Source organism: Heterocephalus glaber, unplaced genomic scaffold (genome assembly GCF_053883595.1).
Source record: "Heterocephalus glaber isolate CG9 unplaced genomic scaffold, H.glaber_assembly_v1.0 deba00001538, whole genome shotgun sequence".
Classification (NCBI taxonomy): domain Eukaryota; kingdom Metazoa; phylum Chordata; class Mammalia; order Rodentia; family Bathyergidae; genus Heterocephalus; species Heterocephalus glaber.
The window spans coordinates 19,525,938-19,670,116 of record NW_028258333.1 but is presented as its reverse complement, the minus strand read 5'-3'; the positions used below and the strand labels follow the sequence as shown (position 1 = coordinate 19,670,116).

The 144,179-nt window shown below is 38.8% G+C and overlaps 1 protein-coding gene and 2 pseudogenes across 3 annotated transcripts; 2 read left to right on the top strand and 1 right to left on the bottom strand.

Moving 5' to 3' along the window:
* The first annotated feature begins 18,113 nt into the window (after positions 1-18,113).
* On the top strand, positions 18,114-18,443 carry LOC147824494 (cytochrome c oxidase subunit 6C pseudogene; annotated as a pseudogene).
* Positions 18,444-32,292: 13,849 nt separating this feature from the next.
* Npr3 (natriuretic peptide receptor 3) lies at positions 32,293-110,376 on the bottom strand. 3 transcript variants are annotated; one of them, XM_087189271.1, is made up of 8 exons: positions 108,372-108,615; positions 99,350-99,472; positions 89,012-89,178; positions 48,179-48,314; positions 42,480-42,574; positions 40,117-40,252; positions 38,556-38,643; positions 32,293-37,698 (listed from the first exon to the last, which is right to left on the bottom strand). In XM_087189271.1, exons 1-8 carry the CDS (start codon positions 108,535-108,537, stop codon positions 37,587-37,589), a joined length of 1,023 nt encoding a protein of 340 aa, XP_087045397.1. In that variant the 5' UTR covers positions 108,538-108,615; the 3' UTR covers positions 32,293-37,586. The 3 variants fall into 3 exon arrangements, with proteins under 3 accessions (XP_087045397.1, XP_004848713.1, XP_004848712.1); XM_004848656.3 differs by lacking the exon at positions 108,372-108,615 and adding an exon at positions 109,519-110,375 and having other exon boundaries at positions 37,167-37,698; positions 38,556-38,640; XM_004848655.3 differs by lacking the exon at positions 108,372-108,615 and adding an exon at positions 109,519-110,376 and having other exon boundaries at positions 37,387-37,698.
* A 20,247-nt stretch (positions 110,377-130,623) lies between these two features.
* On the top strand, positions 130,624-131,795 carry LOC101724426 (CAP-Gly domain-containing linker protein 1 pseudogene; annotated as a pseudogene).
* The last annotated feature ends 12,384 nt before the right edge of the window (positions 131,796-144,179 follow it).

Genomic DNA, 144,179 nt, shown 5'->3' with positions numbered 1-144,179 from the left:
TGCTGGTCCCCAATTTTGATTTAATTCACACATTTAAAGGTGATAGATTAGTAACTACCACAAATTGTTATTTTCTAAGCTGTGCTTGATGCTATTATGTAGCTAATTGTATCACTTGAGCTAAGGTGTTGTGATTGATCTAATCAGTTGCCTTTCCTGGTATAATGAAAATGAGATAGCTTTAGAGTCATTAGAGACTCCAAACCCAAAGACCAGCTATATCTGGAAGACACCTCTGAGAAGCAATCATTCTGTAAGTGTTCTAAATACACGCAACAAAGATACTTACAACAAGCAATATCGAAGTATCAACCTGGGAATTAAACCAAGGACAGTACCAAAAACAAAAATAGAAATGAGAAGACATTTAAGCAAGGGCCCAAAGACTTCCAGCACACCAAAGGCAAATTCTGGGGGAAACGAGGTGGAAAAGTCTGATAATCAACCACCTGGACACCCTGAACTGATAATACAGGAAGTAACAAAAAAGATGAATGAGGCTCTAGAAAAATTCAAAACAGAAATAATCTCCCAGACAACTACAGAAATGGAGAGCAGAATGAAAGACATGATTACAGATTTTAGAACAGAAACAGATAAAAAAAAATAGATGAGTTCAGGACCATGATGGAAACCATGAATACCCAATATAGGAAAGAAATGCAAACCATGAATGCCCAACATAGGAAAGAAATGGAATCCATGAAATAGATTCAAATAGATATCCAGGAGATTAAAAATTCTACTGAAAGCATACACAGAAGACTTAGCAATCTGAAGAGAGAATATCAGATATAGAAGACAGGATGGCAGTCAGTGATCATGAAAACAGAGACCTCTTAAAAATAGTGAGTGACCATGAGAAATCAATCCAACAGCTCCTAGATGATGCAAAGAAGAATAATATAAGACTGATTAGAGTCCATGAAAAAGCAGGAAAAAGTACAAATGACATAAAAAAAACTGTTCACAGAATTAATGACAGAAAACTTCCAAAAAGAGCAAAAGAATCAGACATACAGATGAGTGAGGCATATAGGACTTCAACTAGCCACAATCAAAAAAATCTACACCTAGAGATATAATAGTCAAGGTCCTGGAAACACAACAGAAGAACAAAATACTACAAGCAGTTAGAGAAAAGAAACAAATCACATGCAAAGGAAAGCCCATCAGAATCACAGCAGACTTTTCAACACAAGCCCTCAAGTCAAGGAGAGCCTGGAGTGAGGTATTTCAAGCCCTAAAAGAAAACAACCTCCAACCTAGACTGATGTATCCTGCAAAACTATCTTTCAAAATTGATGGGGAAATAAGATACTTCCATGACAAAGAACACCTGAGAAACTTCCTGAACACCAAGCCAGCACTCAAAAAAATTCTAAACAATATCCTAGAAAAAGACAACGAAGGTCACAACTCCATGAGGTCCAACAGAGCAAATTCATCAGGCAAGGCAAGAAATTAAAGGGAGAGGGAGAAAAATTAAAAAGAGAAAAAACAGGAAAATAACATGATAATGATGAGTCAATCCATGTCAGTTATAACCATCAATGTTAATGGCCTCAATTCACCAATCAAAAGAAATAGACTGGTGGAATAGATTAAGAAGAAAAATCCAACAATATGCTCTATTCAAGAAATGCACCAAGTTCAAAAAGAAACTCATAGACTGAAAGTAAAAGTATGGAAAAGAGAGTCACATGGAACATGCCAAATCAGCCTGCTGCAGACAACCCACCTGGTTCCACACTACAAAGATGCAGAGGACACCAGACCACCAGACCACCATACTGGGTCCTGCCACTCCCGGCCCAGAGTCAGGGGCTTCTGAGCCGCAGTCCCACTGCTCCTGGTCCAGAGGAAGGGGCTTCCTAGCCATGATCCCTCCCACTGCCCCCAACCCAGAGGAAAGGGCTTTCAGGCCAACTTCTGTACCACCACTCCCAGTCCAGAAGAAGGGGCTTCTGGCCACCATCCCTACTGCAGCTCCTGGCCCCTGTCCCACCTCTCACAGCTCAGAAGAGATGATCCTCACGGATGCCAACAGCACTCCCTCCCCCCGCCCCCCCAGTCAAAATGAGAAAACATGTAAACAAGTCTCAAAACCAGATTTCCAGATCACCTCCAGCAACCCCAAAGGGAAAATGAGATGGAACACTCTGATACTCAAACATCTGGACCAACTGAACTGGCAACAAAAGGGGATCTGGAAAAGATGAAATAAGAAATAATTTCACAGATAACAGGAGACATTGTGCTCCTAGTGCAAGACATGATTAATAAATCTAGAGAGGAGCTCAGGAACATGATGGAATCCCAACATAGGAAACAAATGAAATCCATAAAAAAGATACAAACAGATTTCCAGGAGATGAAAAACTCCACTGAAAGTCGACAAAGCAGAATGAGCCAATTTGAGGACAGAATTTCAAATATAGAAGATAAGATTGCAATTAGTGACCAAGAAAAGAAAAATTGCTTCAAAATTATAAGGGAACATGAGAAATCAATCCAGCAGCTGCTAGATAATGCAAAGAAGAATAACATAAGACTGATTGGAGTCAATGAAGAAACAGGAGAGAGTGCAGATGACATAAAAAACATCTTCACAGAAGTAATGGCAGAAAACTTCCCAAGCAGGGGAAAAGAACTTCACATACAGATAAGTGAGGCATATAGGACTCCAAATAGCCTTGATCAAAAAAAAATCTACACATAGGCATATAACAGTTAGGATTTCAGAAACTCTACAGAAGAACAAAGTTCTACAAGCAGTTAGAGAAAAGAAACAAATCACATACAAGGGAAAGCCCATCAGAATCACAGCAGACTTCTCAACACAAACCATTAAGGCAAGAAGAGCTTAGAGGGACATATTCCAAGCCTTAAAAGAAATCAGCCTCCAACCCAGACTGATGTACCCTGCAAAATTATCTTTCAAAATGGATGGAGAAATAAGATACTTTCATGACAAAGAGCACCTTAGGAACTTCATGAATACGAAACCTGAACTCCAAAAAATTTTACACAATATCCTAGGAACAGACATTGAGGATCACAACCCCAGGAAGCAAAGCAGAATGAAGCCATCGGGCATGACAAGAAATTAAATGTAAAGGATGAGAACCCAACAAAAAGAAAAACTCATGGAAATGACAAGTCAATACATTTCAGTTATAACGATCAATGCTAATGGGCTCAATTCATCAATAAAAAGAAATAGACTGGCAGAATGGGTCAAGAAACAAAATCCAACAATATGCTGCATACAAGAAACACAATTAATTCAAAAGGAAACTCATAGACTGAAACTTAAAGGGTGGAAAACAGTACTCCATGCTATGGGAACCTGAAAAAAAGCAGGAGTAGCTATCCTCTTTGCAGATCAAGTACATTTCAAACCAACACTGATTAAGAGAGATGAAGAAGGACACTACATCCTTGTAAAGGGAAGAATCCTAGAGGAAGAGATGACAATCATAAATACCTATGCACCAAACACTAGTGCGCCCAACTATATAAAACAAATACTAACGGACATGAAAAGTCATATATGCATTAATACAATTATAGTGGGAGACCTCAACACCCCACTGTCATAAACAGATAGATCAACTAGACAAAAAATAAGTAATGAAATACTAGAACTCAATTGAACTCTTGAAAAATGAACTAAACAGATATTTACAGAGTCTTCCACCCCACAAAATCAGAACACACATTCTTCTCAGCTGCACACGGGTCATTCTCAAAAATAGACCACATACTCACACATAGAACATGTTTAAGTAAGTGCAAAGGAATTGAAGTTATCCCCTGTATATTACCAGACCACAGTGCAATGAAATTGGAGATCCATAGCAAAAGAAACTCAAAAAATTTCATAAGCATGTGGAAATTGAACAATACACTTCTTAATAACCAATGGGTCATAGAGGAAATTAAAGAAGAAATCAGACAGTTCCTTCAATTAAATGACAATGACGATATAACATATCAGAATCTATGGGACACAATGAAAGCAGTCTTATGAGAGAAATTTATAGCAGTGAATATGCATATTAGGAAAACAGAACAACCCCAATTAAACAACCTGATGTTGCACCTCAAGCTTCTACAAAAAGAAGAGCAGGACAAGCCCAGAGCTCATACAAGGGAGGAAATTATAAAGATCAGAGGAGAAATCAATGCAATGGAGACTAAGAGAATGATACAAAATATCAATGAAGCCAAGAGTTGGTTCTTTGAAAGAATCAACAAAATTGACAAACCCTTAGCCAAACTTATGAGAAAAAGGAAACAAAAAGCCCAAATCCATGCAATTAGGAATGAAAAGGGTGAAATTACAACAGACCCAGCAGAAAACAGAGGATCATCAAAACCTACTTCCAGAACCTATATGCCAATAAGATGGAAAGCAGAGAAGAAATGGACAGATTCCTAGATAAATATGAATTAACAAAGTTGAACAAAGAAGACCTAAAAATTCTAAACAACCCAATATCAACCAATGAAATTGAAAACATAATTAAAAACTTATCAACTAAGAAAAGCACAGGCCCTGATGGCTTCATTGCTGAATTCTACAAGACATTTAGAAAGGAACTGCTGCTGCTACTGTTAAAACTTTTCAATGAAATTGAAAGGGAAGCAATACTCCCAAATTCATTCCTGGAAGCAAGCATCACCTTCATCCCCAAAGCAGAGAAAGACCCAACCGAAATGGAGAACTATAGGCCAACCTCACTAATGAACATAGATGCAAAAATCTTTAATAAGATACTGGCAAATAGAATGCAGAAGATTATCAACACGATCATACACCTTGACCAAATGGGATTCATCCCAGGGATGCAGGGATGGCTCAACATATGCTAATCAATCAGTGTAATACACTATATCAATAAAGCCAGGACAAAAACCATATGATCATATCAATTGATGCAGAAAAACCATTCAACAAAATCCAACATGCATTTATAATAAAAACCCTACAAAAAATTGGAATAGATGGTCTCTACCTCAAACTGATAAAAGCCATCTATGAAAAAGCAACAGCCAATATCATAACTAAATGTCCAAAAACTGAAATCCTTCACACTAAAATCAGAAACAAGACAAAGATGTCCACTATCACCACTCTTATTCACTATAGTTTTAGAAATATTAGCCATGGCAATTAGACAAGAGAAAGAAAAGGAATAAAGATAGGAAATGAAGAAGTCAAATTGTCATTATTTGCAGATGACATGATACTCTATATAGAAGACCCCAAGAACTCCACCAAAAGTCTTCTAGACTTAATAACCAAATTCAGTCAAGTAGCTGGTTACAAGGTCAACACACAAAAATCAATAGCTTTCCTCTACACAAACGACAGACTCACTGAGAGAGAAATAGGGCAACAATTCCTTTCATAATAGCATCCAAAAAACTGAAATACCTAGGAATTAACCTAACAAAAGAAATCAAAGACCTCTTCTCTGAAAACTACAGCACTCTGAAAAGAGAGAATGACGATGATATCAGAAAATGGAAAGACATGCCCTGCTCCTGGGTAGGAAGGATCAACATAGTGAAAATGGCCATACTTCCAAAATTGCTATACAGATTCAATGCAATCCCAATTGAAATCCCAGCAGCATACTTCATGCACCTTGGGAAAACAATCCAAAATTTCATTTGGAACAAGAAGAGACCCAGAATAGCAAAAGCAATTCTAGGTAACAGAGACATGGCAGGAGGTATCACAATCCCCACCCTGCAACTATACTACAAAGCTACTGTGATAAAAACAGCATGGTACTGGCAAAGAAACAGACCTGAGGACCAGTGGAACAGATTAGAAGATGCAGAAACAACACCAGACACACTCAGCCATCTCATCTTCGATAAAGGAGCCAAACACCCTCACTGGAGGAAAGATAGCCTCTTTAATAAATGGTGCTGGAAAAATTGGATTTCAACTTGCCAAAGATTAAAACTAGACCTATATCTCTCATCATGCTCTAAACTAAAATCAAAATGGATTAAAGATCTAAATATTAAAATAGAAACGCTGAACCAGTTGGAACAGAGATTAGGTAGAACTCTTGAAGACATTGGTGTAGGAAAAGATTTTATGAACAAAACCTCAGTTGCCTATGAACTAGCATAATCAACAAGTGGGATCTTTTCTTACTAAAAAGCTTCTGCACAGCAAGAGAAACTACCAGTAGTGTGAAGACACAACTCACAATGTGGGAAAAAATCTTCACTTGCTTTTCCTCAGACAAAGGTCTACTATCTCGAATCTGAGAAGAACTTAAAAAGATCAGACCTCCCAAATTTAAAGACCCAATCCAAAAATGGGCATCTGAAATGAATAGACATTTCTCAGACAAAGAAGTAGAAATAGCAAATAAACATATGAAAAAATGTTCAGCATCACTGGTCATTCAAGAGATGCAAATGAAAACAACGCTGAGCTTCCACTTCACTCCAGAAAGAATGGCTGCTATCATGAAATCAACCAATAACAAATGCTGGCAGGGCTGTGGGGAAAGAGGAACCCTGCTCCACTGCTGGTGGGAGTGTAGACTGGTGCAACCACTGTGGAAATCAGTATGGAGATACCTCAAAGAACTAGGACTGGAAGTCCCATTTGACCCCACTATTCCACTGCTGGGGATCTTCCCCAAAGAATTAAAAGAATCATACCACAGTGATATATGTGCACCCATGTTCATAGCAGCACAGTTTGTGATAGCTAAAACTTGGACACAGCCCAAATGCCCATCAACTGGAGACTGGATAAAGAAAATGTGGGTTTTTTATAAAATGGAGTACTACTCTGCCATAAAAAATGAGAAATTAGAGACATTTATAGCTAAGTGGATGCACATTGAGGCAATACTCTTAAGTGAAATAAATAGGACACACATGTATAAATACCAAATAGTTTCTCTGGTGTGAGAAACTGAAAGTGTAAATAAGGACTAAATGTATAATAGGTCATGTGAAATACGAAGAAAAGGGGCAAAGGGGAAGGAAGTGGGAGGGCTAAGGGAAAGGATAGAAGGGAATGGAATTAATATGAGAAAATGGAAAAACAGGAACAAAATCTTTGTAAATAGGGAGGAATGGAGGGGTTGAAGGGAGGGCTGAGCAAGGGTGAAAAATAAGAACCAAGAGAGACTATGTAAAGGTGCAAATTTCCAATGATGAATGTCATTATATTTTATACCTAAAATGTACCAATGATTAGAATGAATAATCGACAATGCAAAATAGGAAGAAAAGGTCCAAAGGGGTAGGCGTAGTGGGAGGGGCAGTGGAAATGAAAGAAGGGAAAGGAAAAATGCTGAGAAATGGAAAAACTGGAAATAAAGTCTTTGTAAATAGGGAAGGGTGGAGGGGATGAAGGGAGGGCTAAGAATGGGGAAAAAATAAGAACCAAGATGCATTATGTAACAGTACAATTCCCAGTGAGAAATGTAATTGTGTTGTATACCTACAATGTACCAATAAAAGAATTTAACCCAAAAAAAGTATGGAAAAGATTTCTCCATGTGAAGGGAACCCAGAAAAAAGCAGGCATAGCTGTCTTGTTTACAGACAAAGTAAATTTCAAACCAAAACTAATTAAGAGAGACAAAGGAGGTCACTACATCTTTGTAAAGGAAACAATCCAAGAGGAAGAGACAGTCATAAATATATATGCACCAAATACTAATACCCTTAGCTATACAAAACAAATATTAGAGGACATGAAAAACCAAATAAGCACTAATACAATTGTAGTAGGGAAACTCAATACTCCACTGTCACAAATAGACAGACCATCCAGACAAAAAAATCAACAATGAAATATCAGAATTGAACCAAGCTTTTAAACACATGGACTTAATAGATATCTACAGAGTGCTAGACCCCAAAAAATCAGAATATACATTCTTTTCAGCTGCGCATAGGTCATTCTTCAAAGTAGACCACATACTAGCTCATGGAATATGTTTAAGTACATGATTGAAGTCATCCCATGTATATTATCAGGCCATAGTGCAATTAAACTGGAGATCAATAACATAAGAAACCATAAGAGCTTCACAAACAAATGGAAATTCAATAACACCCTCCTGAACAACCAATGGGCCACAAAGGAAATTAAAGAAGAAATTAAACAGTTTTTACAAACAAATGATATTGCCAATACAACATACAGGAATCTATGGGACCCAATGAAAGCAGTTATATGAGGGAAATTCATAGCAGTGAATGGCCACACTAGGAAAACAGAGAAAGCTCAAATCAACAACCTAATGCTAAATCTTAAACTCCTAGAAAAAAAGAGCAAGAAAAACTGAAAGCTCATACAGGGAGGAAATTATAAAGATTAGGGCAGAAATCAATGCAATGGAGACTAAGAGAATGATACAAAAAATCAATGAAATGAAGAGTTAGTTTTTCAGAAGAATAAATAAAATTGGTAAACCCTTAGCCAACGTTATCAAAAAAAAAGGAAGAAGGCTCAAATACATGAAATTAGGAATGAAAAAGGTGAAGTCACAACAGATCCAGCAGAAATCCAGAGGACCATCAATACCTACTTCGAGAACCTAATGAAATGGAAATGGAATGAAATGGAAAATGCAGAAGAAATGGACAGATTTCTAGACACATATGAATTACCAAAGTTGAACAAAGAAGATAGAAAAATTCTAAACACCCCAATTACAATCAGTGAAATTGAAAACATAATTAAAAATCCACCAACAAAGAAAAGCCCAGGTCCTGATGGGTTCACTGCTGAATTCTACAAAACATTTTGAGAAGAACTATTGCCATTACTCTTCAAACTTTTCAATGAAATTGAAAGGAAAGCAATACTTTCAGGTTCATTCCTGGAAGCAAGTATTACTTTGATTCCAAAACCAGGGAAAGACCCAACCAAAAAAGAGAACTACAGGCCAATCTCCCTAGTGAACATAGATGCAAAACTCCTCAATAAGATACTGGCAAACAGAATACAGAGGGTCATCAAGAAGATCATACACCCTGACCAAGTCAGATTTATCCCAGGGGTGCAAGGATGGTTCAACATACATAAATCAACAAATGTAATACACTATATTAACAGAGTCAAGGACAAAAACCATATGATCATCTCAATAGATGCAGAAAAAGCATTCCATAAAATTCAACACCCATTCATGATAAAAACCCTGCAGAAGATTGGAATAAATGGTCTTTAACTCAACTTGATTATGGCTATCTATGAAAAACCAATAGCCAAAATCATACTAAATGGTCAAAAACTGAAAACCTTCATGCTAAAATCAGGAACAAGACAAGGATGTCCACTATCACCACTCCTGTTCAATATAGTTTTGAAAACATTAGCCACAGCAATTATACAAGAGAAAGAAATAAATGGAATAAAGATAGGAAAGGAAGAAGTCAAACTGCCATTATTTGCTAATGATATGATGATACTCTACATGGAAGACCCAAAAAATTCTGTCAAAAGACTTCTAGATTCAATTGACAGATTCAGTAGAGTAGCTAGATACAAAGTTAACACTCAAAAGTCAATAGCCTTCTTGTACACAAATAACAGACTCACTGAAAGAGAAATTAGGGAAACAATCACTTTCAAAATAGCATCCAAAAAAATGAAATATTTAGGAATCACTCTAGTAAAGGTAGCAAAAGACCTGTACATTGAGAACTACACTACTCTTAAAAAAGAGATCAAGGAGGACATAAGAAAATGGAAAGATATCCCCTGTTCATGGGTAGGAAGAACCAACATATTGAAAATTTCCATGCTTCCAAAACTGCTATACAGATTCAATGCAACCCCAAGTGAAATCCCAACAGCATATTTCATGGAACTAGAGAAAACAATCCAAAAGTTCATCTGGAACCAGAAGAGACCTAGAATAGCAAAAGAAATTCTAGGCAACCCAGTCATGGCAGGGGGTATCACAATTCCCAACTTGAAACTGTACTACAAAGCCACTGTGATAAAACAGCATAGTACTGGCAAAGAAATAGACTCAAGGATCAGTGGAATAGATTAGAAGATGCAGAAATAACTGCAGACATACTCAGCCACCTCATCTTTGACAAAGGAGCCAACTATCCTCACTAGAGGAAAGATAGCCCCTTTAATAAATGGTGCTGGAAAAATTGGATTTCAACTTGCCAAAGATTAAAACTAGACCCCTATCTTTCACCATGCACTAAACTAAAATCAAAGTGGATTAAAGATCTAAATATTAAAACAGAAACACTAAACTTGCTGGAAGACAAGTTAGGTACAACTCTCAAAGATATTGGCATAGGAAAGGACTTTATGAACAAATCCTCAGTAGCACAGGAACTAGCGCAAAGAATCAAGTGGGATCTCTTCTTATTAAAAAGCTTCTGCACTGCAAGAGAAACCACCAACAGAGCTACGAGACAACCTACAATGTGGGAAAAGATTCTACCAACTGTTCCTCAGACAAAGGTGTACTATCTAGAATCTATAAAAAACTCAAAAAAAATCAGGCCCCCAAATAGAAAGACCCAATTCAAAAATGGGTGTCTGAAATGAACACACATTTCTCAGACAAAGAAGTAGAAATAGCAAATAAACATAATGAAAAAATGTTCAACATCACTGGTGATTCGAGAGATGCAAATGAAAACAATGCTGAGATTCCACCCCACCCCAGAAAGAGTGGCTGCTATCATGAAATCAACCAATAACAAATGCTGGCGAGGGTGTGGGGAGAAAGGAACTTTTCTTCATTGTTGGTGGGAGTGCAGACTGGTGCAATCACTGTGGAAATCAAAATGGAGATACCTCAAAGAACAAGGATTGGACATCCCATTTGACCCACCTATTCCTCTAATAGGTATTTTCCCAAAAGAATTAAAAGAATCATACCACAGTGATATATGCACATCCATGTTTATAGTGGCACAGTTTGTAATAGCTAAAACTTCGAAACAGCCCAATTGCCCATCAACTGGAGACTGGATAAAGAAGATGTGTGTTTTTTTAATAAAATGGAGTACTACTCAGCATAAAGAATGAGAAACTAGTGACATTTATAGCTAACTGGATGCACATTGAGGCCATCCTAAGTGAAATAAATAGGACACACATGTGTAAATACTGAATAGTTTCTCTGGTGTGAAAAACTAAAAGTGTAAATAAAAATCAAAATGTATAATTGATAATGTGAAACAGGAAGAAAATGTTTAAAACAATAGGGGAAGTGGGAGGGGAAGGGGAAAGGAAAGAAGGGAAAAGAAAAAATATGAGAAAAGGAGAAACATAGAAACAAAGTCTTTGTAAATAGAGAAGGGTGGAGGGGGTTGAAGGGAGGGCAGGGGAATCGGGAAAAAATAAGAACCAAGATACATCATGTACAGGTTCAAGATCCCAATGATGAATGTAACTGTATTGTATACCTAAAATGTACCAATAAACTAAATGGAAAGAAAACACAATCATAAATCTGAACTATAGTAGTATTATAGGCAGCTGAGTTAGGTAGAAATATTATAGGTAGGCAGGTAGGGCTAGGTCCTCGAGAGAATCAGGACAAAGGTGAAACACATCACAACTATGGCCATAGACACATCTGTTGGAGACCAGGTTCCAAGATAAAGACAAGATGACCAGACCTGTATACCTCCTAAAAGGACAAGCACTGGGCCTAATAAAGTCTAGATAGATATCAGCCACCTCAGTGGGTGACCAGGAACTCTGGATCCACCATTTCCTAAGAGAAGTCTTTGTTCTTTCTATCCACACTTATTATGTGACTTTTTCCCAATTGGACCACTATTACCTAAGTGACTATACTTGTAACCTTGCTGGTTGATCATGGCTGTGGGCCACATTGTACCCACATAAAGTTTTACTACATTAAACTGCCCTCTAGAATGGGGTCCCTGGCTAACCATTCAAGACCTCCTGCCTCTTAGGAGCTATCCTCTCAATAAATATCTTCCTACTCTTAACCTCTGTTGTTCCTAGAATTCATTCTTTGATTTTAGAGAACACAAGCTCAGCATATCAGATAGCTAACAGGTTGGGAGATATAATATTTTCATATTTCATTACTGTTATCATATCCTGTATCAGTAGGACCTTGGTAATAATTGGCTAGATTGAAGTTTATACTAATCTTTAACGTTAAATCCACTTTTGAAGTGTGCTTTGCCCAATTGCAACATTCCTTTCTTCTTCAGCTGAGGAAGAATCCAATCTGGGAAGTCTATAGGAGATAAGGAAATGATCAGCTTTGGGAGTATAAGAATGCCTGGTGAGAAAAATGGCCCTTTTATCATCTGTATGTTTTTCTCATTAGATTGAGTCAGAAGTCTGTGAGTCTATGATTTGTCATGATCTTACAACCTTAACCAGCTCACTAGCTGGAGAATTGCAGGGGCATGATCTGAGACCTGTGACCATAAAGCTCATCAGTGTGCTTTTTATTTACCTTTGAGTTCAGTTAGACTTTCTATACCACGTCTAAGAATTCAACAAAAGAAAATTTTTAGCAATTTCACTCAGTAATTTCTTACCAAACACTTATTCACCAAAGAACAGATTAATTTCCAACTATAGGCATATTTTCTTCCAAAAAGAATGAAAACATCCTATTATACAGATATATGCATACCCATGCTTATAGCAGCACAATCCATAATAGCTAAATCTTGAAAGCAGCCTATATGTTCATCAACAGATAAATGTATAAAGAAAGTGTGATATTTATACATAATGGAGCACTACTCTACCATAACAGAAGGTAAATTTGAGTCATTTGTAGGAAAATGGGTGCACCTTGAGACCATCATGTTAAGTGAAGTAAATCAAACACAAAAGCTCAATATCATATGGTTTCTCTAATATGAGAAATCCAATATATAAATAAAGTACAAAATAAAAATTGGCACTAGGAAAAAAAGAGAAAAAAGTTAATGTAATTCAGCATGGACAATGTATCAAAAGTATATCTTGATTTAGTATAATTGCTCTATGTGTTTTATATATTTTTGGTCTGTTAGTCTGGCTGTTAATCTGTATTATGATAATTTACTTTATAAGCACTTATAAGATAAATAAATAAAACTGATGCTGGCCCAAAAAGACAGAAAACAGGAAAAAAAAACACTTTCCAATTAAAGAGAGTAGTTTGGAAAGACAGAAAAATCAATAAAATAGAATACTTGGCCACTAAGAACTAATACAGTAGGAGAAATGATATATATTCACTCATAACCATGAAACAAGGTATACTATGCCAGAAGAGTAGCACAGATAATATATAATGTAAATTCAAAAGCAGAAGGGGTTATCTATGATTGGCAGGATTTAAAAATAATCATTGGTATTTATTATCATTATCACAATACAAAGCAATCAGAATTATATTAGAATCAAGGATTTCAGAATTGGTAGGATTATAAGAAATCAAGTCCAATTCTTCATCCTTGAGTTCTAATATAGAAATCAATGGATTGGCTCTCAGATGTTCTACATTGCTTCTCATTCTCTGTCTTCTTCAGAGATTCACAGTCATATCCAGCCATGAAACACTAAATTTCCTCAAGGATTAATTCCAGGCCCATCATTCTACATCAATTGACTCTTTTAATTATGTAATGAAATCAAGTGGTATTTGGTGGCAAACATTAGCTGAATGAAAATTTGGAGCAAAAACAAAGCACGGTTATTCTGGATATTTTTTAATCTTTCAGAAGACTTAACATGCTAAAAATTTCTTTGCAAATTAAAAATTATTTGAATCCCTATCTTCCTTCAATAGTTGATCTGAGCTACAAAACTGATCAGGTTATTGATCTGGTTATTTTATTTTCAAAAGGTCCATACAGTCACTAAAGTTATAGATGTGGATGGATCCATCTGAGATTAATGGCACCTAAATTTCTCTCTTCAGCCTTGATCTCATTTCTAAATTCCAGATGCATTCACTTGGCTAACTTCTTGGCATCTCCACTAGAAAAATCAAAAGGCCACTTACACTCAGTATATCCAAGGACTACTTCAGAATCTACCCCCTCATATATGGTCTTCTTTCCCTACTGTATCTATCTTTAAACTCTTACAATTAATCCTCACACACTGAAACCTGAAGATTTTTAACACACATTTTCCCATGCCACACTTTTGCTAAAGCTGATTGGCAGTTTTCCATTGTATTCCTGTCAAAGACTTACCCTATGCATAGCTGCATAGTTTAGGATATTTTGGGCTATTTAGTGGAAGGTACACATACACTCGATTATCTTAAATAATGCTGATGTCATCTTTCTTCTCATCATTAAATTTTCTTTAAAGATTTCTGGCTTGTGTTCATCGTGGTTTTGGTCGTCAAGACAAATTTTCTTTCCATATCAATCTTTCCTTGAGCTATTATCTAGCATACCTTCATTCTAACCCTTAATTTCAGTAAGAGTATTTTTTGTAAGGAATTTTCATTGTGAGAAGATAATGTTCATGGGATTTGTTGCCACACTAGAGAGTACAATTTTAAGAACTACTATCCTGTTCAGATGGCAAAAAAAAAAGTGTCATGGTTCCATATGAACTTATTTGCAAAGCATCAGCAGTCAGTGAGTTTCAAGATCAAAACCATTCAGTTGTATTTGACTGAAATGCTTAATTGTGTTTGGTCAAGCATATGTTGCCCCACCATCTTGCCTATGGGCTATCTCCCAATAAAATAAAATATTCACTGACCATGAGTCATACATTCTCCCCTTACTATATACTCTGCTGACTTGATCAAGAGACAATAAGGAAATAAATGGGAATATAAGTGGTACGATTTCTTAGTTTATATCCATACATTAGAAAATAAGTATAGTGGGTTGAAAGGCAACATGAAATACCCAAAGGTATGTCTCTCTTTCCCTCATTGGGGATGGCATGATGCTGACTGGAACCCAAAATTTCCAAGCTAAATGCATCAGGCTCTGACTTCACGTCAACTGCAAGTAAAATTAGATGACCGAGAAAATTGTTTGAGATGAAAATGATATGTTGCTGTGGTCCTTCCTTAAAGGTAGCCAAAGTGGATTGTTCAACTTCCTAGTGAAGGCAGCCACTTCAGCTTGAGAAGAGAGGAAAACCTAGGATTGGTAGAGAGTGGATTCTTATAGTTCTGCTCTAATCCAAAAATATAATAAGTGTGACACAATGAGCTCTCAGAAGAAAAGCAGAAATCAAAATGAAGTGGTCTTTTTATCATTGGGACCACACACAAAAGGCTTGTAAGGGGAGTTCTACGTGTTTATATAATGAAACCAGGTGGAATTTAGTGATGACTGTTAGCTCAGTGGCAGTCTTGGATGAAGACCAAACATGAATATTCTGGACATTTGCCATTCTTGATCAGAAAACTCTGGAGTTTTCAAAATTGTTTGCAACCTGAAGATTATTTGAATCTCAACACACCTCAAAAGTTGAACTGAGCTGTTCAAAGTTCACTGATTGGAGACCACAGTTCCCACCATTCCCAGCACAGAGGAAGGGGCTTCTGAGCTGCCCTACCACAACTCCCAGCCCAGAGGAATGGGCTTCTGGGCCACCCTACCACCACTCCCAGAACAGAGGAAAGGGCTTCTGGACCACCATTCCACTGCTCCCAGTGCAGAGGAGCTGAGCCGCGCAGGCGCCAAAAGCACACACACCGCCTGCACCCTCAACCACCACCATCAAAATGAGAAGACACATAAACAAATCTCAAAACCAGACTTCCAGATCATCTACAGCAACCTCAAAGGGAAATGAGATGGAACACTCTGATACTCAACCACCTGGACTCCCTGAATTGGCCAAAGAAGAGGATCTGGAAAAACTGAAATCAGAAATAATTTCTCAGATAACAGCAGAGATTGTGATCATAGTGCGAGACATGATTAATAAATCTAGAGAGGAGCTGAGGAACATGGTGGAATCCCAACATAGGAAACAAATGGAATCCATAAAACAGATGCAAATAGATTTCCAGGAGATTAAAAACTCCATTGAAAGTCTACCTAGCAGAATGAGCCAATGTGAGGACAGAATTTCAGATACAGAAGATAAGATTGCAATTAGTGACCAGGAAAAGAAAAGCTTCAAAATTGTGAGAGACCACAAGAAATCAATCCAGCAGCTGCTAGATGATGCAAAGAAGAATAACATAAGAGTGATTGGACTCAACGAAGAAACAGGAGAGAGTGCAGATGACATAAAAAAAACTGTTCACAGAAGAAATGGCAGCAAACTTCCCAAGCACAAGAAAAGACCTTGACATAATGATAAGTGAGGCATATAGGACTCCAAATAGCCTTGATCAAAAAAAAAAAAATCTACACATAGGCATATAATTGTTAAGATTCCAGAAACACAACAGAAGAACAAAGTTCCTCAAGCACTTAGAGAAAAGAAATGAATCATATACAAAGGAAACCCTATCAGAATCACAGCAGACTTCTCAACGCAAACCCTCAAGTCAAGAAGAGCTTGGAGTGATGTATTTCAAGCCCTAAAAGAAAATAGCTGCCAACTCAGATTGATGTACCCTGCAAAACTATCTTTCAAAATGGATGGAGAAATAAGATACTTTCATGACAAAGAGCACCTTAGGAACTTCATGAATACCAATCCAGCACTCCAAAAAATTTTAGACAATATCTGAAGAAGAGACAATGAGGATCACAACCCCAGGAAGCCCAGCAGAATGAATCTATCTGGTAAGACAAGAAATTAAATATAAAGGGGGAGAATCCAACAAAAAGAAAAAGACATGACAATGATAACTCAATATGTTTCAGTTATAACCATCAATGTTAATGTTCTCAATTCACCAATCAAAAGAAATAGACTGGCAGAATGGGTCAAGAAGCAAGATCCAACAATATGCTGCATACAAGAAACACACTTAAATCAAAAAGAAACTCATACACTGAAAGTTAAAGGGTGGAAAACAATACTCCATATGACAGGAACCTGAAAAAAAGCAGTAGTAGCTATCCTCTTTGCAGATCAAGTGGATTTCAAACCAACACTGATTAAGAGGGTCAAAGAAGGACAATACATCCTTGTAAAGGGAACAATCCAACAAGAAGAGATGACAGTCATAAATATATATGTGCCAAACGCTAGTGCACAAAACTGTATAAAACAAATATTAGTGGACATGAACAGTCATATATGCACTAATACAACAGTAGTGGGGGATCTCAATAACCCACTGTCATAAATATATAGATCAACTAGACCAAAAATAATGAAATACTAGAACTCAATCGAACTCTTGAACAAATGAACTTAACAGATGTTTACAGAGTGTTCCACCCCACAAAACCAGAATACACATTCTTTTCAGCTGCACAAGGTTTGTTCTCCAAAATAGACCACATGCTTGCTCATAGAACATGTTTAAGTAAGTGCAAAGGAATTGAAGTTATCCCCTATATATTATCAGACCATAGTGCAATGAAATTGGACATCAGTAGCAAAAGAAATTGCAAGAATTTCATAAATACATGGAAATTGAACAACACACTTCTGAATAACCAATGGGTCACAGAGGAAATTAAAGAAGAAATCAGACAGTTCCTTCAATTAAATGACAATGACAATACAACATATTGGAATCTATGGAACACAATGAAAGTACTCTTACAAGGGAAATTCATAGCAGTGAATACTCATATTAGGAAAACAGAGTAAGCCCAATTAAACAACCTGATGCTGAATGTCAGCTTCTAGAAAAAGAAGATCAGGAAAATCCAAAGCTCACACAATGGAGGAAATTATAAAGGTCAGAGAAGAAATCAATGCATTAGAGACTAAGAGAATGATATAAAAATTAATGAAGCCAACAGTTGGTTCTTTGAAAGAATAAACAAAATTGACAAACCCTTAGCCAAACTTCTCAGGAAAAGGAAAGAAAAGGCCCAAATCCATGCAATTAGGAATGAAAAGGGTGAAATTACAATGGACCCAGCAGAAAACCAGAGGCTCATCAATATCTACTTTGAGAAGCTATGTGCCAATAAGATAGAAAACACAGAGCAGGGAAGGACGCTGGTGTTGAGTAATTACCATGAGTTCCAGTGCTTTGACAAAACCGCAGATGCAAGGTCTTCTGGCCAGGCATCTGCAGATCCATATTGTTGGAGCATTCACTGTCTCCCTGGGAGTTGCACCTCTCTGTAAGTTTGGTGTGGCTGAACCAAGAAAGAAGGCGTATGCAGATTTCTACAGAAATTATGATTCCATGAAAGATTTTGAAGAAATGAGGAAGGCTGGTATCTTTCAGAGTGCAAAGTGATATAGGAATAAAAAGGTTTCTTTGGATAGAGTTCCATAGACACTTGTCACTGATAAGTGTTCCTGAACTGTGAAACATTAAAATATCAACTAAAGAATAGTTCCCATGACAAATAAGCACCAGTGTGGACAGTAAAAAAAAAAAAAAAAAAAAAAAAAAAAAAGATGGAAAACACAGAAGAAATGGACAGATACCTAAATACGCATGAATTACTGAAGTTGAACAAGCAAGACCTAAAAATTCTAAACGACCCAATATCAATCAATGAAATTGAAAATGTAATTAAAAACATAGCAACTAAGAAAAGCCCAGATCCTGATGGCTTCACTGCTGAATTCTACAAGACATTTAGAGAGCAATTACTGTGACTGCTGTTTAAACCCTTCAATGAAATTGAAAGGGAAGCAATACTCCTGAATTCATTCCTAGAAGAAAGCATCACCTTCATCCCCAAAGCAGAGAAAGACCCAATCAAAAAATAGAACTATGGCCAATCTCACTAATGAACATAGATGCAAAAATGTTTAATAAGATACTGGCAAATAGAATGCAGAAGATTATCAACACGATCATACACCTTGACCAAATGGGATTCATCCCAGGGATGCAGGGATGGCTCAACATATGCTAATCAATCAGTGTAATACACTATATCAATAAAGCCAGGACAAAAACCATATGATCATATCAATTGATGCAGAAAAACCATTCAACAAAATCCAACATGCATTTATAATAAAAACCCTACAAAAAATTGGAATAGATGGTCTCTACCTCAAACTGATAAAAGCCATCTATGAAAAAGCAACAGCCAATATCATAACTAAATGTCCAAAAACTGAAATCCTTCACACTAAAATCAGAAACAAGACAAAGATGTCCACTATCACCACTCTTATTCACTATAGTTTTAGAAATATTAGCCATGGCAATTAGACAAGAGAAAGAAAAGGAATAAAGATAGGAAATGAAGAAGTCAAATTGTCATTATTTGCAGATGACATGATACTCTATATAGAAGACCCCAAGAACTCCACCAAAAGTCTTCTAGACTTAATAACCAAATTCAGTCAAGTAGCTGGTTACAAGGTCAACACACAAAAATCAATAGCTTTCCTCTACACAAACGACAGACTCACTGAGAGAGAAATAGGGCAACAATTCCTTTCATAATAGCATCCAAAAAACTGAAATACCTAGGAATTAACCTAACAAAAGAAATCAAAGACCTCTTCTCTGAAAACTACAGCACTCTGAAAAGAGAGAATGACGATGATATCAGAAAATGGAAAGACATGCCCTGCTCCTGGGTAGGAAGGATCAACATAGTGAAAATGGCCATACTTCCAAAATTGCTATACAGATTCAATGCAATCCCAATTGAAATCCCAGCAGCATACTTCATGCACCTTGGGAAAACAATCCAAAACTTCATTTGGAACAAGAAGAGACCCAGAATAGCAAAAGCAATTCTAGGTAACAGAGACATGGCAGGAGGTATCACAATCCCCACCCTGCAACTATACTACAAAGCTACTGTGATAAAAACAGCATGGTACTGGCAAAGAAACAGACCTGAGGACCAGTGGAACAGATTAGAAGATGCAGAAACAACACCAGACACACTCAGCCATCTCATCTTCGATAAAGGAGCCAAACACCCTCACTGGAGGAAAGATAGCCTCTTTAATAAATGGTGCTGGAAAAATTGGATTTCAACTTGCCAAAGATTAAAACTAGACCTACATTTCTCACCATGCACTAAACTAAAATCAAAATGGATTAAAGATCTAAATATTAAAATAGAAATGCTGAACTGGCTGGAACAGAGGTTAGGTAGAACTCTTGAAGACATCGTTGTAGGAAAAGATTTTATGAACAAAACCTCAGTTGCCTATGAACTAGCACAAACAATCAACAAGTGGGATCTTTTCTTACTAAAAAGCTTCTGCACAGCAAGAGAAACCACCAGCAGTGTGAAGAGACAACCCTCAATGTGGGAAAAATCTTCCCCTGCTGTTCCTCAGACAAAGGTCTACTATCTCGAATCTATAAAGAACTTAAAAAAAATCAGACCTCCCAAATTTAAAGACCCACTCCAAAAATAGGCATCTGAAATGAACAGACATTTCTCAGACAAAGAAGCAGGAATAGCAATAAACATATGAAAAAATGTTCAGCATCACTGGTCATTCAAGAGATGCAAATGAAAACAATGCTGAGCTTCCACTTCACTCCAGAAAGAATGGCTGCTATCATGAAATCAACCAATAACAAATGCTGGCAGGGCTGTGGGGACAGAGGAACCCTGCTCCACTGCTGGTGAGAGTGCAGACTGGTGCAACCACTGTGGAAATCAGTATGGAGATACCTCAAAGAACTAGGACTGGAAGTCCCATTTGACCCAGCTATTCCACTGCTGGGTATCTTCCACAAAGAATTAAAAGAATCATACCACAGTGATATATGTGCACCCATGTTCATAGCAGCACAGTTTGTAATAGCTAAAACTTGGAAGCAGCCCAATTGCCAGCAACTGGAGACTGGATAAAGAAAATGTGGGTTTTTTATAAAATGGAGTACTACTGAGCCATAAAAAATGAGAGATTAGAGACATTTATACCTAAATGGATGCACATTGAGGCGATACTCTTAAGTGAAATAAATAGGACACACATGTGTAAATACCAAATAGTTCCTCTAGTGTGAGAAAGTAAAAGTGTAAATAAGGACTAAAAGGTATAATAGATAATGTGAAATAAGTAGAAAAGGGGCAAAGGGAAAGGGAAATTGGGAGTTGTAGGGGAAAGGAAAGAAGGGAATGGAATTAATATGAGAAAATGAAAACATGGAAACAAATTCTTTGTAAATCGGGAGGTATGGAGGGGTTGAAGGGAGGGCAGGGGAAGGGGGAGAAAAGAAGAATGAAGAGAGTTTATGTAAAAGTGCAAATTTCCAATGATGAATGTCATTATGTTGTATACCTAAAATGTACCAATAAAATAAATTGTTTTGTTTAAAAGTTGACTGATTAGAGCATTTTTAAAACATCAAAATTCCAGGGATCATGTAACATTGTATAAGGAAAACATTACCATTTTACACCCATTAAGATGCCTAATATCAGTAATAATAAGAACAATAAATAACAAGTGTTGTTAAGAGTGTGGAGATATTGGAACTCCTGTGCATTGTTAGTAGGATGGCAAAAGGGTGCAACTACTATAGAAAACAGTACGAATGTTACCTAAAAAATTAAAAATTGAACTTCCATATAACCCAGCAACCCCACTGCTGACTATATATCCAAAAGAATTAAAAGCATAGTGTCCAAGAGATACTTGCACTCCCAGGTTTATATAACAGCACTATTCACATAGCTAAAAGGTAGAAACAGTCCAAATATCCATCAATAGATGAATGGATAAACAAAATATAGTAGCACATACAATCCAATATTAATTAGCCTTTAAAAAGAAGAAAATTTTATCACATGCTACAATATGGATGAATTTTGAAGACATTATGCTAAGTGAAATAAGTCAGACACAAAAGGACAAATTCTGTATCATTCCACTTACATAAGATATCTAAAGTAGTACAGTTCATAGAAACAGAAAGTAGAATGATGGTTACCAGGAGCTGGCGGGAGAAGAAAGAGGGCCTCGTTTAATGTTGTAGAGATCTGTTTCACAGCAATGTGCATATACTTAACACTACTGTACTGTATGCTTAAAATAGTCAAATGGTAGATTTTATATTTTTTTCATAATAAAAGGAAATGGGGTACATTATCAAAGCCTTTGTTGGCCATTAACTACAGGAGAGATTAGGTGAGAGACTTCCTCACAAACCACAGAAAAATAAGTGGGGGATGGAATGTAGAGTTTTAAGGGGTCTAGATTGCCTGTCCTTCCCAGTAACTAGGGCTGCAGAGTGTAAATGAAGAAATAATAACCTTGGAATATAAGAGGGATTGATGGGCTCATGTAAGACCTCCTTTCTACTAACTTTGGGTCTCCTCACTTCTGGACATCTTGGCAGATCTGCATCTCTGCCTACCACAGACTTAGTCCTCTCTCCTTAGAATACATATCACTTGAACGTTCAAGGCAGGTGGTTCACATGATTTGCCTCTGTCAATGCTGAGAAGAAGATTAAGAAAAACTGCTGCATCCAATAGCTAAATCACAGAGTGGGAGCGGCCTGGTGGATGGGGAGGACTTGGGTACCAGTTAAGTCATCTGAAGGTGGATGTGAATGGTCCTGTGAATCTGGAGCAAGGCAATTATTCAAAACAATCAGATAGTGAGAAATTCCAGGATAACAAAAAACTGAAAATAAAGCAACTCAGAGCCTAAGAAAGAGAGGTAGTAGTCTAAGCTGTAGGTATAAACCAGAGCCCAAGAAGAAAGTATGACCGACCAGCTGAAGTGTCAGATATCAGCCAGGTGGTCTAAGTAATAGACCTAGGAGCCTTGCGGCAAAATGTAAGCCAATGTGCCTGACAGAAATTTGCAAGAAAAATTGGAGGTCTGAGGAAATGACACCAAACTGTTGGTCAGGAAACCAGTGGGCACCTGGAAGGGGAAAAGGAGCACATGGTAATCATGAAAAGAGAGCTCTTATCAGTGGTTTCATTCTCCACAAGCAAGGAATTCCATGTTTCCCTGAGAAAGTGAATATGAGAAGGTCAGTGAGCCCTGAAATGACTCACTGAAATGCACCCAGAGTTGCTGTATGTTCACCGGGAGACCCTCATTGGCACTGCCGGCTGTAAATTGTGGTCGTTCCTAAGAGGTAACAAGAGAGGTTCTGTCAGCTGTGCAATTACTTTCTTTTGGCAGGACACTTTGGAGTCAAGAAAACACTGGCGGAAGTTCAAGGCTGAGATTTTGGATCAGCTGCCTCCATAATTTTCCAAAATTTGGTGACTGTTCTTCAAAAAATAGTTTCCCTAGGAAGAAAGGGGGCAAAGGGGAAGGGGAAGTGGGAAGGTAGGGGAAAGGAAAGAAGGAAATGAAATCAATATGAGAAAATGTAAAAACGGAAACAAGGTCTTTGTGACTAGGGAGGGATGGAGGGGTTGAAGGGAGGGCAGGGGAAGGGGGAAAAAATAAGAACCAAGAGAGATTATGTAAAGGTGCGAATTTCCAATTGAAAAAAAAAAGAAATAGTTTCCTAAGTGGCTGCAGGAATGTCTCCTATACATGCTCAACGGGGATTTAAAGAATGAAGCCCATGGGGACCCACCAGTACAGCTGGGTTTCCACTGGCTTTTCAAGCAAAGGGTGAGAAATCCAACTCAAGTCAGTAATCCTCACCAAATGTAGTGAAGGAACTGGAAAGTGGCCTCCAGGAGATAGGAGGTACCCATACTCTGAATCTTCTACCTGTCATATGAGCACGGTGACAGGAAGTCTATCTAGATGATCGAGGAAGATTTCTTCTTCATTGCAAGTTATGTGCTAACTAAACAATGGAAGAATCCTACACTGCCCAGTATTCATTTGAATATAGTGATAGTGAGGAGAACCATCCAAGGCGTGCAAATTTTTAAAAATGTTATTATACTAAAGGGCACACTGTCATGAATGCCCCTCAGAGTACTCCCTTTTGCTTTGAACACACTTATCCCATCACTCTTGCCACTTTTGTGTGTGTGTGTGCGTGTGTGGTACCGGGGGCTCCTTGCACTTGTGGGGCAGACGGCGAAACTACTGAGCTAAAGCTCCGCCCCAATTCTTGCCGTTTCCTGAAGCAGTTCTGGAAGTCCTTTTTCCCATCTTTAGTTGCTCTGTTGTGGCTGTCTCAATGTTCTGAATTGATTCAAAATGTTTACCTCTCATAGTCATTTACACTTGGGGAAAAGCCAGAACTTGCATGGTGCCAGATTCCAAGAATGAGGTAGTTGAGGACACACCATAATATTTTTAAAACAAGCCTACTTTTCCGTTGGATGGAACTTTGCAGCAGCATTTGCTGTATTTTTTAATCACACCTCATAAAGACACTCACAAAAGAAGACTTCAAGAACTGCTTCAGAAAATGACAAGAACAATGGGATAAGTGTGTGAAGTAATGGGGAGTATTTTGAGGGGGATTAATGACAATATGTCTTTAACTGCAATAATTTTTTTAATTTAAACATTCCCTGTAGTTTTTGATCACCCCTTGTATGAATATGTAAATAACCTCTTTCCCCCACTGCCACCCTTCAGATGGCTAATGAAGTCCAGTATGGACCCTGTATCCTTTTTTACCTGTTCCCAGTCCTTCATTTGTATAAAGAAAGCATCATTTGTACTTTAGAAATTCAGAGGATCGTGGTAATCTGAATACCCAAGTTTACAATTTTAGCATGGAAAACATTCTCTGTCCTTTTTCATTTAGTGTAACTGCATTCAGACAGACACTCTATTATTAACACTGAATTGTGGTGGATGAGGGAAACATTTACAATGTACCTGAGTTTCTAAAACAGAGAAGAAGATAAAGTTTGAGTGGTAGGAGGCTGGGTGTGAAATAGAGAATGTAGTGAGTTCGAAACACCATTATGGAAACATAGACGTGATCCCTGTGGAGACATTGAGCCTGAGTGACTGCTGAGGGGAGACAGAGAAAAATATTAGACACTGAAGGCAGTACCTAGTCTGCACAGACAAGATCCTGAAAACATGAGGTAAGTCATTGATTTATTATCACTTACACTCACTTTATCAATTTTATAGAAAAAATAAGCATATTAAAAACACTTTTTGTTCTATGAGGGATCTAAAAAGAAGCCGGGCATAGTGGTACACACTTGTAATCCAGCACTCTTTGAGACTGAAGCATGAGGGTCACAAGTTCAAGCCCAGCCTGGGCAAGTTAGTGACTTAGTGGGACCCTGTCTCAAAAGAAAAAAGAACTGGGAATGTAGTTCAGTGGGAAGCCTTAGGTTCAATCCCCAGCCTAAATAAATAAAATTAAATTGTGGCTGGTGTCTGAAGATTTAGATAACTTACCACAAATGGTTCCTAAAATGGAAAATGATGCTGAATTCTTCATTCTTTTTAGGAAATTATATTCATTACTTTTGGGAAAGCCAGTAAAAGTTTCTCTGCTTAATATGATTGTGCTTTGATTAGTTGCATGTCATAAATATAATATTTTAAATAGCACAACAATTAATGTTATATAAATGGTATGGACTGAAGTCTTACTTGGAAAGCCTAGTATGTCTCAGTTATTTTGCAGTAAATCTTTTCCCATATTTTTATCACATTTCCATTTTACTACATATACCATGTGTAGGTACATGGTGTGGGGTAAGGGCTGTAAATTTAGGAGAAGGTAGAAGTCCTGGAAGATTCAACAGCAAACCCTCCAGTTGTCATATTTCTCATAATTCTCATCCTTTTGTGTCATCCTCCCCTTTCCAGCCATCCCCCAACTTGCAATGCACACATAGCCTCACTAAAATATTTAGAGTTTCTTATGAAACAGTAATGTGGGGGCGATCAACACAGGCCATAAAAGTCTTGGTATTTTAAGGTTGTCTGCTACAGAAATCTAATTCTGATCTCTCAGCAGATCCTCAGAATGGAACTTTATGAATCTGGGAAGAGCCTTCTACAACTCAATGTTAACTTTAGAATTGGATGTATCTTTTCTTCTCTAGCATAAAGGGCACTAGGTAGGGTTTTGAAGCTGTGGGCTCTACTTCTGGGTTTATTGTTTACCAGATGAGAGACTTTGAACGGATCCCTTAATTTCTCAGAACATCAATTTCCTTATCTCCGACAGAGAAGTAATCCTGTTGGGAGAGTTCTGGATTGGCCCAGTAGGAAGAAAAGATCGGTAGTGAATACTGGTCAACTCCTACCAACCAGGTCTGAGGAGAATGTATCATGATTTGTAGCATTTATTGATTTATAAGGTATAAATATTTGTAGTATGGTCAGTTCCAAGCTACCAATGGTATCTCACTCAATGTGGAGTTATGAAGGAAGAGGTACACAGCAGCCCACCATTATATAGTATTTTCACCACACAAATAGAGGGATAGGGCTGGGGATTAGCTCAGTGGCGCCACACCTGCCTGGCAAGCACAAGGTCCTAAGTTTGATTCCTAGTACAGGGAAAAACAAACAAACAAATAGAGGGATAAATATAACCTCAGCAGCATAGGGAATAGGAAAATGTAGCCAAATAATTAATAAGTGATATGTTTTGAGTTTTGTTACATTTGTTTCTCCTAAGATTTATGTAAGTTTATATAATTCTGCTTTTTAAAGAAAGGCTGTTTACCAACCAGCTTACAAAATTCTTAAAAATTTAATTATTTGTCCTCATAAGCGAATTCCAACACATCACCACTGTGTCTGGTTTCTTTTCTATGATAAAGAGGAAACAGAATGTCAGTTAATTCCTGAATAAAATCTAAAAATAGCTAAAGACTTACTTAAATAAGAAGATACAGGATCATGGATGAGTAGAGTTGAGATAAAAAGGCAAAAAACAAAAAAATCCATACTGATGTGCAGGATTTATAGGATTTAGAATCCAAAGGTTTTTTTCCCTCTTATGTCAAAGCAGCTAAGTTTAGAAAAGGCTTAGAATAAGGAGAAAAAAATTGTCAGTGTCATAATTTTGAGGGATCCAACAAGTAAATATCTCTAATTGTTTGGCATATCATTATTGCTGCTGTTTAAATAAGCTGATAAGTCATGATCTGTTCCACTATGGAAGCTGCTTATAATTTTAGTTAAAAGTTCAGTATTTGGAGAAATAGTTTCCAAGGAAAGGTCAGTGATCTAAGATGTTTGTTTTGCCAGTAGTTTTGGTCTGTAAATCAGTCAACTATTGACAGAATGTGAGATTTGTTAAAGGAGGACAGAGATAAACTTTTCAGAATCTGAGTTCGGACATAGGTCTTTCTGTGACCTTCAAAAGAATCGACCAGCAAGTATTTGTCTAACAGATTTCTCTAAGCCACATGAATACAAAATAAGTGCTAAGGAGCATATTTCAGAGCAAAGGGGCACTTGGGTTTGTGGCCAAATTCCTCAGTATCATGCCCTGACTGTTATTTTCTGGCTGAGGGACAGGCTAAGTTGTCTACCCACTCTGTCTTAAAGATGCCCACAGTGTCTGCTTTATAGGGCTGTAGTAAGGACTGCTTGAGAGATGGTGTGTGGGAGAAGAGCTAAGCTGTGCACTCGAGCTCTTCGCCAGGAGCCCCACACCCACAGTCCCATGTACGCCTAGTGTCCTTGGCTATGGAGTGAGGATAAGAATGAATATGAAGTGTATCTGCCCTGAGGTCACATGCTGATAAAACCCCACAGCCTCAATTATTGGCCATTCTTAACATCAAAACGCGAGAAATTGAAGGGCACTTAAAGTATATCCTCATGGAAGTATTATTAATGGCTTCCATTTACTGAGCTTCTGGTACATATCAGCCACTTCCACCCTACAAAGTAGTTATTATCCTCCTGATTGTACAAAGGCAACAACTGAGGCTCCAAAAGGTCCTGTGGATTGTGGAGTCCACACCACTGGCAATCAGAAGAGCAAGGATTGAAATGCTAGAGCTCTTCACATGACAGGCCATTAAAGAATGTCCTAATTTTAAGAAAATCTGATTTCACAAAGCAGAAACACTATGAAGTGAGTACTGACATTACAAAAACCCTGCAGAGTTTCTTTGAGTGAATATTCTCCAGGTGTGGGAAATATTTTGTTTTAGAACCAGCACTTGAGAAAAAAGCTGAAGGGAGAGAAACAAATCTACAGTGTCAGTGAATTCTTTGGAGACCAGCAGCTTGTAGGCTGTGATGCTAAAAGGACAAATAAGGTGGCAACAAGATAGATGGCACAAAGCCCTGCATTTTTGCCCAATTAGCTGTACACTCAGAGTTTACAAGCCCCAAAGCCCTAAAATAAATTAGTGAATAAAATGGGTGTGAGAATATTGGAAGGGTAGGGATTTCGACAAATTGAAGAGCATGTGCCTCATCCAAAGACATTCTGATTCCACTTTTTTCTTAAAAATGACTGCCCTGGGCCAGGGATTTAGCTCAGTGGTTTCTCCGCCTGCTACACAAGCTCAAGGTCCCGAGTTCAATCCCCGGTACCAAAATAAATAAATAAATAAATAAATTTTAAAAAATAAAAAATGATTGAAACAAAACACACCCATTCATAAACCTTGGAATAATAAATGGTCACAAGCAAGGTAGAGCTAATTTGAGGTTAGGACAAACAGGAAAAATTACAGAGGAACTAGGATTCAAAGCACAGATGAAAGGGGGATTGACTTGATTAGAAGACAAAGGGTTTTCCAGACAGGAAAATAAGTGGGAACGAGAGGTAGAAGCATAGATAGCACAGGGAATGTCTTCTGGGTAAGAAAGAAATCAATTTGAGTAAGTCAAGTTCAGCACTATTAACTGAACAATACAGTGAATAAAAGCGGGAGGGTGTAGGCCTGTGAACCCCAGAAACAGAAGATGGAATTTGACTTGTAGGGAATGGGAGTCATTAACAATTGCTAAGTCATGTTATCAATTTCTATCAAGCATTTTAGGAAGAGTGATATAGCAGTTGTGTGAGGAATAAGTAAAAGAGAAGATTTGCTTCCTGCTTATTTTGGGGGAAGTTGATGAAGATCTTGCTTAGTGGCAGTAAAAATGCAGAAGTAGAGAAGGACGGAAGTCTGGTTGGATATAGAAAGTGATGGAAAGGAAAAGTCTACTTAGGGAAAACTGAATGACTACTGTCTATTATTAAGCAGTTTGGAATAGGTATTGTCTACAGCCAGCAGCATGACTCTATGCTTTTTTAATTTTTATTTTTAATAGAAGCATAAATTACATGTTTTACATAGTAGAAAATTATTGCAGAGATAAAAGTTTTAGTTTTCCAGGAGCCTAGGCAAAGCCTCTTACTACACAGTAAGAGAGTTAAGCTAGACCCTATTAAAGGGTTTATATTTGTATTGCTGATTCCTATGATAATATTAAATTTTTATTTTTGTGAAAGATTTTAATTTGTAAAATTGCCCTTGCACAGCAGGTGGAGCTTTGGGATTCTGGAGCCTTTATTCTGACTTCTGGCTCTTAAGTGAATGAAACTATAAATGTTGAGTAATACTGAAAAAGAATTAGTTAGATTTCACAGTGACTATAATTGTGATTACAGTTAGATGACTGTAGTGATCCAAAAGACGCACTATAATTTATGACCCTCCTGAACCAAACCCATTTCAGTACCATCAAGAGACATTCTTTATTGACAAAGAGCAGTGTGAAGTTAAATCACCACCTACCATTTAGTAGCTCTGAGTCCTTGGGCAAGTTACTTAACTTCTCTGTACCTTCATTTATCTACCTCTAAGGGGAAGAGAAAAACCATAGCCCTACCTCATAAGACCGTTGTGAGAGTTAAATAAATGAGCACACCTAAGCCTGATCTTGGTCTGCAAAAGTCTCAATAGTTCATATCATTGAATTGAAATGGCATATATTCTGCTCATCATTTTCCTTCTGAATAAAATGTCAAGAATAGGCATAAAAAAAAGAATAGGCATAAAATGGAGTCGTATATGGCTAAGATACTAGGTGCACAGTTCTGTTTAGATAGGGTCTCTTGCTGGATGTTTGCCTGAAAGCATTAAATATCTTACCTCCCAAGACATTCCTTCTGGAGGGACGTGGAGCTATTCCTGCCCAGCTATTCCTGGTCCTCCTTAAGCACTCCACAGAGTGGTCTATGCCCCTGGCAAATGCCTGGAAGGGGTGACAGGGGCTTGAAATGCAGCCTTATGCTAAACTGTCAGGGGCCCTGCTGCAAGAGCAGTGTCATCTCTGTCCTGGTGTCCTGGGCTGCTAGGCCTGGGAGGAGGCCTCTGGGGGCACCAGGAACCATGTGGGCTTGGTTCCAGAGAGGTTACTCTGATGTGGCATTCTCCACGAGTCTGGTGACACCTGACCTCTCCTCGCCCATTGCAGTAGCAGGGGAAATAAAAATCCCTTTTGTCTACACTGGGAAATGCACCACTCACTGACACCCTTAATGAGGTGCTGCTGTTGCGTTTGGGACAGAATGCCAGTATGCTTATGGCAGACCTGGGCTGAGGACAGTCAAGGTGGGAGAGCTGTTCTTTAAGACACATGAGAGTCCTCTCTGTCATGAGGGAGCAGATTCTGCTGTAAACAACTACAGCTGCCTAGTGGGTAAAATCTGGGGAGCAATTCATTAGGCTGTCTCTGCCAGGTGGAGAATACAGGAAGTAGAAGGCTGGCCCTACTACTGACCCAATGCTGCCTTCCACCTGGAGAACAAAAACACGGATTGGAATGAAACTCATCTGGACCTCTGAGATCTTGTGGCCATCACTGCCCACCTCTTAATCCTTGCCCAGACCTTTTCCAAGGGATCTGCACACAGAAAAGGGACCTCTTGTCTTTCAACTCACCCTCCAACAGGCCAAGGCTACTTCTCACCAAGACAAGCTGAAAAGAAATCAATTTCGAGGGAAGGGGAGCTGAGTTTCAAGAGTAGGGACTCTTCTTGCCTTGAAAGGCCTCAAAAACTACCAACTATGTGTTTGTCCCCTTGCCCAAGGAGACAGGAGAGTATACCAATAATTTTATTGAGTGTTTCACAAAGTGCCAGACAGCATTTTAAGTCTGAAGTCCTCATGAAGTCAGTGAGGACTAGTGTTATCCTCATTTTCACACAAGTTCTCATCACTACAAGGATGAGATCCAGACTACAAACCCCAGGAGTCTGGCTCCAAAGTGTCCCCATCTATAAAATAAAATGACAACTAGCATGAGGAGTGAATGGCACGCTAACACAAAACAGACAGCACAGCCTTCCCAATGCAACCCCATTGTTCATCTTCCTTCCCTCCACTCCTCAAGAGCTTGAGCAGCTAAAGATCATGAGGGCTGCACAAGGCCCGCAAAAGAATTCTTTTTCTTGGCTCTGGTTCTATGCTAGTAGGTGGTTGATTAAATTGCCTTTTTAAAAAGACACTCACAATAATAATTGCTATGTAAGTCAACACCAAAATCCATGTGTGGAGGAGCTCCATAGGGCTTCTCCCTGGGATGTAGCCCAGGAGGCATCACAATCAGAAGGCCTCATTGGCCTAGGAGATTTGGGATACACATGAAGATCAGAGGTAACTGGGGTGGTGGGGATGGATGGAAAGACTCCAGGAGGCCATGGCCCCAAAGGGGATATGGGAAAGTAGTGGGGATATTTGTTTGCTGGAGAGGATTTCCTGACTCCATTCTTTACTGCTATCAAGCTCTCCCACATCATCCCTCACCCTCAAGCAGCACCCTGCTGCAGGATTTGCTCACACAGGAACCCGGTGTGAGAGGCATCTGTAGTGTGGTCCAGAGACAACACTAGCAGCAGCTGTAAGACCAGGGAAGCACTGCTCCAATCATGTGAATCGCTATGTGTCTTTTAGGCTTAAAAGAAATCATGAGTAATGACAGAAAGTGAAAAAACCTTTTACAGCCCAGACACAACTGTCGATGCTGGAAGCTGGTCCCTCTGCCTAACATCCTGGAACCTGGCCAATGTCCAAGAGTGACAAAATGGACTTGGCATCTCTTCAAAGTAGGCAGGGGACATAATAACAAAGTCAATAAGGCCAACCAGTAGTCTCAAGTTGTAGTGGCTCAAGACGGTAGTTATAATTCATGAACATGTATTCCATAACCTGCCAATTCAAAGTTTGTCCTTTGTTTTAAGAATATACTATTTTCTTAATTCCAGATTTGCCAGGCAGAAATTCTTGAGTCCTTTCGTGGGTATCATTCAAACATTATAATCCATCATTTCCACTATTGATCTTTTACTTAAATTAACCCTGCAAGAAAGTCCTCAGAGAATATGAATACAGGTAGTATACATGGGTAAAATTATAAACATGACAAGATTTCTGTGGGATGTATTTTTTAATGAGAACACATTGTTAGCGTATGTGGCATTCTTGCTTAATGGGAACATTTATAAGAACACATACACATTTATTCTAAACACCAAATAAAGTAGATATTTTAAATGACCAGTTTGCACCACAAATAAAATATATTATACAAAACAGGGGTTATATCCACAGTCATTAACTCAATTTCTACACAAAACAACAATAAATTAAATCACATTATATCCAGATAGTTCTACTTACATTAGAATAATAAACTGTATGTGGCCTGTGCAGCTTTTACTTTTACTTTTCTACCAGACTCATGTTAAGTTTGTATGGCTTGGTAGTCCTATATTTAAATTAACAATGAATAATATGGCCCAGAAGACAAGCACACGATGTCTATCCCATGTCCTGTTGGTTTCAATTATGCACAGGAAACAAAGCTCCCATTCCCAGGACCCAATACAAATTCACAGCCTCTTTGTGCTGTTGAGGGGCATTTCATTGCTGTCTCGTAGGATACATGACATGGAACATTTTCAGATCTTGACACTGAAGAATAAATAAGACAACCCATTTCAAAATCCAAATTCTTTCTTTTTTTTGTCCAATAATAATTATTTTGGTAACAGCAACAACAACAAACTGGTAGCTTATGTTATCATTTACATTTGGTAAGTGGCCCTTTGTTCCTTATGTAGAGAAATCTAGGCCTTTAAACCTCTGAATCACAGCAAGGCAACATTTTTGCTAACTCTTTTAATCTACTTGTTCAGAAAATTCCATGAAGAATCACCCCACACCTGATACATCAAAGAGTTATAATAACATACGGATTTTTTACTTGCAGTCTCAGCTCCCAGTGAAACCTTTCATTGTATTTGAAGTAGCTTAAAACATGAACAACAACAGCATCACCTGGTTTAGATTGCTTTGCCTTTGGTATGAATTAACATTAGTGGTTAATGAAAAATCTGAAAGAAGAATCAGGATGTATTCTGTACTGGTACAGATTCCCTATGATGGATATGATCATTACATATATCTAAAATGTACCAACAAAATTAATTGAAAAAAAGAAATTTGAACAAACTCCAACCCAGCACCTTTTGAAAGTTATTTTAATCCTGCACTCTAGCTGTGGGGTATGCCAGCAAGAGACATTTGTGAAATCCGTGTGCTGAAAACCAAAGCCAGGCTTGTTGGAGAAGATGCATATCACAGATTTGAACTGTTCCCAGGGCATGTGTGGTCAAGTTACTGTCAGAGCTCTGATTAAAATCAGCCTCCTTCTTATAACCATCACTATTTTACCTATTTTCCCTCTGAGGAGTTATGCAAACCTATTCACAAGTTCCTACCTGCACTGGCAAGATGCTGATGCACCTTTGGAGTCGTGGTGGCTGGTCGGTGGGGATGGGGTACCTGCAAAGTTACTCTTCCCCATTTCTTTTGGAGGATCAAAAGATTCTCCTTACGGGCATGCTCCAAGCTTCTTGCTGAATCTAGATGTTGAAGAGGGACTAAGTTATTACTATTATTATTTAGTTCTAAAGACCAACTGGAAAAAAAAAACTGGTCCCTCTGAACGCCACCATTTCATTCTCGCTGCTTCCACACTGCCCCTAAAACATATCCTGTGTTTTTAGACAGTTTCAGTTTTTTCCACTGAACAAGAAATTCAACTCATTACCAACTTCCTATGAATCCCTGAACCACAGGGTGTAACTAAACAAAACCCATGACACATAGATCAAGGGGACTAATTTTGGTTGGCGTTTGCCTTTATGACTGTATCCATTCGGGATGTGAGTTCTTTGTGTCCCAAGAAACATAGGCACTTGTTCCTTAGAGTTTATAAACACTCCTTTAATACCAATAGTATAATACTCTGTTGGTCTCCTAAAGAGACTTTGACAAATAGCCAACATATGTTCATTTACAATAAGGTGGCAATGCCCCGGGAACCTACTTCCAAATCCATTGCAGTTTGTCTGAGGTCTACAATGGCCTTGATTTTCACAGCACTCAAAATCGGTCCCAACCAAAAGAAAGGTGGCAAGTTAGGGGCAAAGAAAGCACATGTGCCTTGAGTAAGTAAATGGCCCTGGAAGCCTGTGCACAGGGAGAAGTGACATGGTGTTCCAAAGCAAAGGTCTGAACCTCAGGGAGAGGAGAAAAGAAGGTATTTGTTCTCTTTCTACATGTTCTCGCCTCCCTCCATTAAATATGGCTTCTGAGATGTAAAGAACTATTCTAAGGCCTGAGGAATCATAACTGTGATCCAGAAAAAGACAAGTCGATGGTTCTTCAGAGAAATGCAGTGTTTACGGGGGATTCCTCATAAAACCTGTGGTTACATTGTGGGGAGAGATCTTTCCCGATACCAGTTATTATGCGGAAAAGATTTTATTTGGGGGTTCCTCCCCACCTCCCAAAATCTAATATAGTAATAAATCCTATACTTATTTCCAACACCAAAAATTATATGCTTATTTTGACCTATATCAATGTGAGCAAATGTCTAACTGAGAAAATACTGATAAAATATCCCCTTTGAAATCTGAACACCCTGGTTTTCAGGGTGAAAATTTATAGCATGATTTAAGAACTAACACCCTATTTACCTTACTATGTGGCTACTGGGAGAGTATGAATGAACACTTGTCAAAGATGTTGCTTAGCAATTAGGAACTTAAATCTGAAAATATAATCTTGAAATCTTAATCCAGGACAACCTTAGGCCAAACATCTACATTTCTAGCAAAAAATTTCCAACTTAATAGTGTTTTCAAAACTAAACAGAGTACTGGTAACCCACATAAAGGTTTCCAGGGAAAAAAGAGACAGTAAAAATGTAAATAAGCAATTAATCTTAAGAACACTAGAAATTGCTTTAAAATTAGAAGAAAACGACATCCACATGCCAAAGAACTCATGATTTGTCCTGCCATTTTTAAGGACTAAATTCTCTCTTACTTTAAAACCTTATCTAGGGATAGAATATTAAATTTATAACTATTTCTCTATATAACATAGAAATAAAAGATACTTGCTCTAAAAATGTTGGCATTAATGAGCTACTGTGTAAATTCTAGAAAGGTCAGAAATGTTTATACCAAAAGACTACAATCAGGAAAAAGGTTTTTCCCCCACATAAAAAGCACATGGGTTTTAAATGCAACTCTTTATCAGCACAAGATAATGAAGAGTTCATATCTCAAAAATATATAGAAAGCATCATGGAAAAATAAAAATGAGAGAGAAATAAGCTCTCTGATTCACATAACTAAGATGGAAGCAATCCTTCCCACTGTTTTTTCATTTGGGGGAGTCCCAAGCCATCAAATACTTTGTTTTCCTAGATTTTACTTCTGAAACTCTCTCCTATATCATAACTTCTGGAGTTTGCCTTCCTTGTCTTCTTTTTTCCATCATTTTTTTTTAATTCTGCATGATTTTCCTTGGCAAACAAAATGGGCAAACTAAAAGATAGTTGTTTCTGTTGATCATAGCTAATTATTTTACCATGCCCTCCCAGAGGCCTGCATTCCACTTTCTAAACAGGCAGGAAACAAATCTCACATACAAATAATCTGTTCACTGGGGCTAAAGCAAGAGTAACAGATGCAATCCTCTCCAGGGAAGCAAGCAAGGCCAAGGCCCAGGACATGCTGCATGCACTCGACTTACCTCCACAGAACTATGACCATCACTGCCAAGGAATTGCTCAAACATCCAGTTTTCCTCCCTATTTATGACCTTTTAAGATGTGAGGATGATTTTTTAAAGCTATCTTACTGCTGAAAATTTATTGAGAAAAGAACCTCGTGGCCTAAAATGATACACTCATGGGACAGACTCCCATCCTTCCCTCACTGTCTATTTTCTCCACAAATGTTAAGCAAAAGTGACAACCTAAGTTTAAACCTCTGTGCACAGTACTGGGTGCAAAGTAGACATACAGTAAACACTTATCCAATTTCATCCAAATTCCTGACGTACACATCAAACCCACCGTTAACACAGGCAACTGGCCGGTGACTACAAAGCTCTGTGGAGTTGAATGAAGGGGGATATAGTAGAAATTTAGATTCCCTCCTTTAACCAAAACCATCACTGTGAATTCTGGTGAACATCATGTATGCATGTCTTAAATTTATCATTTCTGTGCCTACTGTCAAATTCTCACTATTAAGTTGTTTTTGAGGAAAACAAGCTACCTCCCTTCATAAAACTCTGCATAATTCTAATAACTTTTCATTTCCCATCTGGAGACTCATCATTTGACCAGAATTGGAAGGGCTAGAAACCTAAAGTAATTTGCATTTAAAACAGTTAAAAATGCAAAAACAGTTTAAATCGATGTAATCCTGTAGAGTTTATAATCTGAACACCACATTGATAGATCTCTGTAATTAAAGCAGCAATTGGTGTTTGGCTACAACCAAGGGGAAGAGGGAAACAAGGAGAAAAACAGAAGCATCTCTCATCATTATTTGTTCATTGTACACTTTATCCATGCTTTTAAAATATAAGTGAAATTTAATCTTCAAAATGAAAAAATAGACACATTTTTCTAATACCAAAATACAAGATTAAAATACTTAAAACTAAAACATTAGTATGAAGTAGGGCTTATTTTTACACCAAAAACAAAAATATTTCAGCCTGCTTTTCTTACATAAATCCTCCTACCTCACTAATATTTACATCTTTCCAGAGACCCTGAAAAAGAGAACACAGGGAGGATCCTTTCTTGAGATCTGAACTCAGACCTGAGTGCAGATGCTGAACAGAGCACTCCCCAACCACAGACTTGCCCACCAGCTTCAGACGGCAATGCTAATTTCAAATACTGGGATTTTTCTTAACATTTTCCTCTTATTGGGTGTTAAATTCCTTCCAAGAATATTCTACTTGTTAAAATGATTTTATTCTGACTACAAAACATTTCATTTTTGAAAACCACACTTTTTATATCCATGTGTGAGATGCCCCCAAAAGCCACAAAGATATGGAGGCATCAGATTTTTTAAACATAAATCTAAATATATACCCTCAAGCACTACAAATGTTGAACACAATAACATTATATCCTATATTTGTTTGTCATGCGATGAAAGGCCGGGAGGCAGATGGTGATTAATAATAGTTCCTGAGCTTCTAAAGAAATATTAAAATGAAATGACTGCTTTAAAGAATGAATTCTTCAATCACTCCCCTTCTGTTCCATTGGTGACTTTTATCCCACTATCTCCTTAAGGAATCTCAAACAGGAAAATTAAAAAACCCTTCTTTTAAGCCACAGAAAAATGAGATCTGATGGAATCTTCCCGTAACTCCCGATGTTTTCCAATATTACTTTCTTCTTGCTGGTTTCTCCTCTCAATGGTTATTCTGTATTTCTTCCTGGGTAAAGGGAAAGTGAACATAGTAATAAAACCTCAGTTGGCTACAAAATACTATGGCTTTTCTTACAAAGAGTGCCCTCAAGGGACATCTGGGTTTAGTTTGATAGATGAGAAGTGACAGAATATGAAACCCTGGTCAGAGATTAAAGTAGTGTGCCCCAAGGCATTATGTCCTTATTCAGGGAGGAAAATTGGCATGCTTTCTGAAATGCCATAGAACAAGCCTTTCCCTTCTTCCCTGGGTGCCTTTGGGTTAAGTCTTGTCTATTCTGCCCCAGAAGCTCTGCCTGACTCCCAGGATATGCCCTAGATAAAGATCAGATGAAGTGTACTGTGACCCAAGGAACAGCAATACGATTGTTCCCACAAAGGATCACATACACCCAGAGTTACATTCCAAGCAAAAATACAGAAATCTTGAGTCTGATGACTTACAAATAAGCCACAAACTCAACCAGCAAACATTACAAAAGAATGGACCACCCTCGTAGTGTGTAACAATCAGAACCTTGAACACATGCACATATTACAATTTTACAAGCCTTGGGGCTTAGCTGTAGTGGTAACCAAGCATGCAAATTCTCCAAATACAAAGCACAGATCAGCCTGAAAACAGGGCACACTCTCCTAGACTGTCCTCCTCAGCTCCTGGCCCACGGGTGGTACAACAGAAACCCCTGACCCCAGTAACCACTGACCAACAAACTGGGGATCGCAGTGAAAGAATGGCTTAAATCTTCCAACCGCCATGCTTTTTGGTTAAAAGGTATGGACGAATTACAAGGAGCATTTTGCAAAGACAAGTACCCAAAACAGAAGAGGAAAGTGAATTTTAATTGTATAAATGATTCCCACCTGAAAAAGTAGAAGGCCATTAGCAAACCAGCTCCTAGTAAGGCCCCCACAACAATTCCTGTCACTGCTGATTCTTCTAGGCCACCTGCTTAAAAAAGAAACAGATAATCAGGTTTCATTTTGGAAATAAGTGGAAATGCCTCATGTTTCATTTATTGGAAGGTGTCTCCCAATCTCCCACTGGAAGCAAAATAATTTTTAAGGAGATCCTGGTTTTCTTTTGTTTTTTTCTTTCTTCCCCCACCCCCCAATGCTTAGTGTAAAGCTTAAGGAAAGCTTTTCATAAATTACTAGATAAAGACAGTGCTACAAAGAAAGTGAGCAGAACAAGAATAGAAACAGATTCAAGAAGGATTTGAACAAAACTGGAAACTGTAGATTTCAGATATATCCACAGTCTTTTGAGTTTCTACTTAAAGATAAAAACTGGATTGACCATAGCATTGACCCAGCACTTCTTATTTTCACAGATGGATGGTGACACTTCCAAGTGCTAGAAGATTTGGTGAAAAACTCATTGGGTCAGTATTCTGTTTTTAGATATTCTCTCACCAAAGCCAGAGTTCCATGTCAAAATGTCCTATATAGCTTTCTGAAAATTGGAATAATAATTTGAAACAATCACATTCAGTGCCCCACTTATATAAAAATGATAAATAGCTAGCTTTGTATACAAAGAGTTTAGTATATGGCCTCCAGCACATTGACTCACTTACTCCTCAAAACAGGATTTACAAATTAGGTTCATTTTATTTTATATATGGGGAAACTCAGGCTTAAACAGTTAAAGGAAATCTCCTAGAGCCACCAAGCCAACAAAAGACAGAATGGGACTTCAAATCCAGGCCCAGTTACTCCAGAGACTATGTTCTCAACATATGCCCTTCTCGATCCCTTCCTATAATTACTGCATGAACATCAACACTTCATAGTTTAAGAGATGGTTCCAAAACACAGTGAGCATATGTATATTCACCAAAACTGACAAACTAGCCTGAAAAATAAATGTTCACCTAGCTCTTCCTCACCAGCTCACAAAAAATGTCTCACTAAAGTAATGGTTTCTAATTAATTTTCTATTTAGAAGTTAGTTATAAGAACATCCACTTACTCCTCTGTTTATATATACAGGCTATTCACAAATAATCCACTCATTTACCAATTTGTAACTTTTCAGGTGTTTGAATCTGAATATTTAGAGGATAGCTACAAAGTTTAAAACAGAATGAGACTTGTCCTAAGAGATGAATACATGAGTAATGTAATTAATCATTTGACTTTCCCTCAAATAACTAAGAAATTATAGCAAGAAATATAAAAGTAGGGAGAAGGCTTCTACCATTGTAGAAGAGAAGAATTGAGTGGAAGAAAGAACTGGAAACCTCTGAGAAAAACCAGGAGGCAATTTGCATGTGTTTTACCATGAAAGAAAGAAGGAAGGAGAAAGAGAGAGAGAGAGAGAGACAGACAGACAGAACCAGAGCATGAGGTCCTAGAAAACCCATTTGTGAGCCTCATACAGGATGATGAAACACTCAGCAAATTAAGTCTCTGAGCTTACGTGATTTGCAGGGAGAACTGTTGGTGTGCTCCACAATTCTGGTTTCATCTATTCGCAATTTCAAAGGGCCCCAAGGATATTTGACATTTGGTCGCATTTCAAAATGACCCTCTTTTCCGAAGTAATCACCAATAACCTATAGAAGCCAAAAAAAACAATGTTACAAAAGAAAAGGCCAAAGATACCTGCTTCCAACGGAGGCACGCAGCTCACAGCCTGGCTCCACCACTCCCCTAAAGGAGCCCGATCTAAACAGATTGCCTTCGGGTCCTGAGGAAACCGAATGGTCACCTTCATCAGCTGACTTCCCCCAGGGAGTGGCAGGAAGTGCTCCAGAAAAGTACAGGGCTTGAGGACGCCTCTCTTGCACATACTGACTGTGACAAGGTATGACTGAGGACCCAGTAAGTCAAGATGCAAAGTCACTGATGTTGCTGTCAAGGTGGGCATGTGTGAGGGAGAACAGTGGCTCCCCACATCAGGAAACATGGTCATGCCACCTCAGAAGGGTGTGGATGTGGCAAAAGCGGCCATGCCACCTAAAGTCTGCCCATACTGTAGACTGTGCTGTCCCTGAATGTTTTTTTTAAGTACTGAGGATTGAATTAACAACCCAGGGTCTTCACACTGAGTTACATCCCCAGCCCTTTCTTTTTCTTTTTTTTTTTTTTTTGAGTCAGGATCTTGCTAAGTTCCCCAAGTGGAACTTGAACTTGCAATCTTCCTTTCTCAGCCTCCCAGAGAGTTGGGATTACAGGTAGGCACCACCACACCCAGCTCCCTGAATATTCTTTAGTCTACTAGCTAGTAGGAAGAGAGGGGGTTTTTTTCTCCATCGGTTTTGAAAGTCATGGCTTTTCCTTGCTTATCTGCCCATAGGGCACTGCGCCACCCATTTGCCACAGAGCAGCTCACATAGCCAGCCATTTGTAAGGCCCAAATAACTTTCAGGGACCTGTGAGGGAGAGCCAGGGCCTACTGAATATCCAGGTTAAGCATATGACAGATACACAGCTTCACACCTCTGCTAGTCTGGAAAATAACCAAAGCATGAAAGAGTATCTTTTCAGGAACTTCCTGTTTGACAGACTATTCTTTGGGGATTGCACTCTCCCCTGAGGAATTCTCCCTTTTTGCACTGTTGACCAGCCTGAACTCTCTTTCAATTGGCTTCTCAGTGCCCTGATAAATCACTACTCTTGTGGTTCAGTTTCAGGCCTCAGCTTCAGGTCAAGACGAATGTTCAATCAGCCACCTCAGCCTGGATCTGGGAGTACCGTCCCACCCAGGTTCTCAGGACTCATTTCTACTTTGTCTAGGAACAAGACATAGCTTTGGAGTGGCCTGCAACAACTCCTCCTCTCTCTTCTGACCAGGGCCAAGCAGGCTCTCACAGGCTATGTCAGGTCATAATAAAAAAAAAAGTTCTAGATCCTTATCAAAATATAATAATCGCTGACACATGCTGAGTGCTTATCCAGCACCCCACACACACCTTCATGGCTGCAACCTCACAGTGCACTCTTACTTCCCACTTCTTCCATAGGGGGAACCCGGACAGATGAGACCCAGACTGTGGAAAGGGTAAAAATTTCACTGGGTAAAGAGTGCAGGTGACTTCGGATGCCTCGGCCCCTTCTAACAGGCCACCCATATCCAAACAGAGAGGGAAACAGTAAGTCACGTATTCCATAACTATAAGAGGTGACAGGAGCTATGATCCTGGGCAGGACCCTCCAAGGAAACACAGAGGAAGTGGCATTATTTGCTCAACACTGAATATTTGTATAACTCTTATATACATATTTATCACTTAAAGTCTGTACAGTACTTTTCTATGTTTTATGTTATCTAGTCCTCAATAGTCGTCCAAAATCAGCAAGGAAGACACTATGAATTCCATGTGCCGCTGAGAAAAGCAAAGCAGAGTTCACACCCCCGGAAGCACTGGAGACTCAAATTTACATGGAAGCTCTCTTTTCTCCTCATGATGCTACCCTGAAAGCACACCGTCTTTTAAAATATTACCACATGTGGGGTTTACAATCAACCACTAGGGAAAAAATCCCAAAGTTTAAGGGCAAATGCCATTTCGTTTTACCTCTTTCACCCAATGTCCCTGTGGCACAGGACTAAGGTGTGATTCTTGACCACTTGAAAGTTAGGATTTCCCCTGTGGGTGTAAATAGGGAACCAGTCCCAGACTTCTTCTCTGATGCCCTCAAACCATAGTGAGCTGCCCTTACTTAGAAACTCCCAGGTTTTCAACTCGTTCCATTTGAAGGCTATTCTGAAGACAGCCTATTGGACATCAGGACAAAGATACTCTTGGTGTCAACCTTGCAGAAGTCTCCTTTGCTCACCTCCTGGGTGCCTGCTTCTGTGTCCGTCATAGCAATCACAGAGAAGTCCCCATATCGGTCTCCATTGGCATCTATGGATACCTGCCCAGCAATACCTATAGGACCAGAGGTGAAGAACTCCAGTTAGTTACTGAAATATCTGTGTCTGCCAAGAAAAACAAGAGAATGAATTACTAGATTTTTTTAAAACAAACTCATGCCACAGGGACTCTCATGAGACCTTGAGCATTTTTGTTGGCATTTGCAAAGACATTATAATTTCATCTGTGTCTGCATTCCTAAATTCTTAACATTTTTCCTTTTAAAAATAAAAAGAAATAGAAGTAAATGATCTTCTTTGGGGAACATAGTTTAAAAAAATTAAGGCTAGTCCTGAAAGTAGCATGCTTATTCCAGAGTTTTGCACAAATTTTTCTTTAAAATGGCAGAGTGAGAAGTAGAGTTGCCTCATCATAGGTCCACATTATCCCTGGACAAATACAATGAGAGGAAAATTTGTCCAGGGAGGACACAGTGAATGTGCTTTCACAGGGCTGGGTCAGTGAACAGGAGAGCAGAGAGCCTGCTTCTAAGGTGCCCAGGGCCAGGAGCTGTTCTTTTCTATCCCTGTTCTGTATATTCAGTATCTACCCATGTTATCTGGAAAATTACTAGGTGCCAAATCAGGGCTACAGCTGAGACTAAGATGGGCTGAACACGACTGCTCAAGAGAAGAACAGCCTGGAATGGGGGTTTAGTTTGTCCACACTGGAATGTTTTGACATCCCTACCTCTGTAACCTTGGCCAAGATACTTAGTTCTCTGAGCCTCAGTCTCCACAACTATAAGTCAGAAATAATAATGTGGGTCCAGGGATTTAGCTCAGTGGTTCCAGTGCCTGCTGCATAAGCGCAAGGTCCTGAGTTTGATCCCCAGTACCGAAAAAATAAATAAATAAATAATGATATGTCCCCTACCGAGAGGCCATGGAGATAATTACATAAAATAAAACCAGTAAAGTATTTCCAAAACATATTTAAGAGAAATTAGTTGCTTTTTATTGTTAATATCACTGCCACTACTATTATTACTACATAGTGAGCATACCTTATCCAAAGTGCTTGGGACAAGAAGTGGTTCTGATTTTTTTCAGATTTTGGAATATTTGCACACACATATTGAGATATCTTGGAGATGAGACCAAAATCTAAACAAAATTCATTTGTCCCATGGATGCCTTATACACAGCTGCAAGGCAATTTTATACAATATTTTAAGTAATTTTGTGCATGTAAAAAACTTTCATGGTAAGAATTTTTCCACTTGTGGTGTCAAAGTTTTTAATTTTGAAGCATTTCAAGTTTCAGATTTTTGGATTAAGGATGCTCAATCTGCATTTATTTTATAATTACTATTATTACCAGTAATGCTATAATTGAAGTCTGGCTGAGGACCTCTGACCATGCCCAGCCACTCAGAAGAGGGGCTAGCACAGTAAGTTGGAGAATCCAGGGAGCTCAGTAAAAGAGCAGGAATTTTATAGGTACAGTGAAGGAAATCTATGGTTTGGACAAGCCAGAAAGGTTGGTCTAGTTGTATTTCCAAAAGCACAGAAGTTAAAAAAAAAAAAAAAAAAAGACCCCAAGGAGCTGTGAGTTTTCTGGGGAGATGGACCACGTGCGTGAAGGCGTGCAGTGAGGTGAGGGGCTGGGTGGGTAGCCAGAGCATAGAGGAACTTTGGTACCTACTTGCTTTGGCCAGCAATGAGCCTTAGAGCTGCTACTTAATAAAAGCAACCACATGCCATTGGCTGATACTAAATATGCCTATATTTTCATTTTCATTCACCAGGAAAATGCACAGCCACATTCTAATTAACTGAAGCTATTTGTTTTCTTTGTGGGAGAGTTCAGTGTAATTCCTAATTGGTGTTTCTATTGATTTGGTTCTCTCCAGAAGTACTGACTCCCCTAGTAAAATGAATGTCTGGGGAAAAGCATCCCAAGGGAAAGTTCCATCCTCTAGTGTGGTTTGGAGAGGGCAGGTATTTGGGTTTACTGTCCTTTGGGCTGTGGTTTGAAGGCCCACTGATTTTTCCAAACTTTGGTCTACTTTGCTGGAAACAGAATGGAGCTGCCATTCATCTTGATTTTTTTCTCTTCCTAATATAAACTGGTTACAAAGCTTACAGCTACCTCAAACTTGTACTGTATACCTTTGACAGCCTGTCAAACTTTTAAGTGATGGATATATATTTTAAATACACACATAAACATATGGAGATGTTATATATACCCAAAAACATTTGTCATTCTGTTCAGAGGTGTCTGCAGTGCTGTGTCCTGTTCAGTGTTTTGCAGAATATAAGACAAGGTATCCCTAGTAATCCAAGACCTCATTACACCTCAAAGTCATTACAATTCTGCCAAGAAATGGGGTGAGAACCTAGGATGACTGATTAGCAAAGTGAGACTTCACCTGAGAGTATCAGACATAAGGTGAGATTGTCAGGCTGACTGCAGAATTTCCCTGCACATAAGTAATGAGACTTTCCACCTTCAAGGTCTGAGCCACAGTCCTATTTACCTTGTCACTCTGACCTCTCACACAGAGGAAACTCAGCTTCTTCCTCGGCCATTTATTGTAAGTCTTGAGAGTTGATCACAGGTTTCATGGCAATAAAATCCAAATTTGTCAAATAACATCCAGAGTATTTTTCCCTTGACAACTTAATGGTCACTTACATTGACCACTAAAATCAAAATTGTTTTTAATTTTAGGAAGGTTAGGGTTTTTCTTCATACAGATATCTTAAGGTTCTTTTTAAGCTTACCCTTAAATGGACTATTATTTAGCAAATAAAATGGACTCTCCAAACGATTCAAACCCAAAACTTACCTTAGCTTCAATGATCTTTACTACATACGGACAAATGAGATTCTACTTTTAGACAGAACCATATGGTGGGCTGTTTCAGGACTCACTGCAAGTGCCTGGCAGAACTGGCCTTAGAGGGGAAGCACCGAGGTGGCCTTTGGGAACATGTAGCTCATGGCCTGGTTCTACAGAAAGCTACCTTCCAGCCACTGTGAGCCCCTGCCCTTCCCTTAACTCCCCTCCAGATGCCCTCCAGTGCCCCCCAACTCTGGCTTCTGTCCCTCTGTCAGAAGACCAAGGACAAATGACCACACCATGCAGTGAGTAATAGCTAAAAGTGGGGATGTGGCCGACCAAGGTTGTTCCCCACACAGTTTCTCAACGCATTGTGCACAACTTCTGGGAAACTTGACCTTGTCCTAATATGCCCCCTGAATTACCCCATTTGGTTCCTGCTCCTCAGCTGAAGCAGTCAGAGGGAAAGCAAAATCATCTCAGAGTCTTGATCACCACATCCTACTATCTGTCTGAAGTGAAAAGAGATGTCACTCTAGTTTCTGAATATGGCATGCCTTCCACTAAAAGTAATGCCCCAATCCATGAAAGGGCTCAAAAGAAGAATGAGCAAGAGGCAGATCTGAAAGAATGCCTGTCAGTCATCAACTAGTCCAGCCTCCTTATCAAATAGGTGAAGAAAGAAGCTTAGTAGAAGTGATTAGTGGCTAGGATACAAGTCCCTGACTGAAGGCCAGCAATCTGCTCTCTAGGTTAATGGTTCAAAAGATGCCCATCAGCTTACTGCAGTTTACATCCCACAAAGCAGCCACAACATGTCACCGGAAACCTTCAGGAGACTTTCTAGCTCTTTCAAATGGAGCCCAAGTCCTCAGCAAAGCCTCCGAGTTCACAGGGTCTGGCCCCACTATCTCTCCAGCTTTGATTCCTGTCACTCTGCCCCTTATACTCCTGTCTAATACAGTTCCTGGCTCCTTGGGGGACACTTGGCAAGTTCTCACCAGAGGTGTTCAGGCCTCTGTAATTGCTGCGCTATCCCCTAAACATCTCCATAACTCCTCCTACTCCCTCGGGTCTCTGTCCAACTGCCATTCCAAGATGCCTCTGACTGCTCTAAGTCAGCAGTCCCATTTCTCCCTTCTCGTCACTTTTTTTCTTATCTCCCTATCCAGCTTCATTTTATATTCTCTCAAATGCCAAATCTACTTGCTTACTGCCTGCCTGCACCAACTTGCATGTAAGCTGAACTGATTACAGAGAACATCTTTCGTTCACTGCTGAATCCTCAGCTCCTTGAACCTTCCCTTAAGGTTGCCTGGCAAATAGCAGATGCTCAATGAATACTTGTTGATTCAATGAATGAATGAATAGAATGTTGATGTCTGGAGGGCAGCAGGAACCAGATTTTTTTTCTTAGTCTCATGTTAGTTCTGAGTGTTGGTGAGGTGAGAGGAAACCAGTCCAGACTCCTTATCAGATGAGTGAAGAAAGAGAAGCTCAGAGGGCTGCAATTACTCTTGTATGCATTGTTGTCAAAAATACAGATTAGCAGACTTTTCTGGAAGACATTTGGCAGTATCTACTGCACTTTATAAAGCACTAATTTACTTTTGGACCAAGAAGAACCACAATAGAAATGTTCCCTTTTGGAAATATTCACAAAAACTCGTCAAAAGGTGCAAGAGGTTTGTGACAGCATATTGAATAATAGCAAAAGTTAGAAACAACAGAAGTGTCCATCAATTGAAGAGGGTTAAAGAAATTTTTGAATAGCCATGAGGCGGACTACTATGTAACTCCCACTTTAAATCTGTTGGATCGATGAGTGTTCATACAGAAAATTCTTTCATTTGATGACATACAAGTAAAAAAAAAACCCAAGATGAAAAATGGCATCCATAATGTGATCCATTTTGTATAAAAGCTCTAGGTGAGCTATAACAATGCACACATCCTGGTAGAAGGTATAAAATATTTTTAGACAGAATCACCTAGAAAACTGTTAATAGTGACTACATTAGGGGAAGAGGATTAGAATGGAAAGGAAAGCCTTCACTTTTCATTTTGTACACTTTTAGACTGCTTTAATTTTCTGCCCAAGAATAGTCTTACTAGGCATGGTGGCACATGGCTGTAATCCTAGCATTTGGGAGGCTGAGGCAGGAGGATCATCAGGAGTTTGAGGCCAGCCTGAACTACACAGTGAGTTCAAGGCCTCCCTAAAAAATATGATGGGATCCTGTCACCAAAAAAAAGTCTTAATCTCATATAATTTTTAAATGTCATCAGAGGTTGCTTGAACAATAAGATTATAGGTGTTTACTGATATTTGTCTTATACTTCTGTGTTCTTAAGAAAGCAACAACAAACATGCACCATTTTAAAAGGCAGTGAGAGCAAAGGGCCCAGCAGGACCTGCTAACCATCTTGAACCATCAGGTTTAATCATGCCAGCCGAAGACTTCTGAGCATCACAAAAACCAATATAGTCTGAACAAAGGGATGTGTATCTGGAATTAACATTTCCTTTAAAACCAGTCACAGATCTCTTCAGAAACTGATTGTTCTGTTGTGAATGAGGTTGTGTTAAATGTAAATTTAAGAACCACAGGGTTGTTAGCTGTATAATCAGAAGGAAATATTTCCTATTTTAGTGAAACTTTCCAAGCACATCTGCATGCATTTGGTCTTCATTTATTACCCACCCCTTAATAGTAGGAAAAGCAAGACACTAGAAAGCCCCCATAGCTTCAATAGACAGAAACAGAACCACAAACAAAACAGCTTAATCTGCTACAAGGCTGTCATCTTGTAGACTAGATCCCTACCTTCAAATGTCCTGTTCCAAGTACGCTGGATAATCTTCCCTCCATCCTTCTTGCTGTAACCAGCTCTAAGAACTTCATGTAAAGCCAGGACATAGAGGACGATGGCATCATGGAATCCTTCAACAAACATGTTCACCTGAAAAGGAAACCCCAGTTGGGTGAATCCGAACACCAAAACAATCATGTTCATGAGTCAGAGAAGCAAGCACAAAGGTTCACAAGTGAGACTGGAAGTCTGAGAGGGCTGGCAGGGTGGGGCAAAAGGGCAACCAACAAGAATTATGTCATGGTTGCCTGGCAGTGGCTGAGTAAGGAAAACCTCTCCTCAGTTTGGGAAATTAGAGAGCACCTACCTCTGCCTTGAGGTCTTATCTATCTTGAACAGCCCCCATGATCTCTCCATGTCCTAAATGTGAAACATACTAAAAGAGGAGTAGGCATCCATTTATTCTCACTCAATGATTGTGAAGTGGCCATTAGCACACATGTGCTAAAAAAAAATGCAAAGAAAAATGGACACTGATTTCTGCCTGCCAACAGGGCCAGCATTTGTGTCCTCTCCACTGTCAGCAATAACATCTCAATCTCTCTTTCCACCCCTCTGCCAAGTTCCAAGGAAAGAAATAGAAAACAGACTTGGGCCTTTGGTGTATCCCAAAGTGTTCTGGCTCAAGTAAAGTAGCCCTGCCTTCCAGAAACTTATAGTTTCATTAACAGAAACATTGGCTGAGTGAACTTGGGAAAGTGGCTTAGTCACCTTGGCTTTGTTTTCTTCATCTGTACACTGACCATCAGACTAGAACCCATGTTAAGAGGTGGTTGCAAGAGTCATATAACACAGGGCCATATAGTGTTCAGTATGTCATCCTGGGCACACATCAACTATTCAACAAATACAAGCCAAATACCATTTTGACTATTTTATAGACTCTAACAATTGGTGCTGTGTTAAAGCTCTGTTCAGGATACAGAGAGAATACCAAAAAAAAGAGAAAGGAATCAATATTATGGGTTGAAGAGGGATAGGCAAGAGAGGCTTTAAACACAATGACAAAAGTTGAACTGAGTTTTGAAAATGAAGAGATGTCTTGCAGGTGAGGAGCCTGAGGGAAATACTTCAGGTGCAGTAAGTGAAGGCTCTGAATCATGGCACATCCCAATAGGCTGCTGTATTGAGAACTCCAAATGTTCTTCGAGGCTGGGGGCATGAGGGTTAAGCAGTGCTGAGCCACTGGGCAGAGAGGTAAGAAGACTCATGTCCTTTGGAACCAGAAGGCCATACTGTACTGAAGAGCTCAGGCTATCTCTAGTTGGCATTTGATCACTTTGCTCTACTTTATGACTAGATAATAAGCACCCTTTGATAAGTCCTAAAACCACAATTAAACACATTATAACCTCCATTGGGCATGAAATAACCAAATACAATCTTAAAACATTGAGATCTGCCATACTACTGCCCCCAACTCTGAGGAGCAGAGCCAACCCTAGAGCCAAGGAGGAGCCTGCCCGGCCACCATACAACCACCCCCAGTGCTGAGGAGCAGAGCTGTCCCCAGCACTGAGGAGGCACCTTCTGGGCAGCCATACCATCGACACCAGCGCCAGGGCAGAGCCACCCCCAGTGCCCAGAGGAGCCTTCGGGGCCACCATACCACTGCCCCCAGCACCAAGGAGGTGAGCCGCACAGGTGCCAGCAGTACACACTCCCTTCCCTCCCAACCCCCGCCCCATTGAAATGAGAAGACATGTAAACAAGTCTCAAAACCAGACTTCCAAATCATGTAAAGCAACCCCAAAGAGAAACGAGGTGGAACAATCTGATACTCAACCACCTGGACTGCCTGAACTGGCAACAAACAGCATCTGGAAAAAATGAAATCAGAAATAATTTCTCAGGGCTGGGGATTTAGCTCAGTGGATTCGCCGCCTGGTGCACAAGCAGAAGGACCCAAGTTCGTTCCCCAGTACTAAAAAAAAAGAAAGAAAAGAAATAATTTCTCAGATAACATCAGAGATTGTGTGCATAGTGCAAGACATGATTAATAAATCTAGAGCAGACACAGATTTAAAAAAATAGAGGAGCTGAGGAACATGATGGAATTCCAACATAGAAAACAAATGGAATTCATAAAACAGATGCAAACAGACTGAGTTGCCAGGAGCCCCTCCCCATCCAGCCTGTGCTAAGCACACCGGCAGGGCACAGAAGAGAGGTACCAAGTTGCTGGGAGCCCCACCCCATCCAGACCAGCCAGAAGGTGAGGACCATTTGCCACTGGCCTCACCCATGGCACCACTCCTTAGCCATGTGGGTACCTGGAGGATGCCCCCCCTCCTCTGGCTTCTTGGCTATGCTGCTACCTGGTTCCACACCAAACCACCATACTGGGTAAGTTGGAGGGATCATCACCTCCCATCGGAACATGGACTATCTTCAGGGGAAGGACAGCTGAAACCTGTAGTACAACCTTGCAGAGTTCAACCTTACAGGAGGACAGGCAGCTCAACTTGGGACTTACAGCCAGAAATCTGCCTGAATCTCACAGGTCTGCAATTGGCCTGCTAAGACACACTGAATTATATCTGCATACTGCTGCCCAAGTTGTCTGTTGTGACAGTAGAGACATACCCTGAAGGAGCCCCTTCATTTTCATTTTTATTTTTCCTCTTATTTTTTTTTCCTACTCTTTTCAAATTTTTATTTTTCTCTTCTGTTTTTCTTTCTTTCCTCTTGCCTTTCTCTCTCTCACACACTCACTTTCTTGCTGTCCCAGATTGTTATTCATCTCATTTTTTGTTCCTGTTCTGGCCCGAATTTGGATTTCTTGTTTATTTTTCTTTTATTCTTTTTTTCCTTCTCTTGCCTGTGTCCTCTGGCCTCACTGCTAACCTTCCCCTATCCTTCTACCTATCTATCCCTCTCTTCACAACTCCTTCTAACTCCCCATCCCAAAAGGCAAAGTTGCTATATTGAAGAGTTTATTCACTATAAACATATGTTTGGTAGGTCCTCAATTTTGATTTAATTCACACAGTTAAAGGTGACAGATTAATAACTTTCAGAAATTGTCATTTTCTAAGATGTACTTGATGCTAGAGTGTTGCTGATTGTATCACTTGGGCTAAGGTGTTGTGATTGATCTAGTAAGTGGTCCTTCCTGGTATAATGAAAATGAGATACCCTCAGAGTCATTAGCAACTCAAAACCTAAAGACCAGCTATATCTGAAAGACACCTCTGAGAAGCAATCATTCCATAAAGGTCCTAATTACAAGCAAGGAAGATACTTACATTAAGCAATATGGAGGTATCAACCCAGGAATTAAACCAAGGACAATACCAAAAACAAAAATGGGAAGACATTTAAGCAAGGCACAAACTCAGACTTCCACCCCAACAAGGGTAAATTCTGGGGTTCACAAGGTGGAAAAGTCTGATAATCAACCACCTGGACACCCTGAACTGATAGCACAGGAAGTAAAAAAAACATGAATGAGGCTCTAGAAAATTCAAAGCAGAAACAATCTCCCAGATAACTACAGAGATGGTAAGCAGAGTGAAAGACATGATTAGAGGCTCTAGGACAGAAACAGATAAAACAATAGATGATCTCAGAAACATGCTAGAAGCCATGAAGGCCCAGCATAAGAAAGAAATGGAAAACATGATCACCAAACATAAGAAAGAAATGGAATCCATGAAAGAGATACAAACACATATTGAGGCGATTAAAAACTCCATTGAAAGTATGCAGAGCAGATTAAGGGAATGTGAAGATAGAATATCAGATATAGAAGACAGGATTGTGGGTAAGGACCATGAAAACAGATATCTCTTAAAAATAGTAAGGGACCACAAAAAATTAATCCAGCAGCTGCTAGATGATGCAAAGAAGAATAACATAAGACTGATAGGGGTCCACAAATAAACAGGAGAAAGTACAATTGACATTAAAAAACTGTTTACAGAAGTAATAGTTGAAAACTTCCCAGACAGAGGCAGAGAATGAGACATACAGATAAGTGAGGCATATAGAACTCCAACTAGCCACAATCAAAAAAAAAAAATCTACACCTAGACATATAATAATCAAGATCCCAGAAACCCAACAGAAGAACAAAATCCTACAAGCAGTAAGAGAAAAGAAACAAATCACATACAAAGGAAACTCCAACAGAATCACAGCAGACTTCTCAACACAAACTCTCAAGTCAAGGAGAGGCTAGAGTGAAGTATTTCAAGCCCTTAAAAAAAATAACTTCCAAGCTACACTGTTGTATCCTGCAAAATTATCTTTCGAAATTGATGGGGAAATTAGATACTTCCACAACAAAGAACACCTGAGAAATTTCATGAACACCAAACCAGCACTCCAAGCAATTCTAAACAATATCCTAGAAAAAGACAATGAAGCTCACAGTTCCATGAGGCCCAAAAGAAGGAAGCCACCTGGCAAGGTAAGAAACTAAAGGGAAAGGGGGGGAAATAACAAATAAAAGAGCCAACAAAAGTAAAACACCATGACAAGGATGAGTCAATATCTATCAATTATAACCATCAATGTTAAGGGCCTCAATTCACCAATTAAAAGAAACAGACTGGCAGAATGGATTAAGAAGGAAAATCCAATAATATATTGTATACAAGAAACACACCTAACTCAAAAAGAAATTCATAGACTGAAAGTAAAAGGATGGAAAACAGTTCTCCACACAATAGGAACCCAGAAAAAAGCAGGGTTAGCAAACTTATTTGCAGACAAAGTAGATTTCAAACCAAAACTAATTAAGAGAGACAAAGATGGTCACTACATCCTTGTGAAGGGAACAATCCAAGACAAAGAGATGGTAATCCTAAATATATATGCACCAAATACAAATGCCCCCAACAATACAAAACAAATATTAATGGACATGAAAAACCAAATAAGCACTAAAACAATTGCAGTGGGAGACCTTGATACCTCACTATCACAAATAGACAGAACATCTAGACAAAAAATTAACAACAAAATTCTAGAACTGCACCAAGCTATTGAACAATGGACTTAACAGATGTTTACACAGTGTTCCCTGTCACAAAATTAGAATACACATTCTTTTCAGCTGCGCACAGGTCATTCTCCAAAATAGACCACGTGCTAGCTCATAGTACATGTCTAAGTAAATGTAAAAGGACTAAAGTTAACCCTTGTATATTATCAGACCATAGTCCAATAAAATTGGAGATCAATAACATAAGAAACCGCAAAACCCCCACAAACACATGGAAACTGAATAACACCCTCCTGAACAACCAATGGGTCACAGAGGAAATTAAAGAAGAAATTATATAGTTTCTACAAGTAAATGATAATCCCAGTACAACACACAGGAATCTATGGGACACAATGAAAGCAGTTTTACGCAGGAAATTCATAGCAGTGAATGCCCATATTAGGAAAATAGAGAGAACTCAAATAAATAATCTAAGGCAGAGCCTCAAGCTCCTAGAAAAAGAAGAGCATAATAAACTCAAAGCTCATACAAGACAGGAAATTATAAAGCTCAGAGAAGAAATCAATGCAATGGAGACTAAGAGAATGATACAAAAAATCAATGAATCAAAGAGTTGGTTTTGTGAAAGAATAAATAAAATCAATAAACCTTTAGCCAAACTTATCAAAAAAGGAAAGAAAAGGCTCCAATCCATGCCTTTAAGAATGAAAAAGGTAGGGCCAGGGATTTAGCTCAGTGGTTCCGTTGCGCACGAGGACCCGAGTTCAATCCCTGGTACCGAAAAAAAAAAAAAAAAAAAGAATGAAAAAGGTGAAGTCATAACAGGTCCAGCAGAAATCCACAGGATCACCAATACCTACTTCGAGAACCTGTACTCTAATAAAATGGAAAACACAGAAGAAATAGATAGATGCCTAGATACATATGAATTGCCCAAGTTAAATGAAGAAGATAAAGAAATTCTAACACCCTGATTACAATGAGTGAAATTGAAAATGTAATAATAAAAGTTTACCAACAAAGAGAAGCCCAGGTCCTGATGGCTTCACTGCTGAATTCTACAAGACATTAAAGAAGAACTATCACCATTACTCTTTAAACTCATCAAGGAAATTGAAAGTGAAGCAAGGCTTCCAAATTCTTTCCTGGAAGTAAGTGTTACTTTGATTCCAAAACCAGGGAAAGACCCAACCCAAAAAGAGAACTAAAGACCAATCTCCCTAATGAACATAGATGCAAAAATCCTCAACAAGATACTGGCAAACAGACTACAGAGGGTCATCAAGAAGATCATACACCCTGACCAAGTCGGATTTATCCCAGGGATGCAAGGATGGATCAACATACATAAATCAATAAATGTAATACACTCTATTAACAGAGCCAAGGACTAAAACAATATGATCATCTCAAGAGATGCAGAAAAAGCATTCCATAAAATTCAGCACCCATTCATGATAAAAATCCTGTGGAAGATTGGAATAGAAGGTCTTTATCTCCACCTGATTAAGGCTATCTATGAAAAACCAACAGCCAACATCATACTAAATGGTCAAAAATTGAAAACTTTCAGGCTAAAATCAGGAACAAAACAAGGATGCCCACTATCACCACTCCTGTTCAATATAGTTTTGGAAACATTAGCCACAGCAATTAGAAAAGAGAAAGAACTAAAAGGAATAAAGATAGGAAAGGAAGAAGTGAAACTGTCATTATTTGCTGACGATATGATACTTTACATAGAAGACCCAAAAAACTCTTCCAAAAGATTTCTAGACTTACTTGACAGATTCAGTAGAGTACCTGGATACAAGGTCAACACTTAAAAAACAATGGCCTTTTTATACACAAATAACAGACTCACTGAGAGAAAAATTAGGGAAACAATTCCTTTTGCAATAGCATCCAAAAAAGTGAAATAGCTAGGACTCAGTCTAACAAAGGAAGCAAAAGACCTCTACACTGAAAACTACAGCACTCTGCAAACAGAGATCGAAGAGGATATGAGAAAATGGAAAGACATCCCTTGCTCCTGGGTAGGAAGAACCAATGTAGTGAAAATGACCATACTTCTAAAACCACTATATAGATTTAATGCAATGCCAATTAAAATTCCAATAATATACTTCACAAAACTAGAAAAAACAATCCAAAAATTCACTTGGAACCAGAAGAGACCTAGGATAGCAAAAGCAATTCTAGGTAACAGAGACATGGCAGAGGGGAATCACAATCCCCAACTTGAAACTATACTACAAAGCTACTGTGATAAAAACAGCGTGGTACTGGCAAAGAAACAGACCCAAGGATCAGTGGAATAGATTAGAAGAGGCAGAAACAACTCAAGACAAACTCAGCCACCTCATCTTTGACAAAGGAGCCAACCACGATCATTGGAGGAAGGATAGCCTATTTAATAAATGGTGCTGGAAAAACTGGATTTCAACCTGCCAAAGATTAAAACTAGACCCATACCTATCACCATGTACGAAACTAAGATCGAAGTGGATTAAAGATCTAAATATCAAAACAGAAACACTAAATGTGCTGGAAGATAAGTTAGGTGGAACTCTTGAAGACACTGGCATAGGAAAAGACTTCATGAACAAAACCTCAGTAGCATGGGAACTAGCACAAAGAATCAACAACTGGGATCTTATCTTAGTAAAAAGCTTCTGCACTGCAAAAGAAACCATCAACAGAGCTTAGAGACAACTTACAATGTGGGAAAAAAATTTTAGCAACTGTACCTCAGACAAAGGACTACTATCTAGAATATATAAAGAACTGGAAAAAACCAGACCCCCCCCCAAATTCAAAGACCCAATTCAAAAATGGACATCTGAAGTGAACAGACATTTCTCAGACAAAGAAGAAAAAGAAGCAAATAAATATATGAAAAAATGTTCAACATCACTAGCCGTTCAACATCACTAGCCATTCAACAGATGCAGATGAAAACAGAACTGAGATTCCACCTCACCCAAGAAAGAATGAATGCTATCATGAAATCAACCAATAACAAATGCTGGCAGTGGTGTGGGGAGAAAGGAACCCTTCTCCATTGTTGGTGGGAGTGCAGGCTGCTGCAACCACTGTGGAAATCAGTATGGAGATACCTCAAAGAACTAGGACTAGAGGTCCCATTTCACCCAGCTATTCCCCTGCTGGGTATCTTCCCAAAAGAATTAAAAGAATCGGACCACAGCGATATATGTGCACCCATGTTTATAGCGGCACAGTTTGTTATAGCTAAAGGTTGGAAGCAGCCCAAGTGCCCATCAACTGAAAAGTGGATAAAGAAGATGTGGTTTTTTTAATAAAATGGAGTACTACTCAGCTATAAAGAATGAGAAACTAGAGATATTTTTAGCTAAATGGATGCATATTGAGGCCATAATCTTATGTGAAATAAATAGGACACACGTGTAAATACCGAATAGTTTCTCTACTGTGAGAAACTGAAAGTGTAAATAAGAGTTAAAATGATTAAAATGAATAATTGATAATTTGAAATAGGTAGAAAAGGTCCAAAGGAGTAGGGGTGATGGGAGGGGAAGGGGAAAGGAAAGAAAGGAAAGGAAAAATTGTGAGAAAATAAAAAAATGGAAAGACTATGTAAATAGGGAATGGTGGAGGGGGTGAAGGGCACACAGGTAATGGGGAAAACATAAGAACCAAGATACATCAAGTGCAAGTAAAAGCACCCAATGATAAATGTAAATGTACTGTACACCTAAAATATACCAATAAAAGAATTTAAGAAATAAAAAAAAGAGATGCAAACAGATTTCCAGGACATTAAAAACACCACTGAAAGTATACACAGCAGAATCAGCCAATGTGAGGACAGAATTTCAGATATGGAAGATAAGATTGCAATTAGTGACCAGGAAAAGAAAAATTGCTTTAAAATTGTAAGGGACCATGAGAAATCAATCCAGCAGCTGCTAGATGATGCAAAGAGCAATGACATAAGACAGATTGGAGTCAAAGAAGAAACAGGAGAGAGTGCAGATGGCATAAAAACACTGTTCACAGAAGTGATGGTAGAAAACTTCCCAAGCAGGGGAAAAGAACTTGACATACAGATAAGTGAGGCATATAGGACTCCAACTAGCCTTGATCAAAAAAATCTACACAGAGGCATATAATTGTTAAGATTCCAGAAACCCAACAGAAGAACAAAGTTCTCCAAGCAGTCAGAGAAAAGAAACAGATCACATACAAAGGAAAGCCCATCAGATCACAGCAGACGTCTCAATACAAATGCTCAAGACAAGAAGAGCTTGGAGCAATGTATTCCAAGCCCCAAAGGAAAACAGCCTCCAACCCAGATTGATGTACCCTGCAAAACTATCTTTCAAAATTGATGGAGAAATAAGATACTTTCATGACAAAGAGCACCTGAGGAACTTCATGAATACCAAACCAGCACTCCAAAAAATTTTACACAATATCCTAGGAAAAGAAAAAGAGGTTCAGCACCCCAGAAAGCATAGCAGAACGAATCCATAAGGTACAACAAGAAAATACATACAAAGCGGGAGAATCTAACAAAAAGAAAAAGTCATGACAAGGATAAGTCAGTACATATCAGTTATAACCACGAATGTTAATGGTCTCAATTCACCAATGAAAAGAAATAGACTGGCAGAAGGGGTCAAGAAGCAAAATCCAACAATATGCTGCATACAAGAAACACACTTAATTCAAAAAGAACTGCATAGACTGAAAGTTAAAGGGTGGAAAACAATACTCCATGCAACAGGAACCCAAATAAAAGCAGGAGTAGCTGTTCTCTTTGCAGATCAAGTGGACTTCAAACCAACACAGATTAAGAGAGACAAAGAAGGACACTACATCCTTGTAAAGGGAACAATCCAAGAGGAAGAAATGACAATCATAAATATATATGCACCAAACACTAGTGCGCCCAACTATATAAAACAAATACTGACATGAAAAATCATATAAGCTAATGCAATAGTAATAGGGGACCTCAATACCCCACTGTCACAAATAGATAAATCAACTAGACAAAAAATAGTGAAATACTAGAACTCGATCAAACTCTTGAACAAATGAATTTAACAGATGTTTCCAGAGTGTTCCATCCCACAAAATCAGAATACACATTCTTTTCAGCTGCATATGGGTCATTCTCTAAAATAGACCACATACTTGCTCATAGAATATGTTTAAGTAAGTGTAAAGGAATTGAAGTTATCCCCTGTATATTGTCAGACCATAGTGTGATGAAATTGGAGATCAAGAGCAAAAGAAACCACAAGAATTTCATAAACACATGGAAACTGCACAACACACTTCTGAATAACCAATGGGTCATAGAGGAAATTAAAGTAGAAATCAGACAGTTCCTACAAATAAATGACAATGACAATACAACATATTAGCATCTATGGGATACAATGAAAGCAGTCTTACAAGGGAAATTCATAGCAGTGAACACTCACATTAGGAAAACAGAGCCAGCTCAATTACATACCCTGATGCTGAACCTCAAACTTCTAGAAAAAGAAGAGCAGGACAAACCCAAAGCCCACAGAAGGGAGGAAATTATAAAGCTCAGGGCAGAAATCAATGCAATGGAGACTGAGAGAACAATACAAAAAATCAATGAAGCCAAGAGTTAGTTCTTCAAAAGAATAAAAAAAATTGACAAACCCTTAGCCAACCTTATCAGAAAAAGGAAAGAAAAGGCCCAAGTCCATGCAATTAGGAATGAAAAGGGTGAAATTACAACAGACCCAGAAGAAATCCATAGGATCATCAATACCTATTTCGAGAACCCACACGCCAATAAGATGGAAAACACAGAAGAAATGGACAGATTCCTAAAGACATATGAATTGCTAATGTTGAACAAAGAAGACCTAAAAATTTTTAAAAACCCAATATCAATCAATGAAATTGAAAATGTAATTAAAACTTACCAGCTAAGAAAAGTCTGGGTCTCAATGGCTTCACTGCTGAATTCTACAAGTAATTTAGAGAGGAACTACTGCCACTAATTTTTAAAGTCTTCAATGAAATTGAAAAGGAAGCAATCCTCCTGAATTTATTCCTGGAAGCAAGCATCACCTTGACCTCCAAAGCAGAGAAAGACCCCACCAAAAAAGAGAAATATAAGCCAATCTCACTAATGATCATGGATGCAAAATTTCTTAATAAGATACTGGCAAATAGAATGCAGAAGATGATCAAGAAGATCACACACCCTGACCAAGTGGAATTCATCCCAAGGATGCAAGGATGGTTCAACATACCCAAATCAATCAATGTAATACACTATATCAATAGAGCCAAGGACAAAAACCATATGATCTTCTCAATAGAGGCAGAAAAGGCATTTGACAAAATTATGATAAAGACCCTAAAAAAATTGGAATAGATGGTCTCTACCTCAATCTGATAAAAACCATCTATGAAAAATCAATAGCCAATATCATACTAAATGGTCAAAAATTGAAATTCTTCACATTAAAATCAGGAACAAGACAAGGATGTCCACTATCACCACTCCTGTTCAATATAGTTTTGGAAACATTAGCCACAGCAATTAGACAAGAGAAAGAAAGAAAAGGAATAAAGATAGGAAATGAAGAAGTCAATTTGTCATTATTTGCAGATGACATGATACTCTATATAGAAGACTCCAAAGAACTCCACCAGAAGTCTTCTAGACTTAATAACCAAATTCAGTAAAGTAGCTGGATACCAGGTCAACACACAAAAATCAATAGCTTTCCTCTACACAAACAACAGACTCACTGAGAGAGAAATAGGGGAACAATTCCTTTCAAACAGCATCCAAAAAACTGAAATACCTAGGAATCAACCTAACAAAAGAAATCAGGGCATCTTCTCTGAAAACTACAGCACTCTGAAAAGAGAGATTGAAGACGATATCAGAAAATGGAAAGACATCCCTTGCTCCTGGGTAGGAAGAATAAACATAGTCAAGATAGCCATACTTCCAAAACTGCTATATAGATTTGATGCAATCCCAATTGAAATTTCAGGAGCATACTTCACAGATCTTGAGAAAACAATCCAAAAGTTCATTTGGAACAAGAAAAGACCAAGAATAGCAAAAGAAATTCTAAGCAACAGAGACATGGCAGAGGGGAATCACAATCCCCAACTTGAAACTATACTACAAAGCTACTGTGATAAAAACAGCATGGTTCTGGCAAAGACACAGACCTGAGAACCAGTGGAACAGAGTAGGAGAGGCAGAAACAACTCCAAACACACTCAGCCACCTCATCTTCAACAAAGGAGCCAAACACCCTTACTGGAGGAAAGATAGCCTCTTTAATAAATGGTGCTAGAATAATTGGGTTTCAACTTACCAAAGATTAAAACTAGACCTATATCTCTCACCATGCACTAAACTAAAATCAAAATGGATTCAAGATCTAAATATTAAAACAGAAACACTGAACTGGCTGGAACAGAGGTTAGGTAGAACTCTTGAAGACATTGGTGTAGGAAAAGATTTTATGAACAAACTGCAGTTGCCCATGAACTAGCACAATCAATAGGTGGGATCTTTTCTTATTAAAAAGCTTCTACACAGCAAGAGAAACCACCAACAGTGTGAAGAGACAACCCACAATGTGGGAAAAAATTTTCACCAGCTGTCCCTCAGACAAAGGTCTACTATCTAGAATCTATAAAGAACTTTAAAAAAATCAAACCTCCCAAATTTAAAGATCCAATCCAAAAATGGGCATCTGAAATGAACAGACATTTCTCAGACAAAGAAGCAGGAATAGCAAATAAACTATTTGCTTTCATATAAAGCAATATGAAAAAATGTTCAACATCACTGGTCTTTTAAGAGATGCAAATGAAAACAACACTGAAATTCCACCTCACCCCAGAAAGAATGGCTGCTATCATGAAATCCACCAATAACAAATGCTGGTAGGGCTGTGGGGAAAGAGGAACACTGCTCCACTGCTGGTGAGAGTGTCAACTGGTGCAACCATTGTGGAAATCAGTATGGAGATACCTCAAAGAACTAGGACTGGAAGTCTCATTTGACCCAGCTATTCCACTGCTGGGTATTTTCCCAAAAGAATTAAAAGAATCATACCGCAGTGATACATATACACCCATGTTCATTGCAGCACAATTTGTAATAGCTAAAAGTTGGAAGCAGCCCAATTGCCCATCAACTGGAGACTGGATAAAGAAAATGTGGTTTTTGTATAAAATGGAGTATTACTCAGCCATAAAAAATGAGAAATTAAATACATTTATAGCTAAATGGATGCACTTTGAGGAGATACTCTTAAGTGAAATAAATGGGACATACGTGTAAATAGTGAATAGTTTCTCTAGTGTGAGAAATTGAAAGTGTAAATAAGGACTAAAAGGTATAATAGACAATGTGAAATAGGAAGAAAGGGGGCAAAGTATAAGAGGAAGTGGGAGGGGTAGGGGAATGGAAAGTAGGGAATGGAATTAATATGAGAAAATGAAAAAATGGAAACAAAGTCTCTGTAAATAAGGAGGGATGGAGAGGTTGAAGGGAGGGCAGGGGAAGGGGGAAAAATAAGAACCAAGAGAGATTATGTAAAGGTGCAAATTTCCAATGATAAATGTCATTATATTGTATATCTAAAATGTATCAATAAAATTAATTTTTAAAAAACATTGAGTAATTTACCATCTCTGTATAAAAAATACAGAAACAATTCCACACCTTCTTATGTCAGGGCACAGATGCCAAGGCAGCAGAATGAACTGGGCATTGCCTGGGGGACCATCATGAGTCTCTAGTGTAAGGCATGACCTGTGCCCTTCTTCGAAATGCACCCTGTCTACAGAGCCACAGTTAACCTATGTTGCCTGGTTCAAATCCCAGCTCACAGAAAGCATGGCACACCACTGGTGTCACCAGGCCTGGACTCACCCCTAAGGATAGTGGGTCCTGATCCTGTTACAGAAGCAAATGTTTCAGATTTGCCAAAGCCCAGTGCTGAAAAACAGGTTAGAGTAATGGCTAAAGAACCAATCCTCCTTATTAGCCCTGCCATTTCCTAGCTATGTTTCTGTACCATTTGAGCCTCAGTTTCCCCAGCTGGAAAATGAGAAAAAGCTACTTCTTTGGTACATATTTCACTGGTGGCAGTCAGATTTAAATGACTTGATGAATCTAAAAGACTTCTATCAGTATCCAATAGAATCTTCATTCACCTGTTTAACTGTCTAGTGGTAGCGAATTGTACATGTAAAGATCCTGCTTAGCTTTAGATTCCTAACAGCAGCATTCAGAAAGTAAGTGACTTACTCACAGATATAACATATCATGTTGGCCCATTTTACACTTGATGAATACTAAGGCTCCTCATTTCTGCTCTGATGCCCAGGCAGATCTCTTACTTCCACAATGTGAAGATCTTCATTCAGCACATGATGGGTGCCACCCAAGCTGGTGAATCCTGCTGACCCTCAAGGAGAGGCGGAGGGTGGGAAAAAGTCCTGCTTCACAGGAGAACTCAGAGTTAGTGGGCTGGATCCACAGCTCAGTCCCAGACCTGACATAGTACTTAATCTCTCCAGTCTTCAATTTCCTCATCTGTTAGGTAGAGGTTGAGAACCAACTCCCATTATAGAATTTTTCTGGGATTTAAATGAAGTACTGCACATAAAAGGCCTAAGACAGTTCCTGAAACCAGAAAAGCACCTGGTAGAAGTTGGCTCTTACTCTTCGCTGTCAATCTTAAGTCTCAGAGTCATTATTTTCTTAGGCAAAGAATGTTGTAGAAATAACATCTACTACTCAAGCATAATTTTCTGCCATGTTAATTCAGTTTTCCCAAGGAATATGATATTTTCACCTAGGCCATGAAGTCATCATAGTGAATTTTAATAAGTAGATTTTAGTTTATAATTCTCAAGCCACAATGATGTTTTTTCCAAAGCTCTATCTTCACACTGATAATTGTGATAACTGTGCAGAAACTGCCTTGTTACAGAAAGAAGTCACAGAATCACAAAGTTGTGGAGTAAGGAAGGTGTAAGTGCCTTAGAAAAACTCTAGTTTAATCCCTGCCATACTTAGAGACCAAAGTGACACCTTCCTCAGTCTTCCTGCATCCTGTGCTTCGGTGTTGTGTTCTCTAAGCCCCTTGTTCACGGGGCACTTAGGATATCCCTGCTAAAATTATTGATTTAACCCATCCACCTCTCTTCTTTTGCCTCTTTTCCCCTTCTCAAAAATCCTGACCCAGTCACCTGAAGCAGTGAATATCCACATCAGCGCCACCCCATCTGGAACTTCCCCTTCCCTTCTCTTCAGTATGTCTTCTACAATCCAGGATGGAAAGAATGATTCTGACCAAGAAGGATGAACTAGGACTACTTTGTTCTAACAGGTACCATGATAGGCAAGAATAATTGGCTTTAAACACATCCCCAGGTCTGAAACTCATTCCATCTTGATTTGCAAATGGATCACAACATTTATCTTCTTTTCTCTCAAAGTAGCTGAGTGTCTCCCTTTCTTGCCAAAATTAGCAGGACAGCTGCTGACCCTGATGAGACTCACTGCCACCACTCTGCTGTGGAGGAGGTTTCAACACCTACCTCATAGGATCTCAGGCCAGAAGCAAAGCCTTAGGGAGCATCTGGAGGAGAACATTTGCACATCCACACGTGTTTTTTAATAGGAGGAAAGCCCGTTAGCACGTTATAGACTGGAAAACTGGAAGTGCAAATTAAGGGGGAGAAAATGAGGAAGGAAAAAACAGTATTAAGTTGTCTCAGGAGCACTTTCCACTGGACCTCCAAGCTGAAAGAATCCAGGTCATTTAGTCTGTCCCTTTGCTTCTGGACTCAACAGCTCCTGAACCTCAAAGTCCTGACTGACACAGATTGTGATGTTTTAACCAATCACAGAAAACAGAGTCCCCAAATCTAAGAAACTTGTTCAGTATTTAGTATCCTTTCTAGCTAGAAAGTCCTTCCTTACCATCACTAGCCCTAAGTCTTAATTAAATTCCTAACTGCAGCCATTCTCCTGCTACATGCTAAACAAGCTGGATTAAAAGATAAAAGTTTACAATCTCCACCAGACAGCACCACAGCTCCACATGGGCACAGGGCTTGGCTGTGTTCATGGAAATCATGACAGGGACCCCCATAATGCCTTCCGCTCTGATAGCACATGCCAGTCACATCTCCTAATTCATTTTCATGGGGAAAAAAGGAATAGAACACGCGTTATTTTTTTTAACTAATCATAAAGAGTTGGCATGACATGATTCCTATCTATGACACTAAATAGCATCTTTCTCATTGCTCTCTGGGAAGGCAAATTCATGTTTAGATGAGATATCAGTGCTGGGTTCCAAATAACAAAGTAAAGAATGCTGCATGCCTGGGCTGTTGTGTAAAGTGAGAGCGACCTGTAAAATGGGGATCCCTGGATATCAGGGAGAGCCTGTAAAGCTTTCAGATAGACTACAGGAGGGAAGCTACCAAAGTTCAATGCAGGGCTAAACTGGCCACAAGATTCGCTTGTGGTATCTACATGAACTCAGGCACATCTCATGGTAGTTCTATTATCATTACACAAACCAATGGTTCTCAAAGTAAATGAGAGAAGCTGAGAAGGTTGAGCAGAATTTCTCAAGAGTCTTTTGATAAAGATGCCCTTTAGCCTCTCATTCAGTTGAAGGGCAGATGGGGATAAGCAAAATTTCAATGGAGAGGAGATAAGTGAAGAGATGAGTTTGTAACCTTCCCTTCCTCCTCCGTAGCTAACAAATGGCAGCAGAATCTTGTCCAGTGAGTAACAGGACCCTAAAAATGAACACTATCCAGCTCTCTTCGACAACTAGAGATTGCAAATAGCAAAAGTGGTCTGGGAATACTGTGTGCCACCCACACTTCGGGGAGGAGGAGGATCCTGACTTCAGAAAATCCATTCAGCCCCACCCAGAACTATGCTAATTTCAATCAGTGGGCTAATTTAGTACCACACACCCTTAATCCCAGCATCACACACACTAGATCCAATCAGCTCAGAAAAGCCTCACCTGTGAGTGCATGAGGCTTTGGGGGGACATCTAAATACAAGCCATAACAGTCATTATTTTCATTCAGTTTTCTTTTAAATCATAAAATTAAAAGTCTACAATTTAGGGGAGAGGTAGCACCTCCCACGTACCAAGAGAAATCACCTCCTCCTCAACAGCAAACAAGAGGATCTCACTCTTACGGACAGACATGCCAGTGTCAGCTCATCTATACTGCACCAGCCTTTGTGGAATTCAAACTGGGTCACCTGCTGACTTATTATAACTTGAGAGAAGTTAAACTGAACATCTTCACCCTTATCCTGGTTGAACTCTGAGAAAATGCAGAGTAAATAACTTACTGACAGTCAGGCAGCGGATCTCCACCCATGGCTATGTACTTGGCTAAAACTGCTATTTTGTTTGTCTAGCACATTTCTTTCTCCCCAACCTGAAGTTATGACTTACTTGGGATGAGAGTTTGTCCTAAATTCCCAAACAACAAGCTCCATCCTGACCTCAGCTGCATCCTTTTAGCAATAACCTGGACTATCAAATTAACTGAGATCTTACAGCCTAGAGAAGAGCTGCCTGCAGAGAGACGTTTTTCTCGCTCATAACCTAGAATAGAATGGCCTCTGAAAATCTCTCTTTGGATGATCATTACATAGAGTCATGACCCCTCATTTAGTTTCCATAATGACTGGATTGGCAGTGGAAGCTAAACACAGGACCTTGGCCTGGCACATGGAATCTATTAACATGAGAAGCCCCAGTAAGAAAAGCTACCCAGGGGCTCCTCGGGCAAGCCACAAAGAGGACTCCATGGGCTTCACTTTGGAACCTGGTGGACACAGAGCACAAGTAAAAAGAATGACATATAAATTCCCCAATGCTCACACAAGGAATTCAGGTATCTGATATATCTGTCCTTTGAATGCATCTCATATACGTCATTTACAGATGCTTCTCATCACCCATCACACTCAAAGGCTTAGCAGAGAAGCACATACATGGTGACAGTAATTGTCCCTGGCTTTTAGATGAGCAATTGAGTGATATTTGTCCTTGGCCTTGACACACCACCAGCATCTGGCCTCTATAAAGCTAGTGACACAACCCCCACATGACATGTGATGGCCTCTCTTTCCAGGATTCTGTGTCCTGCAAAGGAAGGACGTTGAGATGGGCAGAGACACAAGTCAAAAGCCAACAGGAAAAGGGCAGGTGCTGGCAGCAGGCACCCTAACATGCTTTACTAGGTAGTCATGAAAGTACAAGGGAAGAGAACAGGTCAAAGTGGAAAAGCCATCTCTGAACCACCCAGTTCCTTCATTCTTCTGCAAGTGCACTTAGTGCAAACTTGTATTGTTTCACTCATCAGTCTCTTTTGTACTTTTGTATGCACTGGTACCCTGACAATGCTCCTTGATGCACCAGCCATATCACAGAAACATTTGTTTCCCTAGGACCTGGCTAATACTAATGTTCTATAAGCTGGGGGGAGAGATCGAAAGGGTTGCTACAGCTAAACTTAGAATAAGGATAGGGTTGTTAGTTTAGTTCAGTAGTAGAGTGATGCCTAGCATGAAGCCCTGGACTTGAGCCCTAGCACCACAATAAATAAATAAATAAATAAACAAACAAACAAACAAGGGTAAGCTATAAACCTTAACATGAACTTGTAGTCCCAACTACTCAGAAGACTGAGGCAGAAGGATTGCTTGAGGTAAGGAGTTTGAGGTTGGCCTGGACAATGCAGAAAGACCTCTACTGTGACTGTTAAGCTTTATTTGTAAATTTGATTGGCTTGAGAGATGCATAGAGAATTGGGAAAATACACTTTTGGATGTGTCTGAGTGAGTGATGAGCCATGACCTTGAAATCTATATGTGATCCCTGGCCCCTTCTTCTCTGATGGTGCTCCCCTGCTCTGTTTCCCAGTTACCATGAACTAAGCAGCTTTACTTCACCATACCCTTCCACCATGATGCTTCTGACTTAGAGCCAGCCAACCATGGACTGAATCCTCTGAAACCAGGAGTCAAATAAACCATTCCCTCCTTTAAGTTGTGGATATCAGATATTTGGTCACAGCAACAGAAATCCTGACAAATACACCCTCTCAGCAACAAAAAACAAAAAGATAAGTTGGTTCTGAGGACTTGAGAGATGCTCCATAATAAAATTAATAAAGTATATGTCTAGCCATTCAAAGCTCTTCTTTGCTCTTCACTGGCTGAGCCTGCTATAAAATTGGCTCAGGAATCACTAATAAGGGAAAGCCTTAAACACTAATACAGGGAAGCTTTTACTGAAACTAACAATATCAATCAGTAAATGAATGAACTCAACTTTTATTTGAGAAATCTTTTCCGTCAAGTTTTCCACCAAACTACACTAACTAAAATACTCTCATATCTGTCATAAGAAACTCAATTTCCCACATTTGGACACTGTTTATGGAAGAAGTTAAAGAATTACTGTTAATTTATGAGTGTGATAACAGTATTTGAAAAGAGATTTCTAGTAATGACAAAGTACTTTTTACCAGATTAACTGTCAATTAACAATTCTTTACTCTGGACACATTTTTTAAAGAACTATTTGAAAAACTGGAAAGTAACCAAAATCAGACAGTAGCTGGAGAAGATTTAACCCATGAAAAAGAAGCTACATTGCATGGTACTAAATTTACATGGCTTTTCCCCAAAGGGATATCCCTGGTCCAAAAGGCATCAGGCAGCTGGAACTCAAGCTGGAAATCATAAGATTTTTGAGCCAATATTGAGAGCATGAATTTAGGGAGTAATCCTGAGAAAAGGAGAGCCCTAGAAAAGGGAGCACTCAAATATATCTATAAATCTCTCTAATATATCATCCATAATGATCATTATAATATTTAAAAGTACTAGACAGGTAGGGCCAAGGAAGTGACTTATAATTTTTAAAAAGACTAGAAAGTAATCCTAATATGATCCAAATGTTGGAATTAGCAGATAAGTACTTTGAAGCAGCTATTATAAAGATGTTTAACAATTTAAAGGAAAGATGGCCAGAAAGATTGAACAGATGGGTAATTTCAGCAGGGCAATGGAAGCTATAAGAAAGAACAAGTGGAAATTCTAGAAGTTAATAATGCAATCCTCCTGCCTCAGCCTCTCACATAGCTGGGATTACATGCACACCACACCCAACTAATAACTCAATTTTTAAATGGGCAAAAGACTATACAAGACAGGTCATAAAAGTAAAGTAGCCAACAAGCACATGAATAGAAGCTCTAAATCACTAGTTATCGGTGAAATACAATTTAAATCCACAACCATTTTATGTCCACTAGATTAGCTAAAATTAAAAAGCTATCAGCAACAATTGTAGATGAGGTTGTGGAATAACTGTAACTCCCATACATTGCCAGTGGGAATGTGAAATGGTATTACTTTGGCAATTTCTTACAAAGTTAAGCATGCATTTACTCTATGACCTAGCAATTCCATTCCTAGCTATTTACTCAACAGATATTAAAACATATATCCACAAAAAGACTTATACAAGAATGCTCATTGCAAATTTAGTCATAATAGTCCCAAATTATAGATATATCTATATATAGATATACAGATATCTACAGAGGAATAAACAAGCTGGTATATTTAAACAATGGAATCTTACTCAGCAACTTCTAAAAAGGAAGAAAAATGAACTACAAAAATATGCAACATTATTTAAAAAATCTCAAAATCAGCACATGGAGTAAAAGCAGTCAGACTCAAAAGTACATAATATGTGATTTCATTAATGTAGTATATGCTCTACAAATACAAAAACTGGCAAAAAAAAAATTGGGGGCGTTTTTTGAGACAGGATCTTGCTACACAATTCAGGCTGGCCTTGAACTCACAGTGATTCTCCTGCCTCAACACCCAGAGTGCTGAGATTATTGGTGTGGCCCACCATGTCTGGCCTCATATGCATTCTTAACAGTCTAAAAGAATTACAAAATTGCAAAATTGTACAACTTGAAGGGAGTTTAGGATTTACATGGTCCAAAAAGTCTGTTGTGTACATGAAAAACTGAAGCAAACAGAGTTGTCTGATTCACCTAACATCATGCAGAGAGAATGATAGAAAGAAACTAAAACTGAAGTTGCCTGACTACAAACACTTTCACCATCAGTTAATGTATATATCAATCAAGGCACTCCCTAAACACCTAACTCACATCCACAGCACCAAGAACATCAGCATTTTCCAAATAGGGCTTATTTTGACTTCCCTTGCATGTGAAAGATTGCCAAGATATTAGCTGCATTCTAAGAAAGGCAGAGAATGAGGAAGTTCATTTAGCAAACACAATTTTTTAACTGCCAGGAAAACAGGATCAAAAGAAAAAAAGTAATATTGAATATTAGATTATTAAAGCTAGCTTTATAGTTTATTAAAAAATTGTACATTGGCATGAAGCCAGGGAGGGCTTAATCTCATGAAATCCACTGCTAATAAGGTCAGCTGTCATTATTTAAGGGCCTGCTGTAATGTTTTAAGCTGAAACACAGAATTTAAAGGAGAAAATATTCTAACAAGACTCTGTTCTCAAAGAATGGAAACATCAAAAAGGTCTGTGTCTTGCCACCTGCTGCGCAAGTGCAAGGACCGGAGTTCGATCCCCAGTACCAAAAAAAAAAGTCTGTGTCAAATATCACTATCATCTGATGCTAGGGGCATAATGGGTGTGTTAAGCTCATGGGAAGCTGGAAGTGGGAACCTGCTGCCCAGGAGAGAGGTTGGGGTCAGAGACAGAAAGTTGGGTGGTATCCACCTAGAGGTGATCATCCCATGTAGGTGAGTACATTCACTGCCCAGAAATAGTGTGTAGAGAGAAGAGGGCCAAGGGAAGAACCTTGGAAAACACTAATATTTGTGCAGAAAGAGCACCTCCCCTCTACCCACCCTGCAACAAGCAGCATGACAGAACAGAGATGTGCCAGTGGGGGTAGAACAGAGGAGGCTGTTCAAAGACTGGGAAGAGCCAGCTCTACATAGGACTTGAAAGCAGCCCCAGGCTGTCCCTGCCTGAGAATGCCACAACAACTGGGAGAGCAACATAGAGACAATCATGGTAAGGAGACTTGAGTTGGTTGCCAAGAAACATACAAAAGGTTGCTGACTGAAGACTGGCCCCAGCCCCTACATCCAGAGGTCAAAATCAGCCCTGAGCCCAGAACTAATCCTACTACACACTTGATGGGGTTACACAGCACAATTTAGGGCTCTGACTTGGATACTACCACAGAACTGTGGACACCAGAGGAGTATTTGTTTGTTTCATTTTCCTTTTTTTTTGTATAGTTGCTGGTTGGTTTATTTTTTTAGGTTGTTTAAGTTTTTACCTTCATTTTTGTTTTGTTCTACTCATCTTCTTTCTCTCTTTCCTCAACTATCTCTCTTGATTTTATGATATTTTCATGTGAGTGAATATTGTCTCTTGTCTTTCTGGTTCACTTCAATATTCTTTTGCTTTCTCTTTCATTCTTTCTCTCCTGCCCTCTTCAGTTTCCCAAAGCTTGGTTGATCATTCTTTGTCCTCTAAGCTTGTTTCTTCTATATTTCTTTTCATTTATCTATTTTGTTCCCTATCCCTCTTCAATCCCCCCCAATAAGGTAAAATCACTCCACTAAGGAGAAACTCATTGCATACAAATTCCTGGCTTGTGTTGAATTTTGTTATACAACAGTACATCTTGCTCCTATGGTTAAAGGTACCAAATTAATAGTTACCACAGTTTGTCAGTTTCTAGGCTGTGCTTGATGCTATTGTTATTGCTTATTGTACTACTTTAGCCAGGATGTCATACTTATTGTAATCAGTTGTTCTCCCTTGTATGACAACACTGTGATTGCCTGGGGTCATAACCATCACCACAGTCCAGTACCAAAGGACTAGGTGCTGAGTCAAATAGATAACAACTCTTCATCCTTAATAAATTGGGAAGGTAGGATCTTGGGACAGATACAAAGACCAAAAACCACTTACACCCAGAAGACATCTCTGAGGAATAGACATTTCCTAGGGAAATCTTGATACTAGTGATAAAACTATCATCTACCATAAGAAATTTACAAGCATCAACATAAAAAACAAAATAAAATTTTAAAAATAGAAAATGACAAGACACAGAGGCAAAATGCAACCCCAGATCTCCAGACCACCCAGGACAAATCCCAGGGGACAATGAGATAGAGGAAATCAGAAGCCACCCACCTGAATTTTCTGAAATGATAGCATCAGAAATAAAAACCAGATGAATTAGGCTATAGAGAAAATAATCTTTCAGGTAAAAACAGAAATGATGATCCAAATGAAGGATATGCTCAATGAATCTAGAGTAGACACAGATTTTTTTTTAAAGAGGAGCTTAGGAAAATGATGGAAACCATGAATGCCTAACATAGGAAAGAAATGGAATCCATGAAACAGATTCAAACAGATATCCACAAGAATAAAAATTCCATTGAAAGTATACACACCTGATTGAAGACAATGAGATAATGTCAGATCTAAAGACTGAATTGTGATTAGTGACCATGCAAAGAAATATATCTTAAAAATTGCAAGGGAACATGAAAAAATCAATCCAAAATCTGTAAGATGATGCAAAGAAGAATAACATTAGATTGACTGGAGTCAATGAGAAACCCAGAGACAGCACAAATGCCATAAAAAACCTGTTCCCAGAAGTAATGGCAGAAAACTTCCCAAACATGGAAAAAGAAATACACATACAAATAAGTGAGGCATATACAACTCCAATTAGCCATGACCAAAATAAATCTATACCAAGGCATATAATAATAAAGATTCCAGAAATTTAGTGCAAGCACAGAATAATAAAAGCTGTTAGAGAAAAGAAATAAAGGAACACCTATAGCGGAACCTATAAAGGAACACCCATCAGAATCATAGGAGACTTCTCAACACAAACCCTTAAGTCAAAGAGTGCTTGGAGTGAAGTATTTCAGGACCTGAAAGAAAACAGTATTCAACCCAAATTGATGTACTCTACAAAACTATCTTTCAAAATCAATGGAGCAATAAAATACTCCCATGACAAAGAACAATTGAAGAAATGTGAGACCACCAACCAGCTCTATAAAATGTTCTGAAGGATATTCTGGAAAGAGAAAATGAAGAACACAATTCCAAGAACAACAATAGAAAGAAGCCACCAGGAAGGGCAAACAATTAAACAGAAAGGAAAGATAGGGAACCAACAGCAGGAAAATAATATGACAAGGATAAGCCAATATATTATCAGTTTTAACTATCAATGTAAATGGTCTCAATTCACCAATCAAAGAAATAGACAAGCAGAATGGATCAAGAAACAAGATCCAATAATATGCTGCAAACAAGAAACACATTTACTAAAAAAGAAATGCATACACTGAAAGTCAAAGGATGAAAAACAATATATCATGCCACAGGAACCCAGAAAAAGCAGGGGCAGCTATTCTATTTGCAGACAATGAGAACTTCAAGCCAAGATTAATCAAAAGAGACAAAGAGGGTCACTACATAGTTGTTTAGGGAAAACTCCAAGAGATAACAATCATAAATATATATGCACCAAATACTGGTGCACCCAATTATATAAAATAAATATTAATGGTGCTGGAAAAATTGGCTTTCCACATGCCAAAGACTAAAACTAGACTCATGTCTCTAACCATGCACTAAATTAAAATCAAAATGGATCAAATATTTAAATATTAAAACAGAAACACTAAATCTGCTGTAAAAGAAAATAGAACTCTTGAAGACATAGATGTAGGCAAAGACCTCATTGCACAGGAAATACTATAAAGAATCAACAACTAGGATCTCACCTTATTAAAAAGCTTTTGCAGGCCAGGGATTTAGCTCAGTGGTGTTGTGCCTACCTTGCAAGTGCAAGATCCTGAGTTTGATCCCTGGTACCAAAAAAAAATTTTTTTGTACAGCAAAAGAAATCACCAATAGAGTAAAAGCACAACCCAAAGAGTAGGAAAAAGTTTTAGCCAGTTATTCTTTAAACAAAGGACTAATATCTAGAACATATAAAGAATTGAAAAAAATCAGACTCCCAAATTTAAAGACCCAATCCAAAAATGGGCACCTGAGATGAATACATGCTTTTCAAATGAAGCAGTAGAAAAAGCAAATAAATACATGAAAAAATGTTCAACATCACTGGTCATTCAAGAGATGCAAATTAAAAGAACACTGAGATTCCATCTCACTCCAGAAAGAATGGCTATTATCAAGAAATCAACCAATATCAAATACTAATGGGGCTGTGGGGAAAAAGGAATCCTTTTCCACTATTGGTGAGAATGTAGATTAGTCCAACCACTGTGGAAATCAGTATGGAGATTCCTCAAAAAACTAGGATTAGAGGTCTCATTTGACCCAGCTATTCTGAGCATTTTCCCAAAAAAATTGAAAGCATCATACTACAGAAATATACGTGCACCCATGTTTATAGCAACACAGTTTGTAATAGGTAAATCTTGGAAACAACCCAAATGCCCATCAACTGATGAATGGATAAAAAAGATGTGATTTTTATATACAATGGAGTACTACTCATCCATAAAGAAGGATAAACTTGAGACATTTATAGCTAAATGGATGCACCTTGAGATCATACTCTTAAGTAAAACAAATCAGACACATATGTTTAAATACTGCATTGTCACTCTGGTATGAGAAACTGAACATGTAAATAAGGACCAAAATGTATAATAAATACTGTGAAATAGGAAATTTTTAAAAAGGAAAGGGGACCTGGGAAGGGGAAAGATAGGGAAAGAAAAAATGAGAAAAGGAGGATAAAATGGAACCAAAGTTTTATAAATAACAAAGGGAAGAGGGGTTGAAGGGAGGGGAGGGGAATGGGGAAAAAAAAGAGGAATCAAGATATATCATGTACAGGTACAAATGCCCCATGATGAATGTGATCATTATGTATATCTAAATCATACCAATAAACTTAATAAAAAAATAAAGTCTCTCACACACAAGATGAGATGTCCTGAAGTCATCAATTGTTTTAATTCCCATCAATCAGTATTTATTGAACCGCTGGCTTGGACTTCTCAACCACATCTATCCACATGGATATCACAATCAATGGCTGGGCCTCATGAACCAGAACTCTGCCCTAAGACTTTAAAAACATGTGGTTGCTGTCAGCATCCAACACCAGAGTCCTCTGTTAGTGCAGTGGCCAAGAATGCTGGCAGTGGCCTGGCTGCCTCCCTTCTTCCAAGCTGGAAGGCTGACTACAGGGGCATTCCATCCTGGTTCCTGTCAAATGACTAGAAATCCAAAGCTAGTTTGCTGCTGTTCTGTGAGTTAAATGCAAGCTTTCATCTAACAGAGTTCAAGTTCTGAAAGCACTATGCTGCTCTAGCCATTGAGTGATCTGACTAGAAGTAAAAGAGCAAGGCTCTCTTTAAGAAGGAAATCTTGGCATTTGAAGGACACTCGTGTCCTCTACTTGACCAAAATACCACCTCCAGATTCATTTCCTTTAAGCCTTTTTTTTTTTCAAGTTTCCTCCTTTAAGTGCAACATCTTGGTAAAGCTAAGCTACTACACTTTTATATCTTTGTGTAAGTGAGTTCCTCTTAAGAGAAAAGGATGCTGAGACATGAGGTGCACAGAGGCACTAGAAAGGGTAAGAGAGGCAGACAAGAGGTAGCTGAGCTATCATTCTCCACCATTTTGCTCTAGGTTCTTTCACTTACATTCAGCGGTGCAATTGTTATGCCTGACAAATGTCATTTCTGTGAGTTGAACTGGCCATGTGTCTGTAGTCCATAATTAAAGTGATCTGACTATTCTGAAAAGAAATTAAATTGTATTTCAATTGTGGAATTGACTAAATGACTTGAAATGTGCTTCTACTCCACTCAGTGACAATAAAAGAACAATATCTTAGCTTTTCAATTGTGAAACATATTTTCATACTGCATTACTATTTTATTCATGCATACTTTAATATACTGTCACCATTATTGCAAAACATATTTCTAACTCAAATTAATTACATCACCACACATAATAATAACAACAAAATAGAGACCATCTTTTGAAAGGAAAAAATTAAGTTTATTGCTTAGAAAAATCCTTTTTCTTAAGTGTTGTGATTCTTTGCTGAGCTTTTTCAGATTATACCAATGCAACAGCATTTTTTGTGATCAACCAATCCACACCCACCAATATATTACAATTACAAACAAGTGGGTACTTATTTATAATCAAATAAAAACACTTTAATCAGGACATTCCTAAATTCTTCAAATGCTAATTTAGCACAACTGAAGCTACTTAGAAGATACAGAGATAGACAATTTAAAGCAATTTCCCTCTTTATCTTAAAAGATTAAAGTGGTGTGGGATTTCTTTAAGGCTTCAATGCATCTTTATATAAATATGTTTCAATAGCTAACCAATATTTCTTTAGCTAGAGATAACCCCTTGCAGTGCCTCCATCTGCCTGATTACATTTTCCTAATAAAACTAATCTTATTAATATGTTGGCATGTGAACTCATGATTTTCCTATTATTAAAAGCCAGCTTATAGTTTTCTTTTCTTCTCTTCAATACAATTAGCTAAGCCCTCCAGTGCCTGAAAGGACCTTTTCATTCGGGCAAATTATTCCCTGGTTGGCTTTGGGGGAGAGAGCAAGTGAAGGAGGAACCCCCTTCCTATTCTGATGCAGCTCTAGCAGAAAGCTTGTCTGTGTACCATCTCACTAAAGTGAGCAAATACAGCTTGAAATCTGTTGTATTTTCTTTTTCTTTCATTAATTTGACTGAATAGCTAACTTTTTAAATTTCCAGTAAGAGTATACAGTTCCAATTGAGCTATGTTGTGGAAGATAAAAGGGGGTGAAATGTCTAGCCAAGATTTTATTGATGATCTGATAACTTTTCAACAAATGTCATCTCCCACACATCTTCTGTACAAAACGAGTGTCAAAACACAAATTGGTTTAAACAGCTTTATGACTAGGTCTTTCCCCTCATTTAAGGAAATAACTTAGAATGCTTTTTTTTGACATCTTGGGCTTTCCAAAATGTAAGGTCTGGCTTCTTTAAACAATTATTTATTAAGCCCTGTCTCTGTTCAAATACCTTGGCTGATAAACTGCCTACTCGCTGGCATCAGATTTCATTTTTGAGTGCCAGAGGGAAACCTGGAATGGAGGGAATGCCCAGTATATTCCCCACCTCCCTAACAATACTTCTGTGCATCAGATACTGCAGGAATATTTGTTTAATTAGTTAAATTTTCAACTTTTAAATAAGGAGAATAAACAAGCTATGGGTGGCCTGCTAACCTCAAAAGAGCAAATATCCCAAGTTATGAAATCACCCCCTGCTCAGAATACCTGGTTAGAAATAAAAACAGCATTTACCAAATTCTACCCCAAATCAAGAACAGAGGTCACATTAAGAAGTATGAAACTAGATTTGAAAGCCAAAGTACTAAGGATGAAGCATTATTTCATTTTTAAAAATGGGCACTACACATTATTTAACTAAAACAAAACACCAAATAGCCATTCCTGAAATTAATTGGAGAAATCCTGATCCACTCTTTAAAGCTAGGCTCTAGTTCTACATTTGCAAAACTACACTTGCAGCTGTGTCTGCAATGCAAATTAGACACAGAACATTGCAATTACTTAATTTATGTATGCAACAGTAAGGTTTGCACACTCAGTTACACACCAGAGAATGGTAACGAGTTTGGAGTTGAAGAAAAAAACAGTTGGTATTCTAAAAAGATAGAACAGTGAAAATTTTCAAGAGACTTCTGATGTTATAAATGGCAGGTATTTCACTGTAATAAATCTTTTCTAAAATTATGTGTGTATATGATTGACAGTATTTTTCATTATATGACAAATTTCATTCCCAAATAATGACAAATTTAGCCTCTTATTCTTTTGATTTGTATTAACAGAGTCCTGGGGATGGCAAGGCCTCTGGACATAGTGGTCCAAATCTCTGGTTGTACAACAGAAAAATCCCTAGGAAGCCAAAGGACAAATTGCAAATTTGGACACAGAACATTGCAGGTACTTAATCTGTGTATACAACAGGGGAATTTTCATGTTCAGGAACACCAGAGAATGGTGACCATTTGGAGTTAAAGGAAAGCTGGTATTTTTCTCAAGGACTTGGCCCAAATCTACTCTAATAGTCCACAGTTAGGAACTCTGCTTTCTCTCCTTGGGCACTAAATAATGATGCTCTCTGGAGATTACCAAGGGGTGGACCCACTTCAGAGGAGATGGTCTCTGCTCCCCCAAAGTACATTGTAAAGAAATTGGGCCTCTATTAGAGCCCTCTTAACAAGTTTATGTCCTCCAATATTTTTAACTTGTTTTCTGAAGTATTTTACAGTTAAAAAAATAATCCTAACTGAACCTAGAAAGGGCATAAAATTACTTCCACTGCATTGTGATAAATTACAAATAACCCGCCAAGACACAAACATCTCCAATTATTTTTATGTGAATATCCCCTTTAACCTTAAAATTGAGTCAGTCTGGCTTTTAAAAATATCTACTTTAAACCCTAAAGTTCTGCTTACATAAGTAACAGGATTCTCAGCTGATGTTCCCATATATATACAAAAGAATAGTTTTTAATGAAGCCAGAATAAGAACTACATTAGAGGAAACCACCCTGGACATAAAATAAAATAAACTTTCTTTTTTACATATCAATATGATGGGCCTATAAAGAGATAACCCTTTTCTGAATGAATTACCACTAACATATGTTGCTTGTGTACAAATGCTTTTAAAGAGTCACATGAGGCAGGTAGTTTGTGAGAGTAAAAGAAAAAAAGCATTGTGCTAACAAAAAAATAACCCTTAAAACAACACAGCAATCAAATACAAAGTCTAGAAGAACTAGAAAATTTTGCATGAAAAGAAGTATGATCCTTTCCTCTTTTTCTCTCTTCCTTGCTTTGAATAGAACTAGATTATCCCCCCTCCTTTCACCTCCCCAAAAAGATGACTACCCCATCTTTGAATACCTACCTGCATGGTATTGAGATTCAACAATTCAAAAGAGAATATCTACCTGCATGGTATGGAGTCTGAAAAATCACAGCCACTTAAACACATAATCCCTCCAAAATCCCCACTGAAATGATAAATGAATTTTTTAAGTTGTAAACTTACAAGTCTAAAGAGTGAAGGAAAAAACAGTACATAGGAAACATGAACAAAGATCTGGAAGTGGTAAAGAGAGTAATTCAATAGACCTGAGAATCCAAAATTGAAGGGTGCACGGGAAGGTGGCAGGGGAATGCCAACAAGAACCAGAGCTAGTCCAGTTCAGAGGCTCCACAACTGGAGACACTACCTACCTCTGGAGGTGGGAAGGCAACAGGGTTGAAAATAGCAAGATTAGTTCAAAGTCTGCATAAGTAATACTTTAAAAAGCAGAACCCCCACCCCAGCCTTTTTCAGAGAATTTGCCTCTCCCCATCCAGGCAGAAGAGAGGAATGCTATTGACTGAAGCTTTAGAAGCAGCAAAGATATGAGCAGTATGGAGATGGAGATTGGGTGGAGATTGGGTGAAACAGAACATTGAAAATGAGGTATAGGTAGGAAGTCTGTAATCCTGACAGTAAAGCTCCCCTTCCCTGGGCTCCCAAAATGTAGCACAGCCTTGTGATCTTTGAGAAGGTGCAGAGTAGAATTCTTCAGTGAACTGACAATCCTAAAAGAAAGAACTTTCAAATAGTTCTATATTTGGTATCATCACTTGAGAAAGGCTGACTTGATACCTTATTTCCTACCATAAAGTACTACTTGGCAATTTCCACCCAAATGCATAGAGCTTCTAGAGAACTCTGTAATGGCTCACCATTAAACATAAAAAGACTGCCCCACATTAACAAAACTTTAAAAAAAATCTTCTGATATGAAAGACAGAGGGCTTAATTTTAATAGGAGTAGATTAACTTGAAAGAAATGAGTAATACAGGAAGTAGAAGACAATGAAAAAGAAGAAGTGAAGGAAGAGAAAAAGGATGAGAAAGAGAAGAAGGAAGAGGAGGAAGAGAAAGGGAAGGAGGGTGGGGAGGAACACGAGAATTTTATCTCAACAAATGTAAAATACCAGCAACTTTGTTTTATGTACCCGCAGATAGAAAAATTTCATCTTAATTCTTCTTATTAAATTATGACAGCCCATAAATTATAAAATAATATCCCAACTTTAAGTAAGTTAAAACAAGAAAGCTTTTGTACCCAAGACACAAGTTACAATGCTATTTGGAAAAAAATGAATAAAAGTAAAAAGCACTCAGAGAACAAGAGAAAACCCTTAGAAATAAAAATATATATAATTTTTTTTTGTACCAGGGATCAAACTCAGGACCTTGCACTTCAGAGGCAGGTGCCAGAAACACTGAGCTAAATCCCTGGCCCAAAAAATATATAAATTTAAAATTCAATGGACAAGTTGGAAGATAAAGTTGAACCAATCTCACAGAAAGTTTAAAAAAGACAGAATTGGAAAATAAGAGAGAAAATAAGGGGATCAACTGAAGAAAATAACATCTAATTTTAAAAGTTCCAGAAAGAGTGAACAAAGTGCTCAATACAAAGACTTTAAAAATATCCACATCAAGAAACATCACTGTGAAATTTTAGATCACCTGTCAACTAGTTGCCTGCCTGTTTGATCTCCAATTCATTCCCCACCAGCACGCTCTACTCTTTCCCTCATCTGCTTTGCTCTGCTCTATATCAGAGGAGGATGATCCCTCCAGGCCACCAGCTGACTGCAGCCAACAAAAATCACAGGTGGGACAATATAACCAGAAGGAAGAGGAGAGCCTGGACATTTGTCCCTCTATCACTTTGCTTTGGGCAGCGTCTTTGGCAGAGACCACATTTATTCTATGCTCCTAGCCCCAGTGGACACCCCTAATTTTTCAGTCCTGGTAAAATTCTCTTGTCTAGTCTCTCCCGATGTAAGAGTGCTAATGATTTTTGCTGTCGTCTACCTCTGGCTTGCCTTACTCTTCTATCTGGGCTCTCAGCTCTTCCTACAGCTTAATGTTAGTTCCTCCTATTAAGTTCCTTCTGTTGCATTACCTGGCATTGGTGTTATTTTCCTGAACGGATAATAATTGATGCAATGAATAAGACAGAAAAAATATCAGAAGCTTCTAAAGATAGAGAAAAGTAAAGTAACATTGAAAATGTAAAGAATGAGAGTGATCCTAATAATAATAAAAAATTATAATGACATCAAATTTTTAAGGGAAAATAATCTCCAAACTATAATTTTATACCAGCTAAATTGTCAGTTAAATATACAAATAAAAGAAAATGTTTTCTGACATACAAATCTCAATAGATTTTTCTACTCATGCCTTCTTTCTCTTTTTCAACCATGGTGAAATTCAAGAAAAGAGATCTGGTATCTGAGGAAAAGGGTATGTAATACAGAAGAGAACTAAAGGGTATTCCCAGGTTAATACTGAAAGAAGAAATTGTTGTAAACCAGAGCAGAGAGACAAAGGGTTGAAAAATTAATATTATCTAAAAATCTTTGACTGAGGGATTGAGAATAACATGGAAGCAGATAAGAAATCAAGATAGTTATTAGCTCCGGAGAAAACAAAAAGCTTCATGGGAAACAATATGTGAATCACAGAACACTATGTGATTCTGCTGTCAACATTTACATGAGTAAAATAACAAGAGCTCAGAATATTGTTTTTTTAGCTTTTCCCCAAATTTTATTTTGTGAATATCTCTTTAATCAGAAACTGTTATAAAATACTGAGACTGTAGGAGGAAAAGAAACTATTGACAGAGAAGAATGTGTAAAAGACATAAATCATTTTTCATGTTAGAAAACAAAGAGGTAGTGTCAATACTTTCTTTATAAAAAGCAGCAATATAAATAAGCTATTTTAGAAATATGGAGGAGAATTGCAGAAAAGAGGATAAACACATTAATGATTACCGCCTGTAAGGTCTGAAAGTCAGAAGGGGAGAAGAACAGAACAAGGGAGGATTTGTGTTTGTCTATAACTGTTAGGTACTATGAATTGATTTTTAATTCAGTGTGGGACTTTTTCTCCTGCTCATTGCATTGGCCCCTTTGAATTTTGAAAATCAAGTATTGTTTTTATTTAAACAACAGCAACATCATGGAAAGAAGTTGAGTTTCACCCAAAGACAGAGGCAACTGTTAAAGGACCAGCCAGTGAATGGGTTTCAAAAGTAGAAAACACAATAGAGAGAATGGGTCAAGGCCAGGAGTGAAATTTGTAGCGAGCAGAAGTGAGAGATGCTGCCAGAGTAGAAACAGTGTCTCCAACACTGGCTCAATCTAACTCAAGAAATACTTTCAGGGACAAATTTAAGTCTACCTTTTAAACATATAATGTGAGAAGGCTGGGAATTGGAAAGACTAGACTGACTCCCTAATCCAAAATGAGTGAATGAATCTTTCATCTCAGAAACAAAATTAATAGTTTCTGTATATAAGTGTAGGTAGTAGTTGAGCATGGAGGTGTTTCTTCATTTTCTTCCAAGGGAGTGACTTTTCAACAAAACCTGCATGTACAATTTAGTTAGTGTCCTACCCATGTAAATAAACAGGGCTCAGGACAAAAAGCTGCACAGATACTATGCTGACCTGCCATGATCTAGTTCACTGATTCTCAGCTTTTGTTTCACTGATCTCATTGAGGATGAGAGTATTGACTCCTCTCTGCAAAAGTATATGTGTATATACAAAACTGTGCATAATTGTAAAAAGTTAATGTACCCTAGGTCAAGAAATACTGATGCACGTAAAGAGCTCGTGCAAACTTGGATGAATGCAAAAGGAGCCTCCTATTACAGAACTCAGCAAACCCACTGCCCTGGATTTCATTTCCCTAGGAATATGTATATTTTCTCACATAGCCCACAACTAATCTGCTGCAAGCTAAACCTCCCAGACTTCTATGAGTGTTATCAGTGTGTCAAAGTGGTTTACACTTGTTAACCTGAGAGTCCATGGCCTTGGCTACCTATTATATGTCTGCTTAAGAATTTTGAGGGTAGCGGCACAGTTTGTAATAGCTAAATCTTGGAAACAGCCAAATGCCCATCAACTGGTGATCAAATAAAGATGTGTTTTTTTTATAAAACAGAGTACTACTCAGTCATAAAGAAAGAGAAACTAGAGACATTTATAGCTAAATGGATGCACCTTGAGGCCATATTCTTAGATGAAGTAAATAGGGCACAAGTGTCAATACCGAATTATTTCTCTGGTGTGAGAAATTGAAAGTGTAAATGAGGATCAAACTGCATAATAGATATTGTGAAACAGGAAGAAAATGTTCAGAGGGGAAGGGGAACAAGACAGGGGGCTAGGGGAAAGGAAAGAAGAGGGAAAAAATGAAAAAAGAAGGAAAAAATGGAAACTAAGCTTTTGTAAATAGGGAGGGATGGAGGCGTTGAAGGGAGAGCAGGGGAATGGGGAAAAAAATATGAACCAAGATACATCATGTAAAGGTACAAGTTCCCACTGATGAATGTGATCACAATGTATTCCTAAAATGTACCAATAAACTCAATAAATTAATAATCTTTTTAAAAGAATTTTGAGGGGCTGATGATCCCACCCTCAGTGGGACCACTCATTGTCTAAGGTCAAGTTCAGAGTCATGCTACCTGCAGCACTCAGTAAACAGTATCTGTCAACAAGGAAATGATAGCTTATACTTCAGGGGAAAAACAGGGACAACTGGTCACTGCAGATGAAGAGGAGACAGAGTCTTGGCCAGACTTTGTCAAGTGTGTGAAAGAGCAAAGAGAAACTGATATCTTAAAGTGTGTATTTGGGCAAGTGGGTGCAAGGAAAGGAAGGGAATACTTCAGACTGTGGTCCTTGCCAGGCTCACTCATAGTGCCTGAGACACTTAATCTTCGGGTCATGCATTTGCTTCATTATTGGGCACAATGTTGTTAAAAGGGTCAGACTGATGTAGTGGAAAAAGAAATTCACTGGCCCAGCAGCTAGGAGATGCAACTAATCTTGGCTTGGCCACCATGCAGTGTACTCTGAAACCAAACACCAGTGCTCCAGAATTGGAGCCACTTGTGTGGCAGAGGCCAAGAACTTCCACTAAGATGCCCTTGAGTGAGAGCCACTACACATGTAGACTACCCAATAAAACCACCAGAGAAGACTAGGAGGGCAGTAAGCAAAACTGGTCAGAACCATGCCTGGATCCCCACTCACACCAAAGGGCCTCTCCAGTGGGGCTCTACTTCTCACTTGAGATTTCTGAGGACCCCCAGATGGTCCTTTACTAACCTCTCAACATATCTCCCACAGTATAACTGAAACTGAACACCTGGTTTTACGTACCCAAGGTTGCCAGCCCAGCATTGTTGTAGTAACTACAGCACACTAGTGGCATTTGAGAAGGCTACCCTACCTCCTTCAGCCTCCATTTCCACCACTAGATGAGAAGAGGGTTAAATTTCATGTCCTTCTGATTAAATAATAGGAAAAATAAACACAATATAGGTTGGCTATCCCTAATTAGGAATATTTAGGACCAGAAGTATCCTATATTTCAAGGGATTGGGGGTTTTGTTTCTTGTTTATGTTTTTGTTTTATTGTTTGTTTTGGATTTGATTATATACATAATGATACCCTAGGGATGGGACCCAAGTCTAACCATGAAATTCACTCATGTTTCATATACATCTTATATACATAGTCTCAAGGTAATTTCATATATTTTAATGTAACTGCATTTTGGACTGCAACCTTCCACACAAAGTCAGGTGTGAAATTTTCCACTCATAGCATCATGTCAGTGCTCAAAATGTTTAAGATTTTAAAGAATTTCAGATTTCAGATCTTCCAATTAAGGATGCTGAACCTGTAATAATAGTTACTTTTACTGGCTGCCTCCTATGTGCCAAGCACACAATAAAGTAGCACAAGAGTGAGCAGAAATAGGTATGGTTCCTGTTCTCACAGAGTTTGGAAGCAACTAAAGTTAAATACAAAGTCCCATACATAGGTGTATGATTATACCTGAGAGATGTGTTCTGATAGAAAGGAGCAGAGTGCAGTGTAATAATCTGGCTGCCAAGAAAAATTGTCAAGAGGCAGTAGTGTGTGATGAAGACCTGAAGGGTGAGGAGGAATAATAGGAGCAGGAGCATCATACTTATTGGCCTGGAGTGTAAAGAATGAAAGAGAAATAATACCTATCACCCATTGAATACTACATGACTGGCATGTGTTAAATATTATTTATATACAATTCTCGAGTTCTTTCAGCAACTTGATCACTTAAAAACTTATTACCTTCATTTCACAGCCAATAAACTAAGGCAAAGTTTCAGAAACATGCCCAAGAATTACTTAGTAAGAGGTAGAGCCAAGTCTATGAAACTCCAAGCCTGCGTATTTAACCCTGGACAATACTGCCCTGACAGAGGCCATTGGGCCCTATTAAAGCATGATGTATCAGAATGAAACAGGCTTCCACTCAGTTCACAAGCAAGAGGACAAATATTTTAAAATATTGTATTACCTAAAGAAATATGCATGGTGGAGACACTGTTATAAGGTACACGTTCTAACTCCAGAGCCTTAGACTGCTCGGCCACACTACCACATGACAAGGTATGTGTTCTAATAAGTGGACAACCATAGTATATGCAACACTCGCAGCCCTACTGACAGCCTAATCCTGAGCAGTCCTATTTTCTCTCACACCACACACATGCACCATCCAACCATAATTTAGTAATGCAGGAGTGCAAATTTGATCCACAGAAGAGAATTTACAGGCCATCAAGTAGCCTTTGAGCTAACCCACCTTGAAAAGCTCCACTTAAGCAGGCAGGTATAGGTTTAATAATAATTATATTCTCAAAAACATGAACTGTGAAAGAAGCTCAAAGGTTTGTAGTACAGAAACTAGAGTTATTCTAAATGCAGGGTTGGTTAAAATTAGAAAAATCTAGTAATACAATTAACCATGTTATAACAGTATTAGAGAATAAAGAATTTGATTATTATAATAGATGTTTTTTAAAAGGCACTTGGTAAAATTCAAACACCCAAGTACCTATACAGTTGATAAAACTGCATAGAACTCACAGAAAGAGACAGAGAGACAGAGAGAGAGAGAAAGAGGTAGATATGAGTGTGATCAGTGCTTGCATCAGGATCAATATCCTGGTTGTAATCTTATACATAATTTTTCAAAATGCTACCATTGGCAAAATCAGGTAATGTACACAGGGATATCTCTGCATTGTATCTTAAAACTGCATGTAAGTCCTCAATGATCCCAATTAAGCAGACAATTTTAAAAAGAGAGGGTAATGGATGGAGAAAAAAGGAGATGAATTTCACAGAAGCAAAATTGCATTAATCCATCAAAATTCAGTAAGCAAATTATAAAATATGAATTCTACTAAAAAACATTGCCACTCCATCCTTCCAATACTTTAGTATGGCCCGTAAACTTTTTGAAATTTCAAATTTTTGCATTTCAAGAACCTGATAATCTTCCCAGGGATGCTGACAACATACTAATACGAATATGATACTAACATAGCTAAAATAGAATAAGGGCTATCATATGATGTATAATGCCTAAAACAAAAACCCATGTCCAAGGCCTTTTGTTACTCTACATTATACAATCCTTAGTACTTGTATTATTTTTGTTTCATTTATCCTAACAAAGATTGTCATTCTGGGAGAAAAACTTCATCAACAAAAAATAAAAAGGAATTTCTTCAATCTAATAAACTCTCTCAAAAATGCCACAAGTAACATCACGCTTAAGCAGTGGTATAAACAGATATGAAATCTGTTAAAAATTTTTAAATTAATTAATTTAAAATTTTAAAATTAAAATTAAGATGTTCACTATCACTGCTTAAACTCAATACCATATTGTGGATCCCAGCCACTGCCATTAAAATTTTTAATTTAATTTTTATGCTTAATTTTAAATACTTTTAACAATTATATTTAATCATGTACATTTTTAATTAAGCATATCTAAAAGTAAAAGAAGTAAAAGGAAATGAAACAGTCACTATACACATGTAATGTGATTGTTTTGAAAATGGAATGTATATTTTAGAACCAATAAGACTCCACCAAAGTTACTGCATGTGAGATAGAGAAGAAATGGAAGGGCTCATGCTGGGCACTGTGAACTGAAATCCAAAGCCAGCAGACAAAACAACCCATGAGAATAAAAGGACTGGGAAAAGAACTGAGCCTGGAATAAGGCCCACAGACTCGTGAAGATCTCCTGCTGCACTAGGTCGAGATCTAGCTTCCGTGTGGACCTCAATTCCTGACTCTTTGATTCCCATTCCTCTCTCCCACAACTTTCCATGACCATCTGTCCAAACTAACCTGATAAGATCTGCAATTGGTACTCAAAGAGCTTAACTAAACACCTATAAATTTGAAAAATAAACACACCTTTCAGAACCGGAATAAGTTATTATAATGAGCCCAAATTTCTATTTCAAAGTGAATGATTGATTGTTCAGTTTGAATAGTCCTACCAGCAGGGAGAAGCAGTATTATAATCCATAGCTGCAAATAATCTCTGAACTGTATGTAGCGTTTGGTTTGGAATGCATTGTGGGTCTTGGGTAGGTATGCCTCCTCAATGAGGGTTTTTTTTTTTTACTTAAACCAACACTAAAATAAGATTTAATATTGTGAGCACAGTAACTGGAAACTGAGAATGACCTGGCAGTATGTAGAGATTCATTTTGACAATGAATATCATTATGTTGGACAATGTGTGATGAAACAATTGAGCTTCAACAACTTCAAGGAGAAAATCAGACAAAACGATAGCATTGCTGTGTTTTTAAATCATAAATTTAGTGTGAACCTCATATACAGAGGCATATGTAAAAGACCTCAGTTTCTTCAACCTTGGCACAGTCTGCAGCATGACTGGAGGAAGCTCACTACCCTTTGTGCTCTTCATATCCTGTGGCAAAGAGTGATGACAACACTATCACAGTCTTCCTTAAATCTGGGCTCGGCTGCAGAAATCCTACTTTGTTCATAATTCAGAACACACTGTCCAATGCCATAGCAACAAGTCAGATGTACCTACTTAGTACATTGGTGTGAGTGTCAAATATAGTCTGAATTTCACAGACTTTAAAAAATAAAAGGAATATTAAGTCTAATTAATAATTTTTACATTGATTAAATGTTAAAATAATATTTTACTTTAAATGAAATATATTCAAATAGTTTTACCTGTTTTTTTCTTTTCACTTTTTTTACATGTTTACTATAAAATTTTAAATTACATATGTGGTTCACATTTGTGGCTCACACCTACTGGACAGTGCTGACTGAGAACATCAAAAGGTATTTTAAGTGGAATGTGTATACTATATATATATATATATATATATATATATTTAAAGCATTTAAAACATTAATGAATATGTTTATAAGACCCTCTGTATGTTGTTTGATAGAAAATTCCTGTAAAGATAAGTATTATCTTGTAATAACCATACAACAGAGGTACCATTTATTCAGTTCCAATTTTTCGACATGAATAACATGAAATGCCATCAAATAAATTATCTGTAATCTTCCCAATAAAGAAGAGTCATTTATATCAGAAAGACTGAGTAATGTGTGCAAAATCAAATGAGCAGAAGTGCTAGATACAGGCTCTAAATGCAGGTCTGTGTAGGGCAAACCCAGCACACTGGTATTCAATAAAGACTTTAAGAGCAGTCCTGTTTGAAAAGGACCACCCCTTCTGAAGTTGGATCCCTTTCAAATTTGGGCAGGGACAATTCAGACCTTTTCCCTATCATTTAGGGTTTTCCAACCCCCACCCTGTGGAGGACAATATAGAGTGAGCAGCTCTGAAAACCAGCACACCTACTCATTGAGCCCAAGTGGGCCCATACCTTGTGAGAAGAATTTGCCATCACAGTATGCCAGAGGCAGCCTAAACAAGGGCAACCAGGGAAGTACAGTCATCTGCCGTCAGTGCAGTCTTTTGGATGAGTTCCCTTGTTTAATCCTTGGCCCAGGATAAGCTTCTGACTCTAGCCCACTCGGAAAATACATTCTAGCAACAGCACTACAGGAGTGGGAAGCCCTGAGACATTTCCATAGGAAGCTACTACAGCAGAAGGGGCAGCAACACTGCCTGCAAGACAGACAAGCATGCTAGCCATGAAGCCGGGACAAGTTGCCAAAAGAAAGAGCTTTCTAAAACCCAAAATATCTTCTGCCACCAAGCTTCGGAGAAACGAGGCATGCAAAACTTGGGCACTCCTTCAACCACCTTCGCCCCCAGCCCCCTCCTAAATGGAGGTCTACAGACACGGATGGAATGTCTACAGACATTCTGCTCAGCATTACAGTTCCCCAGAAAGGCAATTTTCATACCTGCAGGATTTTAAAAAGCCTAAGTGAAGGGCAGCAATGATGGCACTATGGTGGGGGAGAGCAGGAGGGAAGCTAGCCAGAAAAAAAACACAGAAGGCAACAGTGACATTCAGACCTGAACTCGGAATTTTTGAATGGTTCAGAATGGGACACTTTGTCACCTTTGATTTAATTAGAAGACTGTTTTCAGGATGCTGAAGGGCCAGGTTCATAATCAAGCACTTACGTAATCCTCCTCATTGAGCCCTTGTTTCTCGGCAGAACTTTTCACTTCCATGGAAAACTTCTCAAACTCAGGTTTCACGGTCCTCAGTAGAGTGACTGTTTGGAGGGATGAGTATGCTTGCTTAGCTTCAAAGTCATGTTTGTCTCCTCTCTTCCATGAGCCATCTCCTATGGGAGAAATAAAAATATTTATAATTCCAAGCCAGTCACCATAAAGAGGCCATTCTCTCTTTTGAGCTGTAATGTGTCCCTACATGTTACTTCTGGCAGCCAGGGAAAGAGGTATTGTCATAGTTTTGCACTTGGATATTATGTTACAATCTCAAGATCATTAAAGGAGAAGAAGATTCTTTGGACGTGAGTCCTTTTGAAATGTGAGAGAGAAAGAAAAGCTCTGTTGATGTAATTGCCTTATAATTACCATGTAAGTGCAATTTTCACCCCCCTTCCAGAGTTGCAGGACTGCAAGATTAAGAAGTAAGTAAGTTTTCATTCCTTTCCATTATACTTATTTTCTGACATATTCATCAACTGTGGAGGTGAACCAATTTGCTGTTATGTAGACATGGGGAGCAGGTTATAGCAATGCACAACAATGGAGAGCTATGAAGTTGGCATGGTTTAAAGAAAAAAGTTTGAGGTAATTAATATTTGTTGCAACTCTCCAGGGTGAACAGTAGCTTAGGTGAACTTGAGGATTTGTGTCTCTGATCCTGGCAACATCATCAGAATTATTTTTGGACAGTTTTCATTACTGCATCAACAGACAGTAATGATAAAAGTTATATTTTTAAGCACTTTTTATATAAACTCATTTAATTCTCATGAGATCCTATAAGAGGGATACTATTGTTTTTTCTGCTTTACAGATGAGGAAACTGAGGCACTGAGCTATTGGGCAGCTTGCTGTTTCATAGCTCTCTCTGACACAAAAGTAATGGCTTTTCACATGGAGAAGAATTATTCTTCTCTTTATTTCATTTTCTGAGAAAAAAAATGTGGCCTACATGGCCCCAAAAGGCAAAGTAGGCCTCTTTGTTTTGGGGTTTTTTCTATGAATTTTATCATGAGTTCTGGAAGTATGTGAAAATACAGCCAGGAATGCAACTTGCTAAACACACACAAGGCATCTATCCCCCTTGAGCTCCCCAATCACAGCAGATGTGTACAGCCCAATAGCTCTGCAGCAAGGATGTCCCTGGGACATGTGGCCAGGTCTGTGGGCATTTGCTCTGCTCTTGCAGAAGTTCAGTAAAGAACCTGGTACCTCTAGAACTTCTACCACAGCCTGAATCACACAAAGATGTCTAAACTATGTGCATGTTACATCCAAGGTTCTATGATAGCCATGATAAGCATCATATATGTCTTGAGCAATCCTCACCAAATTCAAGAGAGAAATTTCGAGTCAGACATGTATAACTGAAGCTATTATAGGGTAGAACTAACAGCTTACTATAGAGGGAGAGAGCAGAAAAAATGCAGAGTATGGAGGAAAAGGCAATGAGCTCCAACTAGGCAGAAGGTTTCATGTGAGGAAAAGGCATTACCCTGGTCCTAAATGTGTGAACAGAATTTTAATAGGAGGCGAGGAAGGTAGAAAGGCATGCTTGGCAGAGCCCACAGCATGGGCAAAGGTGCAAATGTGTATGACATCCAGCAGGCATCTGGGAGCCTCAGTCTAGAGCATGAGAAAGGTAGAGCCAAAGAACATGTTTGAGGGGACATCTGTATAATCAGAATCCTAATAATAGCAACCTTTTATTAATTACTTACTAAATGCCAGGGAACTATTGAAAGATAAATAAGACAGAGCTGAGGACAGAATTCATTAAGGACTAGACCCATACTCAATGAACACAAGATTAAATTTCAAGCCACCACACCAAACTTGACGAAGTCTTCTTCCTTTCCTGTGAATTCTCCCAAACCCTGAGGAGGACCCAGTCTGAGCAGAGCCCTGCTTATGCTGAGGGAGCTGGGAAAACCAGCAGGGTGCTCAGTTCCCAAGACAAACACAAAGTAGCACTTGCCAAGGAGCCAAATCCATCTAGCCAGGAAGACCCCAAATTCTAAGACTCCACAGAACATTTTCATCCCAAGAAGGACCCCATCTTCTATAGACCTTCAAAAACAGTTACAGATTCATTTTTCATTGATGCAGGGTCTCAATACTCAACAGAAGTGGTATTTCTTCAGCTAAGAAAGTCAGAGTTTCTCAACTCTGGGAAAGAATTCTCACTGGGAGCATAAGAAAGGAAATACTTAACCCCACAGGGCTTTATGCTGTGTAATTATAAAATATACATTGAACTGGAAACAGCAATTATGTTACCAAAAGGAGGAAAACACTTTTCTTAAAAGATATGAATTTAGTCCAACAAATCTGTCTACAATAATCTAAAAGGCAACTATTTTTGGTGTTTGTTTTTCCACTGAGCAGAAACAATAGTGCATAATAAATTTAAGCCACGCTAAACAGGTATCTGTTCACAAGCATGACTTCCGCCTTTCACAGTCACTTCTTGTGTCAGGAACATCTCCCATGTCAGTGCTGCTGAACACTAGGAGAGCAAAGGTCGGCTTGGCGTGACTCCCCGTCGGTGGAGACAAATTTAATTCAGTAGACAACTGGGTGCCTCTGGAGATTTATGAGCAGAACAGAAGAGTGACATGATGAGAATCATGGCCTGGGAAACAGCAGTGGATTAGAGTGCAGAGACACTGAGCATTCACAACCACAGTAATCCAGACGAAAGCTGATAAGAGGTGACAAGTAGGAAGTCACACACCAAAAAAAAAGAGAGAAACTATTATCTGGGTGGTTAGACTTATGAGCAAGTTTTCTTTTCTTTTTCTCTCTTCTTTCTTGTTTTGGGGTTTTTTTTTTGTTTTGGGGGGTTTTTTGCATTTTTCTGAACGTAATGAATTTTCAATCATAAATATTTACTACTTTTAGGGCCGGGGATTTAGCTCAATGGTTCCGCTGCCTGCCTCACAACCACAAGGACCCGAGTTTGATCCCCAGTACCAAAAAAAAAAAAAAATTTATTACTTTTATGATCATGAAAAGAGCAAGAGCCCTTGAGAATGAAAGTAGAAGATTATGCAGGAGGAATCTCAAGACTGTGCAACAGTTAGGGAGGGAGGGACAACAGAGAGGGAAGCGCGTCACAGATGACACCACGGAGAACAAGAACACGCTGGTCACTGGAAGAAACAGCAGCGTCAGGCGGAGGAGGAACAGACGAGGCAGACATAATGAAATAATGGGTCAGTCAGGGTCACGGCAAATCCAAGGTGGCCGCAGGGTGCTCAAGTGACACCACGGGCTGGGGTGGGAGATAGGGACCCGAAACCAGAACGAGGAGTGAGGGCTCCACAGAGTGCTGGGTGTCATTTCCACGCAGCTCATTATTAGAGCCCAGGGACTAACGAAGAGGCTTCGGTAAAGAAGAGAGGAGGACTGAGTACAGACACTTGGGGGAGGCTATTTTCAGTGGGCAGAGGAGTCAGAGGAGACAGAGAGGCGCTAACAGAATCAGAAGAATGTCATGTCGTCAAAACTAGGAGCATTGAGTTTCCAGACAGAGCTGGATGCTCTACAGCCACACTGCTTATGTAGTAACCATTGGCCATATGTGTGACTATCTAAATGAAAATTAATCGAAATTAAAAGTTCAGTTCCTCAGTCACACTTGCCACATTTCAAGTGCTCGATAGCTGGATGTGCCTAGTGGCTACCATGCTGAGCAACATAGAACAGAATGCAGCCATGACCACAGAAAGTTCCATGGGTCACAATGCTTTTAAGGCATGGGGTCATGGTCCCAGGTGTGGCTCATGGATTTAGCAATCAGAAGGTCATTAGTGACCTTGAGAATAGCACTTAAGAAAGAATATGACACTGATACCTACCACTCCACCGAAAGGGCTTTTCTCTCAAGTAAAAGATTAAGAGGAGAAAGAAGCTTGCTAGTGAGAAAATAAGATAGAGATGGTAATTCTTTGCAGTTGCTTCAAGGATAAACTTGCCTCGCTTTGTCTTGCCTTGTTTTGTTTTGTTTTTTGTTTTAAAATATCATGAGGAGCCAAGCTTGCACTGACAATTGGGAGGGTACAGAATATTTGTGAAAGGGAAAGTAGCCTGCTCAGCAACTAATTAGGCCCTGTATTCAGCAATCCTGTGGCCAAAGAGATGGTGCCAGTGAGAGGTAGCCATGATGGCATAATTGTGCCATCCTGTAGCTCCCAGAACTTAAAAGCATCTAGCATACAGTAAACCTTCTATATATGTGACTTGCATGAGTAAGTGGAACATCACTGAATTTGCCCAAGAAATAATACCTAGCTTTTACCTGGGCTGGCTGCATGATACTGTGGCTCTTTGGGCCTACTTTTTGTTTCATGCCTTATCCTACCCACCTCAAATGACTTTAGTGTTATAGATCACAGGGTAGGCTGGCCAGTTATGCCCATCAATAATAACAGCACCACTTACTGAGTGATGCCCTTGTGCACATCTCTGTATAGCTGCTTTGACTGTAGCACTTCATTCTTTAATTCTCATAACAACTTCATGAAAAAGATTTAAATATGATCCCTATCTTACAGATGAGGAAACTGAGGCTCAAAGAAATTAACAAATCGGAAGTTGTTCAGCTAATAAACAGTACAAGCAGGATGAAAAATGCAACCTAGACTCCAAACACTATTGTCCTGCTCAATCTATATTCATCGTATCAGTTTGAGGCATTTTAAGATTTAAAACTGCATAGGCAATGGATGACAAAAATATTTTTTAAATAGCAGTGGAAAAATATCAAAAGAAGAAATACCAAAATACTCTTTAGCATTGTTACAACTGAGAGATTATGTGAGAATTCCTTTTCTTTTTTGCTTGGTTCCAAATAGACTTTAATGGGAATATATCACTTTTACAGCCAAACATTATAAACCCAATTCCCCCCAATATTTTTACTATGTTTCCATTTGTAGCCAGTCAAATAGTTTAATTTGTCTGCCTCGATAATCACTACTATATTCTAGTATCACCTTAATTAGTCTCCTCTGAGTTTTCTGGAAGGCAAGAAAGCTCTATAATAATTCCAACAGTCTCACACAAGATTGCCCAAAGAACTTTCCACCTACCTTACATTCTGAGACTATAATACCAATAGATGAAAATGCTAACAGATACTAATTACAACTCAACAGGAAAATATATATCATCTTTGTTCTAGATTTTTTTTAAAAATCTGTCTTTAAAATCTTATTTTTGATCACTTAATTCTCTAATAATATATTATTATATTGATCTGTGACTATATAATGTGGGCAAATCTGAGAATTTTTTTAAATGCTCACTAAGACTAAACAATCTTCTAATCAAAAAAAAATCTTCTAATCAACAAAGAGGGAAAAACTACCAACACATCTTCTTAAAATCCAATTTCAAGCAAGCATTGATTAAAATAGAGGCCTTTCTGTAGAGCAGGTATAGGGTTTGTGGTGGGGAGGCACAAGAAGTAGATGTAAAAGAACTTTTCATAAACATGTATTAAATATTAGAACACAAAATCTAAAGAAGCCCCTTCATTAATGATGTTCATTGGAATTTTGGTCTAGGTGACTCTGCCAACAACATGATTCTATTTACTTCTACTCTGAGGAGGAAGGTGCTTCAGGATCAGTGAAAGACATGGACACTTGCCTCCCTACATCCATTCTCCTTTCTTTTTACTAACAGATCCCCAAATTGATTTAGAGTATAAGTAAGTCCAGCTAAAAGTATAATTCTGTGGAATTCTGAACTCTCTTGCAACCTGGGGGAACTAATCCTACGTAACCAGATGTTAATGAATGGTACTTTCCGAAGAGTTCTTCAAAAGAAACCAAGTCAACTGAAGGAATATCTTTTTACCTGTTGTCTCTTCCCTGTTTTGGCTAGAATTAAGACCTGATCCCTGGAGCCCTGGCTGCCATCTTGGATCTTGAGAATGGAAGCCAGGCACTAAGAGTGAGGGAACAGGAAACAGGAGAAGCTTTGCATTGTTGGTGATCTTATAGAACCCTATCTTTGCCCCAGACTTTTCATTTATGGAATTCTTTCAGGGGAGAGAATAGACCTCTACATTTATTTCAATCACTATACTTGGGCAACTTGGTCATATGCATGCAGGTATAATTCCTAATCCACCCAGGTCCATAGGATATATTAACTAAAAGTTGGTTAATTTGGTAACTGAATTCATGACCCTTAATCTATTTATGAAACTATCACCAGAGAAAAAGTGAAAAGTTACAATTTTTAAAGTATCACATGTAATAGTCAAAGTAAATTAAGACTAATAATGAATATGGCTAATATTTATTGAACAGTTATTATGTCCCAAGAAGTTTGCAAGGTGTTTTACATACATCCCCTTATTTATTACTCAGCCTGATGCCATAAGGTAAGTACTATTACTATCATTAGAAGAAACAAAAGCTTACAAATGGCAGAGTTAAGTCATTTTGATAAGGCTATGGGTTAAGCTATTAATCTTTAGCTCTTAGAGTTAAGAATTAGTACATGGCTCAGACTCTTAGGCAGACTGACACCAGACCCCAGAGCCTAAACAAATACAGTGTAAAGGGTAAAATGAGAAGAATTCAATCAGAAACTCTAAGTACTCTTCACAAGTTGTGTAAGAGCACTCTGTATAATTCTGTGCAAACTTTTAAGAGGTAGAAAAACTGAACTCAAGGGAAAGTAAGTTTTAAGAAATTGTCCAAATATCACCAACAATAAGTCATATAAGTATCCCTCTTGTGCAGTTGTATTATACACTAAGAAAAATGCATCTTTTTTTAGTATTCTTGCCCAAAAAATAGATAAAATCATCCTATAGTGGGAAATATCGGATAAATCCAAACTGAAAGTCATTCTACACAATGAGCTCTTCAAAAGTGTCAACTTTCACATACTGGAGGTGACACAACAACTCAATCAGTGTGGGATCCTGTGATTGACCCCAGAACAGAGCAAGAACATTAGAGGGATGGATAGGTGATAAATTTGAAATAAGGCCTTTAGTTTGGTTATTAGTTAGTAGTATTATAGCAATGTTAACTTTCTTGTTTTGGTAATTTTATTATGGTTATTTAACTTGTTAACATTGGAGGATCTTGGTAAAACATATACATGAGCTCTGTATTACTTTTGCAAGTTTTCTGTAGTTATTCCAAAAAGTTGCCCCACAGTTATCTCTAAAAGAAGTGAATTCCAAATACAGAATTGATTTCCATAGTTCAAGGGATGTTCTCATAGTATATTAATTGTTCAAAAGCATGGAAAACAATGGAAAGTGTCTCAATTAATTCTATGTGGCAAATGTAAACCTGACATTCAAACTAGGCAGTATCACCTCAAGGTAAGAAAACTATTGTCCAAAGTGAAACTCTTGCAAAAAAAAGAAACCCAGAGATTTTCTATATAGTTACAAAATGTAACAGGAAAAGATCATGATCCTAAGAACAACCAAAACCATGAAATACCTTTGTAAGAATAAACTCAATATAAATGGTACAGAATGTAAATGTTTCAAAATAACTAAGGTAAATTTTAAATGTATCACCACAAAAAATGTCAAGTAAATGAGATGATGGATATATCAATTCACTTGATTCCATCACCCTACATCGTAAACATATATTAAAACATCATACTCCTCCCAATAAGTATACTATAGTTATGATGTGTAAATTAAGAATAGTATTAATTTTAAAGGTGTATAGTATTATGAATATGCTAACAGCTACAGAATTCATTTTAAAGTCATTTATTTTATATTAATAAAATGCAGAAGTTAACTTTAAAATACATACGTTAAGAAAAGCAAAGTGCAAAACTTTGTTGATGAACATAAAAAGAAATTCAGATAAATAAAATAATTTGAAAAATCATGCAGGTTTGACAAGGATATAGGAAACAAGAAAATCTCATATATTGTTGCAAAAGTATAAATTGGTGAACCTCTTTATTAGGGATCTTAGCAATGTCTGTCAAAACTTAAACGTACAGCCGGGGATGCAGCTCAGTGGTGCCACAACTGCCTGGCAAGCACAAGGTCCTGAGTTCAATCCCCAGTACAAAAAAACACTTAAATGTACATAACACTTGAGCCATAAATTTTAATTCTAAACATTTCTCTCATAGATACCATGTATGTAGAAAATATGTGAGTGAATATGATGTGTGCACATACATGACTACTCAAGGCAGCACTGTTCTTAAAAGCAAAAAGGCTGAGAACAACATATGTATTGAAAAATAAGAGACTCAGTAAAAATGGCATGTAAACATTAAAAATACTATATAGTTATACTAAAGAGTATGATAATTTTATTTTAAAATATTTTATAAGATATATTTACAAGGGCTGGGGATTTAGCTCAGTGGTTCCAGCACCTACCTCGCAAGCACAAGGTCCTGAGTTCGATCCCAGGTACCAAAAAGAAAAAAGACATATTTTAAAAAGACAGGATGACATACTTCTAAAATTATTAATGTGCTCTTATCTGAGTGATATAATAATAATTTATTTTCTTTCCTGTTCTTTCTCTGTTTTCCAAAATTTCTACAATACTTACTTACTGTAATCAACAGGAAAACTTAATCCAAGCTGTATCTGTGGATGGAAGGAATTCTAATACCTATCATTTGCATTAGGTACTGGATCCATAAGGCACGTGAATACACATTATAAATGCATTTGCCAACACATCACTTGTATAAACGGAGGGAGAAAGATTTTTGCCACAAATAGGAGAGCAAAATAGGGCATTTATCCTGCAAAGCCTCACGTATCCAGTTTTATCCACTGCAGGAAGCAGGCTCTACTTTTGTTTTATCAACTTTTCTTTATCTCCATGGGAAGTGCATTATATCATTTGTAATACACAATAATGCTGCGTAAGCAAGCCAGGGTATCAGGGTAGAAAACTAGGGTGTATGTTTGAAGGTTTAGATCCTGTGTAACTACATACAGACAGCAGGAACTCGGAAGTGGAGCTCAGTATAAACATGTCATTTGTGATCTGCACACTAAAATTCCCCTAGAGCCACTCAACTGAGTAGCTAGCCTGCAGGCTTGAGGAAATGTTCTGCAGCCCTCGTAATGAACTGTAGAGAAGCCCTAACCACAGTTAGAAGGAAATGTTTTGTACTTGTGATCATGATGGCCTCCTTTAACACCCTCCAACACAGGGACCCTCGGAACTTCCCCAGATCCATCACATGGATTCAACACCATGGCTCCCAAAATTCTACACAGGAGAGCCTTAAAGCATATTGATTGCAAAGGACGAGGGGACTATGAGCAGTGGCTTTCAAATATCTTTACCTCAATTTACAGTAATAGCTATTTTATTTTACACTATGACCCATATAGACATATGTAATGTGCATAAATATACACACACATCTCTATATTGCTAACATGAAAGTTGTATGAAGCAATACATGTGCTAAGTTTGACATACTCTGAAATGTTCTAGCCTGTTGTGGTATAATCTGTTCCATTCTACTTCAAATTCCACCCACATCTCACTTAAATTATTTTGACTGTCCATCTCAGTGGTAGCAACCTGCAGCTGGAAAAGCACTAGACAAGGGGTCTTCAGGGCCTGCATTTTGACCATTTGGAGTATGGGACTGGGCTATGTTGATCTTGACAAGTAGCTTTACACCACAGGTACATAGTTTTGCTCTCATTGAGTTCTCAGAGAAGAAAAGTTGAAGGAATTATGAGATGTTGTCATAATACAGAACAGAGCATTTATATAGTCTTGCTCAGAATCACAAATTTCCAAAATCGTATTTATGGAAATCACATCTTTGGGCCTAATTCAAATTTTTTAATCTTCCTCATAACCCCTTTTTGACACAGCTCTGATTTGGGTCTTGAATGCCCCTCATAGGCCCATGTGTTGAAGGCTTTGTGATGGTCACAGTGCTATTGGAAAAGGGTGGAAGCTTTAGGAACTAAGGCCTACTTGGAGGAAGTTAGGTCACTGGAAGTGTGCCCTTGAAGGGTTATGGGGATCCCAGCCCCTTACTGAATCTCTTTGCCTCCCAGCTACCATGAAGTAAACAGGTCTCCTCCACCATGCCCTCCTGCCATGAAGTACTTTCCTATCACAGGCCCAAAGCAACAGAGCCAAGCAACCATGAACTGAAATCTCTGAAACTATGAGCCAAAATAAACCTTTCCTCCTTGTAAGTTTTCATCTCACAGCAACAGAAAGCTGATGCAGACACCTTGGCAGTGGGAGGGAAAGCTGCAAGCAGAGTTACCATAGGAAGAGCTGTTGAAGAGTTCGATGTTGAAGAAGGCATAGTCTCCACTGGTCATGCCATGTCTGTGTGCTGCCAGCATGATGCTCCGGATGGTGTCCCCACTGGCACACATGATCACCACTGGGGAGAGAGAAAGAGCACACATGAGACATCCCACCACAGCAGACAGCAAGCACACCAGAGCCAGGGGGAGACAATGGACAAAGAACTGGGCATTTATAAGGCCTGGGAGTGTTGCCTCACAAGCTACCTATTAGAGTAAACCCCCTCCCTTATCTGCATGGCACACTCCCTACCCCCAGTGGATGCCTAAAACTGTGGATAGCACCAAACCCTCCATGTACCATGTTTTTTCCTATACATACATATCTTAATGTTTAGCCTATAATTTAGGTAGACTAAGAGATTGATAATATTTAATAATAAAAATAACAATTACAACAATGTACTATAACAACAGTGTTTTAAAATTAGTGAATTGCTTACTTCTCAAATTTTCCATTGAATTTTTTCAAAACACAGTTGATCACAGAAACCTCAGAAAGTGAAACCATAGGTAAAAGAGACGATCGTAACTTTACTGTAGAGAAACCCAGCAGTCACCACCACAACCAAGTGCAGGAACTAACACCACCAGTGTGGGAAACAGACTCACCAGATTCCTGATGGAAAACACCGAGGACCAGAAACCTCCAACAGGCAACACACATCTAGTCTACAGAAAGCAGCCACAAACTCAGCTTGGGAAACAGTAGAATAATTGACCTATGCTTCCCCCTTCCCTTTTTTTGTGGCTCTCTCTACCACTGAACCACATTCCCAGCCTGACTTTACTTTTTGAGACAGAGTCTCCTTAATTGCCTGGGTTTGCCTCAAACTTGTGATACCCCTACTTCAGCCTCCCAAGTTGCTGAGATCACTGACATGTGCTGCCATTCTGGCTGGCCTATGCACTTTACAATGTCATTTTCCCATAATGTTAAGTGAAATAAATCAAGCACACAAGCTTAAATATTGCATGGTTTCTCTTACAAGAGAAACCCAAAGTTATAAATAAACAGTAAAATAGAAGACAGCAGCCAATAGGTAACGGAGATAGAGCTTTTGTGAAAGAGAAGGTGACCAAGAGACTTTCTGTGTGTATATGTATATATGTGTTAGTATGTATACACATATCAATAGATATAAAAGGAATAGACAGATATATAGATAGATAGATAGATAGATAGATAGATAGATAGATAGATAGATAGATACAGATAGATTAAAAGAGAAGGGAAAGGGGAAAGATTTAGAATGTTAGGGCAAATATGGCAAAAATCTGGTTAAGGCTATACAGAGGTTCATTATATCTTCTTATTTCTATTCCAAAAATGTGAAAATTATTTCAAAATAGTTTTAAAAACTTAAACAAATCTCTAGATTTTTTCCCAATATAAGACAGTGAAGGCTGTCAACTGTTTTTTCATACTTAATAGGATGCTTTTCTGAAAAAGCAAACTCAGTGGCTTTAGAGACAACCTCCTCTGGCAAATCAGTGAACGTCATAGGCTCCCTCTGTCACAGGCAAATCAATGAGTGTCTACATTATGCTGGAGCTGTCCCCACACACAGGAGAAGTAGATAGCAAAATCCCAGGTCCTCTGCCCCGTGTTCTCTCAGGTGATGTTCACACTGTCATATTTAAGAGATTTTAAGCAGCTCCAGGAGACTGTCACTTGCCACCTAAGAATGACACAGGATGGAGTGAAGTGGGGACGTGGACACTGTCCAGTCACTGCTGATGGTTTGAGGGCTCTTTGCTGTACAGCAGGACCAGTATGTTTTCTGCCTATGCACTGTGCAGAGAAGAGACCCTCAGAGACCTGGGTGCTGCAAACCGTATTATCACCATCGTGCCAGCACTCCAAAATGTGTATGTTCTTTGTAGAAGCATGGGTGCTGAAAGACATAAAACAACCGGCAGGCTGTGCCCGCGCGTCTTTGGCAACCTGCATGGAGGGCTTGGCTCTTGTTGATATTCCATTTATGGCACACAGTAACTGGGAGTGTTAGGTCACAACTCTGACATTTTGTACTACAAAAGGGCTTGGTGTGCAAGGTAAAGGCCCCAAAGGACAAGTTTTTTGAACAATACGAAACTCCTCAAAGGCCTGTGAATGCTGGAGTCAGTGTGGTTTGTGTTTTGAAAGTACAGTTATATATTGGGGATAAATAATCAAATTTCAAGATGCCTTAATAAAGAAGCTCTCATAGAAACTCTTAATAATTTATTATGGCCTAGACCCCTGTGTTAGTTGTAATTAAATTCTAGCTCCTTCAATTTAAAAAAAGCCAAGGTGTCCCACAAAATAGCCAATAAGAGGCTAAGGCCAAACATGTTTGAAAAGTATGGATTCCAAGTGTGGTCATCTCCAGGAGGATCCAGGGAGCTCTAGCTGCCTGTCCATCAAACTGCCTATATCATTTTTTGATCAGCTGCTCATAGTCCAGAGTCCAGTTCTCAGGCCTCACATGTATGACTTGATTCTTGCCAGCACACAGGGAACAAAGTCACTGCTTAGGGGAAGATTCTCAATAATCCACATCAAGTATTTCAAGTATTTGCAGATAATCTGGACTTCAGATTGCTTGAGTTCCATGGGGTCTATAATAATAAATACATTTGTGTCAACATGCCCTGTGCCCTGGGTATGATACCTAGGGGACCAAATTACAAGCAATAGAATGCTAGTGAAGATGAAATCAAAATTAGGGAGGTCCATTGGAGAATTCAGGTTTCAAAGGCACCAGGCATTGATAACCCAAAGCATCTATTGGAGAGATGCACCTGGCCCAGGACTGAACAGACTATCTCTGAGCCAGAGCACAACCTTTGCTAGGTCCCAGACAGGCTCTGCTCAAAACTGGCTTCTGTGGTGCTTCTCTTCTTTTTACATTCCCGGCTTCTCCTTCTCCTTCTCCTTCTCCTTCTCCTTCTCCTTCTCCTTCTCCTTCTCCTTCTCCTTCTCCTTCTCCTTCTCCTTCTCCTTCTCCTTCTCCTTCTCCTTCTCCTTCTCCTTCTCCTTCTCCTTCTCCTTCTCCTTCTCCTTCTCCTTCTCCTTCTCCTTCTCCTTCTCCTTCTCCTTCTCCTTCTCCTTCTCCTTCTCCTTCTCCTTCTCCTTCTCCTTCTCCTTCTCCTTCTCCTTCTCCTTCTCCTTCTCCTTCTCCTTCTCCTTCTCCTTCTCCTTCTCCTTCTCCTTCTTTTTCTTCTTCTCTCTCCAACACTAGCACCACCAAGCCCTTCTGATGGATACATTCTTTTTTTTTTTTTTGGTACAGGGGATCGAACTCGAGTCCTTGTGCTTGCAAGGCAGGCAGTGGAACCACTGAGCTAATCCCTGGCCCTGGATACATTCTTTCTTAAAACATTACTAGTACTCACTGAGACTGACCAAGAGTGTCACAGAGCACCATCAGGCTAAACACACTTTGATTATTTTAGATCATATTCATTTCATGTTGACCATGTAGTTTATGTTCAAATGGAAATCCCAGTTCATGAGCAGAACACTGTCTTGCATACCAAATCCATAATTAATGCACATGATCATCTAGTTGAAGCAAGTAAATCCCCATCTGGCTGCCACACTGTCAGCTATAAATGGGTTCTCATTGCTGCAGCATGTTCTTGCAATCACTCAGAGACTGGCAAAGTAGTTAGAGTGCAGAATCCTAGCTTTGTATGATGATCCCAATCTTTTAGAGTTGTCTCATTCATGCATAATTGAACAGCATGCATTTTTAGTAACTTGCCTTTATATAGTCTATCAAAAGGTTTAAGATGATTTTCAATAAAATAGCTTCCTCTTCCTACTAATGTTTCAACAGTTTATACAATAGCTAATTAAATGCATGCAATAACAAGTACAGGTGGAATGATACAATTGTTGGAAAGCATGTGGAGAAGTACAAGAAGTGTGTGGTGTGCTCTGGAAAACTATACTACCTGCCAGCACCCAACTGTCAGTAAAACTAACAGAGAGACAGCATTGACTAATCCTGCAAACTGCATAAGTGGTGGTCAGTTAGACAGTTTCTGTTGTATTCAAGTGTATCTGAGTACATAAATACTAATTTGGGGTCAAATTGTTAAACTTCTAAAAGAAGTGATAGTGGTGTGAAGCTAAATTTCTGGTTAGACTTTTGTTTGTCATGCTCTTTTAACTTGTGATGTTCTGTGCCATCCTTCCCCATAAGGCTGCCACAGCGCCTTCTCACTATTGCAGGATGTTCTTGCAACCACTTGGAGGCAGCAAAAGGGCGAGGTGCAAAGGGGTAGCTCTAGACATCAAGTTGAAAATTTCAGGCATTATACCTGAGTTAGGGGGATATCCTTTCTCTTGTCTCAGGTTTCTCCTTGGAACAACCTCTAATGCGTGAACATCCCTAGGAGCCTTCAATTATCCTCCATCCATCCCCAACAATAGAAAAAGGAGTAAACTGTCTGATTCATGAGTTGGGAAGAAAAAATGGGCATGCTAGGCTTTGTCTGCTTTCTTCCCCACTGAGATATGTTTATATGAGGAGTGACCGATATTTGCAGGGAATGTTTAAATTTTTTAAATTTATTACAGTGAAAAACACATTGCTTTTAATCCCCCTCAAAGCATTCCCCATCACTTTGACACATTTATTCCATGTTCTCGCCACTTTCTTAAGCAGGCATGGAAGTTCTCTTTTGTGAGTGTCTTTCTGTGTTGTGATAAAAAATACAGTGAATGCTGCTGCCAAGTACCATTTGAGGAAAAGACAGACTTGTAAAAACATTACAATGTGCCCTCATCCACCTTATTCACTGGATCTGGCACCCTGAAAATTATGGCTCTTTCCCAGAGTCAAAACAACCATGAAAGGCAAATGTCTTGAATTGATTCAAGACATTGAGGCACCCACCACAACACAACTAAAGACACTCACAAAAGAGGACCTCCAGAATTGCTTCAGAAACCAGCAAGAATGATGGGCTAAGTGAGTTCAAAGCCGTAGTGAGAAGTATTTTGAGGGAGATTTATGGCACTATGTCTTTTACTACTTTTAATTTTTTAATTAAACATTCAATATATTTTTAGATAATACCTCATATGCAGAGAGCACACTTTATGGGCTACGTTTTTCACTCCTGGATGAGGGACCCAGGGCTGAAAGATCCTATCTGATTTAGTGGCTGGACCTGCCTAACTCTGGGAAGAAATAACAATAAACAAGTCCTTTCAACAAGATATCTAAAGTCATATTCTCCAATCAGTTTCAGCAACAGTAAAAAGTATATTTTCACATTTGCCATCTACTTCTGCACCCATGTTCCATTTAAATCTAAACTTAGAAGAGAAAAAAAGAATGTTTCTGCATGTGTCCTGCAAACTGAAAATGTGATGCAAAAAAACCCAAAAAACCAAAACTCAGTGGTAATTTTGGAAGTGGTCAAAGAAATCTCCAAGTAAGAGGATTGTTAAGTGGTAAATAGCAGAAAATAAGAAAAATAAAGGATAGATCCCAGAAATGTAGTATACAAATAAAGAACCAGGAAGAGAAAAAAGATGAAAGGAGGGCATAAAATCATCAGAGAAGTAAGAGATCTTTCCAGAATTGAAAGACATGGGTTTCTGGAAAGAAGAGGCCTACAAAGAGTTGAAAGCAAAATACCAGCACCAATGTATATCATAATAAAATGTTAAAACATTGACTACGAGAAGATTACAAAACTTTCCAGAAGGGAGGATAGCAAATATTATACCCAGAATCCACAAAAATTCAAGTTTCCAAATATTAATGGTGGAATTTAGAAGACAATGGAGCAACACTATCAAATTTTGAGAGAAAATTATTTCCAACTTAGAGTTCTATAATTAGTAAAAAGAAGATATTACCAGACATGAAAGCTACAAAATTTAGCTTTCATTCAACCTTTCATGAAAGGCCCCTGGAGGATGTACTCCACAAAAATAAAGAAAAGGGGCCGGGGATTTAACTCAGTGGCACTGCGCCTGCCTCACAAGCGCAAGGTCATGAGTTCAATCCCTGGTACCAAAAATAAATAGATAAATAATAAATTTAAAAATAAAGAGAAATACACAGGAATCTATCTTAAGAGAGAGGTGATATGAGTCCTAGGAAAACACTAAAGAATGAGCCCAGAATAATAACTGTACAGTATGCCCTGAAAACAACTAAACTAAAGCAGCTCAGGAACTTAAAACAGAATTAGGTGATTTAGCTGCAAATCCATACAAAACTTAGCAGAAAACAGTAGTGCAACAAAGAAAATGTCATCATAGTAGCCTACGTGGCTCCACTATAAATAGCACTTTTAAATGAGAATAATATTGATACTAAATATGTGCTAACCAAAAACTTTAACACAACCATATCAGAAAAGAAAGCTTGTGTGTGTGGTTAAGAGACAGTAGAAGAGAACTCAATCATCATTTCCCTTTGGAATACCAAGAGATAAGACCTGAAATTGAAAATATCAAAAGTAGCATGTTAGAGATAAAAATACAAATAGAAGAACCACTCAAAAGGCAAATATCTACAGGAACAGCTACAAAAGTTGAAGATCGTTGCTTCTAGAAAGTAAGAAATGGGGACTTGGAGACAAAAGTTTTCCTAATAAGACTTGTGTGATTTTCTAACTTTATATAGTTATATACTCATTTTAAAAAAAAATAAATTCTAATTGTTTCCAAACAAAGGATTTCTCTGGCTCTTTCTACATACATAGCAATAGATATCATTTGTAAAGTGAGACACTTTATTTTTGTTATTCACAAAACTGTCTATTCCAAAGGCCTTTGGAATTTCCACACTGAAGCCTACAGTGCTTCTGTCTTTCTGGCACTATGCGCTGGCCCTTTTACACTTATCATGGGTTCTCTGCCTTAAAATTGTGCTGATCATATCACTCCTTCTTTTACTCTAGACTACCAAAAATAAATGATTCTTAAAAACTAGTATCTCTATAGTCATTATGCAAGATAAGATTAATGACATGTTAACTAAAAGAATAACTACAGTTAATACAAAACTGTTTGTGTATAGAATACATCTAGTTCTGCACCTGGTAACATATATAAATGAAACGATTACTCACTTTCATAGCTTGAAAAAATATCTAATTCTATGTCTGTCTTTTTTTAAATACTGAGGAATATTGAGGGCAGTCCACTGTATAAGTGAATCCATTTTAAATGAAGAACGATTTTTAAGGTATTCTGAGGTGTGTGTATTTCAGTGATTTTAGCTAAAGACATGAAAGAGAAAACATGTTTTTAAATTATTGACTTAGATGACAAATCCCTAAGATGACAGACTAATTAATGCCCCTTAGTTTTTTTCTACAGTATAGCACATAACCAAATGAAAATTGAGTCATATTATTACTGTATTTGAGATGGTGTCAGTTTTTACCAAGAAAGAGATTCAAATATTCATAATTTGGTTTTAAAGATGACCTGAAGACCAAAATATGCTAAAAATGTTCTCTCCAAAAGAGGATTAAAGCATACTCTAGGTCATGGTGATTAAGAAGGAATTTTTCAAAGGCAGAAATACTGTCAGTTACATTTTTACACTTGGGTGAACAAAAATCAGGATCACCAAGTATCAGCTCGAAGAGCCCTTATTCTCCTGACTCCTTGTTTCACAGAGGAGGAGATTCAGGCTCAGAGACATTCAGTGGCTTGTGCAGGCCACAGAGCTGTAAGTAGAGACTGAACTCCTGAGGCATCTGCTTTTCTACCCAAGGTTCCTTCTCATGGCTCAGTCTCCCTTCTAGGGAAAGGGGGTGATATATATACACATCATCCCTACAGTGAAGCAGCTTGTTTATTTATTGATCCCTTAGGAGGGCTCAGACACTGTGTCAGCGCATTCCATGGGTGAGCTCCTCGAGCCCTCCAACACCAGGAAGCCGTGCGTGTTCCCCCTACACCACTTCACCTGAAGAGCCCAAGGCACAGAGCTCAACAGCAGCTCAAGATCTGCCAGCTGGTGAGTGGCCGAGCCGAAAACTGCTCTGAAAGCATGTACTGAATCCCTGTTTAACACATTAACTGCTTATTATGAAGTAAAGACTCAATGTGTTCCTAGAAGATCCCCTGAGAAAGCTTGTCATCAAGCAGCTTTCCTCAGAGTAAGAGACTGGGGGGCAGGCAGGTGCAGTTTAGGGGAGAAATTATTTTGTTTCCTGAATATCTGCCAGATCGCTCTTGGAAACGTGTTTTAGAGCAAGAATCATAAAACTGTAGCCTTAACACCAGTAAAATATAAACATCAGCCCAGCAAACTTTCACCACTAAATTCAAAGTTGGATTAAAAAAAAAAAGCAAAGAGACTTGGGAACATCTAGGAGGCTTTGAGAATTTGAAAAATAAAAATGCAGCAATAGAAGGCAGTACAAATCCTCTGAAGCCTGAGGCATAGCGGCCCGCAGGCTCTGCCACCGTCATGTCCCTTGACCTCCATTGAGAGGCTGAGAGGCCCTTTGGCCTCCATTTGCCCTCATCTGGGCAGACAGATGCCCTTGGCCTTCACCGGGCCAAGTGAGCTGAAGCCCGGGGGACCAACAGGGCAATGGAAGTGCAGCCGTTTCTGCAAACCACGGATCTCACAATTAAGGAGACACACCCCCATCCGCAACCGAATCTCTAAAGTCCAGAGCTGAAGGAGTAGGTTCGGGGGGCCCAGAACAGCTGAAGGCGTGCCGGACGCTGCGGAACTCCGGGTACTGGGAGTGTGGAGACAAGGAGCCCCGGGGCTGGCGAGTGGGCAGCCGCCGATGGACACAAATGCCCTTTTTCATAATCAGCTTAACTGGCAGGGATTCGGCGCAGACACCCTGGAGTTCGAGCGCTCAAAGCCAGCCTGTACTCCCATGGTCAAAACCCCCTGCCTCTTGGCTCCCACGGGTGCGTTCACTCGAGTCCCAGGTGGCCATGTTGAAAAGGGCGACGGCTGGAGCTCTTCTGCCCCGTCTCACCTGTTTCTGAGGCTCCTGGCCTCAGGCTGCGCTGTCCCCCACCGCTAGTGCTCAGCCGGGCCAAGTCATGGATAAACCCTTCACCTGGCTCAGCCCTGCTTCCCTTGGGTCTCACCCGGGTGGCACCGGGGTCCCGGAAGCTTTCCCCCGAGTTGCGCCGGGGCATTCCAGGCGCGTGCGCTCGGAGGAAAAGCAGAGGCGGGCGGAATCCCCAGCGCTGATCACCCCAACCGTGACTCCGCCGAGAGAAGCGCGCTATGCTGGGCTTCCAGCCAGCCTTCCCACAGCCTACACCGAAGTAAAACGGGCCGCGCTGGGGGCTTCCCGATCACCTATCCGCGACCATCCGCTCCCTGTAGCGGCAGCCACCAACCCAACCCAGCATGGCGCTTTGTCCGGTTCGGCGATTATTTCAAATCCCCAAAGACTCCCGGAGGAAATGCGAGGGGGGACCCGCAGGTGGAGAGGAGGTTCAACGCCCCTTTCTCCAGGAGCGCGCCCCGCAAAGCCCAGTTCTGGGAGCTTTGCAGACTGCCCTGACGAACGCACAAGGGTGTCGCCTGAGTCCAAACACAGCGAGGCATTTTTGTGGAAAGCACAGAAGCTTGTTTATAACTGCAGGAGCCGTGGAAGGAATGAGAAGAGTGTTACAATGAGCCTTTAAAAGAAACCTAGGTTCTGTGGCAAGAGCAGCCGGGGAAGCCGGGAGGCCAGGGACAGCTAGAGGAGGTACGCGGCTGCAGAGCGTCCAGAGGCTTCCGCACCAAGAGGGGCGCGCTTCGGGAATGGGCTGGGCCACAAGTTCTTTCGTATTTGGCGCGGGTCGTGCGCAGGTCGTGCGCCCCTGATTGTGAGTCCCCCGCGGACCGAGCGGGAATAAGGGGGAGGCGGCAGGCAGTTTGACAGCACCTGTTAGAGGGGGGCACGTGATCGGCGGGCTCAGACATCCCCTCGCCCAGGGTCCTCTCCAGGACCGTCTACTCTAGGTGCCCCCTCTACCGCGACCGCTCACCGAGCTCGAGGATGGGCAGCGCAACACAAGTGAGACCCCCGCGCGCGCTCCCGGCCTCAGCTCCCTCTGGGGCCGCAGAGGACAGCGGAGGTCGGTTGGGTTAGGGCCCGGGGACCTGGACGCGCTCCCGCTCACCTCTCTCACTGGCCTGCATGTAACGCACGATGTCCTCCAGGTCCAACTCTTTGGTGTCGTCGAAACTGTAGGTGGACGTGTGCAGACCCTCCTCCTGGAAAACCCCGTGGACCCCCTCAAGGGTGAAGTAGCAGTTGCGCTCCAGCTTGTCGTCGGTGTAGACCAGCGCGGCGCGGCTCCATTGGTGGTGGCGGAACAGGGCGAGCATCATCTCGCCCATCTTGGCGTAGGCAGGCGCCACGCGCGTAAGGTGCGAGAACTCGGCGTCCTTGTGCCGGAAGCCGGCGGCCAGGGCTCCCGCCGACAGCATGGGCAGATCCCAGTGCGACGCCAGCCGGGCCACCGGCGCCGCTGCGTACTCGCACACCGGCCCCAGGATGAGGTCGGGCTTGGTGCCCCGCGCCGCCGCCACGCGGTCCACCAGGCTGAAGAGCGCGCGATTGCCGCAGTCCGAGTCCTCGTAGGCCACCTGGAAGCGAGTGCCCGGCGGCAGAAGCCTCCGGCCGGTTCCATTGCCCTCCACGCTGCGGAGCGCGTACTCGATGGCCGGCCGCACGCGGGCCAGCGAGAACAAGTAAGAGTCGTCCTGGGGCAGCAGCACCAGCACCTCGATCTCCTGGGGCGGCAGCGCCTCTCTCTCCCGGCGCCCGCCGCCCCGGCCCGCGCCCCCGCCGCCCGTGCCGCCGGCCAGCAGCGCCCAGCCGAGCAGGACGTGCGCGGAGAAAGTGAGCGCCAGCAACGGGGACGGCATGGTGCCGCGACCCTCGCCGCCCTCTCCGCCCGCTGGCCCTCTGCCCCCACGCACCCTGCCGCCTTCCTCCCCACTCTCCTGCCTGAGGTCCCTGCGCCCCCTTGGGCACTCTAAGAAAATGCCCCTTTCGCTAACGCCGAAAGACAGTAAGAATCCTCTGCAATGTCACTAGCATAAAAAAGAAGAAGAAAAAGTTCACCAAGTGTAAACCTGTGCGTCTGTAATATACCTGTATACTATTATAAATATATATTCGCCCTTCCTTTATGCATATGCTGTTTTGCTTAGAGGTGGCTTCTTATTTGGGCGTTGCTAAGGTTGCCTTTGAAAGGCTATTTGCAAAAGAAAAAAAAAAAAAAAAAAGACTTGTCCAAGTGTTTGTAATTGACGGTGCATCTCCTTCGCGTGTGATCTCATTGATTCGCAGGGGTTCCCGGATCCATAGCCCGCGTTTAAATAGCGTGGCCTCGGCGGAGCGCGTTACCACACAAGGCGCGCCGTCGCCGGGCCCGGGTTCCGGGGCGGGGGGCTGGGCCGGGGAGCCGCTCGTTAGCACTCTGACATCAGGGCTCCTCCCCGCACCCCTTCCCTGCCCACCGCTCCCCGTCCCTAACCCCCACCACCCGCGTGCCCCTCTGCCTCCCCTTAAAGCCGCCGCCGCCCACGTCCGCACCCGCTGGAGCCCCCGCAGCGCCGCTCGCCTCTAGGGTCCCCGCCTCTCCCAGGCCATGCCCTCTGCAGCTCTGGGCTTTAAAAAAGGAAATGTGTTTGAAGAAACGCGCGGGCGCGTACACACGCTCAGAGGCGAGGACACACACGCTGCGGCGGGAGGCAGGAGTGAGGAAAGGAGTAGTCGTCTAAAGTGCCACGCTCGGTGCAAAAATCCACAGGTCCCGCCGGTCTCACTTCTTCCTTGCTCTGGCCCCACGAACTCCCGCCTCGCGGACTGGGGTTGACCGGGCACCTGACCTTCCCGGTCGCCGGCTCAGGGTCAGGGAACTGGGATCGAGTCCTTCGCGGGCTGGCCACTTCCCGCGCCCCTGCCCACCCCGGGCCTACGCCAGCCCCCTCCCTCTGGGCCTCGCGGGGACCCCGTAGTTGCAGCGCCGCCGGGGTCCCCGCGCCCTCGCTCACAGACCCCCCGCCGGCGCGCGGAAAGCCTGAAAGGGAAACTTGTTGCTCCCAAAAGCGTGCGAAGGTTTCGGCTTCTAAGGGTGTCAGAAAGCTTGAAAGGCATCTCCAACTCATCCTCGGGGCTCTGGGGCTAAGCCAGCCAACCCAAAACCTCCCTCGCAGGGTCCCCCTCCAACCCGACCGCTCGGAGATCAAGAGCTTCTTTCGGCTCCAGGCTGCGCAAGTCAAGCTGCTCCAGACGCTGCGATGCCAAGAAAGGTGCTGCCTCGGAGGCTCTGTCCCGCTCCGGTCACCGCCACAGCGGCCGCGCCGAAGTCCGGCGCCGGGGGAGCGTCGCCGGAGCTCTCCGCGCAGCGGGGCAGCTCGGAAAGAAGCCAGACCCTCTGTAGGTGGTTACACACAGAAGCCATGTGCAACGCAAATGTGCTACGCTGCACGAGAGAATTCCGACGCTCAAATCCCGCAAATTAAAATAAATTCAAAATGTTTTAAACTGTTCTTTCATTTGGGCGTCTGGGTTCACAGATTTGTTAGTCATAAACCTACGCCCTCTTTCGGCAGAAACTCGCACTGACTCTTTCCACCGCTCCAGGAGCTGCTCCCACCCACCCCCAGCCACCCCCGCCCAGCCCTAAATCGGCCCAGCTGTCCTTTGTGACCCTGAAATGGCAAACAGAGGTTTCCAGAGATGTGGCGGCTTGGGCACTGGGCCTCCTCGCCTTTAACAGCACTCTCCTTATCGCTCTTTCTGACATCCTAACTGTAATTGTGGGTAACGTTTCATCCTCTGGGTCATTTAGGTTTCAGATTATGCACTAGAATCCCTAAATTTTCACTATAAGTAGGAGTATACTAACTCTTGAGAGAACTTTCATTTATTTAATTAGAGCTGCTAACCAGTAGTAGAAGAGGCATCTATGAGAAAATGTAATTCCACAAGCAGAGTAATCCACACACACTGGAAATTGAGATTTAGTGCTTCACAGCAATTAACTCCTTCCTGAAGTCGTAGGAGGGCAGGCGTTGTCTATAACATCATAGTTATAGTAATATTTTTTTTACAAGACAACAGGACAACAGCTAAATTCTCAATTCCAAGAGTCTTAATGGATTTCAGCAAGTTGCCAGGAGACGAGAAAAACCAAGGTTTTCTGTTACTGCCAGCTATGCCCGGTATCTGGGAACAGCAGCCAGTGGAGATATGATTCTGCAGTGTGTGGTATGGACTCACTCGGAGAGTCTGAGTTTCAGTGGCACTGGGTGTGAATCCCACTCGCATCTCAGGCGCTGCCCAGCCTCGCCCACGGGTCGACAGCAGGGCAGTGCGACTATGTTAGGGTGAGCGCCGCAGTCGCCTCGTGCGTGTCCTCTGGACAGGAGCTCTTCCACTTTCAGCCTGTGGCAAAGGAACATGGACAGGACGGAGTGTGGCCGGGAAGAGGCCCCAAACTAGACCGCAGGAGAAAAGCCAGTGTTAAGAGTCTGCCCGTGCCCAAAACATCCCTTTTAAATTCCAAGAGCAGAAAGCAGGGTTTTTAATAAAAATTTTCAAATGCAAACAGGCACAAGGTTATGAAAAGGCTCACCAACTAGTATATGGATGTTAATGTTGTGGATTTGTTTAATTCTATTAAAGCAAACTTTTTGCAGTCAACTGAAAGCGCCTAAGTATCACGGAGTTCTGCAATTTTGAAGTCCTAAAAGACCTACGAAATCACCCAGGCCAGGCCTAGTAGCACACACCTGTGATCCCAGCACTCTGGGAGGCTCAGGTAAGAGGATCACAAGTCTGAGCCCAGCTTGGGCAAATTAGTCACAGCAAGGCTGTCTTAAAATTTATAAAAAAAAAAAAAAAATTAAAAAGGGCTGGGGAATGTAGGTCAGCGTGAAGACCCCGGGTTCAATGAGAGAGAGAGAGGAATGAAAACAAAAAAAAAAAGAAATCTCCAAGCCTGGCATTCTCTAGTTGAAGAATTGAGGCCCAAAGAATATAGATGATATACACAAATATTGCTGTGTACCCTGAGAATATTTTTAAATAAAATAAACTATGTAGTACCTATTATACCAAGTAAAAGAGGATTGTGGACAAAGCTAACTGCCACTTTAACATTCTTTGTATCAAAATTTTATCTTATATTTAGCTAGGTATTCAGGCTACATGGCAGACTAAAGCTGAAAATAGTATCATTTTATAATAAAACTTTTGTTACACTTTTAAAAGTTAAAGCAAAACAAGAAAGAAGGAAGAGGAAAAATAGGAATAATATCTCTTGAACTCAATTTTTAAACATTACTCTTTTTAAATTCTGTAAAACATGAAATGAGGGAGAAAAAAAGCCCTTTTCCACTTTCAAAAAAGCAAAACACTAATCTTTTCACTCGGTGCATCCTTTCTGGACTCAATTGTTGAAGGAAAACAAAAAACTAAGTTATGGAGAAATCCTACAAAATAAAATTAGGCAATTGAAAGCCTAAAGGACAATGCTCATGTGATAATACAGAAATTCATGGACCTTCTGTAGAATTTAGAAATGTTTTCAACAACATACTCAAACCATGAATTTTTTTTACTTTAATCTACTAAAATGTTTTCTAGAAAGTATTCAGTTGCTTAGTTTCCAGCTGTGTGAAATGAAATTTGTACCCATATGTTACTCTACTACTACCAGGAAAAGCAGCAGCATACACAGAAACTAACATGTGATTCTTTGAAATGTAGTAGAAATGCTATCAGAAAGTTTTCTCCACCATCTGTAAGTTTCTGTAACTCTTCTCCCTCAGAATCCTGTATGCAACCTCAAAAGTAAGCATCCATCAGATTTTCAAAGAGCCTCTTTTTCTTTGTCCAGCCAGCTCTGAAATCACACTAAAGACCACTCCTGTGAATCATGTGGCCCACAAGAAAATACCTTCTGAGGACAGAACTGTTGAAAATACACTTCCCCCTAGAGGCAGAAAAGATGAAAGGACATTACACATAAGCCAAACATGTTTCTGTAATTGAAGGAATATCGAGATTCTCATTTTTAAAATAGAGTTGATGTTTCCAAAGGAACTATTCAATAAATGGAAGAAAAATCAATGCACACAAACAAATTAAAACTTTGCCTCTAGGTTTTAGCTTTCCTTGCAGAGACTCTAATAATTGAGCCCTTTTCCTCCATTACATTTTTGCCAGTACTATGAATAATACTAATTATGTATTTTTATTTAGGTTTATGATTCATTTTCATCAGAAACTGCAACTTTGTGCCTTTGACAAGGCTTCTGTGTTACCATCCTCTTAGATTTCCATCCACAATAGTCTTATTTTCATTTGTTTGAAGAGGTTCTGAGACAAAGTAACACTTGAAAGACTCCTAAAAAATGTATTGCTGGTCTGTGACTTAACTTCAGTACTGGCATAGGAAATGCAAGCATGTGCATTATACATTTACAGACAAGTTACTTAATGTAGATTATCACATTACAAAATCAAACATTACATCAAAAAGCAAGTGTGTGTGCCTCAACTTCATGGACAGTAATACTTTTTTTTTTTTAGTTGTACACTGTGTTCTTCAAAAAAAATATTTGAGAAGCCACATAAATATATGAAATGGAATTTTAGAGCACTTTGCTTGGGCAACAGGCACAGGGTTCTATTTCCTCCTGTAGCCTTCAGCAACAGCCCTAAGCCTCAGAAATATTCTGCTCCCCCATCTGAGATTCAGCAGCATTCCTAGAGTTCATGATCACAATGAATTGCATTTCTATTTATAAGGAAGAAATATATCTGAATTGGGATCCGGTCTCCAGAGCAGAGTGGAGTACTGTGGAAAGAACACACATTTAGAAGCCTTACAAGCAAGTCTGCAGATTATCATAGAACTTATTTGACCTTCAGTTCTCTTTCTCTCTCTTTCTCTCCCCCTCTCTCTCCCTCTCTCTCTCTCTCTCTCCTGAACCCCAGACATTCACACTGAACTAATCCACAGCCCCTTTTGCATTTTTTCTCTTTGAGACAGGGTCTCACTAAGTTGCCCAGGCTGGGCTCAAACTTGCAACCCTCCAGAATGCTAGAATTGCAGGCATGTGCCACCATACCAGGCAATTTTCTCATTTTTAAAGTGGAGATATTGCACTGGTGTTGTAGAAGTAAATGTAAGAAAAAGCAAAAGCTAAATGCTATAGGAAATTAATAAACACCACCTCTTGTTAGGACATTTTCTTCGATGTCTGGTTAAAAAAAAATAACACCAAGTAAATGTTCAATAAATGTTTATGGAATGAATGAATAAGTGAATACAAAACTCCAAAAACTGTGATCCATGTGTAACTTGCTTGGAATCATCTACTGCTTGATTACAACACACCTTATTTTATAATAGTTGTTTGTTAACAGTGGCTTTCCTGAGGGAACCATTTTGGCAATCACTTTGACTCTGGCTCTGGATTCCCAACCTCAGGTATTTCCTAGTAAGCTTGAGACAAGAACCTGTCCACTATTCTTTCTCCTCCCATGGATCAAAGAGAGCAGGACCTCATGTTTACCACCTTATGTCTGCCCATAACAGCTATCAGCCTCCTCCAGAAATTCCAGTATTGAGAAGTAAAGAGAATAAGAAGAGACAGGGTCAATCAGGGAGTAATTAAAATAAGGGGGAACATAAGAGGGGCTCTACAATGCACAGGACTTTGAAGATAAGAGGAGTAGGAAGGAGGATGCAGATTGTGTGAAAGCACAGAGGTTGTATCAGGAGGAATGTATTGAATTTGAGAATCATACATGCCATCATAAATAATGAGAGAAGAATAGGATGTATCTTAATGTATTATATACCCAGGCTATAAAAATGTTGGGCCCACAGCCTGATGCTCTTGTTCAATTCAACAACCTTTTTAAACATCCATAGTGTGTTAACGATTATGGTATTCTACACCCTGACTCTAATGTATCAGACATTCACTTGTTTGACAATATGATTTCATACAAGTTAATCTGTTCTGGCCAACCATGTTATAACATTCAAATGTGCTAAGATTAACAGCAACATTATCAGGACAAAATATACCATATTTTAAGAATATTTCATACAAATCACTTTTCTAATATTGTATATCAAATGTTGAACATTTTCTATAATAAATTATATCAGCATTAAACCATTAAAATATAAACTCCATTAAAAGTTTTTTCCTCAACAAGGGATTTGTTTTTCTCCAGTTCTACATTCCATTCTTTAAAAACAATATGTAGGAAATTAAAATTTTATTTTACCAATGATAAATCCAAAAAATGCAAAGATTACTATCAAACAGAATTTAGAAGAAAAATAATGAAACACAAAAGAAAAAAAAAGAGATACTTCAGAAAGAAATTAATGTATATGTATATATAAATTTATGTGGCTAAAGTTTTAAAATCATAATTTTCAGAACATGCAGACAGATCATGTTGGATTTCTGATTCTGCAAGCAATATAACATGCCAAAACCCCTAAATACTAGTTGTAAATGGTTTTAGTGTATTGATTTACCAGCACCTCATCATTCAAGTTTAATTCTTGATTATTTTCTTGCTGAGAACTGCTGCACATTCTTTCTAAAAAAAAAAAACAGTGCATTTTTTTTGTCATGCTACGTACAAGAATTAAAAGGGTTAAGGAAATTTTCTATTAGTATCAATCGCAAGGTTGTGAGAAAAATATTTTTTATTACTTTCCAACAAATACATTCCATTTAGAATTAAATCTTGGATAGCTGATGCATGACACTAAAATAGAATAGAATGACATGAGGAAAACATCACAAAAATTTCTGACATTTGCCCTCTTGTATTTTTGGTGATCATGTTATGACATCAAATTTCACCCTCACATTAATGTAGAAAATTATTTCAAAAGTTGACATTGTTCCTATTCACTTGTTGATGACTCCTTCAACACTAAATATTCTTTGCTCTTTATCCAACCTACAAAAATATTCTTCAGCCTTTTTTGTCTTTTTGGCTTTTCCGTCTGCCAAGGAGAAATAGTGAGGATTAATTTCATCTGAATACTGTCACTGCTGACTTAGTTACCTTATGGTTTGACATGGAAAGGATTTTCTACTTCAGCAATCTATCATATCCAAGTGCATGCAAGTGTACAAATTATCTCAAATTATAAATTATTCATATTTTAATGAATCTTTTGGATTCTTTTTCAACCTCGGGTACAAATTTTTTAATTAACATACCCTTTTATAAAATTTTTATTGGTACATTTAGGTATACAATATAATGACATTCATCATTTGAGATTTGTACCTTCACATAATATATCATGATTCTTATTTTTCTCCACATCCTGCACTCCCTTCAACCCTTCCACTCTTCCCTATTTACCAAGTCTTTGTTTCCATTTTTTCATTTTCTCATGTTAATTCCATTCCCCTTTCCTTTCACCTGCCTCTGCCACTTCCCCTTCCTCTTTGCACCTTTTCTTCCTATTTCACATTATCTATTATACATTTTGATCCTTATTTACATTTTCAGTTTCTCCAGAGAAACTATTCAGTATTTACATGTGTGCATCCTATTTCTTCCACTTAAGATTATCACCTCATCAATGAAATTGAAAAGGAAGCAATACTACCAAATTCATTCCTGAAAGCAAGTGTTACTTTGATTCCAAAACCAGGGAAAGACCCAACCAAAAGACAGAACTACAGGCCAATCTCCCTAATGAACATAGATGCAAAAATCCTCAACAAGATACTGGCAAACAGACTACAGAGGGTCATCAAGAAGATCATACACCCTGACCAAGTCGGATTTAACCCAGGGACGAAGGATGGTTCAACATACATAAATCAATATATGCAATACACTATTTTAACAGAGCCAAGGACAAAAACCATATGATCATCTCAATAGATGCAGAAAAAGCATTTGAAAAAATCCAACAACCATTCATGATAAAAACCCTACAGAAAATTGGAATAGAAGGTCTTTATCTCAACCTGTTTAAGGCTATCTATGAAAAACCAACAGCCAACATTATAATAAATGGTCAAAAATTGAAAACTTTCACGATAAAATCAGGACCAAGACAGGATGCCCACTATCACCACTCCTGTTCAATATAGTTCTGAAAACATTAGCCACAGCAATTAGAAAAGAGAAAGAAATAAAAGGAACAAAGATAGGAAAGGAAGAAGTTAAACGGTCATTATTTGCTGACGACATGATACTTTACATAGAAGACCCAAAAAACTCAGCCAAAAGACTTTTAGACTTAAATGACACATTCAGTAGAGTAGCTGGATAAAGGTAAACACTCAAAAAACAATAGCCTTCTTATACACAAATAACAGACTCACTGAGAGAGGAATTAGGGAAACAATTCCTTTTACATCCAAAAAAATAAAATATCTAGGAATCAATATAACAACGGAAGCTAAGACCTCTACACTGAAAACTACAGCACTCTGAAAAAAGAGATTGAAGAGGATATAACAAAATGTAAAGACATCCCTTGTTCCTGGGAAGGAAGACCCAATATAGTGAAAATGGCCATACTTCCAAAACTGCTATATAGATTTAATGGAATGGTAATTGAAATTCCAACAATATATTTCACAGAACTAAAGAAAACAATCGAAAAATTAATTTGGAATGAGAAGAGACCTAGAATAACAAAAGCAATTCTAGGCAACAGAGACATGGCAGGGGGTTATTACAATCCCCAACTTGAAAATATACTACAAAGCTATTATGATTTTTAAAATACAGCATGGTACTGGCAAAGAAACAGACCTGAGGACCAGTGGAACAGATTAGAACATGCAGAAACAACTCCAGACACACTCAGCCATCTCATCTTTGATAAAGGAGCCAAACACTCTCACTGGAAGAAAGATAGCCTCTTTAATAAATGGTGCTAGAAAACTTGGGTTTCAACTTGTCCAAGATTAAAACTAGAGCTATATCTCTCACCATGCACTAAACTAAAATTGAAATGGATTAAAGATCTAAATATTAAAACAGAAACACTGAATTGGCTGGAACAGAGGTTAGGTAGAACTCTTGAAGACATTGGTGTAGGAAAAGATTTTATGAACAAAACCTCAGTTGCCTGTGAACTAGCACAATCAACAAGTGGGATCTCTTCTTACTAAAAAGCTTCTTCACAGCAACAGAAACCACCAGCAGTGTGAAGAGACAACCCACAATATGGGAAAAAATCTTCACCTGCTATTCCTCAGACAAAGGTCTACTATCTAGAATCTATAAAGAACTTAAGAAAATCAAACCTCCCAAATTTAAAGAACCAATCCAAAAATGGGCATCTGAAATGGGCAGACATTTCTCAAAGAAATAGAAATAACAAATAAACATATGAAAAAATGTTCAACATCACTTGTCATTCGAGAGATGCAAATGAAAACAACACTGAGATTCTACCTCACCCCAGAAAGAATGGCTACTATCATGAAACCAACCAATAACAAATGCTGGTGGGGCTGTGGAGAAAGAGGAACCCTGCTCCACTGCTGGTGGGAGTGTAGACTGGTGCAACCACTGTGGAAATCTCTATGGAGATACCTCAAAGAACTAGGACTGGAAGTCCCATTTGACCCAACTATTCCCCTGCTGGGTATCTTCTCCAAAGAATTAGAAGAATCATACCACAGTGATATATGTGCACCCATGTTCATAGCAGCACAGTTTGTAATAGCTAAAACTTGGAAACAGCCCAAATGCCCATCAACTGGAGACTGGATCAAGAAAATGTGTTTTTTTAATAAAATGGAGTACTACTCAGCCATCAGAAATGAGAAATTAGAGACATTTATTGCTAAATGGGTGCACATTGAGGCAATATTCTTAAGTGAAATAAATAGGACACACATGTCTAAATGCCAAATAGTTTCTCTAGTGTGAGACACTGAAAGTGTAAATAAGGACTAAAAGGTATAATAGATAATGTGAAATATGAAGAAAAGGTGCAAAGGGGAAGGGGAAGTGATAGAGGTAGGGGAAAGGAAAGAAGGGAATGGAATTAATATGAGAAAATGAAAAAATTTAAACAAAGTCTTTGTAAATAGGGAGGAATGGAGGGGTTGAAGGGAGGGCAGGGGAAGGGGGAAAAGTAAGAACAAGGACAGATTATTTAAAGGTGCAAATTTCCAATATTGAATGTCATCATATTGTATACCTACAATATACCAATAAAATAATATTTAAAGAAAGAAAAAAGAGGAGGCTTTCTGGTCAGTGTGCCAAAGCTCCCAGCCCAGAGGAGACTCCCAGAATGGCGCACCATGGCTCCCAAGCAGGAGGAAGCTTCCTGGTAGGCATGCTGCAGCTCCCAGTGTAGAGGAGGCTTCTGGGTTGGCGTGCCATGGCTCCCAGCCCAGAGGAGACTCCCGGAATGGAGCCCCATAGCTCCCAGTCAAGAAGAGGTGAGCTGCACAGGTGCCAGGAACACACACACCACATTCCCCCACCACAGATCAAAATGAGAAGACAGGTAAACAAGCCACAGAACCAGATTTCCAGATCACCTACAGCAACCGCAAAGGGAAATGAGATGGAACACTCTGATACTCAACCACCTGGACTCCCTGAACTAGCAATGAAAGAGGATCTGGAAAAAATGAAATCAGAAATAATTTCTCACATAACAGTAAAGATTGTGCCCATAGTGCAAGACATGATTAATAAATCTAGAGAGGATACAGATAAAAAAAAATAGAGGAGCTGAGGAACGTGATGGAATCCCAACAAAGGAAACAAATTGAAAACTTAAAACAGATATAGATTTCCAGGAGATTAAAAACTCCACTGAAAGTCTATCCAGCATAGAAGGGAATGGGATTAATATGAGAAAATGGAAAAATAGGAACAAAATCTTTGTAAATAGGGAGGACTGGAGGGGTTGAAGGGAGGGCTGGGCAAGGGTGAAAAATAAGAACCAAGGGAGACTATGTAAAGGTGCAAATTTCCAATGATGAATGACATTATATTGTATACCTAAAATGTACCAATTATTAGAATGAATAATCGATAATGTAAAATAGGAAGAAAAGGTCCAAAGGGGTAGGGGTAGTGGGAAGGGCAGGGGAAAGGAAAGAAGGGAAAGGAAAAATGCTGAGAAATGGAAAAAATGGAAATAAAGTCTTTGTAAATAGGGAAGGGTGGAGGGCATGAAAGGAGGGCTAGGAATGGGTAAAAAATAAGAACCAAGATGCATTATGTAAAGGTACAATTCCCAATGAGAAATGTAATTGTGTTGTATACCTACAATGCACCAATAAAAGAATTTAATACAAAAAAAAAAAAGAAAGTCTATCCAGCAGAATGAGCCAATGTGAGGACAGAATATCAGATATAGAAGATAAGATTGTAATTACTGTCCAGGAAAAGAAAAATTGCTTCAAAATTGTAAGGGGCCATGAGAAATCAATCCAGCAGCTGCTAGATGATGCAAAGAAGAATAACCTAAAACTGATCAGAATCAATGAAGAAACAGGGGAGAGTGCAGATGACATAAAAAACTGTTCACAGAAGTAATGGCAGAAAACTTCCCAAGCCTGGGGGAAAAGAACTTGACATACAGATAAGTGAGGTATATAGGACTCCAACTAGCCTTGATCAAAAAAACTACACATAGGCATATAATAGTAAAGATTCCAGAAACCCAACAGAAGAACAAAATTCTACAAGCAGTTAGAGAAAAGAAACAAATCATATACAAAGGAAAGCCCATCAGAATCACAGCAGACTTCTCAATGCAAAACCCTCAAGGCAAGAAGAGCTTGGAGCAACATATTTCAAGCCCTAAAGGAAAACAGTCTTCAAACCAGAATGATGTACCCTGCAAAATTATCTTTCAAAATTGGTAGAGAAATAAGATACTTTCATGACAAAGACCACCTGAGGAACTTCATGAATACCAAACCAGCACTCCAAAAAATTTTACACAATATCCGAGGAACAGACATTCAGGATCACAACCCCAGGAAGCCCAGCAGAATGAATCCATCAGGTGTGACAAGAAATTAAACACAACAGGGAAGAATCCAATAAAGAGAAAATGTCATGACAATGATAAGTCAATAGGTATGAGTTATAACCATCAAATGTTAATGGTCTCAATTCACCAATCAAAAGAAATTGACTGGCAGAATGGGTCAAGAAGCAAGATCCAACAATATGCTGCATACAAGAAACACACTTAATTCAAAAAGAAACTCAAACTGAAAGTTAAAGGGTGGAAAACAATACTCCATGTGACAGGAACCCCCCCCCAAAAAAAAGCAGGAGTAGCTATCCTCTTTGCAGATCAAGTGGATTTCAAATGAAAATGTGAAACACTCTGGTCTCAAGAATTTCAGAGAAGGGATAGTCAACTTGTATGTACAAATCTATTGTGAACTTGTGTTTTCATTCTTCTTAAGTAAAAACTTAAGAACAGAACTGTTGGTTCTTAACTATAACACAAGAAATTTCTATATTGTTTCCCAAAATGCTTTTTATCATTTTACATTCACATTAGCAATATTAGAAAGTTCTAACTGGTTCGCACCTAAGCTGACATTTGTTCTTTTAAAACTTTTAACTTCATCTCCCTAATAAGTGTATAATTCAATCTTGTTATTGTACTGATTAATATTTTTCTGATTCTATGTTACATGCATTTCCTTGTACTATACTGGCTATTTATCATCTTCTTGTGTCTACTTTTTAATTGGGTTGTCTATTAATGAGCTGGAAGTGTTCTTTGTATATTCTGATCATAGATTATATGCATTATAAATATAGTCTGTTTAAGGACTACTGTTCATTTTCTTCTTCTTCTTCTTTTTTTTTTGGTGCCAGGGATGGAACTCAGGACCTTGTGTTTGCAAGGCAGGCGTGGTGCCACTGGGCTACATCCCCAGCCCTACTGTTCATTTTCTTAATGATGTCATTTAAAGTTCTAAATTTTGATGGAATCTCATTTATCAATTTTTTTTCTTTTATGCATCATGTTTTTTATATCCTAGGAAATTCTTGCCTACCCTAAATTCATAAACATTTTCCCTTATAATTATTCTTAAAGTTTTATAATTTTAGTCTTTCATATTTAGGTTCATGGATCCTTTCAAGTCATTTTTATGTATAGAAATAAAGGGTTGAGGTTAATTTTTTATATACGGATACCAAGCATTCTAGTACCACTTGCTGAAAACACTCTTTTCCTCTGCTCTTGAATTGAGTTTATGTTCTATAAAATGTTACTGTTAAATAATCTTTCAAAACTCACTGGACCACATATGTGTGGTTATATTTCTAGATTCTCTGTTTTATTCCAATGACCTATATGTCTTTCCTTACACCAACACTGCCTTGATTACTGTAGCTTTAGAGGAAGTCTTAAAATTAGGTAATAAATGTCTTCCAATATTGTTTTTTTTCTTTTTACTTTTCTAGGTCCTTTGTACTCCTACATAACTTTTAAATTTCAATATCCAATTCTTCATTTATAGCAAGTATACATAGACCTGAATTTTTATATATACCTTGTGTTTTCTTTTTAATTTTATTTTATTGGTACATTTTGAGTATACAACATAATGACATTCATCATTGGAAATTTCCACCTTTACCTAATCTCTCTTGGATCATATTTTTCCCCCTTCCCCGTCCTCCTTTCAACCCCTCCATCCCTCCCTATTTACAAAGACTTTGTTTCCATTTTTTCATTTTCTCATATTAATTCCATTCCCTTCTTTCCTTTCCCCCACCCCTACCACTTCCCCTTAGCCTTGATACCTTTCCTTCCTATTTCACATTATATATTATACCTTTTAGTCCTTATTTACACTTTTTAGTTACACTAGAGAAACTTCAGTATTTATATATGTGTGTCCTATTTATTCCACTTAAGAGTATCACCTCAATGTGCATCCATTTAGCAATAAATGTCTCTAATTTCACATTTTTATGGCTGAGTAGTACTCCATTTTATTTAAAAACTACATTTTCTTTATCCAATCACCAGTTGAAGGGCAATTGGGCTGCTTCCAAGTTTTAGCTATTACAAACTGTGCTGCCATGAACATGGGTGCACATATATCACTGTGGTATGATTCTTTTAATTCTTTGGGGAAGATCCCCAGCAGGGGAATAGTTGGGTCAAATGAGACTTCCAGTCCTAGTTCTTTGAGGTATCTCCATACTGATTTCCACAGTGCTTGCACCAGTCTACACTCCCACCAGCAGTGGAGCAGGTTCCTCTTTCCCCACAGCCCCGCCAGCATTTGGTACTGGTTGATTTCATGATAGCAGCCATTCTTTCTGGGGTGAGGTGGAATCTCAGCTTTGTTTTCATTTGCATATCTCCAGTGACCAGTGATGTTGAACATTTTTTAATATGTTTATTTTCTATTTCTATTTCTTTGTGTGAGAAATGTCTGTTCATTTCAGATGCCCATTTTTGGATTAGGTCTTTAAATTTGGGAGGCCTGATTTTTTAAAGTTCTTCATAGATTCAAGATAGTAGACCTTTGCCTGAGGGACAGCTGGTGAAAATTTTTTCCCACATTGTGGGTTGTCTATTCACACTGCTGGTGGTTTCTCTTGCTGTGAAGAAGCTTTTTAGTAAGAAGAGATCCTATTTGTTGATAGTTTGTGCTAGTTCATGGGCAACTGAGGTTTTGTTCATAAAATCTTTTCCTACACCAATGTCTTCAAGAGTTCTTCCTAAACTTACTTCAAGCTGGTTTAGTGTTTCTGTTTTAATATTTAGATCTTTAATCCATTTCAATTTTAGTTTATTGCATGGTGAGAGATATCAGTCTAGTTTTAGTCTTTGGTAATTTGAAACCCAATTATTCCAGCACCATTTATTAAAGAGGCTATCTTTCCTCCAGTGAGGGTGTTTGGCTCCTTTGTCGAAGATGAGGTGGCTGAGTGTGTCTGAAGTTGTTTTGGCCTCTTCTACTCTGTTCCACTGGTCCTCAGGTCTGTTTCTTTGCCAGTACCATGCTGTTTTTATCACGGTAGCTTTGTAGTATAGTTTCAAATTGGGGATTGTAATACCCCCTGCCATGTCTCTGTTACCTAGAATTGCTTTTGCTATTTTGGGTCTCTTCTTGTTCCAAATAAATTTTTGGATTGTTTTCCCAAGGTCCATGAAGAATGCTGCTGGGATTACAATTGGGATTGCATTGAATTTATATAGCAGTTTTGGAAGTATGGCCATTTTCACTATGTTGATCCTTCCTACCCAGGAGCAGGGGGCGTCTTTCCATTTTCTGATATCGTCTTCAATCTCTCTTTTCAGAGTGATACAGTTTTCAGAGAAGAGGTCTTTGATTTCTTTTGTTAGGTTGATTCCTAGGTATTTCAGGTTTTTTGGATGCTATTGTGAAAGGAACTGTTTGCCCTATTTCTCTCTCAGTGAGTCTGTTGTTCATGTAAAGGAAAACTATTGATTTTGGTATGTTGACCTTGTATCCCGCTACTTTACTGAATTTGTTTATTAAGTCTAGAAGACTTTGGTGTTGTTATTGGGGTTTTCTATATAGAGTATCATGTCATCTGCAAATAATGACAATTTGACTTCTTTATTTCCTATTTTTATTCCTTTCATTTCTTTCTCTTATCTAATTGCCTTGGCTAATGTTTCCAAAACTATATTTAATAGGAGTGGTGATAGGAGACATCCTTGTCTTGTTCCTGATGTTAGTGTGAAGGATTTCAGTTTTTGACCATTTAGTATGACATTGGCCATTGGTTTTTCATAGGTGGCTTTCATCAGATTGAGGTAAAGACTGTCTATTCCAATTTTTTGTAGGGTTTTTATCATAAATGCATGTTGGATTTTGTCAAATGCTTTTTCTGCATCTATTGATGATATGATCAATATGATTTTTTTGCATCTATTGACCATATGATCATATGACTTTGTCCTTGGTTCTATTGATATAGTGTATTACAGTGATTGATTTGCATATGTTAAACCTTCCCTGCATCCCTGTGATAAATTCCACTTGGTCAGGGTGTATGATCTTCTTGATGATCTTATACATTCTATTTGCCAGTATCTTATTAAGGAGATTTGCATCTATGTTCATTAGCGAGATTGGCCTATAGTTGTCTTTTTTTGGTTGGGTCTTTCTCTGCTTTGGGGATCAAGGTGATGCTTGCTTCCAGGAATGAATTAGGGAGTATTGCTTCCCTTTCAATTTCATCAAAGATTTTAAATGCTAGTGGCAAATATTCCTCTCTAAATGTCTTATAGAATTCAGCAGTGAAGCCATCAGGGCCCGGGCTTTTCTTAGTTGGTAAGTTTTTAATTATATTTCCAATTTCATTGATTGATATTGGGTTGTTTAGAATTTTTGGGTCTTCTTCATTCAACTTTGGTAATTTATATGTATCTAGGAATCTGTCCATTTCTTCTGTGTTTTGTCTTATTAGCATATAGGTTCTCGAAGTAGGTATTGATGCTTTCTGGATTTATGCTGGGTCCATTGTAATTTCACCCTTTTCATTCCTAATTACATAGATTTGGGTCTTTTCTTTCCTTTTTTTGATAAGGTTGGCTAAGGGTTTGTCAATTTTGTTTATTATTTCAGAGAACCAACTCTTTGCTCCATTTTTTTTTTATCATTCTCTTAGTCTCCATTGAATTGATTTCTGCTCTGATCTTTATAATTTCATGCCTCATATTAACTTTGGGTTTGTCCTGCTCTTCTTTTTCTAGAAGTTTGAGGTTCAGCATCAGATTGTTTATTTTAGGTCACCGTGTTTTCCTAATATGAGTATCCACTGCTATGAATTTTCCTCATAAGACTGCTTTCATTGTGTCTCATAGATTCTGATATATTGCATTGTCATTTTCACTTAATTGTAGAAACTGTGTGATTTCTTCTTTAATTTCCTCTGAGAGCCATTGGTTACTCAGAAGTGTGTTATTCAGTTTCCATGTGTTTATGAAATTCTTGCAGTTTCTTTTGCTATTGATCTCCAATTTCATTGCACTATGGTCTGACAATATACAGGGGATAACTTCAATTCCTTTGCACTTACTTAAACATGTTCTATGAGAGAGTATGTGGTCTATTTTAGAGAATGACCCATGTGCAGCTGAAAAGAATGTGTATTCTGATTTTGTGGGATAGAACACTCTGTAAACATCTGTTATGTTCATTTGTTCAAGAGTTTGATGGAGTTCTACTATGTTGCTGTTTATTTTCTGTCTTGTTGATCTATCTATTTGTGATATTTTGGTATTGAGGACCCCCACTACTATTGTATTAGTGTTTATTTGATTTTTCATCTGTTAGTATTTGTTTTATATAGTTGGGTGCATTAATATTTGGTGCATATATATTAACAATTGTCATCTCTTCCTCTTAGATTGTTCCCTTTACAAGGATGTAGTGTCCTTCCTTGTCTCTCTTAATTAGTGATGGTTTGAAACCCACTTGATCTGCAAAGAGGATAGCTACTCCTGCTTTTTTGGGGGGTTCCCATTGCATGGAGTATTGTTTTCTATCCTTTAACTCTCAGTCTATGAGTTTCTTTTTGAATTAAGTGTGTTTCTTGTATGCAGTATATTGTTGTATCTTACTTTTTGACCCATTCTGTGAGTCTATTTCTTTTTGATTGGTGAATTGAAACCATTAACATTGATGGTTAAAACTGCTATGTATTGAATTATCTTTGTCATGACTTTTTCTTTTTGTTGGATTCTCCCCCTTTGCATTTAATTCCTTGTCATGCCTTATGTATACATTCTGCTTGGCTCCTGGGGTTTGTGATCCCTTTGTCTTTTCCTAGGATATTGTTCAATATTTTTTGGAGTGCTGGTTTGGTATTCATGAAGTTCCTCAGGTGCTCTTTGCCATGAAAGTATCTTATTTCTCCATCAATTTTGAAAGATAGTTTTGCAGGATACATCAGTCTGGGTTGGAGGTTGTTTTCCTTTTGGGCTTGAAATATGTTGCTCCAAGTTCTTCTTGCCTTGATGGTTTGTGTTGAGAAGTCTGCTGTGATTCTGTTGGGCTTCCCTTTGTATGTGATTTATTTCTTTTCTCTAACTGCTTGTGGAATTTTGTTCTTCTGTTGGGTTTCTGGAATCTTAACTATTATATACCTAGGTGTAGATTGTTTTTATCATGGCTAGTTGGAGTCCTATATCCCTCACTTATTTGTGTGTCAAGTTCTTTTCCCCTGCTTAGGAAGTTTTCTGCCATTACTTCTGTGAACATTTTTTATGTCATTTGCACTCTCTCCTGTTTTTTCATTGACTCCAATCAGTCTTATTTTATTCTTCTTTGTATCATCCAGCAGCTGCTGGATTGATTTCTCATGATCCGTTACTATTTTTAAATAATTTTTCTTTTCCTGGTCACTAATTGCAATCCTGTCTTCTATATCTGAAATTCTGTCTTCACATTGGCTCATTCTGCTGAGCAAACTTTCATTGGAGTTTTTTAATCTCCTGGAAATCTGTTTGTATCTGTTTCATGGATTCCATTTATTTCTTATGTTAGGATTCCATCATATTCCTGAGCTCCTCTATTTTTTTATCTGTGTCCACTCTAGATTTATTAATCATATCTTGCCCTATAGGCACAATCTCTGTTGTTATCTGACAAATTATTTCTGATTTCACTTTTTCCAGATCCTGTTTTGTTGCCAGTTCAGGGAGTCCAACTGGTTGAGCATCAGGTTGTTCCATCTCGTTTCCCTTTGGAGTTGTCTTAGGTGATTTGGATGTCTGGTTTTGAGAGTTGTTTACATGTTTTCTCATTTCAAAAGAGGCATTGAATGGCAGTTCTGGCATTTTTTTTTTTTTAAAAAAAGGATGCAGCCTACTATGCCCTTGTTGAGGCAACTTTTTGCTCACCCGGTGGTCTTCAATTCTCAGCAAGCCATGGAACAGCCTTTTGTCTGCTGTTCACCATTCCACCAATACCTGGGTTCAGAGTAGTGGCCTTCTGGATCCCTGGTTTGGGCTGTTGTCCAGGTAGGGTTCTGGCTGGGGCATGTGCACACTTGGGATGGTATCTAGGTGTGCCTCTGGCTAGGGCCTGGCCTCCTGCATAGCTGTTGTCTGGTAGGGCCTTTGACTGGGGACTGAGAACCCCAGTTGCTGGTGTCTCGGTGGGCTTCTAGCTAGGGTCTGCACCCACTTACCTATGGTATCGGGGTAGGCCTCTGCCCGTTGCTTGTGCCCCTATGCAGCTCTTTTGCTGGCAGCTTTTTGGCTCTGGCTTGTGGGCCTAAGTGGCCTGGGTTGGGCCAGGACTCTGTCTGGAAGTGTCTGCAGCCCCACTGGCTCTGGTCCACACCCAAATTACCATATCCTTAGTCCTCAGCATACTCATTAGTCTGAAAGTTTCTTGCCTTATTTTAATTTCTCCCTCCCAGTACTCTTTTCACATTCCTTCTACTTAACATCCTTTTTAATGTGCCCAATATATGCCATAGATAAATCTACAGTCTTGGGAAAAACGTGATCTTTGTTCATGCTTGTGTTCTTTCAATATAGAAACTATATTGTGTTAGTTTTTTACTTTCACGGACAACAATATGAATAAATCTTCACACTAATATTAAGTGTATAATCTATATCATGACTTTCACATGTTGCACAATTTCTACCATACTAATTTATTCTTCCAGCTTTTGACATTTGTGTCAATTCACTGCTGCTATTAACAGCTAGTGTAGATTCTTAGCCCCACATAAGGTGGAAACCAGACATGGGCCAGTTCTTGAGCTGCTTAAGACTGTTGCCACTATCTGCCTTATTTGTCAGGGTTCTCTAAAGGACAGGGCCCTCTCTGAGGTCCCAAGATGTTACCAATTGGCTAAAGCCAAAGTAAATATCTTCTGAGTAGCTGTGGGATCCCTGACATGGCTGGGCCAATTTGTACAGAAATCACAAGTCAGCAACATATAGCCCTGAGTTCTGAATGTCAGGGGCTATCAGCTTTTAGGGTTACTGGCCCTCCTTGCCACATGGAGCCAGAAACTACCAGTAGATCTCTAGAACTCTTCCAGCCACAGGAGATGGCAGTTCCCAGTGTTGTTCTCTGCTGCTAGCCACTTTCACTGTTATGAGACCTAGTTTGTGGCTACTTTGGTGTTACCAGATCTGGCTACTGAATGCTTTCAGTGCCAGCAACTTTTAGCATTACCAGCTCTTAGTGTATTGGCTGAGCATGCTGAATGAATAGGCAAAAATATGCCATCCAGAAGAGGATTTGTTAGGACTTATGCTTCAGCAAAGAGGGAACAACAGACAGAACCCAAACTGAGCAACACACAGACTAAAGGGTATGGAAAAGTTGTTTATAAAGGAAGGAAAGGTGGCCTCACATATGCACTGTATCACTTTCTGTTTGGTCTTGGGGAGAGGGACGAAGTCACAAGTCATCAAAAGCTGGAAGAAGAAAGATCTGTATTCAATAATCAGTTGTTAGAGATGAAAAAGAGAGAATCTGAGTACATAAAAGAGACCGATGAAGAGAAAGCTTCCTTGCAGATCCATCAGGATCACTAGTGCCTTGCTCACAGAGAAGGACGCCAAGCTGGGGAAGCTGAGGGATGAGGTCACAGTGCTCAAGGGAGAAAACGCCTCTGCTAAGTCCTTGCATTCAGAGTCTCGGGTCTCATAAGGTGAAGCTTGAGCTCAAGGTAAAGAACTTGGAGCTTCAGCTCAAAGAAAATGAGAGGCAGCTCAGCAGCTCCTCAGGTAATACTGATAGTCAAGCAGAAGAGGGTGAGAGAGCCCAGGAGAGTTAGATTGATTTCCTAAAATCAGTAATAGCGGACCTTCAGAAGAAGAATCAGGACCTCAAAAGGAAGGTGGAAATGATGTCGGAAGCAGCCCTCAATGGCAACAGGGACGACCTGAACAATTACGACAGTGATGACCAGGAGAAGCAGTCCAAGAAGAAACCCCGCCTCTTCTGTGACATCTGTGACTGCTTCGACCTCCACCCAGAGGACTGTCCCACGCAGGCGCAGATCTCCGAGGACCCGCCCCATTCCACGCACCGTGGCAGCCCGAGTGAGGAGCGGCTCTACTGTGAAATCTGTGAGACGTTTGGGCACTGGGCCACCAACTGCAATGACGACGAGACCTGATGCAGCGCCCAGGGTGGGGCTTTCAGAGGCACCGGCACTGACGCAGTTTGACATGAACATTGTGTGTGCGGCTTCAGGAGAACTCATATTATTTTTTACTTCATCAGCAAATCTAAGAAAATATTTTGGTCTTCAACAAATTGCCCTTTAGTCTCCCTTATAAGTTAGAATAAATAAATATTTAATAGGTGAGCTTTCACCTCTAATTTTGTTTTCTTGATTTTTAAGTTTTAAGACATGGCACCAGATGCCATTACATTTATTGTCCCTAAGAAAACTTCGTAGAACAAGCCCTTCCCCTGCAATGCCTTATCTAAGAAACTTTAAATTATGCTGTTACTTTTCATATTTGCACTAAAATATTTCCAGGCTGCATCTGCATATTTAGATATTTTTTGGTTAAACCTTGACACTAGAATGAGTTGCAAAAAAATGTACCATTTTGCATTTTCATTTACTCAGAGTATTTTATTCTTAAAGGGATATTGAGCTCTTTGCACCACCTCTTACAGTAGTGCCTTTTCTCAGGCTTGATAATACTTCGGTGTGATTATAAATCATGAAACAGGTAGGACGAGAGGAACCCCCATATTGCTCTGAGGACATTTTACAATCTATATGCTGCACGCACCTACTCAACTGTGGTATTTTCTTTATTGGTTTTACATAATTTCACACAGCTTCTATATATTACATGTATATATTTTTTGAAAATCTGTATTTTGGGGAAAAAACACAATGTGTCTTTATTTTCAGATTTTTACTATGAAAAAGAAAACACCTAAAATGATGACCAGGACAGAACAGACTAGGCCAGAAATAGCATCATGTGGCTTTACAACTGTTTTTTGTTTCCATTTTTTTTTTACCAGATCTAAATAGCTGGAAAGATTTTCTCCAATTTTTTTTCCATCTCTAGCACATATCCCCAGAAGTGAATTAAGCCACTATAAAACACCTAAATAAACCAATCTATAATCTTCCTTTACAATTTTTTACTGTTTTTAAATGAATGTATGATGAGAAAGTCAAAATTAATAATTTGGATTTTCTTATCACGAAAAATAAAGGACCTCAAGCACCAAGAACAGTTTTATCAACAGAATCTATTTATCTTCATTTGAATGTCTTCTAGAATATGTAAAGAGTAATAAAATATATCTTCCATCCACATGAATAATAAGAATTTCTTTAACTGTATATATGCCTCTGATGTATTCCCCCCACCCAAGATTTTCAACTGTGTGTTTGACAAGTGAATAAATAAATATCATCAGTTGAAATTTTTGGTTGATAACATAGTAAGGATTGTTTCACAGGCAGAAAACATGCAAAGCAGTATTAAAATCTAAGCAAACAAGTGTTCTGTATCTACTTTAATAAATGGTTATTATTATTTTTGCCCAAAAAAAAAAAACCACAACCTTGTGTAATACTTAGGGGGAAAACCAAGCCATAACCTAACCCAAGCTATAACTTCTCTGAGCAAGATGCCTCAATTTTCTATTTCTTTATAACAAATCACCCCATAACACAGTGTCCTTAAAACAACAAAAATGTGCTTACCTATGATTCTTCAGGTAAGTTCAGATGGGTGGTTCTTATGGTGTCTCATCCAAGATTGTGCTTATGGCCACATCTGTTTGGCAGTTTATTTATTTATTTAGAAATTTTATCTAATCCTTTTTTAAGGTTAATAACATCACATTTTGAGATACATAAACATTATAAAATGATTACTGCTGTGAAGATAATTAACACATCCACAACCTCATATACTTACAGCAATTCTTAATTTCCTCCACTTAGAAACCTATTATAATATCATAAGTCAAAAACATACTGTTAAAAAGAAAAATGTGCTCAGCGTCTCACTCTTGGAAACAGTTAAAACAAGTAAATATTAGGGACAATTTCTTTTCTCTTTCTTCTTTTTGTTTTTTTATTTTTAAGTTAGGAGAGTGCTCATTGGAAGTAAGGAGAAGAAAAATAGCTCCCGGATTTTCAGGAGGAATCCTGAGTGCATCACCTCATGGCCTCTTGGTCCAGGACTTATTATGCATAAGCAAAGCATGGGAATTGTGCAATTGTTTAGTGGCCACCTATCACAGGCAGCTCTGTGGATTTAAAATGACCAATTGGAACTCAGGTTCTTTAACCCAGTTACTTAGTGTGTAGGGTTTAAAGAAAACTGGAATTTTAAAAAAATGGTTATTTTGCATTTTAAGTTCCCCACATGCTCACTACAATTTATTGTGTTTTGTATTCTTTTTTTTTCTTTTTTTTTCTTTTATTTTTTTTTTGTGGTAACGGAGATCGAACCCCCTGGTCCTTGCACTTGCGAGGCAGGCAGTGGAACCACTGAGCTAAATCCCTGGCCCAATGTTTTCTATTCCTTTTTGGGGGAGGGTACCAGGGATCAAACTCAGGTCATTGCACTTGCACAGCAGGCGGCGAAACCACTGAGCTAAATTCCCGGCCCTGTTTTGTATTCTTGATGATAGCTATTCTGACTAGGATGAGATGGAATCTCAAAGTAGGTTTGATTTGATTTCCCTAATGGCTAAAGATATTGAATATTTTTTTCATATACTTATTGGCCATTTGTACTTCATCTGAGATGTGTCTGTTGAATTTATTTGCCCATTTATTGACTGGGCTACTTGATTTTTTGTTATAAAGTTTTCTAATTCTTTATATATTTGAGATATTAATCCTCTATTAGAAGAGTATCTGGCAAACATTTTCTCTCATTCTGCAGGCTTTCTCTTCACTCTGTTGGTTGTTTCCCTTGCTATGCAGAAACTTTTTAATTTAATGTAGTCTCTTTTTTATTCTAACAATTACTTCCTGTGCTATTGGATTCCTATTCAGCAAGTCTTTGCCTGTAACTATAGCTTCAAGTGTTTTCTGTTTTCTTCTAGTAGTTTCAAAGTTTCTGGTGTTATATTTAGATCTTTTATTCATTTTGAATTTTTTTATACAGAATGAAAGATAAGGATTTGATTTGTCTTTTACATACAGATACCCAGTTTTCCCAGCACCATTTGTTTAAAAAGTTGTCTTTTCTTCAACACATCTTTTTGGCTCATTTGTTAAGAATAAGCTCACTGTATTTGTGTGAGTCTATTTATGTGTCCTTTATTCTATTCCACTGGTCTATATGTCTATTTTTGGGCCACTACCAAGCTGGTTGTTTTTTCTTTTTGTACTATGGCTTTGTAGCATAATCTGAAATCAGGAATTGTGATGCCTCCAGCCTTACTTTTTTTATTTAGGATTGCTTTGGGTATTCTGAGAGTTTTATGTTTCCATGTGAATTTTAGGATTTTTATTTTCTAGTTCTGTGAAGAATGTCATTGGAATTTTTACAGAGATTGTATTGAATCTGTAGATTGCTTTTGATAATATGGCCATTTAAAGAATATTAATTCTGCTTACTCATGAACATGGAAGGTCTTCCCATCTTCTAGTGTCTTTTTCAACTTCTTTCTTCAGTGTCTGTAATTTTCATTGCAGAGGGCTTTTACTTCCTTGGTTATGTTGATTCCTAGGTGTTTTTGTTTTCTTTTGTTTTTGAAGCAATTGTGAATGGAATTGTTTTCCTGATTTCTTGCTTAGCTAGTCCATTATTGTTGTATAGTAAAGCTATTCATTTTTTTAATGTTGCTTTTGTATCCTGCTAATTTGCAAAATTTATCAACTCTAAAAGTCTTTTGATAGAGTCTTTGGGTCTTTTTTTTTTTTTTTTGAGACAAGGTCTCACTTTGTAGTTTAGGTTGGCCTCAAACTCAGTGATCCTCCTGCCTGAGCCTCCCAAGTGCTTGGATTACAGGAATGCATCACTATGCCCAGTATTCCTTTTCATTTCTTTCTCTTGCCTAAGTGCTCTAGCTAAAATTTCAAATACTATATTGAATAGGCATGGTAAGAGTAGACATTCTTGCCTCATTGTTGATTTTAAAGGAAATTCTTTCAATTTCTCCCCATGCAGAATGATGTTGGCTATAGATTTCTTATATATGGCCTTTACTGTATTGGCTATGACTCTCCAGTATCTAGTTTCTTCTTTTACATGAAAGGATATTGAATTTTTTCAAAGGCTTTTTCTGCATCAATTGAGATGATAATGTGATTTTTACCCTTGATTCTACATATGTGGTGTTTTATATTTATTGTGTAAGTTGAACCATCCTTGCATTCCTGGAATAAGAACAACTTGATCATGGTCTATGATTTTTTTTAATGTGTTAACTGAATTCAATGTGCCTTTGCATTTATATTGGTCTATAGATTTTTATTATTGAGTCCTTGTTTGATTTTGGTATCAGGGTGATGTTGGTCTTGTAGAATGAGTTTGGAAGTCCTATTTCCTTTTCTACTCCATAAAATAGTTTGAAGAGGATTGGTGTTAGTTCTCTTTAAATGTCTGGTAAAATTCAGCACTAATCCACCTGGTCCTGGGCTTTTCTTTGTTGAGAAACTTTATTTCTACTTCAATCTCATTGTTTATCATTGATCTGTTTGATTTTTTTTATATTCTCTTTGTTCAATTTTAGTAGAAACTCTGTGTCTAGAAATATATCCATTTCTTCTAGATTCTCTAACTTATTAGATTGTAGGTTTTCAAAATAGTCCCTAATGATCCTCTGGATTTCAGTGCTGTCTGTTGTAATATTCCCCTTTTCATCTTTAATTGTAGTAATCTGGGTCTTCTCTCTCCTTCTTCTGTTGTTTTTTTTTGTTGTTGTTAAGGGTTTATCAATCTCATTTATCTTTTCAAAGTGTGAACTCTTTGTTTCATTGATCCTATGTATTGTTCTATTAGCCTTTCATTAATTTCAGCTCTGATATTTATTATTTGCTTCTGTCAGGCTTGGTTTGGGTTTGTTCTTATTTTTCTAACAAGATGTATTTATTTATTTATTTGTAATGTCTCTAATATTTTGATGTAGGCATTCTGTTATAGTTTATATCTAGATATTCCCTCAAAACCTCATGCACTCATAGTGAAATGGAAAAAAAAAAGACAAAGCAGAGACTAACAGTCTCAAAGCTTGACAGAGACTGACGGTCTCAAGACTTACCCTTCCTGCTAAACCCATGAAGGTCACTGTACCCAAAAGATGAAGCGCTAAAACAACACCTGCCTCTACCTCCCTGTCTTAAAGATAAACTGTAAAAGCAACATCTGCCTGTACCTCCCTCCCCTGCACTAAATTCTGCTTCTGTAAAATTCTGCTTGCTTCCCCATTCTGCCTAAAGAGCAAAATAAAAATGAAAACAAACTTAGAATCAGGATTCAGAGTCTGGAAGGTGACTTCTACTGAGCCTGACAGCAAATAAACCTGCCTTTCCTTTCAATTCTCTGAGTTCCACTCTCTTCCTTGGTCTGCCTGCCATCTGAGTGCCATAACAGTAGGTGGGGCTTTTGAGAGGTGATTAGATCATGGGGGTGTGATACTCATCAATGGATTAGTGTACTGATGAGTTTATAGCTAAATGTGATGTTGGGAGGTAAAGCTTGGTTAGAGTAGGTGGATCACCGAGGCCTGGAAGGGTGTATCTCCCTCCTTTCTCCCTTGATCTCTCTTTCTGCTTCTCACCACCCTGGCATGAGCTCTTTCTCCTCTGCCAGTCCCCTCTGTCATGCCACCTTCCTCAGAGACAGCTGACTAAGGACTGAAACCTCTACAAACTGTGAACCAAAATAAATCTTTCCTCCTTAGAGTTGTGGGTATTTGGTATTGTATCTCAGTGACAAGAAAGTAACTAAGACATATTCATAAACTTCCTTCTATGAACTGCCTTTACTGTATTCCAGAAACTCTGATATGTTGTGTTTCCATTTTCATTTGATTTTAAGAAATTTTAATTTTCCCTCTGATTTCTTCAGTTACCCACTGATTCTTCAAAAATGTTGATATAGTATCTGTAATTCCTCTTGCTGTTGATTTCTAGTTCTATTATGATCTGACAAGATGCAAGAAATTATTTCAACTTTTTTGTGCTTCTCATGGCTTGGTTTGTAACCTAAGATATGGTCTATTTTGGAAAATGTTCCATGAGCTGATAAGAAGAGTGTGCATTCTGTAGTTGTTGGATGCAGTGTTCTGTAAACTTCTGTTAAGTCCACTTGATCTATGCTATAGTATAACTGATGTTTCTATGTTGATTTTTTTGGTCTTGAAGACCTATTTATGTGTGAGAATGGGTGTTGAAGTCACCCACTATTACTGTATTGAGACTTACGTGTCCCTTTATGTCAAGTAGTATTTGTTTTATGAAATTGGGTGCACCAATGCTTGGTATGAGTATATATTTATAATTATTGTATCTTTTTGGTGGATTATTCCACTTACCAGAACATACTGGCCTTCTTTACCTCTTCTGACTAATTTTGTCTTTAAGTCAGTTTTCTTGGATATGAGTATAGCCACTACTGCTTACTTTTAGATTCCATTAGCATGAAATATTTTTTTCTAAACTTTCACTTTCACCTTTTATATGTCTTTGGTAGAGAGGTATGTTTCTTACAGGCAGCAGATAATTTGTTCTTCTTTTTTAATCCAGTCTGCCACTCTATGTCTTTTAATTGAAGAATTAAGACCACTTGTATTTGGAGTTATTATAGACAGTTGTCCACTAGTCACTGTCATTTTGGATTTTTTTGTGATATTTGATTCTTTCCAAATTTTCAACAGCTTATCTACTCTTCCTCTTCTATGAGTAGGATTCCTTTAAGTTGGCTTAATGCAATGTTGGCTTAATGTTTATGAATATTTTGTGTCCTTGTTTATCTTGGAAAATCTTTATTTCTCCTACAATTTTTGAAAGCTAGCTTTGCTCCATATAGCATATATGTTAGCAATTATTTTCTTTCAGAGTTTGTAATAAATTGTTCCATGCTCTCGTAGCCTTTAGAGTTTCTGTGGAGAAGTTTTCAGTTATTTTAATGAGTTAGTCCCCGGCCCAACTTGGTATTTCTCTCTTGTTGGTGTCAACATTCTTTCCTTGTTCTGTACTCTTAATATTTTAACTATAATGTGACATGCAGAGATTCTGTTCTGATCATGCCTATTTGGGATTCTAGATACCTGCTTTATCTAAATGTTCACTATCTTTCCCAAGATTTGTCAAATTTTCTGTCATTATTTTATTGAATAGATTCTCTATGCATTAATCTGAGCCTCAGCACCTTCTGCTACACCAAAAGTTCATAATTATTATATTTTTAACTATGTCACAGAGTTCTTGGATATTTTATTCATAATTTCTTACTTTTTCTTCATTGGTGTCTGAATATAATAATCTATTAAACTTATCTTTAAGCTCTGAAATTGTATTCTGTTTGATCTAGTCTATTGATGAGAGTTTCCACTGTGATTTTTATTTGACTTATTATGCTTTCAATTTCCAAGATTTCTGTTTGGTTCATCTTCAGAATTTCTACCTTAAGTTGAATTATTTCTTCATATCTTGCATTGTCTTCCTTAATTTATTTGGCTATTTATTTTTATCCTCTTTGAAGTCATTAATCTTTTTTTTTTTTTTTTTTTTTTGGTACTGGGGATCAAACTCAGGACCTTGCTCTTGTGAGACAGGCACTGGAACCACTGAGCTAAATCCCTGGCCCTCATTAATCATTTTAAAAGTCAGTCTTTGGAATTCTTTTTCTGACATTTCATCCATTTTAATATCTTTGCATTCAATTACTGACAAGTTATGAACCTTTGGAAGAGTCATGGTGCCTTGTTTTTTTCATACTTCCTGTTTCTATATTGAGATTTGTGCATCTGTTGGAATAGATTTTGCTTCTTTTTTTTTTTTTTTTTTTTGTACTGGGGATTGAACACAGAGTCTTCACCCTGAGCTATATTCCCAGACCTTTTTACTTTTTATTTAGAGACAAGGTCTTGCTAAGTCTAACTTTTCCAGGTTGAGCTTTAACTTGCAACTTTCCTGCCTCACTCCCAGAATGCTGAAATTACAGGTCTGTGGCACAACTCCCAGCTTTCTTCAACATTCACATGAGGGCTTTATTAGTGTTCAGCCTTCTTTTGAGGGCATGGTCCCCATATAGCAGTTTATCTTGAGCAAATAAGCCTATGAGCACTTTCCTATCATGGAAGTTAGCAGGGCCTGGTAGCTGAAATGGCTCAGTTGACAGGCTGGATTTCTTGCAGAGTGGTGTCTGTATTCCAGGAAGGCAAGCCTCAGTACACACAGGCTTCTCAAGCCTCTAGCATTACACTTGCTAATGTCTCATTAGCCACATCATGTCACAAGGCCAAGCCCAGAGTTAACATGGAAAAGTAACAAAAAAGTGGTCCATTGGAGACCACTAAATGATCAATCTACCCTGCTAGAGAACCATTCTACAGCTTCCTAGGTCAAAATGGTGAGTTTTACTGAAAGTCACCTAAGAATAAGTATGACTTAACAGATACTTGCAATAACTGCGGCCAGATATGACAATCCTGAGAAACACCAGGCTCCTCTGGCCAGAATGTAAGGAGAGAGCAACAAGGTGATGGACTCTAGGATGACACTTCACATGGAGACTGAAGAGAAGCTCAAAGAACAGACCAAAAAAAAGACAAAAAAATAAAAAATTTTTAAAAAAGAGAAAATGGGCTTTGACTCTCTGCCAGCTTATTAAAAGAGCTAGAGGACATCTACTGAACAGGGCTTCTGATTGATAGAAGCAACCTGTGCCAGAGATGGCTAGCTGCCCATCCAATATCCATTCTTCCCTTTGTCCTTATTAACAGAGCCTATTCTATTCATGACAGCAATATACCCTGCTTAAAAGCTATACTTACCAGCCTCCCTTGAAATTAAGTATGGCTAATCAAATGGAAATGGACGCTGCTGGGAAAAGGCCCGAGAAGGCTTGAAGGAGCATGTACATTAAGGATCTTTGACCCTTTCTCTTCTTCCTTCCTGGAATGTGTACATGGTGGCTGGAACCCCAGCAGTCACATTATGTCTTAAAATGACCTGGAGGAAGGAGGCCTCGTGCTAAGAGTAGTGGAGTAGAAAACTCTGAGTCTCTGATGACAGACCTGCAGGCTTCTTTTACAAAAGTAAATAAACTCATGTTTTTATGCTACCCTTTAAGTTTTCAGCCAATATATCTGAACCTAGTCCTAAGTAATACATCAAGATAGGTTGAGTTACTTGCATTATATAGAGTGTGTTTCTTGAAACATGGTGTTTATTTTTCTTTTATCCTTTGCCTTTATATAGAAAAGTCTTTTGAAGTTCTGTCAGTGTTCCAGTCATACCCATGGATACAAGTGGAGAGGATTTTACCTATACACAGACTGAGTGACTTGCCAAGGGGTCAATGTGGTGATGGTGGTTATGGTAATGATGAAATGAGAAAACACATGAGGGGACATAATTAGGGCCACAGAGTGGCCTTCCCCTTTCACTTGGACACAGTGTTATGCTTAAACAATGGGCATTCTAAATTACTAAGAGATGTGAACTCTTCTTTATGGACTTTGGGGAGCCATCAGATAAGCCTTGAATCATTCTATAAAAGATGGAAACCACTTGGACACAGAAAAAAGAGGACAAAGAGTATTCCAAATATGGGCTTTAGCATAAAGGAGAGCTTTGCATCTGAGTGTGATCTGTTGGCTGGACCCTGAGGAAGGGGACTCATTCGGAGAAAGGGTTGTGTTGGAGAGTCATGAAGTTAGTTTGGGTATATGTAATGGGAGGAGAATAGGAAAAGTATTTAATAACATTTTAAAGGTTGGATGTTTCTAATAAATCATTAGGCAAAGCCTGAAGATTTCTGAGCAAGAGATGGAAGATGTGGTTGGACTACACAGTAAATGTTTAAATTTTTTAATGTGTTACAGTAAAAGACACATTGTCATTAATTTTCTTCAAAATACACCTCCTCAGTTTGAACATACTTATCCATTGTTCTTGCCGCTTTCTGAAATAGACCTGGAAGTCTTCTTTTGTGTCTTTACAAGGTGTGACAAAAAAATACAGTGAAGCCTGCTGGAGAGTGGCATCCAGTGGGAAGACAAACTCATAAAAACATAACTGTGTGTCCTCGTTCACCTTCGTTACCAGATTTGGTGCAACTTCTGCCTCTTCCCCAAGGTCAGATTGACCAGGAAAGGTAAAGATTTTTAATCAGCTCAGGACATCAAGGCAGGCACAGCAGCACAACTAAAAACACTCATGAAAGAGGACTTCCAGAACTACTTCAGGAAGTGGCAAGATGGGTGGGATAAGTATGTGTGAAGCAAGAGAGATGCTTTGAGAGGGATTAATGGCAATGCATCTTTTATTGTAATACATTTTTCACTTAAATATTCACTGTATTTTTAATGATGCCTTGTAAGATGAAACTAATAATTTTTAAAGGTTAGTCTATTATTGATGGGTTTGTAGCAGAAGTAATTTAGAAGTAATGATAATCTTAAAAGGGTTCTTATAAAAGTCAAAGTATTCAATAATACTGTATTGTCAGTATAACTAAAGAGACTTTCAGACCTTCTAAGTAGGATCTGAGGTGAAAACATTCCATGGCTGAAGATGAGTGCTCTCCCTCCTGAGAAGACTGAAAATCAAAAACTTTCTAACCTCTCCTTTGAAAATGAAACTCTCTCCGCTAAAGTAACATATTAATCCTTTGTTAGCCCCTCATCTCAAATTATCTCCTGAGTTGACTTTCTTCCATGACACAGAAAACAAAAAATGTTGCTGAGGGAATGGAAACTTGCCTGAGACTCTGCATGGTAGACTTGGAGTTGGGTCAGCGTCCCTGGTGGGAGGTGCCTTAAACAGTCACAGAAGCCTGGCTTTTTTCAGCATCAACTCTGCAAGAGTTGGAAAGCCTATCTTTGCAACTAGGTGGTAGAATATCTGCTGAATCTCATGGAATTGGCTTTGGCTACTTACCACATGCCTCAAGCCAGAAAATTCTTTTTTCCGGGTTATATAGTGCTGGTCCTGGACTGATGAAGAGGGCCCACTCTGTACAAAAGACATGCTGGGATGTCACAGAGAATCCCTTCCACAGTTCCTCTGGTCAAAATTGTTGTTTATGAGAAGACTGAGGAGATTTGAAGGGGAAAATGATGGCTAAATGCCAGCCCCAACTCCTTTAGATGAAGGCATCTGCAAGAGCCTTCAATCCTCTTCTTTTCCCAGAGTAGAACAAGCCCCATAGGAGGGAACCATGACTCGTCCTTGTTCCTTAATAACTATGAAATAATAATATAACTAGCATCTCTCCTAAGCAAATTCTCCAAGCATTTTTCCCATCCCATCCAAGTACAGTAATACTTAGAAACAAAGTCATTTAATTTTTAGAAAAAGGCTTCAGCAATTCCTCCTCAGGCTATTTCTTTTTTTTTTTTTTCATTAAGTTTTTTGGTACATTTTAGGTATACAATATGATGACATTCATTCATCACTGGGAATTTGTACCTTTACAGGATATATCTTGGTTCTTATTTTTTCCCCATTCCCCTGCCCCCCCTTCAACCCTTCTTACTCTATTTCTGAGGATGTTGGTCAGTGGATACTGATACCAGATTTTGAAGAATATTAAACTCCTTTTACACTCTCATTGGTCTGCACTATCCTAAAATTCAACTTTGCAACAATGGACTCCTTCAGACTACATTGTTTTTCTTATCCCCAACACTAGTGTTTCTTAATAATTTTGACTTAAAGTGATATCTCTTTCTGTGTAAGGTGAAAGACTTGGTTATCCTTTGTGTAACATGCAAGAAACTATCACAAGTACCGTAGACCCTAAAAGGCAAAGTTGTGAAGAGTTGATCCTACCAAGAAAGGAAACCTTGGAAGAGATTTGACAGGAATCTTAGGACAAGATGATTTGTAAACTTGCTTGGAAATAGTACCTTAGAAATTAAATGAAATCAAGAGCTTAACAATGGTTAGTCCTACAATAATGCATGGGATTCTCCTAATTTGGAGTCTGAGAAGATTGTTTTCTCTAAAAGCAATGACCCTGTCCCTCACTCCCAAATTGATTCCCCATAACCACTGAGTAAAATGATGTGAACATCTCCTGACAAACACATTTCCTATGATGATGCAGATGTAACTACCAGCAACCTCTGTTTATAGGAATGTGCTTTGGCTACACTGACTCTGAGTAATGTAAATGTTAACCAAGATGATCTTTCCTTCATTAAAATTTTGCTATTTTTTATTTGTTCAAAAGTGTTTGTGACCATTTAGACCATCTGAACATTTTTTAAATATTCTGAGAGTTTCACATCTTTAAGTTTACATATCCCAAAATAAAAGCCACCAACAAACTTTCTTGGCCTCTCTTGAAGCTAGGATATGATAAGCATGTGACCAAAGCCCCAACAGATCCCATAGATTTTCTTTTGGAAGACTTTCTTTTGGAAATGACTGATATAAAGAAATGGACCTTATGTGGAGTCTGCTCTGGTAAAAGTGGTCACAGGGACCTCAGCTTCTAAAAGGAGCAATGGCAGGAGTTCTGACTCCTAGTGGCCAAGTCAGCAGGATGAGCTGCAGGATCACTGTCCAGCAACCATGTGTCCTAAACTATGGTGTGTTAATAAAATATATGAAGGACTGTAAGACCAACAGATCAGGAAACAATTGCCA

Coding starts and splice junctions, on each gene's coding strand:
- Npr3 (XM_004848655.3), bottom strand. CDS start 110,269: ATGCCGTCCCCGTTGCTGGCGCTCACTTTCTCCGCGCACGTCCTGCTC. Junction 89,179..99,349: donor CTTCAACAGCTCTTCCTATG/GTAACTCTGCTT, acceptor TTTCTCCCATAG/GAGATGGCTCATGGAAGAGA. Junction 48,315..89,011: donor GGCTCAATGAGGAGGATTAC/GTAAGTGCTTGA, acceptor TTTCCTTTTCAG/GTGAACATGTTTGTTGAAGG.